General features: G+C 45.2%; 1 protein-coding gene and 1 non-coding gene across 3 annotated transcripts; one reads left to right on the forward strand and one right to left on the reverse strand.

Moving 5' to 3' along the window:
- Nucleotides 1-10,210: 10,210 nt before the first annotated feature.
- LOC115082797 lies at nucleotides 10,211-10,294 on the reverse strand. The gene has a single exon (XR_003854286.1).
- A 9,804-nt stretch (nucleotides 10,295-20,098) lies between these two features.
- LOC115077848 (3-ketoacyl-CoA thiolase, mitochondrial-like) lies at nucleotides 20,099-88,971 on the forward strand. 2 transcript variants are annotated; one of them, XM_029580181.1, is made up of 10 exons: nucleotides 20,099-20,255; nucleotides 34,351-34,517; nucleotides 43,127-43,255; nucleotides 46,244-46,360; nucleotides 47,385-47,532; nucleotides 60,973-61,148; nucleotides 66,043-66,172; nucleotides 76,169-76,239; nucleotides 84,941-85,095; nucleotides 88,596-88,971. In XM_029580181.1, exons 1-10 carry the CDS (start codon nucleotides 20,240-20,242, stop codon nucleotides 88,678-88,680), a joined length of 1,194 nt encoding a protein of 397 aa, XP_029436041.1. In that variant the 5' UTR covers nucleotides 20,099-20,239; the 3' UTR covers nucleotides 88,681-88,971. The 2 variants fall into 2 exon arrangements, with proteins under 2 accessions (XP_029436041.1, XP_029436050.1); XM_029580190.1 differs by lacking the exon at nucleotides 20,099-20,255 and adding an exon at nucleotides 20,461-20,607.
- Nucleotides 88,972-144,179: the final 55,208 nt, after the last annotated feature.

The following is a 144,179-nucleotide window of genomic DNA, read 5'->3' on the forward strand; positions in this document are numbered from 1 at the left end:
TTAAATTTTGCATATTCTGCAGCAGACAAATGTGTTTCTTGAAGAAATACCACTTGGGAATGAAGCGTCTGGAAGAGCGTAAGAAGCTTCTTCCGTTTAATAGGGGAGAAGATACCATTAACATTTAGCGAAGTCATTTTTACAGTAGCCACTAGGGATGTGAATCGTTTTTTGACGATTTAAAATATCGTCCGATATATTTTAAATCGTAAAAAATCGTTAGAGGTGTGATACAATAGGAATTCCCCCGATTTATCGTCAAAAATCGTAAATCGGGGGAAGGGGGAGGGGGAGGGGAAGGGGGAGGGCGGGAAAACCGGCACACTAAAACAACCCTAAAACCCACCCCGACTCTTTAAAATAAATCCCCCACCCTCCCGAACCCCCCTAAAATGTTTTAAATTACCTGGGGTCCAGTGGGGGGGGGGGGGTCCCGGTGTGATCTTCCACTCTCGGCCCACGGCTGTGTTAATAGAAATGGCGCCAGCGCTACCTTTGCCCTGTCATATGACAGGGCAAAGGTAGCGCCGGCGCCATTTTGGTTTCTGTCCCCCGACGTCACGAGCGCAGGAGATTGCTCCCGGACCCCCGCTGGACCCCCAGGGACTTTTGGCCAGCTTGGGGGGGCCTCCTGACCCCCACAAGACTTGCCAAAAGTCCAGCGGGGGTCCAGGAGCGATCTCCTGCGCTCGTGACGTCGGGGGGCAGGAACCAAAATGGCGCCGGCGCTACCTTTGCCCTGTCATATGATGCGGCGGCGACCAGAATTGTACACAGTATTCAAGGTGCGGTCTCACCATGGAGTGATACAGAGGCATTATGACATTTTCCGTTTTATTCACCATTCCCTTTCTAATAATTCCCAACATTCAGTTTGCTTTTTTGACTGCCGCAGCACACTGTACTGACGATTTCAATGTGTTATCCACTATGACACCTAGATCTCTTTCTTGGGTTGTAGCACCTAATATGGAACCCAACATTGTGTAATTATAGCATGGGTTATTTTTCCCTATATGCATCACCTTGCACTTATCCACATTAAATTGCCGTATGGCCGGCGCCATTTTGCAATACGGCAATACGGCCATACGGCAACGAGTGCAAGAGGTCGCTCCCGGACCCCCGCTGGACTTTTGGCAAGTCTTGTGGGGGTCAGGAGGCCCCCCCAAGCTGGCCAAAAGTCCCTGGGGGTCTAGCGGGGGTCCGGGAGTGATCTCCTGCGCATATTCTGTCTGGGGACAGGAACCAAAATGGCGCCAGCGCTACCTTTCCCCTGTCATATGACAGGATACAGTACTCTTGGCAATTGTCTAATATATCACAAATCTATCAATATTCAATATTCAATAATACATAGTGACATATAAATATATTTCTCAATCTTTATTAATGAAAAATTATTAAAAAAACATCCCAAGCAATATTTCTTCAAATTAACCCCGGATCACCTCACATTTAAAAATTACTCATCAAACTCATTCACATCCCACACATTCTACACCACACTCACACATATATTCATGTACAAAATTTTGAACAATTCACATTAGATGCACAAAAACATCTTTTCACATTGTAAATCCTTAATCATGTTCCTTTTGTAAGCAGAAAGAGTTCAATTCCACCAAAAATCTTCTTCGTTCCCAGAACGCCAATGCTCTAATACATCTTCATCCTCTCAACATGTTTCGCCTTTCCTCAGGCTTCTTCAGGAGAGCTTCTAAGGAATCTCCTACTGCTTATATATCCACAATGGTTATCCAAAGGAATTGTTCATCTACAAACATTTTACAAATTTAATTAATATTTTTTTAAAAGATCTTTACTCACAACATCTTTTCTAAATATATATTTTTTAAATTATTTCACCATAAGCTATTTTACCTGAACGTCCCAAACAACTTTTCTCGGACGTACAACCAGTTGTATCCCCGACTCTTATTTCACAGCATCTTACAAAACTTTGAACGTATCTCACATTTCTTTATCTAAAGTAAAGTAAATCAGGAACATAAATTCCAAAATTCCAATCATGATGTTCTACACAAGCATAGCTCACGTAGAAAGAAACCTTACCTTTTCAAATTTCAACAAAAGAACACCATTACCGAACCTCAAGAAAACGCCGGCATCAAGTGAGTCAACGGAAGTATACCTGTCAATTTCCTCCAGTCTTTTAAATCTCTTTACACCAATCAAAACGGTCTATTCATCAGAACTCCACCCCCCTATTCACCTGCCAAATTCAAACCTATCAACACCAATCCTCTAAACACCACAACCTCTTACCCTTCCTGAGAATTCAGAGACATACCGCCCAGTCGATTTTATCGTTTAGTCCCTTAGGCCACATAGTTCCTAATGTGAAAATCCATCGCTGCTCCGTTCGTAATAATATTTTGTTGATATTTCCTCCACGCCTATTATGTATCTCCTGTAATACGAAAAAACGAAGTTCTTCTACTGAATGTTGATATTCACGCCAATGTTTCACAAGCGGCGCTGTCTCTACTTCATTTCTAATCCTACTACAGTGCTCAAGTATTCGGAGTTTGATCACTCTCGACGTCTTCCCCACATAAAAAAGCCCACATGGGCATTGTACTATATATATCACTGACCGTGTCTGGCATGTTGTAATATTCCTCAAAAAAAAATTTTTCCCCGAAATTGGATGAATAAAAGATTGGATTGATAGAGACAATTTACATACACTACACTTTGAAAAAGGATAATGACCACCTATACCATTATCTTTCTTATTTTCAACTCCTAAATCCGAGTGTACCAAAATATCTTTGAGATTCCTAGATCTTTTAAACGAGAACATCGGACGATCCTTCATACCTTCAAAACCACTTACAAGATGCCAATGATCTTTTATTACCTGTATCAAATCCCCTACTCTATTCGAATAGGGCAACACACATACTAATGACGGTGTTTTTTGATCTTTCTTAGGATTTAATAACAAGTCTCTATTTATGTAACGGGCTCTTTTATATGCCCGATGCACTATACGTTTGGGATAACCCCTTGCGTCAAACCTCTCCTGTAAATCTTTCGCATGAGTTTTAAAAGATGTTATATCAGAACAAATCCTCCTAATTCTAAAAAAATTGTCCTACTGGGATATTCTCCCTAATATGTTTAGGATGAAAACTGCTAAAATGTAATAATCCATTCCTATCAATTTCCTTCCGGTACAATTCGGAAACAAAAACACCATCCTTCTTACCCACATTCATGTCCAGAAATGGAACCCATCGTGTCTGAATATCACAGGTAAACTTGAGATTACTATCTTGATCATTTAAATATTGAAAAATTTTTTTGAATTCACTTTCAGTGCCAGACCAAATCACAAGAATATCATTGATATACCGACACCATAACCTTACATGTTTGTACCATATTGAAGAGTAAACAAATTGTTTTTCGAACGCTGTCACGTACAAACATGCAAGGTCTGGTGCCATTGTAGCACCCATAGCGGTTCCATGACCGCTATGGGTGCTACAATGTTTGGGACGTTCAGGTAAAATAGCTTATGGTGAAATAATTTAAAAAATATATATTTAGAAAAGATGTTGTGAGTAATGATCTTTTAAAAAAAATATTAATTAAATTTGTAAAATGTATGTAGATGAACAATTCCTTTGGATAACCATTGTGGATATATAAGCAGTAGGAGATTCCTTAGAAGCTCTCCTGAAGAAGCCTGAGGAAAGGCAAAACATGTTGAGAGGATGAAGATGTATTAGAGCATTGGCGTTCTGGGAACGAAGAAGATTTTTGGTGGAATTGAACTCTTTCTGCTTACAAAAGGAACATGATTAAGGATTTACAATGTGAAAAGATGTTTTTGTGCATCTAATGTGAATTGTTCAAAATTTTGTACATGAATATATGTGTGAGTGTGGTGTAGAATGTGTGGGATGTGAATGAGTTTGATGAGTAATTTTTAAATGTGAGGTGATCCGGGGTTAATTTGAAGAAATATTGCTTGGGATGTTTTTTTTAATAATTTTTCATTAATAAAGATTGAGAAATATATTTATATGTCACTATGTATTATTGAATACTGTCATATGACAGGGCAAAGGTAGCGCCGGCGCCATTTCTATTAACACAGCCGTGGCCCGAGAGTGGAAGATCACACCGGGACCTCCCCACTGGACCCCAGGTAATTTAATACATTTTGGGGGGGTTCGGGAGGGTGGGGGATTTATTTTAAAGGGTCGGGGTGGGTTTTAGGGTTGTTTTAGTGTGCCGGTTTTCCCGCCCTCCCCCGATTTAAACGATTTAAAAAACAAAAACAAAAAACCGCGACGATCAGATTCCCTCCCCCCCCCCCAGCCAAAATCGATCATTAAGACGATCGATCACACGATTTACATCTCTAATATCAACTGGTCAAACATCTCATAGATAAGATTGTCCCCACAGAGCCCCGTCTCATAGTCCCCCAGCCTGGGCCATGAGAACCATTCAGGGAATCCCTTGTTAAGCACAATAGTACTTACAAACATATACTGTGTTTCCAAATCTCGAGGACCCCCCACTTATCCCCCCTTCCCCTTAACATCCATCCATACCCCGTTCTCACCCAGACATACCACAAACATACCACTAACCCCTGAAACCGCATTCAACCACACTCCAAGAGGCTCAGAGAAACCACCCCGCAACCCTGGAGAGGTTGCAGTGCGGAGACTCCCCCCTGACCCTCCCCCTCTCTATTAAGTACAGCAATTACCTTTGTGCCACTTCCCCCTACATTGCAAATAGGCAGCCTACTCAATGCCAAGAAACCTGGAATTAAACAGATTTAACCTGTGAGGCAATACAAGGACGACCCACAGATAAGGACTGAACACGGAGATCAATGACCTTATTGAACCAAGTACTAGAAATTAGCATGAAAAACCAAAGTTCTGCAAATAGAAGAATACAGTAACAGTAAAAACAATCGCTGAGCAGCACCATTCAGCATCCTGAAGTGTAAGAATAGTGGTCGGATCTTGAGCTGCCCGAGGCTGTCCGGTACAAGCTCAGAGAAGCAGAGAAGCCCATCAGGTGCTGTTTTGAGTCTCCAGAGAGGACATAAAACCTGCTGCTTCTTCCTTGGTAGAAAAGAAGAGTGTTTTATTATTGTGGTGCACTCGCAGCTTAGCTGGAAACAGAAGTGCAAACGAGATAGCACAGTTATGAAGCTCAGTGCATGCTGGTGACATGACCTTGCGCTGGGCAGCTACTGCAGCAGAAAAATCATTCAACAGCAAAATCTTCCTTCCCTGGTACTCCAAACCAGGCCCCTGCCAGTACGCCCGCATAAGCTGCATTTTATGGAACCAGTTCAGGATCCGGACCATGGCCGGACGGGGCTATTAGCCTCACGCTGAGGGCCCACCCGATGAGCCCTCTCACAGCAAAGTCGGTGTGCTGGCAGGGTTAGCCCCAGAGTGGCAGGCAGGCAGTTCTCCACAAAATCATACAGCTCCTTCTCAGTCACAGATTCTGGCAAGCCCACAATTTGAATGTTATTCTGCCGATTACGATTTTCTTGGTCTGCTAGCCTATCTACCAGCAGCACCTGCTGACCCCTTAGTTCTAGTCCTTGCCTGCTAGTAGGAGCGAGCTGGTTCTCTTGGTCAGGCATGCGGAGCTCCACCTGATCCAGCCACTTAGCCTGTCCCTCCACGAATGTTTTTATATCATCCATTGCTGTCTGTAGCTTAAGGAGTCTGCCATCTAAGGCTGAGGAAACACTGGCAGAGATTTGTTGCAGCACCTCTGTTGAAACAGAGGCAAGCTGACCCGTGGGCTCCGATCCGGCCGCCATCTTGGATGCCCGGGTGCAGCGTGGTTTACTGGGCCTGGCACTTCTCTGGCGCATAAGCCTATATAACGGCCCAAAACGCGGCGTTTCAATCGCCCACACCATGGGCTGTCAGGATCTGCAGAGATGGCCCTAAATCGCCCCGATTAAACGGAGGATTGACAGCGATTAGGGGGGGGGGGGGGGGGCCACGGAGCTTCAGAGTCAAGCTCCCTGTCCCGATGATGTCATCCCGGAAGTCCTTGGTCGCCATTAGTTAGATCTTTACCATCATTTTTCAGAGATCCTACTGTTATAAATATCTTACAAATTTGAATAGTGAATTGTTTCCCTCTGATTCGTTGGCTACTGCAGCTATTGATGTGGTCTCTTTATATACAAACAAGCCGTTAAGCCCGTTAAAACGGGCTACATTACATTTTTTTTTCAGTCCATTTTCTAACACAGCACCCTTCTACACTTTTTCTCCCTCTCTCCCCCTTCCCCTCGTTCACTCCTCCCCTTTCCTCCACTCAGTCTTACTCACCCTGTCTCCCACTGCCTCCTTCCCCTCACTCTCACCTCTCTCCCCTTCCCTCAGTCACTCCCACCTCTCTCCCCTTCCCTCAGTCACTCCCCACCCTCTCTCAATCCCATCCCCTCCCCCTCAGCCCTCCTCCACTCCCTTTTTCTCTGCTCCACAACTTCTTACCCTTCCACTTACTCACATCCCTCTCTCACCTCTCCCTCATTCTCCCTCTCCCCCACCCCCTACCTCCCTCCCACACACTCACCCACTCCTCCCTCCCTCTCACTCAGTCCCTCCCTCAGTCTCTCTCTCTCAGTCCCTCCCTCCCACTCAGTCCTCCCCCTCACTCAATCCCTCCCTCCCCCCTCACTCAGTCCCTCCCTCTCACTCAGTCACTCCCTCCCACTCCGTCCCTCCCTCTCTCTCTCCTCCCTCCCTCGATACTGGCCGCCGCCCGCTGCCACCCGACGCTGCCACCGCTGCCACCCGCCACCGCTGCCACTTGACGCCATGTTTTTTTTTTCTGACGCTGGCTGAGACCGATGTGCTCGCCCGCACATGCGTGGTAGAGCTGGTCTCTACTGCGCATTTGCGGCACGTCGGTCAACCTTCAATTATTAGGTTGATATCTCACGCATACTCATTGTGGATATCCTGAAAGCCAAATCTATTAGCAGCACTCAAAGACTAGAGTTACCTACCCATTTTAGATCATGCTCTGCATGCTTTCCTGACATGTTTCATTTAATTTTCAAGTGGATCTAGGAGCCTTTCCTATAAAAAAAACAAAACAAAAACCCAAACCCAAAACAATATTTTAATGCTGCTGGGAGATTGCACTATGAAGAGGGAACGTTTAGATATTAATTATATCATGTAAATTCTATGGCTCATTATTATCAATGCCTTGGCATTAAGGATGTGCCTCCAATTTTTTTTTTTTTTTTTTACAAAAACGATTGCAATATTAAGTTACGTGGGGTGTGTGTGTGTGTGTGTGTGCGCACATGTTGGGTGGGTGTTATGTACTGTATTTAGAAGAGTGTGCTATCATTTCCCAGCTGCTTCAAGTTTTTTTCCCCTGTGTATCTTTCTCTGCCAGACGGGGGCTTTTGGGGCAAACCACCAAAGTGGTTCATGGCCTGCACTATAAGCCCCACATGTAGGGGGAAGTTTTACTCTAAGCCACCTCGCGGCATGACAGGTGGGTGCTTGGTACTGCATACCTTCAGGAAAATGTTTTCAAGAGAAACTGCCCTCTGTCATTTGTTCAGGTGGTTGAATAAAAGCAAAATTACACATGTAGTTTTAGCTGCTAAGTGGAGTGCAATTTTTACCTCAGGGGATTTAGCTGGGTAACTCTAGGGTTACCCTGCTCAAAGTTTTTGAAAACCGAACTCTGTAGAAGAAATATGGAGAGGGGCAATATGATGTATGCATTCACATACTCATCAGGCTTCAGTGAAGTACTTGGAGGAAGCATTTTGCATACAGAGGGTAATGGGGCGCAGTTTGCACGGAACTTTTACACACAGACCGTACTGAGTTTTCTAAGCAAACTTATGTACAGAATTTAGCTTTGAAACTTTGCCTGCCCAAATACAAGCACAAACCCACTCGCACAAAATTACATCTGCTCTATGAAGTGCACAACTTGTGCAGGTGCATTTACTCGCCTACTTTTTTAAATTGAAAAGTATGTGCAGAACTTCGAACTCCTTGCCCTCCACTCTGCCAGTTCCTGTAAAAGTACACACAAAACCGGGGTCCATGTGGAAAACAGCTTTGAAAATTCAGGACCACAAGATCGACGACAAGGGATCTTCATATGATGCTGAAGGAATGTGAGAAAATGCTTTTCCAGTGAGCGAGTGGCGGTCACCTGGACCAGACTTCCAGCAGAGGTTATAGGAGCCAAAACAGTGGCAGAATTCAAGCATGGATGGGACAAACACAAAGGGGCCTTAATGTCAGGGCAAGGGAGGGAGAAGACCACACACGGAGAAGGATTTGTGGCACTACACTAGGCAGATACAAATGGGCAGATCGGCCTCTGCCTAGAGTGGCAAAAATCTCAGGGCAGCTGAACCAAATCTGAGCAGAGAACAGTGCTCTGCTTCCTGCTCTAGTCCATACGCTCTCAGGTAGCAAGAGAGAAACAGGAGGGGAGCGTGGGTTGAAGCTGGAGCAGACACAACAGAGCACAGAAAATTTGCTCTGCTTCCTAATCCAGCCTTTCCCCTCCTGCCATTTCCTCTCCTGTCTTGTCCTGTGCAAGAAACATGAGGGGAAGGGAAGGGAGGGGATGAGGCTGAGCAGACATATTCTAGCAGAGCAACGAAGAGCTACTCTGCTTCCTAAGCCATTCTCCCCTCTTATTATTCACAGACAGGAGAGGAGAAAGTAAGCTTAGAGCAGACATAGCAGAGCAAAGTAGACCCACTGCTACCTAATCCTGCCCTGCACTCCTTCCTCCTTGTGAGAATACAGGAAGGGGTGGGGATGAGTCTGAAGCAGACAGAGGAAAGGCAGATCATTTTGGGGAGGTTAGGAGAGCTAAGAAATTATTGGGGGTGAAGAGTGCAGCTGGGGGATTATTATTTATTAATTATTAATAATTTGTATAGCACATTCTAGATATATGCAGCACTGTACAGACATAAAATGAACAGACCCTGCTCCTTGGAGCTTACAAGGAGAGGGGATCAGCTTAGGGGCATGTGTCTGTGTATGAGGGGGAATGGATGGGACTGTGTTTGTCTCTGTGTGTGTGTGACAGAAAAGGATCTGGCACCAGATGTTATGTGTGTGCCTACACCTGATCAGATGAGTTGTCAGAGAGGGGGAGGGGATGGGTATGCAAGGGACAGCAGGATTGGAGCACTGTACTGACTCCTCCCTCCTTCCCCTCCTCGCAGTTTGCATCCTTTCTCCCTTGATCTCGGATTCTTGCCCCTGATCCTGGAACTTCCCTTTCGATCTCTCCCTTATCCCCAGATCCAGGAATGCCCCCTCAACCTTTGATCCTGCCTTCTCTGAGCTCCCTCCTACTCCTCAATCACAGAACCCACCATCCTTTTCATTCTCTTCCCCAAGATTCCTGATCCTCCCCCTCTTATCCACCTCCCTTCCTCAATTTTCCATAAATCCCATCCTCCCCATCCCTGGTCCTCTCACCCTCCTCTTCTAATATTTGAGATTTCCTCCCTGTAATAATACTTGAGATCCCGTTCCTCACTAATAAAAACAAAATAAATTATACAGACACAAGAAAGGTTGGAAAGCTACTTTATTTCTATAAAGTAGTGCACAAGATAGAAATGCTTACCAATGTGCTTCAGGATTTTCTAATTCTTGCCAGAGAACCTATCCCTGAGCTGCTGCCAGAAACTGTTGGGCTGTTCCTTAGACCTTCTGCTCTATGATTTTATGGGGAAGAAATGAGAGAGGGGCAACAGCACCAATAGTGCCTAGGAGCAGCAAAATCTGAGATTCATCAGCACAAGACTGGATGGTACAAGTGGTGCTTATCTGCTGACATCTTCTGATTGTATCTCAAGTTAAATTGGTGGCGAAGGTCACAGTATCTTGGGTCCTCTTACTTCACAATGAATTGTTACTGGGCAAATCACCAACTGGGCACATTTTAAAAACCTGGATCCTAGAAAAGTGATATAAAAGTTTGTTTAGTAGTAATGGATCCATACATTAAAATGGACGTGGCTCAACAAAGTATGTTTTTACTCTATCATATTTAAGCTTCCTATGGTCTGAAAATGTCTATTTTTCTGTCAGCAAGAAATACAATTGTTTTAAATTAGCTCCCCTATAGCACCGCAGTATAGAGTAATCTTTTCTGGTCTCAGACTGTATTCCTGCACAATTTCCTCATTTTGTTCTACAGAACTCAGGTTGCACAGTAGGCTAATCATCACAGACCAGTGACTTTATGGGTGATTTAAGCTCTTTCCTATATTCTCTTCACAAGTTTCTAACTTTCTCTTAATATTGTACTTTAAAATACTTACCGTTTACATGTGCTACTACAATATTTTTTTTTAGCATATGCCCCCTAAAAAGTGGCTCCCAATCGATGAGGTGCTCCATCTCATGCAGACCTTCTCTCTCCACCCCACACTAACCCAGTGGCAGAAATTAAATGCCCAAACCCGGAGGCTCTGATTTCCAACTTAATAACTCTCTCTCTCTAAAGCCTTAAATATCTGATTCTTAGCAAATAACCAGTGGGAGATTTTTGCCACTTTTCAGAATATATAAACATAAACCTTACCGAACAATGTTCCACTGTCTATGATGTATTTCTAAATCAATTAACTCTACCTATAATTAAACCAGCCCGGATCAGGTTTCAGGAAAGGAAATGAGGCAGGAATAAAAGAATAAGAAAACAAATAAAGGGAGAAAAAGAGCAAAGTGATAAGAGAAGCAGAAAGCAAGATGGGGTCAGCGAGAGGTGTAGCTTTGCTCCATCACCCCAAGCGCTGGACAATCACTTCAGGCTCGGAGTCCCCGCAGCCTGATCAGATAAGGAAAATACAAGAGGATCACCTGGAGCGGCATTTCCCCTCCTGACCCCTGCCCTAACATCACGTGCAAGCCCCACAAGGTAGGCTCACATTAGAACCCTAACGGGAAGCCTTCCTATCGCCCCCAAGCCACCAGCAGCTCCTGTCGGATATGCCGTTCCCATCGCCGTCTGCATCCACAGCAGCACTTTCATCACTCCTGAAAACCAAGTTCTTCTGAGAAGCAGAAACATCTGAGAAATAATAAAAACTTCACATAATCTCACTGCTTATACTTGTATGCCTGACTAACCTAAATATATAAACACATGTAACATGCAAAAGTCTCTTTTTGATTGGTGTTGAATTTTCTGTTTCCAAATGAAACTTCATTTACCTTTTAACATTCCACGCGTAGAGCTATGTAACCAAAGCAGTCAGCACTTTCCTGAGCCCCATTTACTGAACTTAAAGAAAGCATGGCGCATCTAGAATTCAAGAAAATGTCGAAAGTGTTTATATGAAAATGGAAAGATTGTACCTATGGTGTCCTCCGGTAAAACCATTACATTTGTTTTAACAACGAACAGCAGTTTCTTTAGGAAAATCATAGCTTTGTCATCCCATTCTGTCTTGCTAAATATGTCCAGCTTCACATAATAAACTAGATTCCATGGATGTTGATTTTAACTACTTTTCAATAATAAAAATATTTATTTAACAGTTTTTTATACCGACCTTCATAGTAAATAACTATATCGGATCGGTTTACAATTTAACAAGGGGAATAACTGGAGTAACAATTCAAGTAAACGAGAGATAACGATAGGCAGGAATAAGTCAAAAAGTTACAATCAACAGGGAAAGAGAACTTGGAAGCTTACAACAAGCTGGAAGGAAGAAAGGCCGGTAATAAATAAGTGGTGTTACCATAGAGCGTATGAATTAAAAGCTTAAAACAGTGCAAACAAGAGTCTATGTCCCATAGACTCTTGTTTGACCTCTATATGTAGTGGAATGTCTTATTGTTTGGGAGAGGGGGCACAAGCCAACCAATCTCTGCCCCCACCCACTCTCTCCTCCACCAACATCCCTCTCTCTATCCCCCTGCCCCTCACCTCCTCCTCTTCCCACCCTGTAACGGTTACAATCCCATCCCTTTCTCTGTCCCCCTCCATTTTTGCGCCTCTGCCCACAAGTCTCTCCACCTTCCCCATAACCCTCTTCTCCACATCAACTTTTCTCTCCTTACCTCCACTCCACCTCCTTCCCTCTGTCCCCCCCCCCCTTTGCTCTCTGTTCTTTTCTTTCCCCCTGCCAAACTCCTTTTCTCTCCTGTCTCTAGCCAGCATAGGCTATTAACATAGTAACATATATCATACATAGTAACATACATGTATACATACATGTAACATACATATCTCGACAACTTCGAACTTACCTCCCCCAAGGAGATCGAATACCTTCTTAAGAGGCAGAAACCATCCAGCCATCCAGCAGACAACATCCCTTCCAAACTTCTGCTTCTCATCCCGAATACAATCTCAGGACCTCTGACCAACATCATAAACTCCTTCTTAACTCAAGGAATGTACCCAGACAGTTTAAAAAACGCGGCCCTTAAACCCCTTCTCAAGAAACACAATCTGGACCCCAGTGAATTAGCTAACTACCGCCCCATCTCCAATCTACCATTCCTAGCCAAACTTACAGAGAAATTGGTAAATTCCCAGCTTTCTGACTATCTGGAAGAACACAGTATCCTATATCCATCCCAATATGGCTTCCGCAAATCACGCAACACGGAAACCCTCCTCATTTCTCTAACAGACCACATTATCATGGGACTAGACAAAGGTCATTCCTTTCTCCTAATCCTACTAGACATCTCGGCGGCTTTCGACACCGTTAACCACTCCATCCTCCTGAATCGCCTAGCTGACATAGGCATATCCGGATCAGTCCACAGATGGTTCAAGTCGTTCTTCAGTAACAGGAGCTTCAAAGTCAAAATCAACAATAAAGAATCACTCTCGACAAGCTCTACTCTGGGTGTTCCTCAAGGATCCTCCCTATCACCCACCCTCTTCAACATTTACCTCCTCCCCCTTTGCCAACTGCTAACAAGCCTCAATCTTATTCACTACATCTATGCAGACGATGTGCAAATTCTGATTCCCATAACAGAATCCATCGCTAAATCTCTCATGCTCTGGAATGACTGCCTAAAATCTATCACCAGTCTTCTCAACAGTTTAAACCTGGTCCTCAATGCCTCAAAGACCGAACTCCTCCTCATCTCTTCCAACCAAGACAACCTCCTCTCACAGTCTCACAGCAATTCCCTGCTCACCCACACTCATGTAAGAGACCTCGGAGTAATACTCGATAATCGTCTTAACCTAAAGAATATGATCAGCTCCACGACCAATGATTGCTATTACAGACTCCAGGTTTTAAAAAGACTCAAACCATTACTATACTTCCACGACTTCAGGACAGTTCTACAAGCCTTACTATTTTCCAAAATAGATTACTGCAGCGCGCTATCCTCACAGGCCTCTCCAACTCAACTATTAAGCCGTTACAGATGATACAGAACGCGGCAGCCAGAACTCTGACCAATACCAAGCGAGGAGAACATATTACTCCCATCCTCCGTTATCTACACTGGTTACCAGTTAACTACAGAGTTCTACATAAATCACTCTCTATAATACACAAATCCATCCATAATCACCTGCAATTTGATCTCGAAATCCCACTCAAACCTCATACGTCAATCAGACCGATTAGAGAAATCCATAAAGGCACTCTACAAGCCCCTCCTACCAAAGCCACGCGCCTCATTTCGACCAAAGACCGAGCCTTCTCAATAGCAGGCCCAGCCATGTGGAACAACATCCTTTCAGACCTCAGGCTGGAACCTTGCCTACTTACATTCAAGAAAAAACTCAAGACTTGGCTGTTCCGACAAGCCTTCCCAGATCCATTGGACACACAATAGATGATTAACACTTCCCAAGACCTATGGACTTTGACATCCTTTAACTCCCACAAGCACAAGTCTCTTCTAACCACTTAATCTAGCACTAACCATGTTACCGTGTTGGTTTTTATGCTTTTATGTTTACTTAACTTTATGCCTTCTTAGGCCTTTCTTTCCAGCTGCTTAAGCTTCCAAGTTTTTACCATCCCTGTTGAATGTAACTTTGATTCTTCTGTTTATCCACTTATTTAAATATGTATTTTCTGTTACTATCCCCTTGTTCGATGTAAACCGACCTGATATGGTATTTAACCATGAAGGTCGGTATAGAAAAATAATAAATAAATAAATAAATAAATAAATAAATAACATAGTAATGATGGCAGAAAAGGACCAAATGGTTTATCCAGTCTGCCTAACAAGCTTCTTATGGTAGTAACTGTTGCTCCGTGCAGGTTATCCCCTTGTTACTATTAAGGGTAGCAACTGCCCTCCGTGCAGGTTATCCCTAAGCATTATGATAACCCATAAAAAATGAATGCTAGCAACATTTTTACTGGGTGATGAGCCTTCTTGAAAATTCAGACACTGCTACTTGATGTACTTTGCTTGTGGACTTGGCCGTCAAAGCAGTCCTGTGCTTTTCCCCTTATGTCTTCGATTCAGGACTGCAGACCCTAAAGGTCAGGGCCCATGATGGTTGTCATCTGAATCCAGTTCCCCTTCTCTTACCCCGCTGTTGAAGTGGAGAGCGATGTTGCAGTTGTGTCAAAGCATCAAGACTTATTGGTTAACATAAGTAGGGCCAGCGCAACCCACTGTGCAAGCTGTGTACCACAGTCAGCCCCAAGATGAAGATAATGCAGACCCTACCAGGAAGCCAAGAACTGGAAGAGGCCGCTGCCGCGTGGCAGTTCTCAACTTGCTGCAGGCTGAGCGGAAGGAGCTGAAGGGTTGTCTGGCACTTCCAACCTGCCGTGCATCTGAGCGGAAGGAGCTGCAGGGTCACCTGTTGCTCCCAACCCGCCATGCGGCTGAGAGGGAAGGAACTGCGGGGCCACCTGACGCTCCCAACCTGCCGCGTGGCTAAGAAGGAGCTGTGGGCTACCTGGCGCTCCCAACCTGCTAAGCAGCCAAAAGAAAAAAAAAAGCCACGAGTCAAATCCCAACCTGTCCTGCGGCAGAAGTGAAGAAGAGGAGGGACCATGGCTGCTGAAAGAATGTTTGGTGTGTGTGTGAGAATGAGTCAATATGTGTATGAGCAGAAGGGAACCTGTGTGTGTGTGTGTGTGTATGTTTGAGCATGTATGTGAGAAGGATTGTGTGTGTGAGAGAGAGGCTGTATGTGTGAGAAGGATTGTGAGTGTGTGAGAGAGGCTGTATGTGTGTGTATCTGAGCATGAGTATGTGAGAGAGCATATGTGAGAACATATGTATGTATCTGTGCATGTAGATGTGAGAGATCTTTGTGTGTGTATGTGAAAGAGAACATGTGCATGAGAGAGAATATATGTTTGTGTGTGTGTATGTATAGATATATATCTATATTTATGTGAGAGGGAAGAGAAAGCTTGTACATCCCTCTCCCACTAATCTACGACAATCCCAGGATGACTGGAAATTAAAAAAATTCCCAGGTATGGAGAGCATGAAACCTTATCAGTAATAGTTATTAGTCTTAATTTTTGGATATCATTTGATGTGTCTGCTCTTTTTAAATATTTTATTGGTATTTGGGCAATTTAAAACAAATTTTATATGAGTTTTTAATTATTGGATCTTCCATTCATCAGCTGTTTTGAAACATTATTTTTATTAGTATGTTTATTGTTTAATGGCTGAGGATTGGTGATGGTTCTGTTTTTCCATTGTTGCTGCATATAGAGTCTGTCGTGGTTTCCAATTCAGTTTTTGCCTGCATGTTTCTATTTATACTTTATGGTTTCTTTTTTCTGTATTTGGTGAGGGTCTGCTTGTGTTTTGCATGTGTGATCAAGGAGAGGTAGTCTGCTAGCATTTAGGGATCTATAAGAGCTTGGTTTGTTCTGTTTTCCTAATAAGAGATGTATTGCTGTTTTAGGGCCTAGTGTAATATTTGCAGTGCTGCCTTCTCATTGATAAGGTTCTTACTTTTTAAGTGCTGGCAGTTAGTGCTGCTTTGGTATGGGAGGCTTATTATATTTTAATTTTAATTTACTCATAGCTTTCTGAGGGTCAAGCCACATCCAACACGTTACAGTAGTCCTAATGCCATACGGGTTCTAAGTGGTTTTTTGTAGGGTTTTTTGGTTGGCAACATAGCAGTGCATGTAAATATAATATACATGTTGTTATATTTTTGTTTTATCTCAGAAGACTTCACTTTGAATATTCCTTTTCATGTAATATCTGTTATTATGAATGCATATTTTTAACTGTGTGTGTGGAGAGGCTGGGGGTAGGATGCAAGGGTGTAAGGTTCGCCTAGGGCACCTAATACTCTTGCACTGGCCATGGTTTCTGGGGGAGGGGGTGAAGACTCGGAGGTGGGAGGGTGACAGTTTTTAAAGTTTAGGTTGCTGGAAGGAGCTCGGCTGCTTTTGTTGGGCCCAATAAGAAATTTAATAAAAATGCTGGGGGTGCAGCACAATAATTGTTCACACAAGGCAGCAAAAAGGCTAGCACTGGCCCTGAACATAAGGGTATGTAGTGGGTAGGAAAAATGGTGATTATTTTGTTATAGATTACACAACACACTTATTTCTAAGTAATGAAGTTTTACTTATAAGTCTGAGAAAAAGCAATAAAAGCATACAAGATTAGAGATTGCATTAAAGAATATTTATACAAAAATACTTTCCTCACAGTTCCTGATGTGATATATTTTGGGAAAATCTGGGAACACAACATGCTAGGAAATCAGAACAGCTCATCGATCACTCCATTAACCACTGGTAATGTTCAAAAAGCTTTCCTGCCTTCATTGGTCGCTTCATTAGCCAGTGGCAATGTTCTAAAGTTTTTCCTCTAAACTATTCATTCTCTTATTTCAAACAGTTGGTTTGAATTAGGTCTTTTTAAGTGAATTCTTCTGACCTTTGCTCTAGTTTCTCCTCTGGGCCACTCCCCACGTGTTCTTTGAGGCCCCAACTGTCCGTTATCTCATCAGCAGCAGCTAAGTGTGGCCAAGAGGTTAGTGTCCTGTTTTCCTCAGATATCTGCACAGTTAGCCTTTTTGAGTAACTGTTCTTTCAATATATCTGATCTCAGGACTTAGTTTTTGTTACAAGCAGGCTAAAAAAATGGCATATGTATTCTCAGAACTTGTAGGCCTTATATAAAATAATTACACTAATAATATCAGTGATTTCTCTGCTTCATTCCTCTCTATTGTTGGCTTCTGGTTCCAGGGAGGAACCAGGGAGGAACCAGAAGCCAACAGGTGTCCCTGGAAATAGACCCCCTAATGGCGTGGGCGGAAGCAAACCTGCAAGGGATCTCAGCCACCCACATCGTGGGAAAAGACAATGTCACGGCAGACTACCTCAGCAGAGAGAGTCTAGACTCAGGGGAATGGATGCTGTCGACCACAGCCTTCCAGCTGATAGTAAACCGCTGGGGAACCCGGTCCAACGCCCAAGTTCCCAAGTTCTTCAGCTGCAGACGAGAACTGCATTCCCAGGGAATCAACGCCCTCGTCCAGTCCTGGCCACAGGAACACCTGCTGTACGCCTTTCCCCCATGGCCACTACTGGGAGGGATCATCCGCAAAATAGAACACCATAGGGGGGCTAGTACATCTAGTGGCCCCGGACTGGCCAAGAAGGCCATGGTACGCAGACATGCGAAGACTTCTCGAGGGAACCCTTTGTGCCCTCCTCCACACAGGGACCTTCTCCGGCAAGGACCGATCCTTCACGAAGACCCAACTCGATTCTCTCTTACGGTCTGGCCGTTGAGAGGACTCACCTGAAGAAGAGCGGATATTCTAAGGCAGTGATTGACACCTTGCTCCATGCACGCAAGTTTTCCACGTCTCTAACTTACATACGAACATGGAGAATATTCGAAGCCTGGTGTGAGGACCGCGACATCCTTCCGCGGACAGTCAAAATCCCTATGATCCTGGAATTTCTGCAGTACGGTTTAAGAAGGGGTTGTCTCTTGTAATGAAAAAAGTTTATCAAGGGCAACAGGAAAAACAGAGACAGTGCGTTTCTCATGAACAAAAGCCTTTATTTCTTATGTGCATAAGAAGTCAGCTCCTAAGCCTTTGAGACACTGACTTGATTAGATATCCAATTGAATGTACTTAAATACACTTTTGCCCAGGAAGTTAGTACAACCCTCCTTTGATTTAAGATCACAAGGTGAAAAAACATTTGCTGACACTTCTAAACATCCTGAGAACTCCAATTACCCTTGATTTTATAACTCTTCATTGTATCTTCAAAGAAGTACATCTGTCTTTTCTGCTAAGTGTGAGATAGTTTCAGAGACATTTTTAAGACAGAGCATTGCTTCCTGGAACCTTCCTAATAAATTTCCGCTAAATAGGTGCCTACAATAAATATTATTATCACACTCTCAACTCCCTCAAGGTTCAGGTGGCCGCGCTTGCCTGCTTTAGAGCCAAAGTGGACGGCATCAGTCTATCATCCCATCCAGATGTTTCCTGCTTCCTGAGAGGGGTCAAGCAAATCCGACCACCTCTAAAGTGGCCAGTGCCCCTATGGAATCTCAGTCTAGCGGGAGCTTCCTTCAGACCTACATATGGTCTGTCACTACAGCTCCTGACCTTAAAGACTGCATTCCTAGTGGCAATATGTTCAGCCCGTCGCATCTCCAAGCTTCAAGCACTATCCTGTCGGGAACCGTTCCTCAGATTCACACCGGGATCCATACAGCTTCGCACTGTTCCCTCCTTCCTTCCGAAGGTGGTTTCTCATTTCCATCTAAACCAAACCATCTTGCTGCCATCTCCAGACGAACATAAGGACTCGGAAGACTCATGCCTTCTTCGCCATCTTAACGTCGGCAGATTCCTAGTCTTATACTTGGAAAGATCGGAATCCGTAAGAAAGACGGACCACCTATTCGTCCTTCACAGTGGGAAGAAACAAGGAGAAGCGTCTTGTGGGTAACCATAACCCATTGGATCAAAGAAGTAATCAAGGCGGCCTCCACCTCTACAAGTCAAGGCCCATTCCACAAGGGCCCAGGCAGTGTCCTGGGCAGAAACCAAGATGCTGTCACCCACCAAGATCTGTCGGGCGGCGACGTGGTCCTCCATACACACCTTCTCGAAGTTCTACCGCCTGAATGTCCAGGCCTGGGAGGACACATCATTTGCAAGGGCAGTACTAAATGGGCCACGGGCAGCATCCCACTCGGTTCGGGAGTAGCTTTTGTACATCCCATTGGTCCTGAGTCCATCTGTTACATGCTAGGAAATGGAGAAATTACTTACCTGATAATTTTGTTTTCCTTAGTGTGGACAGATGGACTCAGCATCCCGCCCACGGCTGCTCCAAAATCCAGAAACCTCGGGGCCAATCCCCGAGAGCAAGACAAGCACGGGTAAGGCAGGTTTTACCCCTAGTTCAAGACACCCTTCGTGGCTGGGTGTCAGTGTTTTTCGGTTGAGTGCACTGGCGGTCTCCAATTGGAAATCAGTTTATCCAGTCCTAGTTAATCAAGTTAGCAAAACACACATATATCCACAATTGCTTTTTGAGAAGAATACTGAAGAGCTAAGCTTCCTGCACGGGTATATGTAGGCTGATCTTAGATTGAAATCTGACTCCGTCTCCCAACTGCTATCAGGAGTACACTATACCATTGGTCCTGAGTCCATCTGTCTACAGTAAGGAAAACTAAATTATCAGTTAAGTAATTTCTCCAATTCTAAAGATATTAAAGAATGTCTTCACTTGTTGGAAGGGGGGGTTGGAGAATGGATGACTAGTGCGAGATCGGTAGTCATGCCTCAGTTATGGGGAGAACTGTTAATATTCATAACACACTGGAACCACTGGCACAGGATATTACCATCCACTTGAAATAGGACTTGTGAATATTTTCATCCCGGAAAGGCAGTTTCACTCCTTAGCAGGCATAGTAGTGCCAGGCGGCTCAACAGCCCAAGTTTGTTACTCAAGTCAGGGACCAGAAGACTGAAAAACAATGAGGCAAAAGGTCGCAGACGGCTCCGCCCCCCCCCCCCGGGAATGTGAGCGAGCGGGCGGAGGCAGCAGGTGCGCGCCCACGGAAGGTGGGGGCCGCCGAGTGGCTCGCGCTGATAGGGCGAAGCGTGTAGTTGCGTCTGGCCGCGAGCTCGAGCACGTTCGGTGTGCCTTTCTCGTGCGCACGGCTGCAGAGTGTGAGAAGCGATGGCTCTGGTTAGAGGTAAAGGTTGTGAGCAATAAGTAGCTAAGGTGTGGTTAAAAAAGTGTAGTTGGGAGCCGCTCAGAGCTCTGCAGATTTCTCTTGGTGCCGTTAGCGGTTTGTGCAGTAGAGAGAAGCGCGTCGAGCCCGGTTCCAAAACTGTGACCGTGCAGCAAACTGGAGGCGAAGTTTGCAGAAGTGCTTTGTCTTTTTTAGTTTTCTATTTTTTTAAACCTTCGCAAAGCCTTTAAAGTAAGGGAAGACTGTGGAGGAGAATGACAGTGCTCTTGGATAAGTGGGGAACCGAGCTGGTGGCTGAATGCTTGCTTTGCTTTCTGTTCAGACCTGTGGAAGAGGTTGCCATCACTCCAAAGTTAGTAAAATGAATTTAGGGTTTTTTTTCATTTGCTTTTTGTTAACCTTTGTTTCTTTGTGGTGTTTGCGTTTGCTGTGTTGTAAATGCTGCTGAAAAAGAGAGGACGGACAAGCTCACTCCGGGTGTCCTAGTTTAAGAAACTACGCTCAGTAGGGACCTGAGCCAGTTTTTTTTTTAAGTTACTAACCATCTATTCATTGAGGGAATAGGACATTAGAGTCAAAGTGGCCTGATCTTCATAACAGATATGAAAAGCCTACTGGCCTCTGTGAGGAAGTGATCTGGTGTTAGCCTAAGTGACCTGCAGTTTTGGACTGCAAGGTCAATTTGCTTTTGGCCCTGGATTGCCAACAAATTATAATCTGGTCTGAGCTGCTGGCTGAGCTCACTGCATTTCTCTTCCAGGATCTGATATAGTGCTATTCTATCGTCATCTCTTCTGTCCCTCTCTATCCTGGCATGGATGTTCTAAAGGGTTTTTCCTATTTTATGACTATAGGAACAGTGCTTAGCATGTAGGAGGCCTGGTTTGTCTGTATCCACCATGAGGGCTACTTTTTCCTGAGGCAGGTCCCCATTGCATGTACTATGAATATATACCATGTCTAAATTTATTTTTTATTTATTTAATGTTTTTTTATACCGGCATTCATGAACTCGTTCACATCATGTTGGTTTACAGAAAACAGGGGTGCGAAGAATACAACCAAAAAACATAATAAAACGTGATGAAAAGAAGCAGTTACAATTAACAAGGGCTAATGAACTGGGATTGTAAGAAATAAAGAGAGATAGAGAGGGTTAATTATATACAAATGTACAATGTAAATATGGAGTCCAATATATACAGCTTCTGAGCAGAGAAATTATTGGTGGTGCATGTTAGGTGGAGTTCTGGAAGGCTTGCCTGAAAAGCCATGTCTTTAGCCTTTTCCTAAAGGTTAGGAGGCACTGCCAGACTCCTACTGTAGCCTGAGATGGGTGTGAGAGGAGAGGGCATAACTGAGGTTTAGCCAAGCACTGCACTGATGGGGCCTAATCAAAGACCCTCATTGGGAGTAGTTTTAAGTAAAGCTGCATCCTGCTTATTTGGCTGCAGGAATTTGTTACATTTAGCCTAATTGTTTTTCCCATATCCATCGATAATGGGGGAAACACTGGAGAGGCTTCATGGTGAATTTCTGATGGAAGGTGAGGGCATGCTGGGTGATTATAGATTTTTTTTTTCCTATTAATGACATTGTGGATGAGATGTTAGGAAGGTTAATGAATACAGTATCCATTATAAAGAAAAAAAAAGCATGATTCTAAACTACCTACTTGGAAAGTAATACAGAGGCATCTTAATGATGTTAATATGGTCCACTATGCTCTTGCAAGTCTCCTTTCTGCAGAATATGGACATGTGCAAAAGAAATATGTCCCAGAGTAAATCTTCACAAGATAGAGCCAGCTTTATGCAATATTGGGAGGGGTGAAAGAGAAAAATGCTGTAAGATGAAGGCCTCATGATATTTGGCCACTTTTCAGAATAGAAGCAAGTGTGGAAGGTGAACCTGGTGGTGGTTAAGATGTGGGCAGCTATCACAAGATCACCTCCACGTCTGTCATTGGTTGTATTAACTCTCACTATAGTGCCCTTAACTGAGCTTGTACTGTCCAAGTATTATCTAATCTCCAGAGGCAAATATTTGCCAAAGGTGAACTAAACTGAAATGGCTCATTGCTGTTGATTATTCATTACCTAAGCAGAAAAAGAAAACGGGGAAATAACTGCACTGCTAAACAAGTCACAAGTGGTACTCTTAGCCAATCCTGATTTTTCAAGCTCAGTCATTTATATTAGATTTGAAGCATTTGCAGTCATATGCACAAAGTGCATTTGAGCCACTGGCAAATGATACTATTATCCAGTCGAAATAGGCATTGCAGAATGAAATGAATAAAATTGAAAATATTAAACATTTATCCTTTCATATATTCTAACACACAAAGGTCTAGCTATTATTTATTTATTATGTTTTTTATACCGTCATTAGGATATACCATCGTAACGGTTTACAATGCATAAGATTGAGTAACAACATGTATAATTCAGAAACAATTTTGAAATAGCTAAAAGGTTTTACAGAAATTATTTGTACAGTTAACATTTTGTTCCTTCCAACCCTTTCTTTTTGTAAGATACACGGTATTCCATCCATAAATAAACATGAATATGTTTTTATAATCTTTCCTACAACTTAAAATCTATGCTTTGTATAGCCAAGGCCGTAAAAGCTGCTGCTTGTATTTTTTGGAAATCTTTTTGGCGGAGCTGCTGATTTCAGAATGGCTTTTGTTTTTCTTTCAAACTGAAAACTTAGTTTATGTGGGAGGACAGGGTCAAATGGGAGGTCTGAGACTTGAACTGATACTGAATAAATTAGTGAGTTTTTTTCTTCTTCTTAGAATGGCTTGTGAAGCATAATATGGTGCTTATGAATCTACAGCTCAGGATTTCCAGAGTGTATCCTTTCCAAAGCTACAGGAATCCTGTGTGGCATTTAGTAGCCATAGCTTTGGGTTATCGTTTTCTTGACTTTTTTTTTTGGGTCTCGGTGCTGGCTGCTGGTATTTCCCTCACCACTGTTCTTGCCCCCATGGAAGCTCTGAGCTGCAGTTTAGTGTCCCTGAACCCTGCCAGTCTCCTGTTGTACCTTGGCTCATCTTCCTGTGCATAGCTGCTCAGAGTTAATAGGTTCTTGGCATCCAGCCAGATGAATGCAGAACAAGTGGGTGATGCACTCCTACCAGCAGATGGAGACTGAGCAAATTGATGTCATAGCATATATACCCCTGCAGTGACAGTCTGCCAGTATTCTCTGTCTCCAGCAGATGGTGGACGTTCATCTCCCCACTGGGGATTGCTTTGATTTGAAAAGGAGAACTAAGGAAAATGTATTTCCCTGTACGTACCCGGATCAGCCCAGACCGCTGGGTTATGCCTCCCCTCCAGCAGATGGAGACAGAGAAAATCTTGTGAGGCACCCTCTTAACCTGGTGTGCCACCTGCGATCCCTCAGTATTTCTCTGTCTCCAGCAGATGAAGGTGGCAGAACCTGCGGTCCTGATCCCTTGGAAAAAAAAAAAAAGTAACAAAGTAATAGGTGTTGTTCCTTTTTTTTGTTTGCCTTTGGCTATATCAAGTTATTTAAAAAAAAAAAAAAATTTTTTTTTTTTTTTTTTTTTTTGGGAGGTGAGCAGTAACTCCTTCCAAGGCTGTTTGCTTTGGTTGAGGCACGGCTGGGGTTAGACACCCCGGGAGCCAACCTGGAGCTGACTCGTCTTTCCAGTGAGTAGGGGGATTTACTGGTGGGCCGGTCCCTCCCCCTAACACCCTGAGACACTGTAATTCCTCTGGTGTGACCTGGGCCGCAGTTGCTGTTCCAGAGATGTATCGATTTTTTTTTTTTTCCCCTGGTTGACGGCGATATTTATCTTTAAAAAAAAAAAAAAGCTAATCTTGCAGCCAGGTTCCCGGGGCTCTGGAAGAGCGATTTTTTTTTTTTTTTTTTTTGCTAATTTTTTGATTGCTGTTAGTTCAGCACCACGTGGAAATGCCACGGGGGTCGGCATGCTCAGCATGCGGGGAGCCGGCGATGGCCTTTGTTCACGGTGCCTCCCGGGTGGGGACGGCCCGTCGGGAAGCGGGATCAGAGTTTTTTTCTTCTCGGCCCTGAGGTGCAGGACATAATCGGCACACTCGCAGGCCTCGGGCTGCCCCTTCCCCGGCCAGGGCGGTGACGGCGGCCATTTTGCCTCCACTATGCTCCAATTCAGGGCAGGATGCAGGAGGAGAGGAACTCCCTCCTCCACTTTCCCCACAGAATTTGAGCCCTGTGAGGCCCCAGAGCTCGGTGCCTGATTCTCCTCCTGGTTCTGGCCGCCTCCTTGGGGGGGGGGCCTTAAAGAGGCAGCAGCCATTTTCTTCTAGATTTGTGCTGTTGATGCACAAGTCATTTTTGGAGGCTGAGGCTGAATTACAGTCATCTGAGCCTACACCAGCGAAGGTTGCCAGACTTTCTGAGGGTCAAGATTCCTCCAGGGTGCGGAAGTGCTGTGCAGCTTTGGATGAAGCTGGGTCTCCGGTTTCCGGTCCGCCGAATCCCCCGTCGCAGGACCCGCTCATCAGGGCCTCACCGGGGTCTCACCGGGGGGGGGGGGGGGGGTTCAAATGTTTAGCACCTTTCAAGAAACGCGCTACATCAGGATGCGCTGCAAGAGATACACCATCAATTTTACCCCTTAAACAGCCCAGAGCCGCCACCTGAACCTTGAGAGAACTACACGCCAAACCTTTCTTCAGCCCCTCCTGCAAGAAAGCCAGAATATGAACAATGGAGGCACGACGCGGGACACATTTGACCTGCTACACCAGGAATTGAATACCTTCCAGACGCGAACATATGTGAGCAAAGTAGACATCTTCCATGCCTGTAGGAGGGTGGAAATGACCGAATTGGGATAGCCTTTCTTCCTCAACTGCCTCTTCTCATAAGCCAGGACCTGGTCGAAGAAGATTCGGAAGATGACTGAGCCGGACAAGACCATCTACTGCTAAGTTGATCAGGTCTGCGAACCACGACCTCCGTGGCCACTCCGGGGCTATGAGAATGACCGACCCCGAGTGGGCCTCTATCCTTCGTAAGACCTTGCTCACCAACAGCCAGGGAAGAAAGACGTAAAGTAGAATGTCACAGGGCCATGGCAGGAACAGAGAATCCACTCCTCCCACCCCATGATCCCATCTGCGACTGAAGAACCGAGCCGCTTTCGCATTCCTCTGAGTCGCCATCAGGTCCAGGCTAGGCCCCCCCCCCCCCCGGGGTGGACAGCCGCAATGACTGACCTCAGAGTTTCCATGTGAAAACGAGGCACCCAAAGTGCTTTGTTCACCTTCTTCAGATCCAATATCGGACGGAAGGAGCCCTCCTTCTTGGGAACTACAAAATATGAGTATCTGCTGGTCCGCTATTCTGTCAGAGGAATCGGGACAATGGCTCCCAGTGCTTTCAACCGACCCAGGGTTTGGTTCACCACTGCCTGTTTTGTCCGGGACCTGCAGGGAGACACCAAAAAGAAGGTCTTGTAGCAGGCGAGCAAAATCCAAAATGTAGCCGTGTTCGATGATGCTTAGAACCCACTGGTCTGACAATCTTGACCCACTCCTCGAAGAACAAAGAAAGGCGACCGCCGATCACAAGAACCGAGGAGTGGGTCAGCACACCTTCATTGGGAAGACTTGATTCCAGAAGTTCCCTAAGGGCCTCTGTCCCGAGGAGGCCTGCGGCCACGAAAGGAACGAACCCTGGCCTGAGAACTTGCCAACAACCGACGTGAAGTAAAGGAAGGGGCTCTGCCCTGTCGAAAACGGCGTTGCCCCTGAAACAGAGGACAAGCCAAACCGAAAGCCCTCGAGGATCTAGGCTTATCCTCCAGTAACTTGTACACCTTATTGTCTTCTAAGGACTTGATAAGAGCCTCGAGATCATCCCTGAACAAGAATTTCCCCTTAAAGGGAAGATTTACCAAGCTGAGATTTGAAGGAAACATCGGCGGACCAGTTGTGGAGCCACAGGAGCCTTCTGGCTGAAACCGCCGAAGCCCTCGTGCGCAAAGAAGCGCAAAGAAGGTCATATAAGGCATCTGCTATATATGCAACAGCAGCTTCCACCCGATCTGCCTGCTCTGCCTCCGCCGGGGGCAGCTCCTGTGCAGTGAGCAACCATTGGTCCCATCCATCTTAGGCACCTTAAGAATGTCCAAGGACTCCTCCGGCAGCAGGTAGAGTTTTTCCATAGCTCGACCTACTCGAAGACTGGCCTCCAGCGTATCCTACCCCCAGGTAATGAGCTGCATTAGCATTGGGTGAAAAGGAAAAGTATTAGGAGGGTCCCGAAGGCCCAAGAGGACAGGATCCACAGTGGAGGGCACTGAACTTGGCTGTGGTGCCTCAATCCCTAGCTCCGACAAAACATGAGGGATCAAGCTCCTCTCTTCTAAACAATCTGAGGACCCGCAGATCATCTCCCTCCACTGGTGTGGAGCCATCAACATCCCCATCCCGAAGGCCCAAGAGGACAGGATCCACAGTGGAGGGCACTGAACTTGGCTCAGGTAAGGCCGAGCTCTGGTAATTTAAAGAAATAACCAAAAAAACCCCCAAACAGACTTGGGACGCTTTTTTGTTGTGCAGGGCTTCCTCTTCCCCCGGTCTCCATGCTTTGTGTGCCAGTCTGACGTTCAGTCCGCTCCGTGGGAGGTTGAGGGACATGGGCAGTCTGGCGGATTAAGCGGCCTCCTTAGGCTAGGCCCTGCTCTGAGGCTTCTCACTGCGCGCTGTGTGGTAGGCCGCAACTGCTTTTCATGTACTTTCTGCAGCTGCCCTCTACCAGCTTGTCGGTCCGGTGTGTGCATCTCGTTGTGCACACAGTAGGGCCTTGTAGTCTGAGCACCCATATTAAGTGACATGTAATGACTGCACACTTACCTCTGTGCACAAGCGTTACTGTGCGCTTAAGTCTTTTATGTGCTTAATTTTTGGCCTCCTAGGTGAGCCAAGTGGATGCGTAATTTTTGGGCACTGAATTGAGTGCCTTTAAAAAAAGAAAAAAAAAAAAAAAAGAGTAAAACAGCTAGATGCAATGCTGCTCAACTCATTGTTGGCCGTTATGGCACCTGAATCTAAGAAGCCTAAGCATCTTTCTCTTGCACTTCTTGTCATATTCAAGCGTCTCAGCCAGGAGTGCCCTCTGATTTGTGCCAACACTGTTTGGAGGCTCAGGGTGAATTGTCTTCCTTTGATTTCACTAAACCTGGCTCTTCCCAACCAGATGTGGGTCTGGGTAAAGACGTCTCAGGTGGGGCTCCTGATTTTGGAGCACTCTTAACTGGTTTCCTCAGCAGGGGAAGGTAGCTCAGTGAGTACTCCTCAGGTATCTCCCTGGCTTGATGTTTCTACTTTTCATGGGTAGAATTTTTCCAGGGGTTGCAATCCTTTCTTCCGGCTCAGTTCTTGACCCTGCCCCATGCTCCTAGAGCTGAGGCACAGGCCGGAGTAATCCTAGAATGCCAGCGGGTCCTAAGGATGGAGATCCAGATGGCACAAATGATGATGCTGAACCTGCCTCTCTTGAGGATGGGGAAATTCCCCCCTGTATCGGAACCATATAGAACTATGTTGCTGTTCTTTCATAAAGATGAACTGCATCACCTGGACCGGATGGTATACACACCAGGGTTCTAAAGGAACTAAAAAATGAAATTTCAGACCTATTAGTAAAAATTTGTAACCTATCATTAAAATCATCCATTGTACCTGAAGACTGGAGGATAGCAAATGTAACCCCAATATTTAAAAAGGGCTCCAGGGGTGATCCGGGAAACTACAGACCGGTTAGCCTGACTTCAGTGCCAGGAAAAATAGTGGAAAATGTTTTAAGAATCAAAATCACAGAACATATAGAAAGACATGGTTTAATGGAACAAAGTCAGCCTGGCTTTACCCAAGGCAAGTTTTGCCTCACAAATCTGCTTCACCTTTTTGAAGGAGTTAAACATGTGGATAAAGGTGAACCGGTAGATGTAGTGTACTTGGATTTTCAGAAGGTGTTTGACAAAGTTCCTCATGAGAGGCTTCTAGGAAAAGTAAAAAGTCATGGTATAGGTAGCGATGTCATTTTGTGGATTGCAAACTGGCTAAAAGACAGGAAAAAGAGAGTAGGGTTAAATGGACAATTTTCTCAGTGGAAGGGAGTGGGCAGTGGAGTCCCTCAGGGATCTGTATTGGGACCCTTACTTTTCAATATATTTATAAATGATTTGGAAAGAAATACGAGTGAGATAATCAAGTTTGCAGATGATACAAAATTGTTCAGAGTAGTTAAGCAGATTGTAATTTATTTATTTTATTTATTTAAGAGTTTTTATATACCGTCATTTAAGTTATTTACCATCATAACGGTTTACAATAGGGCACAGTAAAAAAAATATGGGTCGTGCATTACATAGGTGGTGCCAGTAGTATTCGGTAACAATAAGGCGTTTATTAGGGGGATTAAGTGTTTCATAGCAATATGTCCTGAAGGTTGCCTACAGTTAAATGTTGAAATAATTCATTTCAGGAAGACCTTGTGAGACTAGAAAATTGGGCATCGAAATGGCAGATGAAATTTAATGTGGATAAGTGCAAGGTGATGCATGTAGGGAAAAATAACCCATGCTATAGTTAAACAATGTTAAGTTCCATATTAGGTGCTACTACCCAAGAAAGAGATCTAGGCGTCATAGTGGATAACACATTGAAATCGTCTGTTCAGTGTGCTGCGGCAGTCAAAAAAGCAAACAGAATGTTGGGAATTATTAGGAAGGGAAAGGTGAATAAAACGGAAAATGTCATAATGCCTCTGTATCTCCATGGTGAGACCGCACCTTGAATACTGTGTACAATTCTGGTCGCCGCATCTCAAAAAAGATATAATTGCGATGGAGAAGGTACAGAGAAGGGCGACCAAAATGATAAGGGGAATGGAACAGCTCCCCTTTGAGGAAAGACTAAAGAGGTTAGGACTTTTCAGCTTGGAGAAGAGACGGCTGAGGGGGGATATGATAGAGGTATTTAAAATCATCAGGGGTCTAGAACGGGTAGATGTGAATTGGTTATTTAGTCTTTCAGATAATAGACTAAGGAGCACTCCATGAAGTTAGCATGTGGCACATTTAAAACTAATCGGAGAAAGTTCTTCTTCACTCAACGCACAATTAAACTCTGAAATTTGTTGCCAGAGGACGTGGTTAGTTCAGTTAGTATAGCAGTGTTTAAAAAAGGATTGGATGAGTTCTTGCAGGAGAAGTCCATTTCCTGTTATTAACTAAGTTGACTTAGAAAATAGCCACTGCTATTACTAGCAACGGTAACATGGAATAGACTTATTTTTTGGGTACTTGCCAGGTTCTTATGGCCTGGATTGGCCACTGTTGGAAACAGGATGTTGGGCTTGATGGACCCTTGATCTGACTCAGTATGGCATGTTCTTATGCCAGCTCTGATTTCCCAGACCTTGAAAATACTTGGAGTTCCTGGGGCAGATTGAGTCTGAGCCAGAGAGCGAGCCCTTTTTGGTTTCCTTGCATAAAGCTTCTTGTTTCTTTCGCTGTGATGGAAGCCATTCAAGAATTGATTGATCTTGAGTGGGGTGCCCCAGAAGCAAATGTTTTTTTGTTTTTTTTTCAGGCCAGTGAAAATTTCAAAGGGGGTCTGATTTTGGAAGGCCTGTACCCTCTGGATCCAGCGGTGAGAGTGCACTTACATTTTTCTGAAGGTAGATGCACTTGTGTGCAGTCTCCAAGTGGACCACTATCCCCTGGAAGGAGGAGCGGCCTTGAAGAATGCTCATGATAGAAAAATTGAGACTGTCCTTAAACAGGCATTTGAAGCCGTAGCAATGTCCTTTTCAGATCGCTTCTTCTTGTTCCTTGGTGGCTCGCTCTTGTTTGCTTCTCTCCCAGGATGTTGATAACTTTGGAGTAAATACCAAAACAGTTTTGGAACCAGCTGCTGCCTTCCTGGTAGATGTGAGCTATGATTTGGTCTGCACTTCAGCCAGAAGGGTGACTTCGATGATAGCTGCCAAATGTCAGTTATTGTTGAAAAATTGGTCAGCTGGTGCAACCTCCAAGGCGAATCTCACCAAATTGCCCTTTGCTCTTGTTTGGCATCAAGTTGGAAAAACTGGCCAGCAAGTTGGGCGAATCTCTGGTTCCTTGTTTGCTGGAGAATAAGAAGCAAGTGCAGTGTTCCCTTATCATGAGAGTTTGTGCTAGAGGATCCAAGAATTTTCGCCTATAGAAGAGCGACTTTTCATAGGACTCGACCCTTTGGTAGGTCTCAGTCCTTTCGTCCCCGACAATCCAGATGAAGCGCAGAATCAGGTGGTGGACCCTCCCAATGAAGGTTTGCCGACTAACCCCTGGGAACAGGAGATAAGGGGTCGCCTCTCTTTTATTAGAGGTAGGTCGAGATCACATCGGACTAGTGGGTCCTAGAGGCGATATGAGAAGGATATGCAATGGAGTTTCGCAGCATTCCTCAGGACGTGTTCATGGAGTCTCCCTGCCACTCCCCACAAAAGAGGTGGGCAGTGGAGGTTACATTGGCGAGGCTCCTCAGTCTGAGGGCTGTGGTACCTGTACCCACATCTCAAGAAAATATGGGGCGATATTCCATTTATTTCATTGTGCCAAAGAAGGAGGGCTCTTTTCGTCCCATCCTGGATCTCAAAGGCATCAACTGCTGTCCGTGAATAAGGCATTTTCTCATGGAGACAATGCTCAGTTATAATGACCATGCAGTTGGGGAATTTCTGACCTCTCTGGATCTGTCTGAGGTGTATCTCCACATTTCCGTCCAACTAGAACATCAGCACTTCCTGCGGTTCGCAGTTCTGGGATGCCATTTTCAGTTTTGGGCACTGCTCTTTGTTCTGGCCACCGCTCCCAGAACCTTCTCCAAGATAATGGTGGTAGTTGCGGCAGAGTTGAGAGAGAATGGAATCGTAGTGCCCCCATATTTGGAGACTGGCTGATTCGCATCAAATCGTTGGAAGAGAGCCACCTGGTGATTTCCCTGTTGCAGGAGCTCTGCTGGGTGGGGGGCCTAGCCAAGAGCAGACTTCAGCCTACTCAGTCGCTGAAATACCTGGGAGTTTGGTTTGACAGAAAGTTGGGCGAGGTGTTACTGCCGGAAGCTCTAATTTAGAAGTTGCTAGCTCAACTCTGAATGCGCTGCGTACCTGCAGGTCCTTGGTCTAATGGCGGTGACCCTGGAAGTGGTACCATGGGCAAGGGCTCATATGCGTCCTCTGCACTGCTCCCTGCTGTCTCTGTGGAATCCACAGTCTCAGGATTATTTGATTTGGCTCCACTTGCCAATGGAGGTCTTCTCCCAACTGCAGTGGTGGCTGCAGGCAGATCATTTAAGGCAGGGAGTTTCGCTAACCCCACTGGACTGGCTAGTATGGATAATGGATGTGAGTCTCCTTGATTGGAGAGCTTACCGTTAGGAGCTGACGGCACAAGGGCGCTGGAATGCAGAAGAGTCTCTCTGGAACATCAATTGGCTGGAAGCCAGGGCGGTCCGGTTGGCATGTTTACAGTTCAGCGACAGGCTGAAGGGCCGATTGGTCCGAATAATGTTGGATAGTGCAACAACTGTGGCTTACATCAATTGGCGGGGGGGGGGGGAAGTAACGAGCCAACAAGTGTTGCAAGAAATAGATCTACTTATGCAATGGGCAGAGGTATATCTCCAGATGATCTCAGCTTTGCACATTGCAGGCAAAGACAACATAAGAGCAGACTTTCTCAGCAGGGAGAGTCTGGACCCAGGAGAGTGGGTGTTGTCAGAAGAGGCATTTCAGTTGATTCGGGATTGCTGGGGTCTCCCATTCCTGGAATCGTTGGCGACCTTGCACAGTGCAAAGGTTCTGCGATTCTTCAGTCGCAGAAGAGATCTGAAGTCATTGGGGATCAATGCACTAGGGCAGGAGTGGCTGGAAGACAAATTGCTGTATGCCTTTCCTCCATGGCCCATGTTGGGCAGATTGATTTGAAGGATCGAATGCCACAGAGGGATGGTGCTCCTGGTCGCTCCAGATTGGCTAGGAGACCGTGGTATGCAGATCTGCGAAGGCTCCTGGTGGATTTGTCTTCAACTTCCGTTGCGCCAGGGACCAGTTCTTTATGAAGAGCCGGCTCAATGTTGTCTTACAGTATAGCCCTTGAAAGGGCTCGCTTGCTGAAACGTAGATACTCTGCAGCGGTGACTTCCACCTTGCTAAGACCTAGAAAGTTCTCCACTTCCTTGGTCTATGTGTGGGTCTGGAGAATGTTTGAGGCCTGGTGTGTGGATAGAGGTACTCTTCATTCCTTGGTTAAGGTCCCACTCATTTTGGAGTTTTTGCAGGATGGCTTGAATAAAGGCTTGGCCCTTAATTCCTTAAAGGTACAAGTAGCTGCTCTTGCCTGTTTCAGGGGTCATGTAAATGATGGATCCTTGTCGGCTCATCCTGATGTGGTCTGTTTTCTGAAAGGAGTGAAACATCTTCGTCCTCCTTTGCAGTTTCCGGTGCCCCTATGGCGTCTTAATTTGGTTTTGGATTTTTTGGCAGGCCTTACGTTTAGATGGCTATGTACTCTGTCCTTGTGGTTGCTGACCTTGAAAACTGTGTTCCTTATGGCAATTTGTTCTGTGCATAGGGTTTCTAAATTGCAGGCCTTGTCTTGCTGGGAGCCATTTCTCAAGATGACTCCAGGGGCGGTACAGCTGCATACTATTCCTTCCTTTTTTACTGAAGGTGGTCTCTGAGTTTCATTTGAACCAGTCCATCTCCCTGCCATCTCTGGACAGAGAGAAAGATAAAGAGGATTATTGTCTGTTGTGGCCCTTGGATGTCGAGACACATTGTCAGGTATCAGGAGGTAACTGGGACTTTGTGTAAGCTGGATTGCCTGTTTGTCCTTCATGGCAATACTAGACAAGGAGAGCCAGCCTTGCGGGCTACAGTAGCTCGCTGGATTAAGGAGGTAGTCATGGTTGAATATGTGGATGCTGGGAAGCCTTTACCTAGTCATGTAAGGGTTCATTCCACTCGGGCTTAGGCAGTGTCATGGGCAGATTGTTGTCTCATGTTGACATTTGCCGAGCTGCAATGTGGTCCTCCTTGCACACCTTTTCCAGAATGTTCAGGCCCGGGAGGACCTGGCCTTTGCACATGCAGTTTTGACTGGCCCATGGGCAGCCGTCCGCCCTAATCAGGAGTAGCTTGATACATTCCACTTGTTCTGGATTCACCTGACTGGACACTAAGAAGTGAGAAATTACTATTAACCTGATAATTTCCTTTTCTTTAGCACAGTCAGTTGACTTTAGCTTCCCTCCCTTGGCTGCCATATGATTGCATATTGCTTCTCCTGTGTGCCTGCATGTTACAGGGATTCTGGTAAGTGTTACTCCAGTCTGTCCACAGTTGTGTTTTGAAGAAAATACTGGCAGTCTGATGTCACTGCAGGGGTGTATATATTGTGACGTCAGTTTGCTCAGTCTCCATCTGCTGGTAGGAGTGCATAAACCCACTTGTTCTGGATTCATCTGACTGTCCTAAAGAAAAGGAAATTATCAGGTAAGTAGTAATTTCTCATTAAGAGGTGAAAATGTGAAGGTTGTGCTAGTCCAGTGGTAGGTAACTCCGGCCCTGGAGTGCCACAGATCTGCATTTCAGGACATGCACAATAAATATACATGAGGTATATTTGCATGCAGTAGAGGTAGTGCATACACACACAGCTCATGTATATTCATTGTGGATATCCTGAATTCCAGACCCGATTGTGGCACGCCAGGACTGGAATTGTACCCATGCAGTAGTCTAAATGTTTCTCTGAAAGGGAAATTTTCTTTAATGATTTGATGATCAGGGTTTTGATTAAGCTATGGCTATTTCAGCAGACGTTTAATGAATAGATGTCTTAATATGATTTTATTGAATTACCTTCCTTAGAATACTCTATTTTCTTATTTTAAATTTTTTTGTTAGTTTTTCATTTTGGTTGTCAAACTTTTAATTATTGTGCCCTGCTTTGAGCACTCGTGGAAAGGGTTATAAGTTTGAAATAATGTTTTGGTTTTTATTTTTCCCCCAGCTGTGTTCATTGTGTCTGCCAAGCGCACCCCCTTTGGCGCATACGGTGGTTTTCTGAAGGATCACACAGCCACTGACCTAGCGGAGATTGCTGCTAGAGCGGCACTGACTGCGGGCAACGTTCCTCCCGAGATTGTCAGTAGCGTTGCTGTTGGAAATGTTATGCAGGTTAGTATGCTGTTGGAAATATTATGCAGGGCTAGGTGTGAGGATTCTAGAACTCTGAGGAGAAAAATTGACTTCTCCATCAACATGCAGGCCTGAATTAGCCATGACACATGGTTGATGTCATTTAATGGCTCCAAACAGAGCTTTCTCTCTTGGCTCATAGTTTTTGCTCTCTTGAGCATGTGTGGGTGTTGCTGCCTTGTGAGCCCTTCCCAGTCTTTTTTTCATCTGAGCTCCAGCACGAATGTAATTTCTCTCTTTCTCTTTTGGTACTAAATCTTTTGATCTCAATCTGCTTTAAGTTGGCTTGCTGCCTCTGCAGCCCCTCAATAACACTTTTTTAGTGCTACCTAGCAAAATAAGTTATATCTGGGTCCAAAAAAAGTACACCCAGTGGCTTCAAAGACTTTGGTGGCCGTAAAATGCCCTTTACTGATGACCGTGACATTTGTTATAAATGTCTGGGGCAAAACCTTGATGTAGCTAACTGCTACACTTGTGGCTGGATGTCACAGACTTCCTAGAGGAGCAGGGCGTGGAAGATGGAACTTTGTAGGTCGGTGAAAAGCCGGAGTCATTCCTCCTTATGGAGGAGAGCCTTCTTGGCAACTTCCATGCCGGTTTGAGTAGAAGCTCCTCAAACAAAGCTCGCTCTTCTGTGGCGCTGATTTCCAAATCCGCTGCTCTTCAGGGCTTGTGAAAGCATAAGAAGAAGCAGCACCATGCATCAGAGCCAGCAACACAATTGGTGCCACCGAAGCCAAGGTTGGGATCAATTCCAATGAGAAGCCTAGAGCTGTTGACGTATCGGTTGACAGCAGCATCGACTAATTGACCCTTGGCACACCAAACCCTCAATGCAGTTGGTGCATTGAGTCTCAATTCAGCCAATGCAGCAGTGTTTTCTATCAATGCATTCAGCATCAGATCCATTGACACTCTGTTCCTTGGCACAATTGGAGCACCAGTACTTGTCTTGTTGACACATTTGAAGTGGGAACAATCAGTAAGAGGCTTTGAAGGGGATTTACTGCACTTACCTTCCTCCATTTTGAGGTTCTTACTTTTTAAAAAACATTTACCAGAATACAACAGTTTTACGCGAGTAAATGGGCTTTTGAAAATTGCTACAGTATATGCCATTGAATAGTAGATAGGATTTACTCATGTAAGTGCACTTGACTCGAGTAAATGGCTTAATTGCTACAGTAATGTTCATTTATGCGCTTAACTCTTTTGAAAATTACCCCCTTATATTCCAACATTGCCCAGCATGGATTACACAATATATATATTCATAAGTAAAAGAACAAATTATCGCTATCTTGTCTCCTCGAGAGAGGATTTTGTCTGGAGATGCTGGATCTGATATGCTCCGTGTTGCCTCTGGTCTCCATTGCATCTACTAGTTCAGTTAACCCAAAGAGGGCCCCCTCCTGGCGTTCATTTGGGAGCCTTTCAAGAAGACAAACTTATTCTGTTCTCAGAGGAGGATGTCTCTTCCCCATCTCCTGGTCATAGGACATAGCAGCCCAGCTCATGAAGGGCACCCTTCATCCTCTCCTGTCCAGTGTGTCTCCTGTCCAGTGTGTTGGATTTGTTCCCTGAAGAAAGGTCTATGGGAATTCTCTCCGACCCCACTACGTGATCTGCTGGATCCCTCTTCACCACCAGAAGAACTCTTACTTCAAATTCTTGGACAACTTGGGTAAGGCATTGGGAGTCAACATCTGCAAGTCGAAGCACAGGTTTTTGTTCATCTTCGGCCTTCTCCAGATTCTCTGAGCCCGCAGTAATCCCAATACACTCAATCCTATGGGATTTAAAAACAAGAATGTAGGAGAACCTGGCATCCTGTCCTCCAGTAGTCAGGACACTGGATCTCAAATACAGAGTTCAGAAAATCCCAGGGTTTGGGTAGTTCCGTGCTGAAATGGGTAAAGACTAGAATTTTCTCCAACACTCCACAGGGCAAGGACCATAGACTATTATATAACTTTGGAAAGCAGGTCTTTCAGAGGTTGATGCTCAATATCTGAATCTCAGCCCACTGATTCTGCATGGTGTAATACTTACACAATTGCATCAATAAACTGAAACCCTTGTTAAGAGTCGCTGGATGGAGAATGGGCAGACTGTCAAGTAGGTGCTTCTGGATGCAGAAAAGTGTGAACATCATCTGCCCTGCTCAATGTGTGAAGCATTCAATACTACCACAAATTCTTCTGCAACAGCTATCGGGGCATGCTGGATGGTGTGGTTTAAGAGGCAGTGGTCTGCAGGAGGCTGTGCATGACAAGTTGGTGGTTGAGCTTGTCCATGGAACAGGGCACAGTGAAAGTCACTCAGATTAAGGATCAGCATGCTGTGTTCCATTCTTTCTCAATTGGACCTGAACAGCCATTATTTTTCCAGGTGTCCATACTTCATTTTTAAATGCATCTTCCACCAATTTCAGCGGTAGCGTGCATCAACTGAGCTTCCACAACAGCATCTTCCGGCTTGCGGACATTAGTACAAGAGATGTCAGCCAGAGATGTGGCAATGAGCCTATCTCAAGCCTGGACCTAATTTTTGACCAGACTTGACCCCAGGAGGATTCATCTTTCCTTAGAATAGCGGCTTAACTTTTGAGAGGAGGTGACTCTGTATAAAAGGGTATTCAGAATTTGTGATTACTACCTTGCTGCAAGCGCAAAGAACCTCCGTGTCTCTGGCTTATGTCCGAGTTGGAGGGTTTTTGAAGCGTGGTCCTTGCAGACTAGTTTGCAACCATTTAAGGGTGGAGGCTTCGCAAGTTTTATTCTTTTTGCAAAGTGGTCTGTTTAAGGGCTTGGCCTATAATTCCCTTCGGGTTCAGGTGGCAGCTTTAGGGTCTCTTCTAGGTAAGGTGCGGGAAAGATCGTTGGTGGCTCATCCGGATGTGGTGCTTTCCCTGAAAGGGGCAAAGCACCAGTGTCCTCTGGTCCAGAACGTATGTCTGGCTTGGAACCTCAACCTAGTGCTTTAGAGTTCTGTGTGGTCCCCCATTGGAGCTGGTTAGAAGGACATCCTTCAAAGATCTAACCTTGAAGTCTGTTTTCTTGGTGGCTATCTGTTCAGCTAGAAGGATATCCGTTACAGACGCTGTCACGTAGAGATCCTTTTTTGAGGATTTTAGAGGATGGGGTGTCATCTTGTACAGTACCTTCCTTTTAGCTTAAAGTGGTTTTGCCCTTTCATCTTAACCAGATGGTTGAGCTTCCAGCTTTTCCGAATTTGTCTCCAGCTGATCCAGTGGCAAAGGAGTTGCGTCTCTTGGATATGCAATGAGTGCTTTTGCGATATCTCAAGGTCACAAATACCATTCGGAATTCGGATCATCTGTTTGTCCTTTTTTAGTGGCGCAAAGAAGGGAAATAAAGCTTCCAAGGACATGATTGCGAGATGGCTGAGTGAGGCTATAAATTCAGCTTTCATATGTAAGGGTCAACTATCTGGAAGGGTTATGAGTGCATTCTACTAGGGCACAGGCAACTTCCTGGGCGGAGTGTCAATTGTTATCTCCGCAAGAAATTTGTTGGGCTGCGACATGATCTTCTCTGCCCACTTTTACCAAGCATTACTGCCTGGGTGTGCTTGTGCTGCACGAGGCGACTTTTGGGGAAAGTGGTGTTGCGTGCTGGTTTTTCGGGTTCCTGCCCAGTGTAGGGGAGCTTGGGTACATCTCATTTGTCTGGACTGATCTGGGGTACAAACAGGAAAGGAAAATGTATTCTTACTTGATTTTCATTCCTGTAGTACTTCAGATCAGTCTCAAGACCCATCCCCTTCTTTCGAAAGACTTCCTTGCTTCTGGATGTTGACTGCATATGTAGACACATGCAGAGTTACTGAAAGTGTACATAGGTTAATATGTTTCTTTGTTTTTATGCAAAGGGTCCTAGTTAAGGAGGGCTCCAATTGTATTCTCTGATCGCCCTTAGTTTGCTTAGGGTTTGTTAATTTGAACATCTTGGTTTGGGGACAGATCAATACTGATGGACTTCAGGTGGCACACTCAGATATGTAGCAGTGCCTCAGTTTTGTTCTCTGCCTCCATCTGCAGGTAGGGATGCAAAACCCACTTGTCTGGACTGATCTGAGGTACTACAGGAACAAAAATTATTAGGTAAGAACAAAGTTTCCTTTTCTTTCTTTATCAAACAACAAACTGCACTCAAAATTATGAATATAATCACATAAATCAGTTTAGTTGGAGGAAAACTTCAGATGCGCAATCTCTGCAACACATGCCATTGTGAAAAAAGCACCATCATAAATAAGAAAAAAAACAAAACACAAAAACCCGAAAAGCCCTCCATGCCATTTTTTATATTTTTTAGACAAACTTTTAAATTATTTGTGCAATAATATATATTTTAACTAGTATTTTTTGTTTAATGTGTCGCTACACCAGCTTATTTCAAAGCAAGCTAAAAGCACTGTTAGCACTTACCTTTTAACTGTGTCTAAAGTCCTCTGATGCTGTCAGTGTTTCGCCCAATTTGGGCTGCTTCAGGAAGAATGTAGTGAAACCAGCTTTATATCTTTATCTGTGGCAAAAAATACAAGAGACAAAAATGTTAAACACTATCATGGTGCTAAATAGATCTAAAACAACTAAACCAACCTTTTGTTTTCAGTCCCTTACGATTACTAGTTAATACTTTGAAAAAAGGCTGCGTCAAAGCTGCTTCCTCCCGCTCTTTTTTGAAATAGTATAAACCAATTGGAAATAGAACATGTGAACATCACTTTAAATATGGAAAAACACCTGAATCCTTTTGGTGTCATCTTGAAAAAATTTTTTTTGAAAATTGTTTGAAACGTGTGTAGAGGCATCATTGGGGGCGCACTCGCTTAAGGCATTACAGAATGTTTTTTGCGATTGATACCATCCTTAAAAATCCACGTGGAGGTGATTGTGAAATTTTAAAAAAGGGAATAGAAGTGGATTTATCAGCTTAGCAATTTCCAGCCTGACGGGTTGAATTCTAGTATCGAATGGGGACATTTCTTCTAATTTTTTCAATTTTCAAACTTTTTTTTTCAAGATTACATTGAAAAGATTCAGGTGTTTTTTCCATATTTAAATGATGGTCACATGTTTTATTTTTGATTAGTTTATACTATTTCAAAACAGAGCGGAAGGAAGCAGTTTTGCCGCAGCCTTTTTTCAAAGTAGCAACTAGTAACCTTAAGAGACTGAAAACAAAGTTTGGTTTGGTTGTTTTAGATCTGTTTAGCACCATAATAGTGTTTAACATTTTTGTGTCTTGTATTTTTTGCCCTAGTAAATATATAAAGCTGGTTTCGCTACATACACCCTGACGCAGCCCAAGTTGGGCGTCAGAGGACTTTAGACACAGTTAAGTGCTAATGGAGTGCTTTTCGCTTGCTTCGAAATATGCTAGTGTGGCGACACAAGCAATTACAATTGAAAAATACAAATTAAAATACATATTGCATACATTTAAAAACTTGTATGTATTAAAAAATCAGCAAGGAGGGTTTTTTTTTTTTTATCATGATGGTACTTTTTTCATATCAATGGCATGTGTTGCTGAGATTGTGCATCTGAAGTTTTCCTCCAACTAAACTGATTTATGTGATCATATATTCACAATTTTGGGTGCAATTTATTTGTTTGCTAATTCATCTTGCATCCATTTGTTACCTTTTTTTCTATTTGAATTTTCTTTCTTTATAACATTGCCAAAATCCATCCTTTCTTTTCTGAATGCACTACCAAAAGTTATCCACTCTCTCATCTCCTTCCGCATAGACTTTTGCAGTCTGTTCCTCGCAGGTCTCCCAGCAAGCCAACTCTCTCTCCACTGCAATCTGTCCTAAATTCAGCTGCACGATTTATCTTTCGCCAGAGTTGCTATGCTCACAAACCCCTCTTGTGAAGTCCCTGATTGGTTCCCTGTCTGCTCCCATGTACAGTTCAATTTCCTCTTGCTCACCTACAAATGCTTTCACTCTACAGCACTTTACTACTTCTCTCATCTCTCTCTACACCCCTCCTCGTGCACTCCGTCTGTCGGATAAGTCCCTCCTATCTGTGCCCTTCTCCTCTACTGCCAATTCCCAACTCCATGCTTTCCACCTGGTTGTGCCGCATGCTTGGAATAGTCTTCCTGAACTGGTGCGTCATGTTCCCTCTCTTGCCATATTTAAATCCCATCTAAAGACCCAACTTTTTGAAACCGCTTTTAAATCTTATGCGTGATTGTCTGCTTTTAGTCTTGTTCACTTTCTTTTCTTTTTAACCATTGTCTTGCCATGCTGGATCAGACCAAGGGTCAATCAAGTCCAGCATCCTGTTTCCAAAAGAGACCAAACCAGGCCACAAGAACCTGGCAATTACCCAAACACTAAGAAGATCCCATACTACTGATGCAATTAATAGCAGTGGCTATTCCCTAAGTAAACTTGATTAATAGCAGTTAATGGACTTCTCCTCCAAGAACTTATCCAAACCTTTTTTGAACCCAGCTACACTAACTGCACTAACCACATCCTCTGGCAACAAATTCCAGAGCTTTAATGTGCATTGCGTGAAAGAATTTTCTCCAATTAGTCTTAAATGTGCTACTTGCTAACTTCATGGAATGCCCTCTAGTCCTTTTATTATTAGAAAGTGTAAATAATCGATTCACATCTACTCATTCAAGACCTCTCATGATCTTAAAGACCTCTATCATATCCCCCCTCAGCCGTCTCTTCTCCAAGCTTGAACAGCCCTAACCTCTTCAGCCTTTCCTCATAGGGGAGCTGTTCCATCCCCTTTATCATTTTGGTTGCCCTTCTCTGTACCTTCTCCATCGCAACTATGTCTTTTTTGAGATGCGGCGACCAGAATTGTACACAGTATTCAAGGTGCGGTCTCACCATGGAGCGATATAGAGGCATTATGACATTTTCAGTTTTAATAACCATTTCCTTCTTAACAATTCCTAATATTCTGTTTGCTTTTTTGACTGCTGCAGCACACTGAGCCAAGTATCTTGTCCTGTATGTTTGTCTTATTAGATCATAAGCTCTGTTGAGCAGGTACTGTGTTCTTGTATGTTGGTACAGTGCTGTGTGTGTCGTGCAACGCTATAGAAATGTTAAGTAGTATTAAGGAAACACATTCTCCTGACTTGTGGATACCACACCCCTTTTTATAAACTGGTTTCTCTTTAATAATTTAGAAGGCAGCTTTTAAAGGTATTTTTCCCCCCCTCCTATGAGTGTATAGTGCTATATTTTAGCACTAGGCATCCGTAGTTAGTGTTTCAACTTAACTTGACAAGGCTGAAATACCTCATTTTAGTAAACATCCCTGAGTGTATTATAACTTAATATACAAGTGGAAGAAATTCCTCTGACTTGGCAGTCTCCTCTTTTGAACCCCTAGCCACATTTCTACTTTTGCATCCCATTGAATTTCCGTCATGCAGCCCATTTTTTGATCTCTGCCTTTTCTGATTTATATTGTATTATAATTTTATTATAGAAGGTTAAGAAATGGGAATGTTCTGAAAATCTAAAGCCAGCCACACTTTTTTCTTTTAATATAATTGCCCTGCTTTCACCTAGAATCTGTTCCTGCACACTATTGATGGTATTCCACTTTTCCAGCAAAGGGCACCTTTCTGGTACTAGAGAGCTAACGCCTCATAGGAGCATTGCATCAACAGAACTATATCGTCAGCATGGCTTAGTTTCAAAACTAAGAAATAAGTCAAAGTACACACAGGCTGCACAGCAGAAATTACACGTTTATGCCGCATAAGAACATGCATGCGGTGCTGGGTCAGACCAAGATCAATCGATCCCAGCATCCTGGTTTCAGCAGTGGCCAGTCTGGGCTACAGGTACCCATCACATCCCATTCTTGTATCTCACTCCGGTATATGCACTGGCTCTCCCAAGACTGCTTGCCTAATAACTGTTTATGGACTTTTCCTTCAGGAACTCTTCCAATCCTCTTTTAAACCCACTATGTTGGTTACCTTGACCACATCCTCCAGTAACAGATTCCATAGCTCGATTGTGTGCCGAATGAAAAAAATACTTCCTATGATTAGTTTTAAATCTACTCGTTGCTAGTTTGATGGTGTGTCCCCTATTCCTGATGTTTGAAAGGGTAAATAATTGTTCCCTAGTTAACTATTCCACCAACTCATTATTTAAATCTGTCATTTCTCCCCTTAGTCATCTCTTCAAGCTAAAGAACCCTATTTTATTTTCTCTTGCATTTTTTGGAGCTGATTCATTATGCTGGCTGTGCATCTTGGTCTCTCTTCACCTGATACTTCTGGTTGGCTGATTCAGCTTTTTCTGGCTGAGATGGTGTTGCAGTGGACACTGACTCAGGCTGCAGAAACTCTCAACAGTTTTCACAAAGTAATAAAGATATCAATAAAACATAAAAATGCATTCCTTTGTTATATTTAAAATTCAACTGTGTTTAAAGCGATGGAGAAGCAAGAAGAAATTTAATTTGGAAAATGAAATTAGGTTGATAGTAAGAAGCATAGGTAAAAGAGAAGTGTGGTTTCCAGAAAGTAAATCTCTTTTAATTTTGTTGTCAGAGTTCCTCAGATGCCGCTTATATCGCAAGGCATGTCGGTCTACGTGTTGGAGTTCCTGTCCCAGTTCCAGCTCTCACAGTCAACAGGCTCTGCGGTTCCGGCTTCCAGTCAATTGTCACTGGATGTCAGGTAAAGAATGGTTTCTTCCAGTGAGTTCGGTACTGAAGAAGACAGATAGTCACATGGGGCAGAGCTTGGAGTGGGAGGAAAAACAATGTGCCAGCACTATTCTGATGGGTTCAGTGTTTTGATATTGCATAACCGAGTGAAGGGTACCTGAATGATAGAGTAGTTTAGACAAATGTGATATCAATAATGCAGGGTTATTGTGAGCCTCGTGTTTAAGATTCCTTTGCACTGAGACCTCTTTGTTTCACCTGTAAGATATTCCCTTTCCTTTCCACTTCTTGGAATGCGTACTCCCCTAGTCTTGTCAAGAAGGTGCAATGTTTCAACAATCTGTATTGTGACTGGTCGTTGGTCATACTGTACCAGCTATAATAAGGAGTTGTCCAGAATTCACTAAAACTCTCTATTTCTGGAAATGCAGAGGAAACAGATCTGTGCCAAGGATCTATCCCAGCACTACACCAACTTGAGGACAGCCTATCCTGAGCCTCCCTGGGCATTGGCTAGTTAAAGTTTTAATTGGGTAGTATTTATTGTATAATCCTTGTTTGCTGGTTATAACTTTCAGTTCATGCTATTAAAAAAAAAAAAAAGAAGATAAACTTTTCAGTTTTAGTTCTGTCTCTGACTGATTTGTTGATTTTGGCATTTTATTTTTTTATATTTGGTTTATAGGTCCATTTCTGGGAGCTATGACCTCTCTGGTTTTTGAGGGGGCTGTGTCCCTAGAAACCACAAAGAGATATCTTGCAGACAAGGAGCGCATCTGATGGGAGGGAGGATACAAGTGCAGGTGGGCCTGAGCAGTGCTTGGCAGGACTTTCCAAGTGTCCTCAAGGTTAAACCTGAGTGGGTGTTAGGGCTGGTGCTAAGGTGTTACATGACAGGGGTGTACACCACAGATTTTAAACTACATTTTATGCTGCCAGCCACAAAAAAACTAGCAGAACCTGGGATCTATGCCTGTGGAAACTAGTAGCATCTACCTTTTTTGTTTTCAGTGTAACTGCCGTATATTTAGAAACGTAATGTGCAACTTAAAGCAATACTGCTGTATATTTGTTTTGAACACATTTTTCTAGTATACAAGGGTTGTGCATATGCAAATTTTCAGTGTGAATTTTTTAGCTTTAGTTTAATCCAAACAGGTTTATCAGATCTTACCAATGTAGAGATGTGAATCGTGTTTTGTGTTCGTATTGTCATCGTTTTTCGGCCGCTGTGGGAAATTTCGTTTTCCCGCTGTTTGGGCCTTTTTTTTTTTCGGGGAATAATGTTTTTCGGGTTAGTGCGCGCCAGCTCCCGTTAGTGCACACTAACCCGAAAAACGATTTTTCCCGAAAAAAATCGGGAAATTCCGATCGTTTTTCGGGCTCTCTGATACATGCTGAATTGGACAGTTTCGTTGAACTTTTCCAATTCAGCAAAAACGAATACACATCTCTATACCAATCTACCATATAAATGGGCTTGGACCGATGTGCCACAAATGCGCTGTAGAGAGCAGCTCTACTGCGCATGCGCACATCGGTCAGAGGGCAGCAACATGGTGCTGGGAAGAAATGGAGCAGCGGAGGGCTGCTTGGAAGCGGCGGGGAGGAGCAGCGACGGCGGCAGCACAGAAGATCTCCGGGGGGTCTCTCTCTGGCACAGGGAGAAGCGGCAGTGCCACAGACACAGAAATGGGAGGTCTCCGGGAGTCTCTCTCTCGCGTGCGCCTCATCACTGAGCGTCGGGCGGGCCAGCAACGAGCCCAGTGGAGAGGCGTGCGCCCGAGAGAGAGACCCCCGGAGATCTCCCATGGAGCAGCAGCGGCGGTATTTAAGCGTCGGGCAGGCCAGCAATGAGCCCGGTGGTGAGGCGCGCGCTCTGGATAAGAGAAGAAGAGGGAATGGAGGAGGGCTGAGGGAGAGGGACGGGGTTGTGGAGGAGGTGGGAGGGGAAGGAAGAGGATGTGAGTAAGTGGAAAGGGTAAAGTTGTGGAGTACAGAAAAAGGGAGGGGAGGAGGGCTGAGGGAGAGAAGAAGTTGAGGTGGGAGGGGAAGGAAAGGGAAGATGAGAAGGGATGGAAGGAAGAGGATGTAAGTGGGAAGGGTAAAGTGGAGTGGAGGAGGGCTGAGGGAGAGGAGGAGGGGGAGAGGAGAGGGGAAGGAAAAGGGAAGAGGATATGACTGAACAAGTGGGAAGGGTAAGAAGTTCTGGAGAAGAGAAAAAAGAATGGAGGAGGGCTGGGAGAGGGAAGGGATGGATGAGGGGATGGAAGGAAAAGGGAAGTTGTGGAGAACAGAGCGGCTCTAACCATGCCGGTCTGACCGATGGAATCTTGCCCGTTTTAACGGGCTTAACGGCTAGTGTGTGTATATATATATATATATATATGGCAGGGAGGGGTGATGTGACTTTTGTATTTTGGTTGATTTGGAAGTTATTAGCTGGTAAGTTTTTTTGCAGCAAAGAGATCAATTACATATTGTAAGCTATGTGGCAATGATGGGAAAGGACAGAGCATTTTTTTTTGTAATCTGATGCCTAAATGTAGCTGCCTAATTGACGCAAAATACAGTGTAGAAACATTGAATGCAGACCCAGTGGCCCTTTTGTAGCTGCAGTTGGTAAGAAATAGAACCAAGGCTGCTAGAATGAGTTAGTTTCTACTTGTTTTTTATTGCAGGTGAACACACAACAGAATATATATTGTACAAATTTTTTTTCCCCTTTTTGCCTCCTCACTGGTGGGGGAGGGTGGGGGCCCTCTTAGATGCTGCACTTGCAGTACCGCCTCCTGCCAGCAGGTATCACCATTTATACTGCGATATGTTGTTCCTTGTACTGGGATATGAGCTGCTTATCCACTGTTGTGCCCAAACACCAGTGACCTTACTGCCATGTGACCTGGACCTGAGCTTCCTGCGTGCTAGTGGAGAGACCTACTGTTCAGCCTTGGGCTGGGCTAATAAACCGCAGTCATGTCCCTCTGTTGTTTGACAGGAAATATGCCTTAAGGAATCAGAGGTGGTTCTGTGTGGAGGAACGGAGAGCATGAGCCAGTCTCCATATGCCGTCAGAAACATTAGATTTGGAACGAAGTTTGGAATGGATTACAAGGTTTGTCTTTTATTTTTGATTTTTGCTTTGTTCAGGAGAAGGTAGTTCTAAACTTTACATTTTAAAGTGCTTTTGTGCAGTACACTAAAAATGAATGTGGGTGACCAGGGAGAGAAAACATGAGACTCTGGAAATATTTGTTTTCTTAGGGGGAAGAAATATTATCAGAGCACAGAATCCAGCTAGGTCACGCCATTCTGGTGCTTTCTGGGACATGTATTGCTGATATTATATGGAAGAAGCAAGACCTCAAATTTTACAGTGTATTGGGGGCGGGATACAAAAAAACAAAAAGCTAAGAATTTCTGCCCAGATACCGGATCATTTAGTAGCTCTGCTTTTAGTGACACTTTTTCTCCCCTGCCCCCCTTCCCCCCCCCCCCCCCCCCCCCCCCCCCATTCTTTGTCTTGGTGATAGAGGATTCCTTGCCTGAGCCCTTGATGGTGACTTGTCCTTTGAGACTAACCCTCAGCATCGCTATAGGGCAAGCAAGGGGTTGCAAGAGTAGCGACAGCCACCTTCCTCCTGCATTCCCCTGAGATGGAGTAACCACTTCTGCGATGCACCCAAGTTCCATCTGCCAGGAGTCTCGAACCCTGGTCTTCCGTGTCATGACACTACAGTGTTAGTTTCTGTTGTCCCCGTCCCCCCCACCAGACAGGACACCCGAGTGACTTTCATTGTCTGACTTGAGGGCTAGAGGGGAGTCTTCTCCAAGACCTATCCTCCACACCCTCTCTACGTCCAGCATAAGCCACCACAATAAAAACATGACCTCAGGGACCGGCCCTACTACCGAACATTTCAAACTAGGTTTGGTCAAAATGCAGAATACCTCAACATGAAATGTCAGTTTTATGAACATTTTGATATTTTTGCCTTTTCCCAAAATTTGGTCTCAAGGTGGGTTATAACAAATTTGAATGAACGGAGGCATTAGAACAGCTTATAGTTGAATCAGAATTTGTAACTAATGTAGCACTAGGATTTTGAACTCTTTGTCTGTGGTTGGGTTCCTGTTAGTTGGAGGACACACTCTGGGCTGGCCTGACAGACCTGCATATTAAGACCCCAATGGGAGTCACAGCTGAGAACCTGGCTGAGAAGCACAAGATCAGCAGAGAGGAGTGTGATAAATATGCATTGAAAACCCAGCAGAGGTGGAAAGCAGGTGAGTACCTTACTGAGAACACCCAAGCACAATAAAGCTCTGGAATTTGTTGCCAGAGGATGTGGTTAGTGCAGTTAGTGTAGCTGGATTCAAAAAAGGTTTGGATAAGTTCTTGGAGGAGAAGTCCATTAATGGCTATTAATCAATTATACTTACGGAACAGCCACTGCTATTAATTGCATCAGTAGCATGGGATCTTCTTAGTGTTTGGGTATTTGCCAGGTTCTTGTGGCCTGGTTTTTGGCCTCTGTTGGAAACAGGATGCTGGGCTTGATGGACCCTTGGTCTGACCCAGCATGGCAATTTCTTATATTCTTATGTTCTTATCAGGATTTACAAATATTGCACACATTTTCTATATTTTTGTATTATCAGCCATTTTGGGAAGCTAATTATGTGATCTGTCCTCTGGCTGCAGTTGGCTGTTAATATATTGTTCTTAACTTTTCCCTGCTGCCTTTTTTTATAGGTTTTCCACCCCAGGGGTGGTTGCATGCCTGCTTCTGAAGTATTATATAGCAGAGTACAATTGGGGGCCCTGTTTCATGAATAGTGCCCTAGAAAATGCAGGGTCCCTGTACGTACCCGGATCAGTCCAGACTCCTGGGGTTTTGCCTCCCCACCAGCAGATGGAGACAGAGGTTTTGACTGACTCTGCCCTATACTCTGAGGTGCCACCCACAGTCTGTATTTCTCTGTCTCCAGCAGATGTAGAGGTGCAAAATCCTGCAGTCTGTTAGTCTTTAGTTTAAAAAAAAAAAAAAAAAAAAAAAGATAGGTATTTGTTGAGGTAGTTACTTAATGGTGCTATCTCTTTAAGAAAAAAAAACTAAAAAAAAAAAAAAAGTGGTTCCCTGTACGTACCCGGATCAGTCCAGACCGTGGGTTGAGCCTCCTTTCCAGCATGTGGAGACAGAGTAAAACTGAAAGGGTATCCTATATGAGGACAGAGCCTACCCTGCAGCCCTTCAGTATTTGTCTCCAGCAGGTGGGTCAGCTCACCCTTTGGTCTCCTGATTTAGGCTAGTCAGCATTCTGTTCTCTTCCTGGATCAAGCAAGTACTTATTCCTTAGGGAATTTGGTCGGATTTTTGTCAATAAAAAAAAGTTTAATTTTTATTCTGTGCAGGAGACTGTCCCGTCTCCTGGCTCCTGCCGGACTCAGGGGGGCTTTGCCCCTTGTGCGGAGCATAGCCTGAGACCGAGGCTGGTGGTCCAGTTGCTTGTCTCCCCCCCTCCCCTCTGGCTGCCTAGGGAGCATAGTGCTCCATTGTTTTGCTCAGTTTTGAGTTTAAAAAAAAAAAAAAAAAGACAATTTTTTTTTTTTTTGTTACCTGGGATCGAACCGGCAGCCAGACAGACAGGAGCGTGCAGGCTTCACTCCCCTGCATTCGCTCCTGCCGGTGGACTGCCAATCATTTCTATTTTTATTTTTATTTTCTATATTTATTTTTAACTTTTTTTTCTCTTCAGCGCGCGGCTCCTCTTCGCTGAGGATGCCGCGGCCTCCTCAGCTGCTTGTGGGCAGCCCTCATCGCGCGAGGGGCTTTGCTCTGCCTGCCTCGATTCGGAGCTGCCTGGGGCTGGGGAGCCAGTGTTTTCCGATTTCCCCCCCCCCCCCCCGTCTTTCCTCAGAATTTGTCCTCCTGCATAAATCCTTTTTGGCTAGCTTGCAGGGGGAGGAGGGTTCCCTCGCCCCCCCCCCCCCCCCCCCCGGCAAAAATTCCACGCCCCGTGCCATTACCTGTTTGTCCTGCCACGGAGCCTTCAGGGTCCATTTGGGTATGGGTGGTTCCGGGGGTGGCCCCCATCCCTGACCCCCCCCCCCCGTGGCTCTAGTTATTCCGGATCCCGATCCCACTTCAGATTCAGTGAGCACCCTCCCGCCCCTGGAGGGGGACGATCCTAGGGTTCTCTGCATGTTTCAGCGGGAGGAGTTGGAGCCCCTCATCCCCTTTGTCCTCCAGGAATTGGGGCTGGAGGGGCCCCCTGCAGATACCCTTACGGCCTCCTTGCCCAAGAATATGGACCCGGTCCTAGCGGGACTCAGGGCTCTGAAAAGCGATTTTCCTTTTCATGAAAGGAAAATCTGCACAATCTGCTGCTCTTGCGTGAATGGGAGGCTCCCGAAGCGGGACTCCGGGTGGGGCGGGCTATGGATAAGCTCTACCCCCTCCCTGAGGAATGCTTAGAAATGTTGAAAATTCCCACAGTGGACTCCTCGGTCTCGGCGGTCACCAAGCACACCACTATTCCTGTGGTGGGCTAGACGGCTCTGAAGGACGAACAAGATCGTAAGCTCGAGGCCCATCTGAAACCTATCTTTGAAGTCCTGGCTCTGGGGGTCCGAGCGACTATCTGCAGCAGTCTCATGCAGCGGGCAGGTGTGGGTTCAACAATTACTTGGCACCCAGGACCTCCCGTCTGCAGAGGTGGAGCAGGCTGAACGTCTGGAAGCCGTCATTGCATATGGGGCTGATGCGCTCTACGACCTCCTCCGCGTCCAGGCGAAGGCAATGGTCTTGGCGGTATCCGCTAGACGACGACTCTGGCTGCGCAATTGGTTGGCCGACCCATCCTCCAAGGCACGGCTAGGCACGTTGCCTTTCAAAGGTAAGTTGCTCTTTGGAGAGGACCTTGATAGCTTATCAAGGTTCATAAGCTTCCAGAGGACCATCCAAAACAATTGCGTTCCTTTACACCCTCCCGTTCTCACTTCCGGGGACAGAGGAGATATACATCCTGCGGACGAGGTGGCTCCTCTAGGGGTTATTCTTCTTGGTCTCAGCCCTTTCGCAGGCGTCGCTCCTTTCGCGAGGGCTGATCCCAGCGCCCCACCCCTAAGCCTGCCACACAATGAAGTTCAGTCTACCCATTCCTCGGTCCCTTTTCTGGGCGGTTGCTTCTCCCTGTTCTTCGAGGAATGGGTCAAAATTACATCGGACCAGTGGGTCCTTGACATTGTCCGAGACTGTTAAGCTTTCGAGCTTGTTCGCGACCTACTGGATCTCTTTGTATTCTCCCCATGCGGTCGTCTCAAGCGGGAAGCAGAAGAGCAAATCCTCGTCGGATTGAGTCTGGGCACAGTTGTTCCGGTTCCAAAAGCGGAGCTCGGCGCAGGCCAGTTTTCTATTTACTTCATGGTTCCCAAGAAGGACGGGGCTTTTTGGCCGATCTTAGACCTCAAGAGGGTCAACCGGGCCCTCAAAATCCCACATTTTTGCATGGAAACCTTGCGAGCGGTCATCGCGGCGGTTCGCCTCTGAGAGTTCCTCGCCTTGCTCGATTTGACAGAGGCGTACTTGCATATTCCGATTCACCGTGATTACCAGAAGTATCTTCGCTTCCGCATCCTCAACCGGGATTTCCAGTTTCGGGCGCTGCCTTTTGGCCTCACAACCGCACCTCGCACCTTCACCAAGGTCATGGTGGTGGTAGTGGCGGCCCTTCGCCGGGAAGGAATCCTAGTCCACCCCTAACTGGATGACTGGCTTGTAAGGGCCAAGTCTGAGGTTCTTTGCAGACAGGCGGTGGATCGGGTATTAGCTCTCCTCACGTCTCTCGGTTGGATAGTGAATTTTTCCAAGAGCCAGCTTCAGCCCTCCCAGGAGTTAGAGTTCCTGGGAGCCCACTTCGACACTTGAGTGGGCAAGGTCTTCTTGCTCCGTGCGCGAGCCCTCAGGTTGATCGCCCAGATTCAGAATCTTCTCTTGCTGCCTCTTCCAACGGCCTGGGACTACCTGCAGGTCCTAGGGTCCATGGCCTCCACCATTGACCTAGTTCCCAGGGCTTTTGCTCATATGCGACCGTTACAGAAATCTTTGCTATCCCGTTGGCAGTCGGTGTCGGAACGGTTTCATATAGTCCTCCTGCTTTTGGACTCTACCGTCATCGCCTTGCAGTGGTGACTTTCGCTTCCTCATCTTCTCCGGGGAATGCCCCTTCAAGCTCCACCGTGGATGATAGTAACCACGGACGCCAGTCTCTCAGGCTGGGGTGCGGTCTGCCTGTCCCAGTCCAACGAGGGGATTTGGTCGCCGGTTCAGACCCGCTGACACATCAATCGGTTGGAGGCTCGGGTGGTGCGTCTGGCTCTGCAGGAGTTTCTGCCCTGATACAAGCAAAGCAGTGAGGGTGCTGTCCGACAACTCCACCCCCGTGGCTTACATCAACCGTCAGGGGGGCACCCGCAGTCGCCTGGTGGCCCTAGAAGCCAGCCGGCTCTCTACCTGGGCGGAATGACACATGGATTGCCTGGCGGCCTCCCACATCGCAGGCAAGGAGAATGTTCAGGCCAATTTTTCTCAGTTGCCAATCGCTCGATCTGGGAGAGTGGGAACTCTCGGAAGAAGCCATAGATCTGATTGTCAACAGGTGGGGTCCCCCCCCACCTGGACCTCATGGCAACCTTGCGCAATGCCAAGGCCAATCGGTTCTTCAGCCGCTGGAGGGAGCATGGCTCGGAGGGCGTAGATGCTCTGGCTCTTCCTTGGCCCACGGACGTCCTTCTGTATGTGTTCCTCCTGTGGCCCCTGGTGGGAAAAGTTCTCAGGAGAATAGAACTCCACCGAGGGCCCGTGGTTCTGGTAGCACCCGAATGGCCTTGCAAACCATGGTTCGCAGATCTCGTCAACCTGGTGACAGACGGACCTCTTCAGCTAGGCCATCTTCCTAGTCTACTATGGCAGGGGCCCGTATTTTTCGACTAGGCCGATCGCTTTTGTCTAGCGGCCTGGCTTTTGAACGGCGACGCCTGAGGAGGTTATCTCCACCTTGCTGCGAGCCCGGAAGCAGTCGACTTCTCTAGCTTACGTACGCGTCTGGAAGGTCTTTGAGACTGTTTATGAGGAATCAGATGTCTCCGCATGTTCCGCCGCGGTCTCGTTGGTTCTTTCTTTACTACAGAAGGGTCTCTCCAAGGGCCTTTCCTTCAGTTCCCAGAGTGTGCAAGTTTCCGCTCTCGGCTCTCTCCTTGGACGGGTCGAAGGTCATCCCCTAGCGGGCCACCCAGATGTGGTCCGGTTCCTGAAGGGAGTCAAACACCTGCAGCCGCCCGCTCGCATTACTTGCCCGTCATGGAGTCTTAATCTGGTACTCCGGGCCCTCTGTGCTGCCCCTTTCGAACCTCTCCGGGCTACAGTAAAGGATCTCACGCTTAAGGCAGTTTTCCTTGTTTCTATCTCCTCCGCTCGGCGGGTTTCCGAGATCCAAGCATTGTCCTGTCGGGAACCTTTTTTGCGCTTCTCCGATTCAGGTGTTTCCCTCAAGACGGTGCCTTCGTTCTTGCTGAAGGTTGTCTCCACCTTCCATGTCAACCAGTCAGTAGAGCTTCCAGCGTGTTCTCCCCAGAGGAGATTGCAGGTACTGCTGGAGGCGATCTTCATAAACTGGATGTCAAACGAGTCCTGCTCCGGTATCTTCAGGTCACCAATGACTTTCGGGTCTCGGACCATCTTTTTGTCCTCTGAAGTGGTCCCAATTGGGGCAAACCAGCTTCTAAGACCACGATTGCACGGTGGTTGAAGGAGGCCAAGGTCGGGCGGTTCCGGAGGGCCTAAAGGCTCATTCGCTACGTTCTCAAGCTACTTCATGGGCGGAGAGTCAATCTGTTTCTCCGCAAGAGATTTGCAGGGCCGCCACCTGGACGTCCCCACATACTTTTGCTCGCCACTATCGTTTGGATGTGCAAGCACCGGTCTTTGGTTCTTTTGGGCGGCAAGTGCTTCCAGCGGAACTGTCTCGGTCCCACCCAAGATAGGGAAGCTTTGGTACATCCCACAGTCTGGACTGATCCGGGTACATACAGGGAAAGGAAAATTAGTTCTTACCTGTTAATTTTCATTCCTGTAGTACCACGGATCAGTCCAGACTCCCTTCCCTGTTTGCCTTTCTTTTCTGACCTCTCGAAGCTTGTTCTTGCAGATTCGCAGATTTTGGTACTTCATTCTTTGCAAGAATACTGAGCAATTACTCCGGAAGCCTTGATTGTTCAAGTACCAAGTATATGAAGAGTGGTTAGTCATACCATGTTTTTTACATTGTACTACAGTTGCTCAATTGAACTTTATGGTTACTTGCTTGATCCTATTCTGGTTTTGTTGTTTTCTGCTTTGACAATGGTTATACTGAAGGGCTGCAGGGTAGGCTCTGTCCTCCATATAGGATACCCTTTCAGTTTTGGTCTGTCTCCACCTGCTGGAAAGGAGGCTCAACCCACGGTCTGGACTGATCTGTGGTACTACAGGAACGAAAATTAACAGGTAAGAACTAATTTTCCTTTAGCTCAGTCTCTGTACTGAAGCCTCCCAGGGAGTCTGGCAGGACCATCCCCCCCGCCCCTCGGTACCGAGGCTAGTGGAGCCGGGGGCTGAGGACCTTGTTGCAGTTCCCCGACTCTACTGAGGCAGCTCCCCCCGACGCTGCCGAGGAGATACCGGGGAGCCCGGCTCACTCTCCTCATAAGGGACAGGACCCATGCTGAGGATTCTACTTCCAGGTTGTAAAAAAAAAAAAATAGAATAGAGAAACTGGTCTGTCTTGCGGTGTCCTTCCCTTCTTGGCTCCGGGTCTCCTTGCCGCTGCATCTCCCTTTTCAATCCTATTTTTGTCCTCCATTTTCGGTGTAGATGCCGCATGGTGCGGCCTGCGGGGATGCACGCATGCGCGTTTCGCACAATGGGGTATGTTCAGCTTGCCTCCCCGGGGGGGGGAAGACACCAGCTTTAGCGGGAAGCAGCGTTTCAAAGCCGTGCCAGGCACCTGCGAGGCCCGATCAGTTGCGGCTTGCTGTAACAGATCCGTTCGTGCTCAGTGTGGGAACAGAGGCCATTTTGGCCACGTTTCGCGCGGCTACACGTGCTGCGGTGGGGGAGGGGTATTCTCTCTTCCTCTCTCCCCTCAGCCCATGGCCCCCCGCAGGGGGTGGTGCTGGGGCTGATAATGTTGAGGAGGCGGAGGAGAGCTCCGAGGGGCTTCAGACTCCTCTTCATCCTTTTCATCAGAATTCATTCTCTTACTGCATAAGGCTTTTAAGGCCTGGAGGTTGGCTAGGAAGAGCAGGGGGGGCGGGGGTCACTCCCGCGCAGTCCCATGTTGGGAAAACAGGAGATCTCCCTGTCAAACGTACAAAGTCCTTAGAGACTGCAGGGGCTCCCAAGGCTAAGCACCCCCTCCGAACCAACATCTCCCGTCAAGGGCGGTTTCTTCCTCAGAGTCCTCGGATACGAAGGACCAGGGGGCCTGGCCTCCTCAAGGGGCAATGGTGGTTGAGGACCTGACTTTTTCACCTAATCCCGATTCTGGCTCCCAGGTGGTGGACGGAAACGATCCGAAGGAGGTCAGTCTTTTTAGAAGAGATGAGCTGGGCCCTTTTATTCCCGCTATTTTGGAGGAATTGGGGATTGAGTCCCCTCCGGAGGACTCCCGTATGGGCTCCATTGATCTAGTGATGGTCGGTCTCCGTGGTCCAGCCAAGTCATTTTCATTCCACCTTTCAGTTACGGACTTGTTCCGGGAGTGGGAAAAGCCAGACTTGGGCCTGAAGGTCAGTAAGGCGATGGACAAGTTGTATCCCTTGCCTGAAGAGGCTTTGGGTCTTCTCCGGGTTCCCAAGGTGGATTCAGCGGTGTCAACTGTAACCAAGAAGACCACGGTTCCTGTTACGGGGGCAACGGCTCTCAAGGACCTTCAGGACCTTAAGCTAGAGGTTCAGCTGAAGAAGATCTTCGAGATTTCGGCACTTGGAGTCCAGGCGGCCATGTGTAGTAGTTTTTCCTTGAGGGCAGGACTCTGCTGGGTCCAGCAGTTGCAGAGTTGTCCTTCACTGTCTGAGGAGGAGATCATTCAGGCTGGGAGGCTTGAGGCAGCTGTGGCTTACAGTGCGGGCGCACTTTATGATCTGATAACCTCGGCCAGGTCTATGGTTTCAACTGTCTCGGCTCGATGGTTGCTATGGCTTCGAAACTGGGCCGTGGACGTTTCATCTAAAGCTTAGCTGGGTTCTTTGCCATTCAAAGGCAAACTGCTCTTTAGGAAGGACCTGGATGATATGATTCAGTCCTTAGGGGAGAATAAAGTCCACAAGCTCCCAGAAGATAAGCCCGGAGTAGGGAGTTCCTTTCCTTCTAGGTCGCGATCTTGGGGGAATAGAAGATTCTGGTCCTCCTGGTCGTCTGTTCTTCCTTTCGGCAGAACCAAGGCAGACAGCCACCTTGGTCCCAGCCCTTTCGGGGGCGTCGGGAGGGACTAAGTCTTCACATTGATGCCATGCTGACCCATTCCTCTGTTTCGGTGATAGGAGGTAGGTTGTCTCCATTTTACGAGGAATGGGTCAAACTAACTTCCGACCATTGGATCCTCAGCATAATAAAGCAAAGTTACGTGTTAGATTTTGTACAGCGCCCACGAGATCGCTTTCTCGTTTTTCCATGTTCATATGTGGAGAAGCTGTGGGTGGTGCAAGATTGAAGAATCTAAATATGTACACCCTGGAGGAAAGGAGGAGCAGAGGTGATATGATACAGATTTTCAGATACTTGAAAGGTTTTAATGATCCAAAGACAACGACAAACCTGTTCCATAGGAAAAAAATCAGCAGAACCAGGGGTCACGATTTGAAGCTCCAGGGAGGAAGATTCAGAACCAATGTCAGGAAGTATTTCTTCACGGAGAGGGTGGTGGACGCCTGGAATGCCCTTCCGGAGGATGTGGTGAAGACCAGAACTGTGAAGGACTTCAAAGGGGCGTGGGATAAACACTGTGGATCCATAAAGTCAAGAGGCCGCCAATGAAGAGTGGGTGACTCGCCAGAATGACGGCTACTGCCTGGAGACAATACCCTTATTCAATAAACATACACATGCTTACTGTGACTCCAACATCGCTCTAAGCTTCAACAGCAAGAGGAAATGTGGAAAAATGGATTCACACTCACAAAGAGGGGAGTAGCTGGCTTGTTACGGCGGTTACTACCCCAAACCAAATAAGCCTGATGCTTCACCTTCAATGCATATACAACATAGTTCTCTGCTTCAACGGCAGGGGAGAAGAAAAAAGGGTTCGCACTCACAAAGTGGGGAGTAGCTGGCTTGTTACGGCGGTTACTACCCCAAACCAATTGTGTCCGATACTTCACTTTCGATGCATATCCAGCATGGCTCTCTGCTTCAACAGCATGGGAGAAGACTGATACATCACGCATTTCCAGCATAGCTCCCTGCTTCAACAGCAGGGGAGAAGAAAAACAACCAATAAGGACTGTATAACATAGTCTGGGTAAAACAAATAAGCATGGGTGTAGCTTGCTTATTGCGGCGGTTACTACCCCTACTACCCCTAACTAATCAAGCTAGATATTTCAATGGTGGGGGTGGAAGGGAAATAGAACCAAGAGCTAAGAGAAACAGATAAGTATGAGAGAAAAAAACATGTGAGGCTTGCTGGGCAGACTGGATGGGCCGTTTGGTCTTCTTCTGCCGTCATTTCTATGTTTCTATACCATACAGCGTTTGCTAGATCTTGGAGCAATTTGTCTGGTTCCTCCTGCGGAGCACCGCAAGGGACGCTACTCCATTTATTTCGTGGTTCCCAAGAAGGGAAGGCTCCTTTTGACCCATCCTGGATCTCAAGAGAGTCAACTGATGTCTTCGGGTTCCGCATTTTTGAATAGAGACCCTCAGATCAGTTATTGCGTCGGTTCACAGGGGAGAGTTCCTGGCGTCTCTAGGTCTAACCGAGGCATACTTGCACATAGGCATCCGATCTGACCACCAAAGGTTTGAGGTTCTCAGTCATGGGGAAGCACTTTTAGTTTCAGGCTCTGCCCTTCAGGCTGGCCACAGCGCCCAGGACATTTACCAAGGTGATGGTCAAGGTGGCAGCTCAGCTCTGAAGGGAAGGGCTGTACGTTCATCCTTACCTGGACAATTGGCTGATTCGTGCAAAGTCAGTCTCTTTGCCGAGCGGCGGTGCAACGAGTTCTTCATCTGTTGCAATCTTTCGGCTGGGTAATAAATCCGGCCAAGAGTCACCTGGTTCCGTCGCAGTCTGAGTTCCTAGGAGCTCTTTTCGGCACGTGTCAGGAAAGGGTGTTTCTTTTTGATATGAAAAACGCTGTAAGTCCGGATTTTTTTTCTTGCTCGCCATGGCGCACGATGGAGCCCCTCTGCCAAAGCTTTAAGTGGGTTACCAGATGTATTTAGAGCGCGGATCGCTGCGGATTCGGGTTAGAGCGGCGGGAGCACAAGTATCAGGCTGCCATTTCTCAGCGTGACGTCACACGCCCCCAGGAAAGGGTGTTTCTGACGAAGGACCGAATCAGCAAGCTGCAACAGCAAGTCTGAGACTTGTTATCCAAACGTCCTCCCAGAGTCTTCGATTTACTTGCGGGTTCTGGGGTAGATGGCTTCCACAGTGGAGTTAGTCCCCTGGGCCTTTGCTCATTTGAGACCTCTACAATCAGAATTACTCTCCCACTGGAATCCGGTGTCCGAACTTTTTCATCTTCAGCTTCCTCTGCCAGACTCGATGCGTCTCAGTCTCGATTGGTGGTTCCTCACGGACAACTTGAGCTGCGGGGTGCCCCTGGAGGTTCCCAACTGGACGGTAGTTACGACGGATGCCAGTCTATCCGGTCGGGGAGCAGTTTGTCAAGAGAGGTCTGTGCAGGGGCAGTGGTCGCCGGAGGAATCCCGGTGGTCGATCAATCAGTTGGTGACCAGGGCGGTACAAATAGCGTTGCAGGCTCTGTTGCCAGTGCTGCAAGGAAAGTTTGTACGAGTTCTGTCCGACAATGCAACGGTGGTGCCTTACATCAATCACCACGGAGGAGCCTAGAGGCGCAACAGCTGATAGGCTGGGCAGAGCAGCACCTGGCCAGAATTGCGGCCTCACACATAGCCGGGGTCGACAGTGTTCAGGCTGATTTTTCTCAGCTGCCACAGGTTTGACCCCGGGGAATGGGAACTCGCTCCCGAGGCGTTCCGGAGCATATGCGACAGGTGGTCCACTCCAAGGATGGACCCCATGGCAACTTTCCGCAATGCCAAGGCTCCTCGATTCTTCAGCCGATGCCTGGAGCTGAAGGGGTGGATGCCCTGTTTTTCGCCTGACCACAGAACATACTGCTGTATGTGTTTCCACCGTGGCCCCTCCATCGGAAAGGTGCTGAGATGGATAGAGGCTCACCCGTCAGAAGGTAATACTGGTGGCTCTGGAGTGGCCGAGGTGTCCATGGTTCGTGGACTTGGTCAACCTGGCCATAGACGGTCCTCTAAGATTTTAGGACTTGCCCAGTGTTCTACACCAGGGACCTGTCTGTATGGACAAGGCGGATCACTTTTGTCTCGCGGCATGGCTTTTGAGAGGCAACTTCTGAAGAACAAGGGATATTCGGATGCGGTGGTAGCTACTATTGCGATCGAGGAAACCCTGTACTTCTCTGGCTTTTACCAGGGTGTGGGGTTTTTTTTGAATCTTGGTGTTTAGACCACATCATCAGCCCCTTTTGGGCCTTAGTGTCTGATATCTTGTCTTTTTTACAAGATGGCTTGACTAAGGGCTTATCGTGCAGCTCTTTACGGGTGCAGGTGTCGGCCCTAGCTTGCTCTCGAGGTAAGATTCAAGGGGTAGCCTTGTCTGCGCATCCGGATTATGTGCGTTTTCTCCGAGGGGTGAAACATTTGCATCCTCTGGCGAGGAATCCTTGTCCTTCTTGGAGCCTCAATCTCGTTCTCAGAATGCTGTGTACGGAGCTTTTTGAGCCGTTGAAGAGGGCGATGTTAAAGGACCTTTCCTTGTGGCTATTTCCTCGGCTCGCCAGGTATCGAAGCTTCAGGCGTGGTCTTACAGGGAGCTCTTTTTGAGGATTACGGAGTCTCTGTGGCGCTCCCTTCGTTCCCAGGCTTAGATCATTCCGATCCTCAGTCCAGAGATTTACGGAAGCTGGATGTGCATTGCGTGCTCTTGTGCTATTTGGAGGTCACGATTACCTTTCATATGTCGGGCCATCTGTTCGTGCTCTGGAGTGGTCCTAGAAGAGGACATAAAGCATCTAGGGCGACTATTGCTCGTTAGTTGAAGGAGATTATTGGTTCGGCGTACTTGTTGCAAGGTCGTCCCGAGTCCAGTTGGTCTGAGCACATTTTACACGTTTGCAGGCTGCATCCTTGAGATAAAATGCTATTGGACTAGTTTTTACATAGTTCCATCAGTCAACATTGTGGTTCATTCACACAAAGACATTTAGAGTTCAAAGACATTTAGAGTTCAACAAAACGCTATATAATTGCTGAATAGTAACAATATGTTACCCTTTTGAAACGAATGAGTCCGTCAGCATAATATAGCCAATTGCTCGGTTGAGTGAATGATTTGTCACTTTATTTCATCCAAGTCATTAAGTTGCTGAATAGCAACACTTTGTTACTTTTTTGAGAAGCGTCAGTCCAACCATCAGCACAACCTAGTTGCTTGTTCAGTGGAGTAAATGATTTGCCACTTTACTTCACCAAAATCAGTTACAACAAAGTAACAAGGATATCGATCAAAAGGCAACAAAGCATAAAGATATTAATCAAGAGTGACAAATATAGATTTCAAGAATTTTTCTAAAACCCACAATGTGAATTAAGTTAGATTCCAAGCAAATTCAGAATAATTAATTATTGAAATTCACAATGTTGCTTTACTAGTGCCAACAGACATCAATTTTAAAAAAAGTTTAATTATTAAAAACATTAAAAAAAATTAATAATTTAAATTAATAAAATAATATGCAAGCTTGTCAATACTAAAACAAAATCAAAACTAGAGATTATAAGACCGATGATTGGACCAATTGGCCATCAGAAGTTTCTGTTAGTTCAGATCTCTTGCCAATACTGAGGTCTGATCCAGGTATGTACAGGGAAAGGAAAATTTGGTTCTTACTGCTAATTTTCGTTCCTGTAGTACCACGGATCAGTCCAGAGTCCCGCCCTGTTTTTCTTAAGGCAGTAATTGGGAGACCGCTCATCCATGTTCCTATTCGTTGGACTTCAGAGTGTGTTTTTCTCATCTGTTTTACAGTTGGCGCCTATTCTGTCCTTGTGTTAGGTTCGTGAGCAGGATAGTTCTCGTTGAGAGGTTTTCTTCCCCTGGTTTGGAGGGGCTAATGGTTTATTATAATCTTATCGTGTTCTGCTTTGATACAATGAAATACTGACAGACTGTGGGTGGCACCTCGGGGTATAGGGCAGAGTCAGTCAAAACTTCTCTGTCTCCATCTGCTGGTGAGCAGGCAAAACCCCAGGAGTCTGGACTGATCCGTGGTACTACAGGAACGAAAATTAGCAGGTAAGAACCAATTTTTCTTTTTTAATGTTAACTTTTCCTTATGCTTATTGGGTATGGTTTGCTGTTTTTCTTTTGCTCCTTTGAATAGTTTTCATTTTTCCATTTCAGCAAATGATGCCGGCTACTTTAATGCTGAGATGGCACCAATTGAAGTGAAGACAAGGAAGGGAAAGGAGAAGTTAGAACAGGATGAGCATCCCCGACCTCAGGTCACCCTAGAACAGCTGGCCAAGCTGCCTTCCGTGTTCAAGAAGGACGGGACTGTCACCGCGGGAAATGCTTCGGTAAGCCTGGTTACAATCTGGTTTTAACTGTTGCATACAGGAAATGAGGGTAGATGCGTTCAGCTGCTGAAATCACAAGGGACAAAGCAAACGCTGTCATTCAATGTTTCTGGCTGGTGCAGGGCTCCCCCTAGCCCCATAATAAGATCTTTGGGAAAGGTATTTTGAGGGGGAGGTATTCGTATCTCAGGACTTCTTGCCACTTGAAGCAGTTGAGGAGGGCCCTGAGAGTATTTACAGTTGGCTTTCTGATTCTCTTGGCCAAAGAGAGGTAGTTAGCTATACCTCTTTCCTGTAGAAAATGCTGCATGTCAAGGGAACAGTTTTGGCCGAGCAATTCTCAAAAGCGTATTTAATTCCTTCAATTGTCCCTCCAATCTCTTAACAAAATACAGGTTGCATGTTCCACTGCTGATTATAAAATATAGCAAATACTTATGTCAGACCTCTGCTTCAGATTCCCACTTGTGTGGCTGATTACTGTCTTGCTTGACCATGGAGAAAACAAAGTTGCTTACCTGGAGCAGGTGTTGTCCATAGACCCAGGACAAATCAGCCACACAATCCCACTTCCTCACCTTAGAGTTAAAGGTTAGTGTGCTACAAAGACTAAGCTGATGGCAGTATTGGTGCAGGAACACACAAGGCTTTCTGAACTCTTGAGAGATTTTCCATCTTGGTGCCATTGGATGATGTTACCTACGTGTGCCTGATGAGTCCTGCTGTCTATGGAGAGCACCTGTTCCCTGTATATACCTGGATCAGTCCAGTCTCCTGGGTTTATGCATCCCTGCCAGCAGATGGAGACAGAGAAAGTTTCACTGACACTGCTTCATAATCCCTGGTGTCACCTGGCTCATCAGTTGCACCACAGTGTAGAAGGTGATTCATACTCTGGAATCTCTAGGCTGTGTGGTGAATTTGGCAAAGAGCCACCTATTTCCGTCAGACTCTTAAGTATCTGGGAAGCAAGTTTAGCGCTTGTTGACTTTGCAAATGCCCAGAGCCTGAGATTTCTTGCAGGTACTGGGTTCGATGGCTTCAATGCTGGAGTTGGTACCGTGAGACTTTTCTTATATGAGACTGTTCCAGAGGGCTCTGTTGGCATAGTGAAATCATTTATCTGAGGAATTTAATCAGCCTGTGCCTCTCAAGAATTATGCACGGGACAGTCTGTCTTGGTGGCTGCTAACATCCAGTCTAGTATGTGGTGTCTATCTGGAGGTTCTGGATTGAGAAATTATTACTATCGATGCCAGTCTCTCTGGTTTTGGGAGCAGTATGCCAGCGACAGTCAGCCCAGGGCACTTCGTCAGCAGAAGGAGCCTCTTGGTCTATCAATTGCTCGAGAGCAGGGAGGTTAGCAGTACTTGTTTTTCTGCCTTTGGTTTGAGGCAGGTCGGTAAGGGTCATGTCAGACCAAGAGTCGAGCAGTAGTCCAGGAGGGGCACAGGAGTTTATTCTTTGGGCGGAACAATACTTGGTCCAGATAGCGGCATCTCACATCGCAGGGGTTGAGAACGTTCAAGCGGACTTTCTAAATTGCAGTTTGCTAGATCCAGGGGAGTAGGAGTTGTCAGAGATAGCAATGCAGCTCATCTGAGAGAGGTGGGGCTGCCCCCATGTGGATCTAATGGTGACTCATCTCGATGCAAAGGCAGTTCGCTTTTACAGCCAAAGACGAGAGTACGGGGCCAAGAGGGTCAGTGCTGTGGTCCTACCCTGACCTTGAGGGGTTCTCCTTTATGTATTCCCCCCTTGCCCTCTGGTAGGCAAGGTTTTGCATCGGATAGAGACACCCAGGTGAAGTGGTGTTAGTAGACCCGGAGTGGCCACGTCAGCCATGGTTCGCGGATCTGGTCAACATAGCAGTGGACAAACTGTTACACTTCAGTAATCTTCCACGCCTTCTTCGTCAGGGCCCCATATTTTCAGACCAGGCCGATTGCTTTTGTCTAGCAACTTGGCTTTTGAAAGGCAGCATTTGAGACGGGGGTGGTCATTGCTATTCTTCTTCAGGCTAGATGGAAGTCTACTTCATTGTCGTGTGTCCGGGTCTGGAAGGTTTTTGAGGCCTGGTGTAGAACTAAAGGAGTACAGGCTTAAGGTCTTCGGTATCTCAGGTTTTATCTTTTTTGCAAGAAGGTTTGGTCAAGGGCCTAGCTTTCAATTTTCTAAGAGTTCAGGTAGTGGCTCTTGCTTGCCTGCGAGGTAAACATAAGGGTTGCCCATTGTCTTCTCATCCTAATGTGGTTAGGTTTCTTTGGGGGGCTAAGAATTTGCACCCTCCGGTGAGGAGAGTTTGTCCATCCTGGAATCTTAATCTTCTTCTTCAAGGTTTGTGTAAGGCTCCTTCTGAACCTCTCCGCAGAGTGACGCTTAAGGATATGACTCCTAAAGGTCATTTTTCTAGTGGCCATTTGTTCAGCAAGGAGAATCTGATTTGCAGGCTTTATCTTGCTGTGAGCAATTCCTACAGATTTCGGACTCAGGAGTGTCCTTGCAGACTGTGCCCTCCTTTCTTCCGAAGGTAGTCTCGACGTTTCATGTTGATCCAAAGGGACAGAGACAGGATGGAGGCGGTCCAGAGAAGGGCGACCAAAAAGGTGGATGGTCTTCATAAAATGACTACTTAGGAGAGATTGAAGAACCTAAATATGTATACCCTGGAGGAGAGGAGGAGGCGGGGTGATATGATACAGACTTTCAGATATTTGAAAGGTTTTAATGATCCATGGTCAACAACAAACCTTTTCCGTTGGAAAAAAATCAGTAGAATTAGGGGGTCACGATTTGAAATTCCAGGGAGGAAGACTCAGAACCAATGTCAGGAAATATTTCTTCATGGAGAGGGTGGTGGATGCCTGGAATGCCCTTCCGGAGGAAGTGGTGAAGACTAAAACTGTGAAGGATTTCAAAGGAGCATGGAATAAACACTGTGGATCCATAAAGGCTAGAAGATGGGAATGAAGAGAAGAGCCATGGGGGTGGCTTGCTGGAATGGAGGCTACTACCTGGTGATTACTACCCTTACTCAATAAGCCTTCACATGGTTAATGCAACTCCAACATTTCTCTCTGTTTCAACAGCAAGGGGAAATGTGGAAAAGATGATTTGCATTCAGACAACAACCATCAAGGACTGAACTACACAGTATGGGTAAACAAGCGTGGGGGTAGCTTGCTTATTGTGGCGGTTACTACCCTAAACCAATTAAGCCTAATACATCACTTTGAATGCATATACAGCATTGCTCTCTGCTTCAACGGCAAGAGGAAATGTGGAAAAGAGGATTTGCATTCAGACATCCAACAAGGCATGGATCTGTGCAGTCTGGGTAAACAAGCATTGGGGTAACTTGCTTGATGCGGCAGTTACTACCCTTAACCATTAAGCCTTATGCTCACCTTTTGGTGCAATTCCAACATTACTCTCTGCATCAATGGCAGGGGGTGGCAGGAAATTTGAATCAAACAGTTACCAACAAGGGCCGTGAACTTGGTGGTTGGTGAAACAGATAAGTATGGGAAAATAAGTGTAGGAACTTGCTGGGCAGACTGGATGGGCCGATTGGTCTTTTTCTGCTGTCATTTCTATGTTCTATCAGAAGGTGGAGCTTCCGGCTTTTCCGGAGCTGGATTCTTCTGCACCTCATGCGCGGGAACTTAAGCTGTTCGATGTTCGCAGAGCTTTGTTGAGATATTGCAAGGTGACAAATGATTTTAGGAAGTAGTCCTCACTCTTCGTTTTATGGAGTAGTTCAAAGAAAGCTACCCAGACTTTCAAGGCTACCATCGCGAGGTGGCTCATGGAGACTATTGGGACGTCATACGTTCTCAAGGGACGTCAGATACCTGAAGGTTTGTGGGCTCATTCTACAAGGTCACAGGTAGCCTCATGGGCAGAGGCTTAGTTGGTTTCACCACAGGAAATTTGTAGAGCGGCAACTTGGAAGTCACTACATACTTATGCAAGGCACTGTCCTCTAGATGTAGGGGATCCAGAGACTCTGTTTAGCGAAAGTGTCTTGCGAGTGGGACTCTGCAGGTCCCACCCTAATTAGGGAGCTTTGGTACATCTCAGGAATCTTAACTGATCTAGGTACGTACAGGGAAAAGAAAATGTGGTTCTTACCTACTGATTTTCGTTCCTGTTGTACCACAGATCAGTTCAGAACCCGCCCAATCTGTGGAGGTGGAGAGTCGTCCGCTCAGCTGTAATTTCTTGGTACAATCTAAGAATTCTTTTCATAGTATAGAATACAGACTTGTTGGAAAAGTTTTTTTCTAAATTTTGTTAGGTTGGCTATTTTTTTTGTACAAGTTTTTGAAAGTGTTTTCTGCTTGGGTATAGGTCAAATCTGAGGGAACTGCAGGTGGCACTAGGGATTATGAAGCAGTGTCGGTGAAACGTTCTCTGTCTCCATCTGCTGGCAGGGATGCATAAACCCAGGAGTCTGGACTGATCCTTGGTGGTAGAGGAATGAATATTAGCAAGTAAGAACCAATTTTCCTTTAAAGGTAAGCAGCTTTTTTTTTTCTTTTGGCAATCTTGTTTTCTAGCCATTATGAAATGACATCAGTTATGTTAACTATTGTGGTATATGTGACATTGACCATGTATAGTAATTTATATATTAATTTATTGATTTATTAATTTGTTGGTGTATCGATGTATGTGTATTGTACTTTTTTCCCTTTGTAAACTGATTTGGGTTGTACTTTGGTACAAAGAAGGCAGTCTAGAAATGTAAACATGTGATTGCATTGGCTGAAGGGAAAAACATGGCTGTTGGTCTGTGTGTATTTTGAGTGGATGCAGTCTTTGTGTTGTAAGTGTAACTGATCAATAAGGATTAAGTACTTAAAGATGCACTTCTTGTTTTCCCTGTAAGGGTGTATGTGATGGCGCTGGGGCTGTAATCATTGCCAGTGAGGAGTCGCTCAAAGAGCACAAGCTTACCCCGCTGGCTAGGATTGTCTCGTATCATGCGACAGGTTGTGATCCCACCATCATGGGCATCGGTAAGCTCCTTCTGAGTTTAAACTAGCCTCATTATTGGAGAGTAATTGATATTAAACAGTAAACTCCCATGTTTGGGATCTTTTATTTCATATGCAGGGTTATGTCAATATTTGGTTATGTTATAATCTGCTTGTTAGTACTGCAGAGGCTATTAAGCTCTATAATTCTCATCTCTAGTCTTTTTGCCTATCCCAGGTCTGTATTTCAGAATCTCCACAATGAATAGTCAAGAAGTCTAGAACAAATATATATATAAATATGAAATGGGTTAATTGCATATCTGTTTATCCTGAAAACCAGGCATGTTGTAGAAAGTAAGGACCACAATTGAACTACTCTTGTAAGAGAATCACATGAAACTTTTTTTTCTTTTTTTTTTCTTTCTTTAGCAAGATATTAAAAGCACTAGCTGACAATACTTTGGATTTTTTCTGCATTTACATACAATTAAAATACACAACCTCCATACCCAATATTGTCTCCTGCACTGCTGTGGCTCAGAAGCTGAGAGCTCCATGCTGCAGGACCAGGAAGAAAGTTTGTCTCCCTGCTACCACTCCTGCCTGTTAACTATAGCCTGTTGACTGGCTGTGGACTGTCTGACCAATGGGGGTGGTATAGGGACTATAGTACAGTGGTAGTATAGGTCAGAGGCTTCCTCTCTTTGATCTACTTTGAGTTGCAGTGGAGATGGGGAGGGTTGTGGATAGAGGTACTGGGAAAGGGAAAGAGGAGTTATGAAGTGGAGTGAGAGGGGGCTGAATTGAGAGAGGAGGAGAGGGAATATTGACAGAGTTGGGATAGTTGTAAAAGGGGATACTAGCAGGGAGATACAATACTGCTGTGAGGATCTGAGAGAATAACTTGGAGGAGGAGAATAGTGAGAGAGTGAGACCGATAGTGGAATTGTGGGAAAGGGTGAGGCGAAGACATAGGCTTGGAGAGGAGACATAGACGAGAAGAGGATAGAAGCTGGGGGAGAAGACCTGACCTGGGATGAGAGATTAGAGCTTCCCAGACTGTGGGTTGGGATCTTAAATGGGACCTCCTATTCCCAAAAGATTTCAGAACTGTTTTACAGGCACTTATCTTGTCAAGATTGGACTACTGCAATTCACTATTTTTAGGCCTCCCCGCAAATATTACAAAACCATTACAACTTCTGCAGAACTCAGCAGCTAGACTTTTGACAGGAACTAGAAGATCCGAACATATCACCCCAATATTGAAAGAACTTCACTGGCTACCGGTCAAATACAGGGCCCAACATAAAATCTTGTCCCTAATTCATAAAACCCTCTACAATGGAAAAAATTGAATGGCTAACTTCATCACTTCATTTCCCACATCCCTTCAAGAATTACTAGATCAACCGGAACAGGGATGTTGCCAATTCCTTCCCCTAAAATTGCGCATCTAAATAATGTAAGAGAAAGAACTATCTCTATTGCTGGACCCCAACTATGGAACTCTATTCCACAGGAATTATGATTAGAAGCAGACATATCAAATTTTAAAAGGGCATTAAAACTTGGCTTTTTAAACCAGCCTTCCAAGAGCTGTTAACATAATGATTTCAAACTACTAATTTTATGCCAAGGTAATGTATATATTTTTGATTTTATTATCTCTACTCTTACTATACTGCCTCTCTAATTGTTTAAATTTTAAGATTAATTAGCCTACTATTTTAGTTTACTGTTTTATTTACATTATGAAACTATGTATCTACTTCCTTCTTTTGGAAATGCAAATATTTTTAAATGAATATTTGCTAACTATTGTAAACCGATTTGATATGCTCGCATGAAAAATCAGTATGTAAAAATTATTAAATAAATCACAAAACCTTCAGCTGGAGTCACAAGTGCCTCAAATGTCCGCATTCTTCAAGCGCCAGCAGCAGCATTAATAGTGAAGACAATGTGGGAGTTTTGAGCCAGCACGCCCTCGAAGAGCCTGCACTGACACTGTCATTGCATGAGTTTGTGGCGACAGGAATGTATGAGGAGGGATTGGAGCTGCTGCAGGACCTATGAGCTTGCTCTAACTCCTGAGCCCCATGCTGACTGCTGCTGCTTGCAGATCACAGTCAGGCTTGGGACCAGCCATGAGGGGAGGGGAAGACAGTGTGTATAGATGCGTGGCAGAGCCATAGCCTGTCTGGCTAATATGGGCTTGACCATAGGTGCCATTCACCCCGTGGCCTCTTGTAGGTCAAGTGTTGCATCGCATCGAACATCATCCAAGTAGGGTGATTTCTGGTGGCACTAGAGTGACCGCACCAACCATGGTTTGTGGATTTGGTTCATCTCGCAGTGAACGGTCCCTTTCGATTGGCCCATCTGCACAGGTTGTTGCAGCAAGGGCCCATCTCTTCAGACCAAGCGGATCACTTTTATCTAGTGGCTTGAATTTTTTGAAAGACGATGTCTCTGAGCGAGGGATACTCGGAACCTGTGATTGCAACTTTGCTTCAGGCAAGGAGGCCCGCCATGTCTTTGGCTTATATCCGGGTTTGGAGAGTATTTGAGTCGTGGTGTTTGAAGAATGAGTTGCAACCATTGAAGGTGGATGTTCCTTGGGTTTTAGCCTTTTTGCAAAGCGGTTTAGCTAAGGGATTGGCCTATAATTTCCTCCGGGTTCAGGGGGCCGCCTTAGGGTGTCTTCGAGGTAAGGTGCAGGGAAGACTTTGGTGGCTTATCCGGATGTGGTGCATTTCCTGAAGAGGGGGGGCGAATCATCTGCATCCTCTGGTCTGGAAGATTATGCTCACCCTGGAACCTTAATCCGGTCCTTCGAATTCTTTGTGGTCCTCCTTTTGAATCGATTAGAAGGGCTTCTTTGAAGGATCTAACCTTGAAGTCCATTTTCTTGGTAACCATTTGCTCTGCTAAGAGGATATCAGAGCTTCAAGCATTGTCGTGTGGGGACCCTTTCCTAGCTTTTCGGAGGATGGTATGTTACGTACACTTCCTTCCTTTTTGCCTAAGGTTGTTTCCTCATTTCATCTTAACCAGACAGTGGAACTGCCAGCCTTTCCGTTTTTGTCACCAGATGCTCCCCTGGTGAGGGAGCTTCACTTACTGGATGTGCGGAGAATTCTCTTGCGATATCTTAAGGTGGCGAATGCCCTTTTCCACTGTTCAGTGGAACAAAGAAGGGAAATAAGGCTTCCAAGGGCACGATTGCAAGATGGCTGAAGGAGGCGACAAATACAGCCTATATCTGTAAGGGTCGGTCGATTTAAAGCTCATACACTCTCTCAACCGCGGTGGAATTTCCCCTCCAACCCATGGTAAATATCAGACTCCTATTCCTAGAATTGGCTAGCACCCATTGGAAGTATTCATCATAAAATATTGTTCTTCACTCACAATCGGCTCTGATACGCTTTTTCCCCATGCAGTCATGGTTTTCACTAAAAAAAATAAATAAATAAATAAAATAAAATAGTGAATATAAGCTCCCTTATGACATTTAGCCATTTATTTTAGGTTGGTTCCACTTGAAACTTCTGACTGTAGATCTGAGTAATGAGGCTGCAGTCAGTTGATATCTAGAAAGCAAGTTTTATTAATGAAAAGACAAAAGAAGAGAGGAACAAAAAGAAAAGGGGAAAATAAAAAACAGAGTAATTTGTTCCCCAGAGTAACTTGCCATACAGCAACAGTGTAAATTCCAAGTCTACTCAGCAGTTTCACTGTGTGCACAACTTTTTAAACCTTTCCTTGTGTCCAATCAGAATGCATCGGCAACATTCCTGAGGGTGTTTCTTTTTCCCGATTACCAATAGTACTTGTTACTCCTAATCCAATCAGGTCCAGCCTTGGGGGGTGGTGGCTCCTTTTTGTGCTGAAACAGGATGTTCTTTGTTTCACCAGAGAGCCAGGTAAACTAGCCAGAACTGGTCTCTTAGAAGCACATTGTCACAATGTATAGAAACTGTTGCAGATATTTTAAAATTACATTCTTCATACACATACATGACATAAGATTATTTATGTGTTTGGTCCCCCTGATGCAGCCCGATGCGAACCACGACCATGTCGGGGCCCTCATTTCAACATCAGTTAACAATTTACAATGCCACTGGTGTGACTGCATTTTCAATAAGCGTGTGTTTTATGAGATCAGGACTTTGCCACGCATTAGTCCCTGTTGCATCTAATCTGAGGTATTACCTGCTAACTTTCATTCCTGTAAGAACAAATTTTCCTTTCATGTCTGAATCAGTCATGTGGGTGTTCTTGTCTCAGGGTAAACAACTCTAACACTCTGTTCTTCTCTACTTCCTCCAAGGTTCAGGGGTGCCAAGAATGATCCATGCAACTGTTGGCTCTGTTCTGTTTCATCAGGGGAGTCAAAACTAATGCATTGCCAGCTCTGCACTGCTTTCTCTGGTTCCAGAAAAAAGACAGAATGCCATTTTGATTACTGGCAGCCGACGGCCCTTTGCCCTTACTATGTCACAGGGGCTACTGCCGCCATTGGTCGACCCCAGTGACATAGTGAGGGCAAAGGGCCGTCGGCGCCATTTTGACTACTGGCAGCCGACAGCCCAAGCCCAGGAGATCGCTCCTGGACCCCGCTGGACCACCAGGGACTTTTGGCAGGTCTTGGCGGGGGGGGGAGGGGGGGTCAGGAGGGTGGGGGATTGTAGTAAATTAATTTGGCAGGTCTTGGGGGGGGTGTCAAGAGGGTGAGGGTTTTTGTTAGATTTTTACTTTTTTATTAAAGATTTGTCTGCGAGCCAGATGCAGCCATCAAAAGAGCCACATCTAGCTCGCAAGCCATAGGTTCCCGTCCCCTGGCTTAAGCCCTCCCCCCACAGCCGGAGACCATCTCTGTACTCGGCCAGTAAGTAGTGAAGAAATTCTCCTATCCAGAAACGTGGAAGGGCTTCAATAAGTCTTTCCTCTGGTCTCCTTGCTCAGTGCGCTGTACCGACGTCCTTTCTGATCCCGTTAGGGCAAGGGAAGGGGGTTTTCCGAGCGGGTTGGGTGGCCCCTTGTTAGGCTAGGCCCCACTTCAGGCTAGGAGGTCACTCTACATGGCTGGCCATGGTGGCGCCATCTCGTGCCCTGCCATTTTCCCCCGTCATCTGTCGGTACGTGCAGTGCGGGCCGGCCTTTGGGGCACTTAACGCACGCACCTGCACACATAACTGCACATAACCATGCACATAACCACACGTATAACCACACGCATAACTACACGATCAACCAGCTATTTAGATTTATGTGCGCTGGGACGTGTTCGAGAGGCACTAGCCGGCTGATTGCGCAAAATAGAGTTTTATGGCTCGGTAGCAAAGAAGCTCAAGCGACACTCCCTTTGTGCTGCCTGCCATATTAGGACTGCACAGTCTGACCTGGAATCCTTCCTGTGTCAGCACGGTGAGGAGGCCCAGGGAGGTGCTGGACTCTCAGAGCTTTTCCCAAGTCCGGCTCCTAGTCGGAGGACGGGTCCGCCCCGACCTTATCTGGCAGCACCCCGGACATGAGCAATTCCGAGGCTGCGTCCTCCCCATGAGAGGGCGGGTCTGGGAGCCCCCCTACCCAGATTCCTCCCAGGCTAAATAAGGACCTGACGCGGCCTTTTCTTGGTTGGAATTCTTTCAAGGCCTGCAAGCCTTTGTTCAGGTGCAGTCAGCTACTGCCCCTGCCCGGGCCGAGCCCCAGCTGGGAAGGCCTCTCCCTCCCAGCCCTCTCGGCATGCTTCAGGACATGCCACGCCTCTCCAAGGGTATCCCTGACAGGGACCCAGACACCATGGACTACGAAGGGGGATGCGGATTCATTGGAGGACGGGGAAATTCCTCCAGGCCTGGAGCCATACTGGACCATGCTTCAATTTTTCCACAGAGATGAATTACTGGCACTAGTCTCCCAAACCCTGAAGACTCTGAGAGTCCCAGGCACAGACCCTATGTCGGAACCAAAGAGGAATCCCGTCCTGGTGTCTCTACGGAAGGCCTCTTGCTATTTCCTGATGCTGGAAGCCATTCAGGAGTTGATTCACCTGGAATGGGCCACCCCGGAAACAAGTTTTAAAGAGGCCTTGTACCCTCGGGACCCGGCAGTCGAGGAACGCCTGTGTTTCCTGAGAGTGGACGCCGTCTCGAAGCGAATAACTATCCCAGTAGAGGGAGGAGTGGCCTTGAAGGAGATACCCACGATAGGTGATTGGAATCCATCCTTAAACAGGCCTTTGGCGCGACAGCAGTGACTCTGCGGATCGCCTCCTGTTGTGCCCTGGTGGCTCGTTTGTGTCTGCTGCTCTCTTGAGTGAGGCAGTTAGCTCAGGGGCGCATACCAGAGAGGCGATCGAGCCAGCCGCGGCCTTCCTAGCGGATGCAAGCTCTGACTTAAGGTGTGCCTCGGCCAGAGGGAGTAGTCTCAGCTGCTAAAAGGCAGCTATGGTTGCGAAACTGGTTAGCAAATGCAACCTCTAAGGCAAACCTCACGAAAATGCCCTTTAAGTGATCCCTCCTATTCGGAAGCGGATTGGAGAAGCTAGCCAGTAAATGGGGGGTAAATCTCCAGTGCCCCGGCAACCGGAAGATAAGGCAAAGAGGTCACAGCACCCCCTCACCCATGAGGGGGTCGGTCAAGGGCTCCCATGATTGTAATTCAATTTACTCATGGCTTTCTGAGGGTCAAGCCTACACCTTGCATAAATTGCCATAGGCCTAATACCATATGGATTCTCAGTGCCTTTTTTTTTTTTTTTTTTTGCGGGGTTTTCTGCATGTAAATATAATATACATCATGTTGTAAGTGATATTTATTTCTCAGAATGTCCTTTTTCATGTAAAATCTGGTATTATAAATGCTTGGTTTTTAATTGTGAGTGGGGAGGGTGTGACCGGTAAGGAGCTGACACCTAGTGGTTGGATTGGGGATCCCATGATTGCAGGGCTCTGAAGGGAGCCCCCGGTGCATGGCCTCCAGACCAGTAATGACAATGCAATGACCTGGAGTAAAAAAAGTTGGGAGGGGATCCTCAGTAGTTGTGAATGAAGGCTCATGGTGCCAGGATCTCTGTACTGGTTCCAGTTGAGCTGGAAGCCCAGAGGTGCAGGAGAAAACTGATGGATTAAAATAAAAAATCAAAGCCCCCCCCCCACGTTTAGCAGAGACTCACAGCTCATGGTGTTGTATGTTGTGCTCAGGGTGAAGGGTTTTTTTTTTTACTTGGCCATAGGTGCCAGATGGCCTGGCTACGGCTCTGGTCGGTGGAGATTGCCATTGTTCCTCACTCCATGCCCACCCCTGAACCCACTCAAGAGAAAAATGTTGCCCCTGTCATTAGCCTGCCTCCTCCTCACCAGTTATCATCCACCTTTGGCTCGGGTCCCAAACACAAATGTTGCCAGTGACCTTGATGTTTGGAGGGAGGGGCTGTTTGAAGGGGAGAATCAAATGCAGGAGAGGTTTGAGTTGGATTAGGTGGAGAGTGAGAGAGGGGGAACGGCAGAAGATCAACTGGAAAATGTAAATAGAAGAAGCTGGGGATGTGAGAGAAGGGATGGAAAAGAAACAGTCAGGCCGATACAGTACAGTGCGCTCCAGAGCGCACTGTTAACCTGTCATTGGATGCGCGTTTTCCCTTGCCCCTTATTCAGTAAGGGGCGGAAAACGCGCGTCCAACCCACCGAACCTAATAGGGCCCTCAACATGCAATGCATGTTGAGGGCCCTACTAGGTATTCCCGCGCGATTCAGTAAGTAAAATGTGCAGCCAAGCCGCACATTTTACTTTCAGAAATTAGCGCCTACCCAAAGGTATGCGCTAATTTCTCCGAGCACAGGGAAAGTGCACAGAAAAGCAGTAAAAAGTGCTTTTCTGTGCATCCTCAGACTTAAGTCGGAGGTCCCGAAGGGTAAAAAAAGTGAGAAGAAAAAATTTAAAAAAATTGAAGTCGGCCGGCGGCGGGTCGAAAACCGGACGCTCAATTTTGCCGGTGTCCGGTTTCCGAGCCCGTGGCTGTAGACGGGCTCGAGAACAGACGCCGGCAAAATTGAGCGTCGGCTGTCAAACCCGCTGACTGCCGCCGCTCCGGGCCAAAAGGAGGCGCTAGGACGCGCTAGTGTCCCTAGCGCCTCCTTTTGCCCGTTTCTACCGCCGGGCCTCATTTAAATACTGTATCGCGTGCACAGGCCACTTCGCCCGCTCTCCCACGGACTTTACTGAATCGACCCGAGTGAGACTGGGCATTAATGAGGGGATGGGGTGAGAGTGGGGAGGGAGCGGGAGGTGATAGAGGATCAGTTAGGGGTTATAAGAAAGGCTTGGGCTGAGAGAGGATCAGCTGGGTGAATGCAGAAAGGGCCGGAGGGCGTAAGAGGGGGAATGTACAGTGTAAAATGGCATCAGCTGGAGGGACAGAGGATGAAAAGAAAGTTCTTTATGGGGTGGAAGTTGAGAGGGTGGAGGTTGAGAGAGGAAATCAGCTGCAGTGCAGTGAAGGTGAGAGTGGAATGATTGTTGGAGGGGGTCTGTACCCCTGTTAATTTGTTGTGGTCATATGAATTTTCAAGTGCTGAAATGGGGTCACATTGGCTAAATGTTTTTGGGAAGCCCTGAATAAGACAAAAGAACTTGAGAGGGAGAGAGAAGTGGGGCTAATAGGTGAAGTGAACAGAGAGGGGGATCATGGTGGGGGGAAGAGACATGGAGATGTTAGGAGGGAAGGAGACTAGGAGAAGATGAGCTGTGGAGAGACAGCTGGCAGACAAACACCCATGGAGGAAAAATAAGAAATGAGAGGAAGACCATAAGGTGATTTTTTTTTTTTTTTTTTTTTAAATAAAATTACCAGGAGGCAGAGAAGAAACTAAGAGCAAGCAGAGAGGATAGATTCAAACTACCAATACAAAGAAAGGAAAGTTTTTTTAAGTGTTTGATAAAAAGATTTTGTGCTAGCTGGGATAGGGCGAGGTGGGTATCTACCCTTTTTCTTCTAACCCTGCAGTCATCTGGGTAAATAAGGTATTTTTACTGGAAGGATGGGGAAGTGAGAGGAGGTTGTGGTGCCATGCGATGCTATGGGCTGAAATCTCTCTTAAAATTGCTCTCTCGACAGCTTAAATACTGAAAGGGGCCGCAGTCAGGGCTTGAACTGAGGGGGAATGAAGGGGAACACTTACATCCTATAGGAGGCAGGAGGCAGCTGTGGCCCTAGAGCTGGGGTTTAGGGCATGTAGGTAGTGGAGTGTCTTTTGTGTGGACTGCAGGCCCAGAATCTGTGAATGCTGGGAGGAGCACTGCGGGGGGATGGAGAGGCAGGAGAAGAGTCCAGAAGAGAGAGTCAGGAGAGCAGAGATAGGGCGGTGATCTGAGCTGTGTCTGCCAGTGAAGGGAAGCCTCAAGTGCTGAGGGAGGGGTGAGGGTTGGGGGACCAGTGAAGGAATGGGTTAACCAAGCTTGCAGAAGAGGGGAAATGGCTAAGGAGGAGTGAGCAGAAACTGGGAGGTGAACAGAGCAAGCTAAGGGGGATGTAGGCAATGGAGCAGGCAGAGGGGTATTAAATCCACTGTTCCCCCACCCATGGGAAAATGTTTTAAAACAAATGCAGAGGGATTAAGGAGAGGAGGGAGAAAGAGATTAAGGGGGGGTTGAGAGGATGTGGTGTGCAGGAGTGGGGTGTGAGCTAGGGCTGGGGGAATGAATGGATGGAACTTTTGAGTGCTTCCCTAGCGTTTGTTTTGGCCACAAGTCTTCACCCATGTCCACGTTACCTTTTCCTTTCAGGGCAGTTAAATATTCTGGTCAGTCACACACCACAACCCACTGTGTTTTGGTTCTTTTTTGCTGGGGGCGCTTTAATTTGTGTTTTGAGTTTGGTATCCAGAATCCATTTTCAAAAGTTGGCACCCATGCCTGTACCTGAGCGGAAGATATGATGCAGTACAGCAAAAATTAAACATTGAGCAGTACTTGAAAAACACTTGTGAAAACACTTTTTTTTTTTTTTTTTTTTTTTTAAAGGTCCAGTGTCTGCTATTAATGGAGCCCTTAAGAAAGCAGGACTCTCACTTAAAGACATGGACTTGGTAGAGGTAAGGAACAGACTCAGATTAAATCTGTTTTTCTGTGGACAAGCAGGACAGTCATTTGGTTTCTGTAACGTCAACACTTAACCGTACCAACAGCAGATGCAGTTGAAAATATTCCCATCCCTTCTCATTCAGTAAAGTGGGAATCTTCTCCATCCCAGCTTTGTCTTTTGGCTTTGACTGCCTGTATTTTGAATGTTAGTTTGTCTCTTCTATGTAGTTGCCTATGAGTAAAGAGGTTCTGGCATCAAGAAAAATACTCCACCGGAAGATCTCATAACTTTAAATTTTCTATCTGGTGTGCATGGGTCAGTCCAGATATCTTTCTCACCAAAGGGTAAAAAATCATACATGTGACACTTGATGCAAAGACAGGAAAGCCCCCTCTTGCTGTTGGACTGTTGCCTTTATCTTAATTTTGTTGAGTTCTTAGTTAAGGTTGCTAAAGAAGTAGGAAAGTCAGCATGGCTTTACCCAAGGCAAGTCTTGCCCCACAAATCTGCTTCACTTTTTTGAAGGAGTTAATAAACGTGGATAAAGGTGAACCGGTAGATGTAGTATACTTGGATTTTCAGAAGGCGTTTGACAAAGTTCCTGAGAGGCTTCTAGGAAAAGTAAAAAGTCATGGGATAGGTGGCGATGTCCTTTCGTGGATTGCAAACTGGCTAAAAGACAGGAAACAGAGAGTAGGATTAAAAGGACAATTTTCTCAGTGGAAGGGAGTGGGCAGTGGAGTGCCTCAGGGATCTGTATTGGGACCCTTACTTTTCAATATATTTATAAATGATCTGGAAAGAAATACGAGTGAGATAATCAAATTTGCAGATGATACAAAATTGTTCAGAGTAGTTGTCACAAGCAGATTGTGATAAATTGCAGGAAGACCTTGTGAGACTGGACAATTGGGCATCAAAATGGCAGATGAAATTTAATGTGAATAAGTGCAAGGTGATGCATATAGGGAAAAATAACCCATGCTATAGTTACACAATGTTAGGTTCCATATTAGGTGCTACAACCCAAGAAAGAGATCTAGGCGTCATAGTGGATAACAAATTGAAATCGTCGGTTCAGTGTGCTGCGGCAGTCAAAAAAGCAAACAGAATATTGGGAATTATTAGAAAGGGATGGTGAATAAAACGGAAAATGTCATAATGCCTCTGTATCGCTCCATGGTGAGACCGCACCTTGAATACTGTGTACAATTCTGGTCGCCGCACCTCAAAAAAGATATAATTGCGATGGAGAAGGTACAGAGAAGGGCTACCAAAATGATAAGGGAATGGAACAGCTCCCCTATGTCGAAAGACTAAAGAGGTTAGGACTTTTCAGCTTGGAGAAGAGATGGCTGAGGGGGGATATGATAGAGGTGTTTAAAATCATGAGAGGTCTAGAACGGGTAGATGTGAATCGGTTATTTACTCTTTCGGATAATAGACTAGGGGGCACTCCATGAAGTTAGCATGTGGCACATTTAAAACTAATTGGAGAATGTTCTTTTTTTACTCAACGCACAATTAAACTCTGGAATTTGTTGCCAGAGGATGTGGTTAGTGCAGTTAGTATAGCTGTGTTTAAAAAAGGATTGGATAAGTTCTTGGAGGAGAAGTCCATTACCTGCTATTAAGTTGACTTAGAAAATAGCCACTGCTATTACTAGCAACGCTAACATGGAATAGACTTAGTTTTTGGGTACTTGCCAGGTTCTTATGGCCTGGATTGGCCACTGTTGGAAACAGGATGCTGGGCTTGAAGGACCCAGTATGGCATGTTCTTAAGTTAGTCCTTTAAATTTATTGATATATTCCGTATTAATTGTAGTGACTTGCAATGGAATAATAACTCTTGATAAGGGCTGGGGCAATCCTGCGTTTTAGATTAAAGCCTAATTTTTTTTTTTAAATATGCCTATAAATCAAAGGATGAACTAGGGGTGGGAGGGGGAGGGAAAGACAAGACACTAGAATTATCTACCTTAGGCTTGGTTTTTATTATAGGCGCATACACCTAACCTCACTATTTCACCTCTCCCTCAAACTTTTGAAGTCCTTAAATTTCCCAAAGCAATTCTTGGCAGTCCTCTTTAGCCACCAAAGCAAGACGATCATCTTTTCAATGCTACTACAGAAAATGCTAGAAAAAAACTTAGCTCCCTGGTCGTCTGTTTTTAAATTAAAAGGCGTGCACACATACGCTAGAAAAGAATTTACCCAGCTCCCTGTTTTTTTTTTTTTTTTAAATTAGGCATACACACACACTCTAAAAGAAATTACTTTCCCTGACTTTTAGTTAAGGCACACATACTTCAACACAATTTCACCTCTCCCTAAACATAAGTCCCAATTTTCCCCAGCTAGCAATATTAGAACATAAGAACATGCCATACTGGGTCAGACCGAGGGTCCATCAAGCCCAGCATCCTGTTTCCAACAGTGGCCAATCCAGGTCATAAGAACCTGGCAAGTACCCAAAAACTCTTACCGTTGCTAATGGCAGTGGCTATTCTCTAAGTGAACTTAATAGCAGGTAATGGACTATTATCCGAAAGAGTAAATAACCGATTCACATCTACCCATTCTAGACCTCTCATGATTTTAAACACCTCTATCATATCCCCCCTTGTCCGTCTCTTCTCCAAGCTGAAAAGTCCTAACCTCTTTAGTCTTTCCTCATAGGGGAGCTGTTCCATTCACCTTATCATTTTGGTAGCCCTTCTCTGTACCTTCTCCATCGCAATTATATCTTTTTTGAGATGCGGCGACCAGAATTGTACACAGTATTCAAGGTGCGATACAGAGGCATTATGATATTTTCCGTTTTATTCACCATTCCCTTTCTAATAATTCCCAATATTCTGTTTGCTTTTTTGACTGCCGCAGCACACTGAACCGACGATTTCAATGTGTTATCCACTATGACGCCTAGATGTCTTTCTTGGGTTGTAGCACCTAATATGGAACCCAACATTGTGTAACTATAGCATGGGTTATTTTTCCCTATATGCATCACCTTGCACTTATCCACATTAAATTTCATCTGCCATTTGGATGCCCAATTTTCCAGCCTCACAAGGTCTTCCTGCAATTTATCACAAGCTGCTTGTGATTTAACTACTCTGAACAATTTTGTATCATCTGCAAATTTGATTATCTCACTCGTATTTCTTTCCAGATCATTTATAAATATATTGAAAATTAAGGGTCCCAATACAGATCCCTGAGGCACTCCACTGCCCACTCCCTTCCACTGAGAAAATTGTCCATTTAATCCTACTCTGTTTCCTGTCTTTTAGCCAGATTGCAATCCATGAAAGGACATCGCCAGCTATCCCATGACCTTTTTTTACTTTTCCTAGAAGCCTCTCATGAGGAACTTTGTCAAACGCCTTCTGAAAATCCAAGTACACTACATCTACTGGTTCACCTTTATCCACATGTTTATTAACTTCTTCAAAAAAGTGAAGCAGATTTGTGAGGCAAGACTTGCCTTGGGTAAAGCCATGCTGACTTTGTTCCATTAAACCATGTCTTTCTATATGTTCTGTGATTTTGATGTTTAGAACACTTTCCACTATTTTTCCTGGCACTGAAGTCAGGCTAACCGGTCCTGTAGTTTCCCGGATCGCCCCTGGAGCCCTTTTTAAATATTTGGGTTACATTTGCTATCCTCCAGTCTTCAGGTACCAATGGATGATTTTAATGATAGGTTACATATTTTTACTAATAGGTCTGAAATTTTTTTAGTTCCTTCAGAACTCTGGGGTGTATACCATCCGGTCCAGGTGATTTACTACTCTTCAGTTTGTTAATCAGGTCTACCACATCTTCTAGGTTCACCGTGATTTGATTCCATCCATCTGAATCATTACCCATGAAAACCTTCTCCAGTACGGGTACCCTCCCCCAATATTTCCAATCCTCTTCAGCCGCCAGCAAAATCTTCCTCTCCTCTCAGTTCTCCCTTGGGAATTGATATCCTCCTTTCAGTGATTGTCAGATTTGATTGCATTATGAACACTATTGCCAAGTGGCGCTATCACAGTTACCCCTTATACCAGGTCCTGTGTTCTGCGGAGAACTGGATTTAAAGTAGTTGCGCCTCCTGTCAGGTCCATGACCAGCTGCTCCATGGAGCAGTCATTTATGGCATCTAGGAACTTTGCATCCCTAGCATATCTCGATGAAACATTTACCCAATCAGTTTTGGAGTAACTGACATCTCCCATCATTTTTTTTTTTTTAACATGTGAATTTGCAAGTGAGCAGCAATACAGGATCTATACACAAGATAGTGTTCATAACATAATTCATGAAGCAACATAACAGAGAACAGGCATGACATGACAAAAGCTGAATAACACTTGCGCTTTTTACATTTTACCCTCACCCCAAAAACCTGTGCTTGATTAGTCCCACTGCACTGAATAACTCAAGAGACCGAACATTACACGTTTCATCCCTTTGCATGTATGATTTTTCATCTACCCTCTTTTTTTTTTTTTTTTTTTTTTTTTTTTACAATAAAGCATCAAGCTTTTCCATTTTCATCAAATCCACCATTTTATCTTGCCATAGTCCCAAAGAAGGTAGGCTGGCATCAATCCAAAGCTGTAATATACCTTCATGTGCAGTCAGTAAGGCCAGTGTAACGAACTGCTAAACATTTAGAGTGCACCGTATCTGAAGTTAGTTTATTTAATAAGATATCAATCCCTATCATCGCTGAAAGAATAGAGATTATATCAGACCCAAAAGAAAACCTCTTGTGACCTAAAAGAAAATGATGGACTAATGTACCCCTTGAAATTTCACACTTTGTGCAAATATCCAAACTCTCAAGCTCCATCCTATGCGTTTAACATTATGTACGAAAGAATGATGTGTGTTCCAATTGTATTTCTCTCAGGCTGACCTCAGTGGGGATGATACGAGCTTGTATAAACATTTTTTAATGTGTACCACAGTAACTTCTTGTCCTAATTCTTATTGTAATAAGAAGCAAGTCATGTAAGGTCCTCTTGGACAAGATTTAGGCTTGTTTATAATGTATCTTCTTGAAAAAATCTTTTCCCGTTCCTGCCTGTTCCCATTGACATTGCAAATTCTCTTTCTTATCTCATGTTCCGTGGGAGTAATTTTAAACCCTGTACAGAATGCCTGACTTGCAAAAATGTGAAGAATTGTTGCAGTGGAACATGAAAAAACACTTTGTAATGTTTGAAAATCACTGAATATGCCAGACTCTTCTACAAAAAAAACCCCCAAAAAAACTTTAAACAAATCTCGGTCCCTTACGGCATCACGCAGCTAGGCAGAAAAACTGCACTCCTATAGATTCTCAAAATAGAGACTTAGTCCCCATACTTTGCTTAGCGCTTTGCAGGCCACTGCAGCAGACTTGAGAAAATTATTTGTTTTTCCCTAAAAGTGCCAGTCTGTGAAAACATATACTAAACCCAGAGGAGAGTAAGAAACAACATTGCCTTCACTAATTTTAGAATTATTGTATTTATACTCTCAGTCCATTCCCAGAGAATCCACATTTGACATGTTACATTATATGCTCTAAGATCTAGGAAGTCAAGTTACCCCCATTGTATCCTTAGGACGCATCAGATTATCTAAACTAATTCTAGCCTTTTTGCCATGCCAAATAATTAAATAATCAAAGACCTTAAAGTATCTATTTCTGTCCTTGAAAGCCAACAGGGCAACATATGCAGATGATATAACAACTTAAGCAAAATCACCATTTTAAATCATGTTAGGTTTAAAAAAGGTTTGGATAAGTTCCTGGAGGAGAACTCCACAAACTGCTATTAATCAAGTGAACTTAGGAAATGGCCTCTGCTATTACTGGCTTTAGGCATGGGATCTATTTAATGTTTAGGTACTTGTAGCCTGGATTGTCCACTCTTGGAAACAGGATGCTGGGCTTGATGGACCCTCATTGTGACCCAGTATGGCAACTTCTTGTATTCTTAAGACAAGTGGCAGTTCTTGCCAAAGAGTAAGCTGCCGTGGATAGATTCAATAATTTTCTTAAAAGTATCCCTGTAAAGTCTAGACAAATCCTAAATGCTTCAATTTATCCAAAGTCCATCGAAATTGCCCTCCATTTAGCCACCAGATGAGGATAGATAGGCATCGCTTCCGACTTATCAAAATTGATTCTCAATCCAGCAAAAGATTCATTGTCACTTTGTTGTGGGCTGTAAATAAACACTTAACACCAGCAGCTAAAACACCCTTACAGCCTAATACATTTTCCACACTTCCTACAAACAGTAAAATGTCATCTGTAAATATAACTTCAGCTCTCCTTTCCCCAGATTCTGAATACCATGTGCAGTTCTCAGTTTTATGGCCAGGAGCCCCAATGTTAAAACAAACAAGGGCAGGGGCTCTGTCTTGTCCCTCCCAGTAGTGGAAGTGCCTCAGAAACCATACTGTTAATCGGTAGTCTCGTCTGAGGTACTTACACAGAAGATTGAGCCGTTTAACAGGATCTCCATAACTCCTAACAACCAAAATGTTTTGCCACACAATCTTATCAAAGGCCTTCTCCGTGTCTAGAGTAAGAATAGCACTCGTCTCGCCATTGAAGTTCTTGTCACTTAGTACCACTAGAGCCTATGGATATTGTTGATAGCATAGCTTCTCTTTATGAAACTAGGCTGATCTGAAAACACTAAATGGGGAACCACTGTGCCACTAAAACTGCAGCCAACATCTTTAAATTCAATAAATGTAGGGTCATATAGGCCTATATATCAGTCAGGTCGCTACCTATTTTGGCAATATTACAATCAAAAGCATAGTTAACTCTAGAAGGAAAGAACTCGTTGTAATGTTAAAATTTTATAAAATTTAGCTCCCTGTCAAACCAAACTAGGAGCTTTACCAAGAGAGATTTTACTTTGCTGAAGATTCCTCCCTCTGTAATAGGATTATTTAACACTGCCAGTTGCTCAGTCAATATTTTAAGGACTCGTTTTTGAAAAAAGAATCCCTTGTAGTCATGTCCATTTCTTTTTTTTGTCATAATAAAGTAGAAGTATAATCCAAAAAAATGTTTGAACTATCCCCAGTACTAATACAAATGTTACCATCTTTACTACAGACCCCCCCATTAAGATACTTTAGGTTTCAACCGTACAAATATGGCAATACTGATTTTTTTTTTTACTGGTTTTATTGCCATATTTGTGTGGTTGAAACTTAAAATATCTTAATGATTTCATGGCCTTCCAGGGTAATAAGTGGTTTAAAGAATCTTTAGCCCAAGTTGCCACCTCTAGTTCTTGTATCATACCTGCCACGTGTTTCTGCTTTTCTTGCAGCAAAACATCAGTAAGCTTTAGAATTTCTGCATCCCTCAATTTATTCAGCTTAGCCACATACACTGTTCTCTCACCGCACCTTACTGTCTTTCCAGTGTCCCACAGTAAAGTGGGAGAAATCTCTGGCTGACTGACTTCCATAAAACAATTCCATTTATCCTGCAAATATTTACAAAATGTCTCATTTCCCCCCCCCCCCCCCAATTAACCTCAAATCCATCCTCAAGGCAAAGGCGCTATTGCGCATTCCACCAAGATTAAGGCCGATAAAAGCCAGAGCTGTGGTCAGAAATCGCACCAGCCACCTGGACTAGAGAAAAGAGATCCTCTGAAACCAATAAGTAGTCTCATTGTTGAGTAATTCTCACAGTTTCCTTAAAAAAAAAAAAATGTTGGCTCAAAGAACCCCTACATATTGTGGATTATTTGGCTCAGAGAGCCAAAATTGGGGATTTTTTAAAAATGGAAACTGAGCTTACAGTTTGCATGATATATTTTTGAAACCTAGCAGTGGAACTGACTTTGTCTAGTGACATGAACATTGTGACTGTAAGAGATCCTAATGAAGAACACATGCTCAGCTAAATTCTTTGTTGCATCTGTTTTGTTTGATTGTTTTTCATATCATGTGGGCACATGGCGTGGGATGGACTTTTACATTGAGGATACAATAAGTGTGTGTGTGTTTTTTGTGCTCCCTTCTTTTAAAGACATACTTGGATTGTGAGTGATCCCCTTTTATTGATTGAACTGCTTTATTTGGCTTTTCTTATCAACATGAAGTTTTTTTGGGGGGGTTTTGCCAATCATAATTAACTATTCAAAAATAACATGCACTATGCAGGATCATTGCAAAGACATGTCTATGAACTGGCTTTTTCACCCTTTCACTTTAATTTATGTGGGATTGTGATACTTTAGCGGATTGTATGATACCCTTAAGATGATTTGAAGAACATTTATGTGAGATTTTGATTTTTCACACAGTTTCATTACATGTAATACTCTGCACAACGAGGGTAAATGTAGGACCAACTTAAAGCTATCAATAATAGAGACCTATATTAATATTGAACCATCAAATTGGCTAGTCCTAGGCCCTTCCATTGTAGTCAGACCTTCATTTGCCTTATCAGTAATCAGCCAGTCAAATATTTTGTGTACATATTTTTTATATTGCAGATAATGTACTTATCTTGACAACACATCCCTTTCTTTTTTTTTTTTTACACAGACCAAAATATATTAAACTCTGCCAAGCATTGTCATTTCAGTTTGTTTATTTGCTTTGTGGATGATCAGCAGATTAAGAGTGATTGTTTCTGATATGCTTTCTGTTTGGTTTGGGGTTTTTTGTTTAAGGTGAATGAAGCTTTTGCTCCCCAGTACCTGGCAGTTGAGAAGTCTTTGGGTCTGGATCCTGAAAAGACCAATGTTGATGGAGGAGCCATTGCCCTCGGTCATCCCCTGGGAGCTTCTGGATCAAGAATCACTGCTCATCTTGTTCATGAACTTAGGTGTGTGCCTGTATTTATTTATTTATTTATTTAAAAGTATTTATATACCGTTTTTCAAAACAAGGTTTTTTTGTCAAAACGGTTTACATAGTAAAATGAAAGTAAAATAGATAGAGCAGGGTACTTATGTACCCTGCTCTATCTACCTCAGGATTTTCTTGTGGGCTAGTTTTATTAACTTATATTTCTAGCTTGGGGTGATCTTTAAAGAGAGGAATAAAACGTATAAATAGTTTTTAAAAAAATATATTTTCAAGTATAAATCTTGAGACGAAACAGTACAAGAAAAAAGAAATAGCAATAGTCTAAGGAAAAACGACACTGAACAGTAAAAGCTTTTAGCCCTCAAGATACAGCAGAATCTAAATTAAAAAAAAAAATTAAGAAATATCACAAATGGGCAATAGATCTTAATGTTAGCATAATGATTTACAGAACTGAGGATCTGCTAGCCAAGAGAGAAGGCCCAACCTGCTTAAAAGAAAAAAAGTGAATATAAATATTTGAGGCAACATCATTAAGGGATTTGTACCTCAAAAAGGATTTCAATTGTACGAGTTCAAAGAACAAAATTTGAGTTCCCTGATAGTGGAGCATTTGTATGGAAGCTGAAGCCTATTCCTCTTTTTTAAACTTCAGGATTTGGTTTAATCAGGGTAGTTGTATCTGAAGTAGTTTTTTCCTTGTTGAAATAAAATACAAATGCCCAGTATTGAAGCCTGTTAACCCTCTTTGAAATCATTCTCCATGACAGCAGTACACTTGTACAATGACATAAATCGTGATGATATATCCACTGAAACCCTTGAACAGTAATCAGATTTGCTTTTGCTGAAAGCTCATCAAAGATATTATTACAGGAAATGCTTTGCTCAGAATACGGCCGCTGTGGTGGCAGCTAGGAGGCTACTTTTGGTTGAGGGAACTGGCTTACGGATTTGGCTTTTAAGACTAGGTTGGCAAAGCTCTCCTTTAAGAATAAACTCTTCTTTGAAGAGTAGCTGGAGGAATTAGTTAAGAAATTGAAGGAGTCCAAGGCTTCCCAGACAGCCCAAGGATAAGCTGAGAGGGATTTCTTGGGGGTTTTGCCAGTTTTGAGATGCTAGACACTATTGGTCAGGGTGAAGTGCTTCATCCCAGAGAGGGCGGAGTTTTAACAGATTCTCCCAGGACAAGCAGGATGGTAGTCCTCACATACGGGTGACGTCACTGGATGGAGCCCTATCACGGAAAACCTTCTGTCAAGGTTTCTAGAAAGCTTTGACTGGCACACTGAGTGCATTGAGCATGCCCAGCATGCCATTATCCCTGTGTCCACAGTCCTTCAGTCTTCTTTTTTCTGTGCTGCAGTTAGCATCACTTTTAGGAGCTCTGTGAGAAATTTCTCGCAACTTTTCCTCACGGAAACACTTGAAGTTTTACTTCACAAATAATTTTTCTCTACATGGGTCTCCCTTGGCGTACATTTAATCGATGCTCGGTGAGTACTATGCCCTGATTTTTGGTCTGTTCCTGTCACCTCACTGTTTCCCCGGCTTACCAACCGAATTGCGGCCTCCCTTCTCCCTATGTTTTCATCCTCAGGCCCACAAAGCCTTCGAGTGTTCTCTTGCGATCCTCCACCGGGTTATTGGGACTAGAGGGATAGGGATGTCCACGATTACTGTTGCCGCCAGGGCCGCTGTCGAGGCCTTCAATGCTCTCATCCCATCCATGCCTCCGATTCCCTCAGTGCTTTTGTTGCGAGCCATGCCCCCGTCGGCGCCCAGCCCCCAAACTCAATGCCCTCGACTAAACAAAACGCTCCATACTTCAGATCGAACAGTTACTCTCAGGTCACTTTTACACAAACTGCTACACACATGAGTCCATAGCCAGAGATACGATTATTCTGGTGGCAGTGATCCATTAGTTCCTCTAACCCACCTTCATGTGCAATATCTTCAGTGGGATATTTGGTCACAATGGGACTATCTAACTCAACCTTTGACTACGAAAGTACAGGTTTAGAAAGCCATGAAACGGGATTTATGCCAATGGCTGCACTCTCCCGTTCTTCAAGAGGGCGCCCTATTGCATTTCAACCCTCTCCAAGTAATGATGGCAATGGATGCTCCACAAGAGGTTGGGGAGCCCCCAAAGACCCCTTTCGGATTCAAGGAACTTGGTTCCAAGAAAAACAGTTTCAAATTTCCTGGAACTGAGAGTGATCAAGTACTCTTAACAAACTTTACTTGACTGCTTTAGGGGAAAAGCATCTTTATTCAACTGAACAACCAAGTCTTCATGTTCTATATAAACAAGCTAGGAGGCACAGGGTCATGGACTATTTGCTTAGCGATAAAGGTATGAGAATAGGCAGCCAAACATCAAGCCATGCTGCAAGCTAGCTATCTTCCACGGGCTTTCAATACGTTAGCAGATTGCTTCAGTAGAGTCTTTTGACCACAAATGGTCTCTGCAGCAGTCAACAGCCAACAAAGCTGTTCAGTCTATGGGATCTTCCAGTGATCAACCTGTTTGGAGCAAAAGTCTTCTAGTTTTCTGTGTTCTGATGCATTTTTCCCAGCAAACGCAGGATGTTTTTTTGCTTGATTGGAATACAGATCTCATGTACTGTATGCTTTTCTACCAATTCTACTGATATCTAAAACTGTGCAAAAAGTGCCATGCATCCACTACCCTTCATGGAAAGGGTAGTGGATGCATGGCACAGCCTTTCAGAAGGGAATTCAAGAAAACATGAGAAAAGCAAGGCTCGAGAATCCTGCTCACAACTGTGCTAAAGATGGAGCAGCCTTAGCCATTTTGGGTGTGGGACTCTGACAGACAGAAGCCACAGGGCTACTAAGAACAACTATCACTGCAGCAGCCCAGGATGCAAACACCTGCTGATGGGGCCACAGAGGGAAGAGCCTACCGCTGCTGCCACCAGGCCACAGAGACCACAGAAAGAGTGTGGCTTCCTGCCACGGAGTCACATCTAGCAAAGTACCATTGGGAATGGGGGAAGAGGAGGCCGGAGGAATAAGGAAAGCAAAGAACACAAACTAAAAACAATAAAGAGAATGAGATGACTAGTCTGTTCTTTGGCTGGCCTTTCATGCTAGTTAAACAAGAGCCATCGCTAGCAGGTTTTGAGGGGAATCTTGAGGGTTGGGATAAGGTCAAAGGATCTGTAGTTGTAATGCAGTGGAATGTCAGGTCAGCTGGTGTCTATGGCATTGCATCTGGAATGAAATTGGGCAGCGTAGATGAACCTTGTGGTCCTTATCTGCCATTGCATCAAATGTTTCGGTGCTGTCGACCTTTTTTTTTTCTTTTTTTTAAAAATTATACAAAGCAAAACTATTCTGGTAATTATAATTTGGGGTTTGTGTAGTACTGTCACCCCCAACCATGTTGTACAGTTCAGTCCTTTAAAAAACCTGTGTGCTGTTGCCTTCACTTGGGATGAAGGAAATTATTAATTTTTTTTTAATCTTTTCTTTTCTTTGTAGGCGGCGTGGTGGAAAATACGCTGTGGGTTCAGCTTGCATTGGTGGTGGGCAAGGCATCGCACTCATCATTGAGAATACAGCCTGAGGAACGGAGGGGAAAAAACCACTAGAATTTCCATCCTCAAGCTATTAATCCTAGGAATCAGCCCCATCATCCGTCACAAATGCACAGAAAAATGTTACTTTTTATTTTAATAGTATTACCATGTTCTTTCTGGTGAGAAGTCAGAACATAACACATCCAGTGAACAAAAAGCCTTTTCATTTTTTGTTTTCTTCCTAAAAGAAAGGTAAAACTAGTATATTTATCTTTTTAATACTGTTTTCTGTATTCCCTTCTCCCTAGGTAATAAAATCATCTGTGTGAAAAAAGTCAGTTACAGGGTTTCCACGTCTGTGTGTCTCACATGCTGATCACACTTGGCCCTTTTCCATCAGTTGTGATAATTGACAGTCCTGCATATTCCAATACATGCCAAAGCCAACCTTGCTGCAAAACACCACAGACTACATAACACAGCCTTAAAAAAACAAACAAAAAAACCCTGTGCTCCCTGTGGTGGTGAAATATTTCATAAATACACTCAGCAAGTGTTAATGTTCTCCCCGTATGGATGAAAAATGTTAGTGTTAATTCCATGGATGTTTATGGGGTGTGGGGGGGGGGGAGGAGGTTTGGGTTGGTTTTTTTAAATTTAATCCTTTAAGCGTCTCCCTTGCAGTTCCTATGCACCCTTTGGAGAAACCATGAATAGAGCAGTGTCACAAACGATCTCTTGGGCAACGTAAAAACATAAGAACATGCCACACTGGGTCAGACCAAGGGTCCATCAAGCCCAGCTTCCTGTTTCCAACAGTGGCCAATCCAGGCCATAAGAACCTGGCAATTACCCAAACACTAAGAAGATGCAATTAATAGCAGTGGCTATTCTCTAAGTGAATTTAATAGCAGGTAATGGACTTCTCCTCCAAGAACTTCTCCAATCCTTTTTTAAACACAGCTATACTAACTGCACTAATCACATCCTCTGGCAACAAATTCCAGAGTTTAATTATGTGAATTGGTTATTTACTCTTTCAGATAATAGGACTAGGGGGCACTCCATGAAGTTAGCATGTGGCACATTTAAAACTAATCGGAGAAAGTTCTTCTTCACTCAACGCACAATTAAACTCTGGAATTTGTTGCCAGAGGATGTGGTTAGTGCAGTTAGTATAGCTGTGTTTAAAAAAGGATTGGAGAAGTTCTTGGAGAAGTCCATTACCTGCTATTAATTAAGTTGACCAGATCAGTTTTGACTTAACTGCCTTAAAATGGCTCAATACTGTTATATTTATCTTACTGAGCATAGTGCTCTGAACTATGTATAATACCTCAGGGCATCTTGTCTGGCTCTTCCAGCAGTGTAGAATTGTACAGCACAAAATAATGTGAAACTAGACCTAAATTCATAAAAGGTATAATTAGAGCATTTGAATGTGACTCCTCTCTTTTGCTAGAGAGACTCCATGATGGGTAATGGTTGAGCACTACTGCTGTCCGGTCATCTCTCCTGAATGTGCATGTTCACACATGAAAACTTTTTAGCCCGGATTCTTTTGTTACAGATTGGAAATTTAAAATGCCAGTGTTGTGAAATATATGTATCATTATTAAAAGTACTTTTTAAAATGTCTTCAGTATCATTTACATGGTAGTTTTATTATTAGTTTGCATTAGAATTGGAACGCAGCTGCTGCTCATCGGGTCAGTAGAGGTTGGCAGTGCTGTGAAGACTCTGTGGAGGGAGGAGGTGTGAGAGCTTAATGCAACAGTGACACCACTGGGGTACAATTTTTGGGGGGGTGTGGTGGAGTCCCAAAGGGAGCCGTGATGTGTGACCCCCTACAAGAGACCTGCCCTTGTGCTGACTGGGTTACGAAGGGAAGTGATAGCGGAGGTGGTAAGTTGAATGCATCACAGCCCACCACGGTGACTGTGTCGTGCTTGGTAGGCTATGGCAGAGGTTTGCAGTTGCCTTTGTGCAGCCCTGAACACTGTTTTGCTTTTGAGATCTGACTCAAACAGGCTGTCCCAGGGCAGTGTTGAGAGGGAGGGGAAATTACCTGGAGAGCTGCTAATGAAGGAATGAAAATAACACTGCAAATATATATAGTCTCAAAGCAGAAACTAGTAACATTGCAGATCAACCTTGCAGATCAACCAAAGGTAATACAGGCAAATATGGAACATTGATCAAAATTGTGCAACAAGAACATTAACAAGTAGAATAAGAGAAACTTCTTCTAATATTGTTAGTTTTTTCTTGAGTCCATGCTGGCAATTTGTTTTTACTGAGTGATAAACCCTTGGAAAAGGGAGGGCATCTGGACTGATCCATGGTACTACAGGAACGAAAATTAGCAGGTAAGAACCAATTTTCCTTTCCCTGTACGTACCCGGATCAGTCCAGAGCGCTGGGATGTACCAAAGCTTCCCTACATATGGTGGGTCCCTGAGAGTCCCGCTCGAATAACTCCGCTGCCAAAGTTGTTGACGTCCTGAGTCTGGACGTCCAAATGGTAATGAAAAAAAGTGTGCAAAGTCTTCCAGGTTGCTGCCCTGCAGATTTCTTGCGGGGAAATCAATTGACACTCCGCCCATGAGGTGGCCTGAGAACGTAGCGAATGGGCCTTCAACCCTGCCGGGACCAGCCGACCCCAGCAAATGTATGCAGACGAAATAGCCTCCTTCAACCATTGGGCAATAGTTGCCTTCGATGCGCATTGTCCCTTTTTTGCGCCACTCCACAAGACAAACAAATGATCGGAAACCTGGAAGGAATTTGTGACTTCTAGATAGCGCAAGAGAACTCGTCGAACATCTAAACGTTTCAGTTCTCTAGCATGTGGAGTTTCTGGCTCAACGTTAGGAAAAGCCAGAAGCTCAACAGACTGATTTAACATGGAAAGAAGAAACCACCTTTGGCAAAAAAGATGGAACCGTCTGAAGCAAAATCCCATAAGCCGAGATATGCAAAAAAGGCTCCCTGCACGAAAGGGCTTGAAGCTCGGATACCCTGCGAGCTGAGCAAATTGCCACCAGAAATACCACCTTCAGCATGAGGTCTTTTAAGGTAGTTCGCTTTAGGGGCTGAAAAGGAGTTTCACATAAGACCCTGAGTATCAGATTAAGGCTCCAAGATGGACAAACCGGGCGGACCGGGGGATTTAAGTGCTTCGCTCCCCTATGGAAGCGGACGACATCCGGATGCGACGCTAGAGGTCGACCATGCACCTTGCCTAGGAGAGCGCCCCAAGGCCGCCACCTGGACCCGGAGGGAATTGAAAGACAAGCCTTTGGATAAGCCCTTCTATAAGAACGCCTAAATCTGTGGCACAGACGACTGACGGGGAAGGATGCCCTGCTCCTTACTCCAAGATTCGAACACCTTCCATACCCGAACATAAATCATCAAGGTAGAAGGCCTTCGTGCCTGCAGCAGAGTAGCAATCACATCCTCCTGATAACCTCTCTTTCTCAACTGCCTCCTTTCAAAAACCAGGCTGCTAGACAAAAGCGGTCCACCTGCTGGAAAAATATAGTGTCCTGAGGCAGGAGATTGGGAAGATGACCTAACATTAGAGGACCATCCACTGCGAGATTGACTAGGTCCGCGAACAATGGGAGCCGGGGCCACTCTGGAGCTATCAGGATTACCTCCCCTGGATGGACCTCTAACCATCGGAGAATCTTGCTGACCATTGGCCACGGCGGGGAAGGCTAGAGGAGAACTTAGGTCAGCAACGGAAGCACCAGAGCGTCAATTCCTTCTGCCCTGTGTTCCTGTCTGCGACTGAAAAATCGAGGGGCCTTGGCATTCCTTTGAGTTGCCATCAGATTCAGATGCGGATGGCCTCATTTGCGAACCACTAGGTCCATCGCCTCTTCGGCGAGTTCCCACTCCCCGGGATCTATCTTCTGCTGACTCAGATAATCCGCTTGCACATTGGTGCCTGCGATGTGCGATGCCACCAGAAGGGCGAGATTTCTTTCCTCCCAGTCCATGAGCTGCGCTGCCTTGGCCGCCACCGGTTGACTTTTGGTTCCGCCTTGCCGGTTGATGTAGGCCACCATTGTTGCATTGTCGGACAGCCCGATTGTGCACCATCGGTAGAAAGCGTTGCAGGGCCAAACACACTGCTCTCATTTCCAGGCGATTGATGAGCCAGCTCGCATCCTCCGCGGACCATTGGCCCTGAACAGCTCGTGACTGGCAAACTGCTCCCCATCCGAAGAGGCTGGCATCCATTGTCACTACCACCCATTGGGGGATCTCGAGGGCCACTCCGCGCTGCAGGTGTTCTGGAATCAGCCACCATCCAAGATTGGACCTGGCGGACTCTGTGAGTGATAATGGGGCCTGAAACTCCTCTGACTTCGGATCCCAACAGGAGAGTAAAGCTCGCTGTAAAGGTCTCATATGAGCAAACTCCCATGGAACTAATTCCAGGGTGGACCCATAGAGCCGAGGACCTGCAAATAATCCCAGGCTTTGGGAAGAGGGAGAGACAAAAGATGCCAGACCTGCTGCATCAGTTTGGAGATCCGTTCCCCTTGCAGAAACACCTTCCCTACACGTGTATTGAACCTGGCCCCCAAGAAGTCCAGGATCTGGGACAGGAGTGTTATGGCTGCCGGCCGAGGCAAACCGGGGCCGGTCACTCACCGGCACGGTGGGGCCAACCGCCGACGTTGAGGCCGGCGTTGGCAGGCCTTTTCCGCAGCAGCAGCTGCCACCTCCAACATGGCTGTGGCGTCCTCTCCATGTGGCTAGCCCCGCCCCCTGAAGTTTCCTAGGGCCGCGCAGGCGGCAGTAGCCAGGATTTAAAGGAACCTCTACAGGAAGTAGGTTGGGGTTCCTTCCTGTAGGCTCCATCTTCGGGGAACTATTTAAGCAAGGTCTGAGCCTTCAGACCTTGCCTTGGCTTCTTGGCTCTCGTGATTTGTTCCTGAGTTTTGTTCCTGCGTTTGACCCTCCGTGCCTGATTCCCGGACTGGCTGCTTTTCTTCCTCTGGCTCTCGACCCCTGGACTGGCTGTGGAGTATTCTGGCTCTTGACCCCTGGACCGGCTGTGGATATTCCCTTGGCATTGATCTCTGGACTGTGCATAACGATTCTTTGACCTGCTGGAGGCACCAGCTATCTGGCCCACACGACCTGCTGGAGGCGCCAGGTATCTGGACCACATGACCTGCAGGAGGCGCCTGCATCCAGATTTCTATCTACCACCTCTTGTGATCCTCGGGATTGGCCTTGCCTTCCGACGGTGGGATGTACGTTCATCGCCGGACCAAGGGTCCACCTCCCAAGTCATAACCAGGAGAAAGTTGCTCTTGGCCTGATTGACTACCCGACCCAGGGATTCCAGAAGATCTACGACCCTTGTGATCACAGCTTCGCAAAGAGCTTTCAACTTTGCTTGGATTAGCCAATCGTCCAGATACAGGTGAACCAGCACACCCTCCCTCCAAAGAGCTGCTGCCACGACCCCCATTACCTTGGTGAACGTCCGGGGCGCTGTTGCCAGGCCGAATGGCAGGGCACAAAATTGAAAGTGCCCGCTGAGGATCTTGAAGCGAAGGAACATCTGGTGATCCCTGCGAATGGCTGTGTGTAAATACGCCTGCGTCAAGTCCAGGAACGCCAAGAACTTGCCCGTGTGTACCGCCGCAATGACAGACCTCAGGGTCTCCATCCGAAAACGTGGAATCTTGAGGACTCTGTTCACCTTCAAGTCTTAAGATCGGCCGGAAGGACCCTTCCTTCTTTGGGACGATGAAATAGATGGTGTATTGGCCGTGTCTCCACTCCTCCTGGTCGACTGGGAAAATAGCCCCCAGACCGAGCAAGCGGTCGAGGGTTTGAATGTTGTACGCTTTGAGGCGTGATCCGCAAGGGCAAACTAGAAAGAGATCTCGGAGAGGCTGAGCAAATTACAACACGTAGCCTTGTCTTAGAACCCATTGGTCAGTAGTTATAACTATCTTGACCCATTCCTCGTAGAACTCGGACAGCTGTCCCCCCACCCAGGGAACCGAGGACTGGGCCGTCCGCATCTCATTGGGTGGACTTGGCGCCGGGTGTCCTGGTGCTGGCTCTGTTGCGGGCAGGTCTGCGGCCACGAAAGGAATGAGATCAGGACTGCCCTTTGCCCGCGGATTGTCTGTGGGTGGTAACCAGGGCTTTGTTCTGCCTAAATCTCCATTGTCCCCGGGAACGGGCTTGTGCGAGAGGCCTTGAAGGCCTAGGTTTATCCTCCGGAAGCCTATGAACCTTGTTCTCCCCCAAGGACTTAGTCAACTGCTCCAGGTCTTCTCCAAAGAGGAATCTGCCCTTAAAAGGTAGAGCACCCAACTGTGCCTTGGAGGAGACATCTCCCGACCCAGTTGCGGAGCCATAGAAGCCTCCTTACAGAAACCACTGATGCCATGGTTCTGAAAGACATAAGGAGGAGGTCCTATAAAGCATCCGCCCCGTATGCTACTGCCACCTCCAAGCGCTCCACCTGAGCAGATTCCTGAGGCGGGAGGTCCTGGGAAGTCAGCAACTGTTGGACCCCAGCAGAGGCTCGCATGGAGCATGAAACTACTACAAACAGCCGCTCGGCTGCCTAGTGCTGAAACATCAAAAATTCATTTCAGAGGTCCTTAAGGGCTGCCGCTCCAGCCACTGGAATCGTGGTCCTCTTCGTGACTGCTGACACTGAGGTGTCCACCTTAGGAGACCTAAGGATCTCCAGAACCTCTTCGGGCAAAGGGTACAACTTGTCCATCGCCCTTCTGACCCTGAGGCCTGCCTCCGGGACATCCCACTCCCAGGTCATCAACTGTCAAAGCATTGGATGAAGAGGAAAGGTCTTGGATGGGCCCCGCAACTCCACTAGGACAGGATCTGTTGAATCAGGGATTCTTGAAGTTCTACTCAGAGCTCTGCCAAGACCCATGGTATGAGGGGGTCCAACTCTTCTCGATGAAAGAGGCTGACCACTTTCAGATAGTCTCCCTCCACCGGCATCACCTTACTAAGATCTTCATCAGGGTCAATCCCCCGGAGGGCCTGACAGCGCATCTGGAGGACCGGTGTTCGCCATGGCCGGGCTGGGGGCCCCATCTCCTGGAAGGGAAGAGCCTCAAACCCTTTTAACCTGGAGGGACCCCCTGGGAGTCTTGACTCCTGGGAACCTTCTGCGGAGGCCCATCCAGCCTCCCCAGCGGAGCAACCCTGCCTGCGAGCTCTGGGTCGCCAGGAACGCTTTGTGCATTAAAAGCACAAAATCTAAAGAAAAGGCACTGGGAGTACTCCCCTCCCCCATTGAGGGATTAGGTCCGTCATCCAGGGAGGGATCCTGAAGGTCCTCAGAACTTCCAGGGACTGGTGAAAGATCGGGTGGGAGATTCCTCGCCGAGGCTCTTTCGCGTGCCGGCAAAGGCGTCCAAATTGGCCACCGTTACCGCGCTCAGTGGGAACGGGTCGCCTTGAGAGCCCTGAATGGCTGCACGCTTACTAGCACCATGCGGTTTTGGCAGCAGTTCTGAGGGGCCTTCCCCTGCCGGGAAGGCATCTAACACAGAGGCTCGATCTGGAAAGCCGTGAAGCGGACTCCCCGCAGGCCACACAATGTGCCGGACGCAGCATGAAGAGGTGGGGGAGGAGGGCAGGCATCGAGAGAACCAGAAGAAAAAACACACACCCAGGCAGACAAGCGCTCCCACAGGTAAATGCTGCTGTAGCCGCCCCAGAAGCTGGCCTGTCTACCCCGAGACCATCCGAAAGGAACTGGCTCCTTTTGCCTTTTTTTTATGTACAAAAAAGAACGTAGCCAGAGGACGCAGCTATCAGAAGACGACTGACAGGCTGCTCTCCGGTGCAGTCTTTTTTTTTTTTTTCCTCCTCAATCTGACTGAGCCTTGGGGGAGGAGGGACCAGACTACCGGTAATCCCCCCCGCCTTACCGTGAAGGAGCCCCACGGGGACACCAGCCCCAGCTCCTCAAACCCTGTGCCCAGGAGGGATATCCTCACTGGGACCTGCTGACCCCCTGGGAGGGTGTTCCTGTTTAGCCTTGTTTATCTGCTTTTCTTTTTTTTTTTTTTTTAAGAGATCTGTCCACATTTCAGCAAATGGTGAAGAGCCCAGGTTTTGCACCACCTCCATCTGCTGGAGCCAGAGAAATACTGAGGAGATGCAGGTAGCACACCAGGATAATAAGGGGTGCTCTTCAAGTTTTTCTCTGTCTCCATCTGCTGGAAGGGAGGCAAAACTCAGCGGTGTGGACTGATGTGGGTACGTACAGGGAATAACAATTCAAAATATTATAGCCTACTCTCAAAATATTCAGGTACTAAAGGATAAATGAACCAATGGGAGCCTTAGGTGAGCCTACCTGGTTTTAGGTCTTCTTATGGTTTTACAATTGGAGGAGTCAGTAAGAACGTTTTATAAGACTAGAGGTAGATATTCTAAGCTTTATTGTAATAAATGTTTTTTTGGTGTCTTCTGTCTGTCTTCACTAAGTTATAAGCTCCATTGAGTAGAGACTGTCCAATATGTGCCTCTGTAAAGTGTTTCCTACATTTGCTATGTGTTGAACTGTTAAATATTTGTGATACAATTGAGTTTATTTAAGAGAAACCTTCAAAAGAGGAATGAACATGCCAGGAGATTTCCAGAACCACAGTCCGGTACAGATGTTTAGGCAGTGGCTTATTTACCTGGCATGTTGGCACTTTAAACTGCAGACCTGGGGTGATGCCAGGGGTAAGATTCAGAGTGAGACCCTGTTTGGGCCCAATCAGCTGATGCCCATGAGGAAGAAGAGGATCTTCATCAAAGCCACTGACTGCTTCTCCTGACTGTGTTGGCATATTTAAAACTCAAGCCGACGTTTCCTGCATGCTAGGCTTGTGCATTTTAAGCCTACAGGAAGTGCTGACCCGCAGAAGGGATAGAATGGCAGGATACATGGAACAGGCTCCAGCTATTCCTCCAGTGCTTACCCCTCCCCCGTCTTGCATGGCAAGAGATGAATTCACTCAGGTTTGCACACCTTACAGCCCGGTTTTCATCTTTTTGGCCCACACAGGCTCAATGAGGAGGGAAGGAGAAGGTGAGAGAGAACTGGCTAGGCCAACCTGTGGTTTTTTGTTTTTGTTTTGCAGCTTGCTTGGAAAATGTTGAGGAGGCTGCAGCATTGGCAGGGGTCCTTTTTTATTTGGTCATGTGTGGGACATAGAAGATGAGAACGAGAAGGGGCAGCCCGATGGTAGCAGAGCCAACAGGTCTTCTATCTTTCTTTGGTCTGAGGGCTATATGGGGAGGGGAGTGGGATGAAGTAGCATCAGCTGGCTATTCTTTCTTTGTGAGCCGTATCTGGAGGAAGAAAGGGAGAATAGCCTGATGGCTCCAAGCTGCCCCCAAAACGTCAGCGCTCTAGGAAATGAGACTAGTCTACCTAATAGATCAGCTTTTACTTTGGGCTTCTTAGCGCAAGGAGCAAGATGCACTTTTAGTTGGCCATTATAACATTGATCCAGTATGCATCTCATTCGTTTAGTATATACAGTCTTAAATAGAGGTTTACTGCCCATGTATACTGCCCATTATAGCAAGCCAGTTGTTTTAGTACATGGACCTTTAGTGCTGCTGTTAAACTGTTCAGCCAGCAGGTGGTGCTGTTTTAACATTTTAGAAGCTTGTCATGGGTACAATATACAGATAACTTTATCATGACAATTTTACGTGTTGCCAAAGTTATACATAAGTAATACATAAAAATGATAATAGGAAAGGAAAAAATTACAAAAGAGTAATAACAGTAAGATAAAATTATAGTACACAGAAAGGAAAGTTCCTAGTCCATAGTGTCTCTGTTTCTGGCCTGGTGGCAGGATATTGTATATTTTGCTGCTACAATTGCTGTTTCTCCCCAGGATTATATAAGCTTTTCCTGCTCATTCTTTTGTGGGAGGTCTTTTGAGTTTTCTCCCTCAGCTTTGGGAAATGTGCACCTCTGCACCATTGCGAAAGCAAATTGCAGAATCTGACAGCATGCAAAACCCTGAGGCACTGGGCTCATGTACACCACTCTGTGCAGAGTTTGAATCTAGAATTCGCTGTTTCTACAGTGTGTTGGATTGGGTGGGATAGAGGTGATTTTTTAGAATCGTGGAAGCACCAATTGGTTTCAGTTGATAATCTAGTTCAGGATGTGGAAGATGAGACACAGTTACAGCTAAGAAGTCTGCACATCTTTTCGCCTAATGGGAGTCTCCTTTGAGAATCAAGCACAAAAAGTGTGATTTTGGATTACTGTCTTCCATGTAGTTTATGCTAGATTCAAATTATAGATTGATAAGATTGTATTCTGCTTGTTTAAATTGGTTTATGGACTGTTTTGTTTTTGTTTGTATACTGTATTATGAATTAATGTGAGTTGACTCTCCTGAAGTAGTCAGTTATGCGGAAACATGGCTATTTTGAGTGGTTTTTAAGCTTGTGGTTTTTGTTGTCTATATACTTTGTTTTCTGTTTTTTGTTGATATAAATTTATTAAATTGATTTCTGATATTTTATTTAAATATTTTTATACCATTACTATTTATTTATCCACCACTGCTTTTTTGTGTCACTTTCATTTGCCTTTTTTGTTATTTTCCCAAACAAAAATACCAATCTGTACCTCCCAGTAAGAGGTGTATTGGTATTCTAGGGTGGAGATCGGTGTATATAAAAAGAGACCGTTATTAAAACTTGCCCCTGCTACACAGCAACCTTGGATTGGCTTCCGATTTGTTTTTTTGGTATTCTAGGGTACATTGCAATGTTTTCCTTGTCTTTTTTGTAGGCTGGGTTGTTTGCTGTTTTAAATTCTAGGTGTGTGTTCTGGTTAGATAAGGCAGATTTGCTTCATATGTGTTGTGTGTTGCAAGGTTTTGTGTTTTACTGGCACTATGGTAAAGATTATTCTGTTGTGAATTAGATTTAAAAAGAGGTTATGCCAAAATCTTAAAAACATATATATGTCAGTCATATTCTTGATGGACAAGCAGGACAGTAATCAGCCACGCAATGAAAAATCTTTTTCAGAGCTCAGAAAAGTCAAGGTTCTTTTTGAACATGCATGGGGGCTCCTTCAGTCTATTTTTCTTCTATTGATGTGAAAGGATGCATGCTTGCTGTCTCTTCTAGCCACTCATTTAAAGTTTTTTTTTGCTAGTAGAGAATTTACTTGTTTTCTTTAATATTTATAATTAGTACAATCCATTTTTTTGACAATCTGAGTGGTGGGGGGGATTTTTTTTCCTAATATATTTGTGAAAATTGAGTTCTACTTACCTTCACCTGACTTTGTAATAGCGGAAAACAAAACTGGGCTTCAAAAGATGTTCCTACACGATGGCTTTAGTGGATCTCCACAACCCATGCCTTAGTTGTTTGGGACCATTTTCATGATGTCCCTAACCTTGCTGCCTGTGCCTAAATGTCTCCCCCGTGCCATAAAATTCAGAAGTTTCACGGTTGAATAATCGTTGCATTCTTAAACCTGGTAGAGCAGGGAAATGGAAACCGCCACCAGCTGAGGGCCTCGTGCCTAAAGCACAAAGGCCAGCGTCCTCTCATGCTTAAGCACCAGGACGCTGGGAAGTCTTGGCACAGATATTGTTCTCCCTCTTTTTGAAGATGGAGAGAAACTGCTGTTCAGTACTGCTGCAAGTAGGATCTGAGATAGGCCCTCTTTATGCTGATGACTCTTTGTAACACAGCAAGAGCCATAACGGTGTCTTAATTCTGATTCCATCGACAAGTAAAGGAAACCTATCCTTATCAGTGCCATGAAGTCCCTGGTGCAAAGAGATAAAGATTGCTGCCCATCAATCCAAAAATTTTGTGTTTAAAGAAACTATGCTACTTTTAGTGCTGGATTTGACTAGCTCTTTTATGGGAATTTCTCCTAGGCTGGAGCGCTACTCCTTTGTGAGAAAAAATGGGGCTTGACTTTTGTCAAAAATTACTGCACTAGCATTCCTGATGCTCTTCCTCCTCCATCTAAGCTAATGCCCTAGGACTTGTTTTCTGGGGGGAAAAATGTGGGTACTGGCATGCAGGGTCCTCCTTGAACATGGAATGGGAGGGGGGCACATCCAAGCCCTCACTGTCTGCAACTGGTTACAATGCCTATGAAATATAGCCTGATAAATATACCTGCCCTAGGACACCAATCCACTTCCTATTGTCAACATGGACATGCCAGACTGCTGCATCCTACTCTACAGCCACTACCCATTAGCAGGTCCCTTTACTGTGATCACACAGCCCAAACACATAGACCCTCATCATATATAAGTAATAATACATTTTAAATAGAAACAGACAAGACAAAACTGAACTGGAAAGCCACAGAAGCTGGACTGCATGCAGTGCAATACTAAAGAAATGCATTTCCTTCTGTACCATGCAAAATGCAAAGATATCGGGGATGCTACGCATTTATGTTCCCAAAGCTGCCATATTGAAATCACTAAAACCCATACGCACCCCTACCCACCCACCAATGTCTGGACATTTTTGGACCCTAACACAACATCCTTCTCCTCACAATAATGAGGGGAGCTAATCAGCTCCAGCAAAAGACCTCCTCCACAAACAAATGGACAATGATGAGGGATTGATTGCCCCAATGTATGATCTCTCCCGCATACAAGAACCGCCTTGCCCAAAACAGGTAGAGAGTGGGCTAGAAATATTTTAAAATAATGATTATGGCTCAACAGCCCCAACCTCTCACTCTTCAGCCCTTCACATGACCCCCCTCTCCCTCTCCCTCTCCCTCCTCCTCCCCTCCCCCTTTGAATCCTCCCATCTCCAAACAGGCAGGATGAATTCCCCCCCCCCCCCCCCCCATTCTATCCCCAGGTGCCCAACCCTCAAGCTTCTCTTTCTCACTTCCCTGCCCAGGCAGCAGTCTCTCTTTCCCAAGTCCTTTCTTGCTGCAGAAGAAGGAACACTTGGAGGAGGAACAGAGGTGGCACCATCTGTATGATTTGTTTTTTGGGTGGTGGAGCTTGAGTAGCCCTGTGGTAGGGGCTACTCAAGCTGGTAGAGGAAAAGGTGCCAGAACTCGGTACCAGCATGTACCCCTTGAAGAAAAAAAAAAAGCCATGCAGTTTATTTTAGAATCCATGACTCAGAAATCTGAACTTTAATATTGTGTTCCATTGTATCAAGCCAGACAAGATGTGCAGTCTGATCTTCAATTTAAGGCTCAAGGTTCATCTTCGGCCAAGGAAAAGACCGCATCAGAAGAAGCATTTACACTATTGCTGGTCTCTCAGGGGGTGATATAATCATCAGTATGATTCTCTCTCATGCCATTCCAGTCGTGAAGAATCTACCAGCCTTCCATCAGACCCTTCTCAGCCTCCACTGGTGCATATATCATATCAGGTTTTTCTTAAAGCCGAGGTGGTTCCATTTGCTTTACAATAAGAAACATAAACTAGGGAAAATATATTTGGCGTACTAAAATATAATCCAAGCTCCTAAATGTGCAGTGGCAGTTCCAGTAGAGTGCTAGAGGAACTCCATCCATGAATATGGCAAATTCCCGTGTCTAGCCTATTTGTAGCAAGGACATTGCATCCTCCTGGTTATCAAAAGATATCTCTCACATGAGTCAGTTGTAAAACACTTTTTCTAAATGGATTTCAGATTGCGTTTCTTATTGTTCTATTCAATCAGGATAACAACTTCACAGTTAGTTTGGTTAGTTATGTTTTCTTACCCATCCAGCCTCAGAACCCCTAGTCGTGGACTCCTAAGCCCCAGTTACTTTAACCCTCTACTCTTTCAGAAGCACTCGTGCAGGCAAGGCTCTGTGAGTTTTGAGCCATGCAGATGCCTATAATCTCGTACGACTCAGAGCAAGAATCTGGGCATCTGCACCGCTCAAACGAGCAGCGCCATGCAATGCCTCTCAAACTATGTCCAGAATGGAGTGGCTAAAAGTGGGCGGGGCAAGGATCTGAGTGGCCTATCCCATTCTGACTTTTGTTTTTGTCATAACAGAGAAGTAATTTGTGCTCTGATTGGGCAAGCAGCATTCTGTTCTTGGAGATTTACTTCATGGGATGAGGTTCCTCCATTTACTATCAGCAGCTCGCATAAGCTCGCTGCTCCAGTCTCATCTGTCTGTCTCTCCAGAATTCACAGAAAGAATCACTTTTAAACCTGACTTCAGTTAAAGTATTCAAAGAAGAATTCTTTACAGCTGTAACCACCCGGAGACTCTGTGACTGTCATTCCTATTTTTATTTTATCAGCCAGTAAGTTCTGTCTTTTCCAACAGTTCTCAATAAATGTTTGGAAGTTAAGAATTGTACCAGTCTTTGTATATGAAGCTGAATGAGTTTAGCTTTCAGTTATACTTTGTGATGTGCGGTGAGGACAGAATAACGTCTTTCTCTTGTGACCGTGCAGTGCAACTCGGTGACCAGCGTTGTACGCTTTTGTTGAGGTCCCCGGCTAGTTGTGAATGAAGGCTCATGGTGCCAGTGCCCAGCCCTGGTTCTGACTGAGCTATAAGTAGAAAGGTGCAGGAGGAAACTTCCCGGTAAAAAACCCAAAAAAGACAGTTGCTGCTACCTAATCAAGGAATGGAAGAGCAGGCTTCGAACCGGGGATATCAGGGTTCAAATCCAACTGCTGCTCCTTGTGACCTTGGCCGAGTCACTTTGCCCTCCATTGCCTCAGGTACAAACTTAGATTGTAAGCCCTCTGGGGATAGGGAAATACCTACAGTACCTGAATGTAACCTGCTTTGAAGTGCCAGAAAGCAGAATATAAATAAAAATAAGTCCTTCAACACTCCGTGGAGAACTGTGTGGGCAAGTCCATTGCTAGGCTAACTGGTGACCTAAGCATGCAGGTCCACCAGGAGGGGATGTTCCTCCTCCAAACTCTCAGCCAGTCATGGAGTGAGAGAGAGAGGAGGGTCCCCCTTCAGAATTCCAGCCAGGGTGTCCTTCCAATGAGGAAACTGGCTGAGGTCCACCTCTGATGTAAGCACTCACCACCAGAGATCTCTCAGCTGTACTGTTGCTATAATGGTAGCAGCGGTGTGCAATACTGGCCCACCACCCTCTGCCAAGGCATGCTGATGCTCCCTGGGCTTAGTCTGTCTGGCAATTGCTTCATCTCACCCGTCTCTTCTGACAGTGCTGTCTGTGGGACAGCATCCCTGTGCTGTACCTTGTTCAGTACATATTGTTATGTTAGTAGTGAGACTCAAATTTACTTTCACAGCTAAAATATGGGGAAAAAAATGCATTTATTTTTTCTTCAAACTGCATTTATTGAATATCATCAAGCTTGATAGACAAAAATTCACCATTGGTAATTAACCATTTTGGCAAAGGTTAATTGTAGATTATGATATTTTTTGTTGAACCAACCAATAAAGACTTTGCAATGAATCCATCTAATTCCCTTTCTGGCCGATACAGTAAAGTCAGCGGGAGAGGCGCACAGGCCACTCTCCTGTGTGCGTGATTCTCTATTCAAATGAGGCCCGGCGGTAAAAACAGGCAAAAGGAGGTGCTAGGGACACTAGCGCGTCCCTAGCACCTCCTTTTGGACCGGAGCGGTGGCTGTCAGCGGGTTTGACAGCCGACGCTCAATTTTGCCAGCATCGGTTCTCAAGCCTGCTGACAGCCACGGGCTCGGAAACCGGATGCCGGCAAAATTGAGCATCCGGTTTTTGACCCGACAGCCACGGGCCGACTTCAAATTTTATTTTTTTTTACTTTTCGAAACTTTCGGGACCTCCAACTTCGGGACCTCCAACAGAAAAGCAGTAAAAACTGCTTTTCTGTGCACTTTCCTGGTGCCCGAAGAAATTAGCGCCTACCTTTATTTTCTGAATCGCGAGGGAATACCTAATAGGGCCATCAACATGCATTTGCATGTTGCAGGTGCTATTAGGTTCGGGGGGTTGGACGCGCGTTTTCGGCCCCTTACTGAATAAGGGGTAATGCTAGCACGTCAAACGCGCGCCCAATGGCGGGTTAACAGTGCGCTCCATCGGAGCACACTGTACTGTATCGGCCCGTTTGCCAGGTCAATTCAATAAAGTGAAGAGATAGCCAATAAGTTCCATTGGACTGAATGGCTCAGTGGGACGGTCACAGCATTACAGTCTTCTGCCTCTCTAGGCCACTGGTTTAGATCCCAGTTCAGGTGGCCTATGTGTAATGAGCCAGTGGCCTCAGCCCAGCTCCTGTGGCCTTCACGCGTGCATTCACATCGTAGCCTCTCCCAGATTCTTATGAATCTGACCGTTCTGGTGCACACCCCCCATCACTGACTTGTGACAAGGACATAACGAGAGAATGTGTAACATCTATAAGTACAAAACAAAAGAAGAAGAAACCCTGGAGGAAAGGCATGTCAGCCATACACAAACATAGCAAGGCTGTAATTAGCAAAATATACTGTGGGGCAAAGCAAGCACATCAGGTTTTTTAGTGAAAGGTGGAAACAACTGTGCGCACAAAAGTAGCTGTAAAGAAAAGATGCCTGGACATCACGGCATGTTTTGGCCACCCAAGGTCACTGTGAGAGCATCTGCACGCAATGTAAAATATTGCTCTGGAAAGACTTAAGATCCAAGATGGCCACTGGCCACAGCTGTACCATTGAATATAGCCGGCTATCTTAAAGTCAGCTAGCTAGCGGTAGGGCGGCTCTTTGACCCGACCAGACTTAGCCAGCTATGTCAGCCAGCTAATTTTGAATATTGGATTTAGCTGGATTACTTGATCAACTAGCTCAGCACCTCCCAGTTACAACTCCAGAATGCCCCTAACTTAGGCCTGGATTCACCATTCTAACGCAGAATGGTGAAAACGGGGGGTGGGGGGGCAAAGGGGGGAGCGGGTCTGCGAAAGCCGGCAGCCTTCACACCACCGCGGTGTTATCGCTGCCGGCTTTCGCATCCAATAGTGACACCGTGAAAGGTGGCGCTATTGGATGCGCTACTAGCGACGATAACGGCGCTTACCTTATCGCCGCCAGCGAAGACACCACCGAGTCTTCCTCCTCGCCGCCCCGACTCCTCCCCTCGCCGCCCCAGCAAGCTATCGCATGCGATAAGCAATAGAAAATGACCCCCTTAGCTGGCTAAATTAACTGGCTAGAATTTAGCCAGATAAGTTCCCAAATCTTCATTTAGTTGGCATGATATGATCTTATCATGAATGCCGGTATAGAAAAACCTTAAATAAATAAATAACTTCTGTCTAAATGCTTTTGAATATGGACCTCCTCATATGAAATGCCTTTATCCAGGAGATAACTGTACCAGAAGAAATATTTCTTATGAGAACATAGGGCAAGCGAAAAAAAAAAATGTAATCTCAGAAAGATAACAGAATAATTACTGAATGTTATATGATTGAACAGCACTCCATGCCAAGTTCCAGAAAGAACGAAGGACACTGTAACAGCTGGCGTTGACGTAATTCTACTCTGTATCTCTTTGCAAGGCTAACCCTGTCCTTTGTGATGTCTCTGTTCCAAGATATTAAAAACTGCAGAAGAATTGGAGGCTGCAGAGTCAACCCACATCTCATGAGATGGGAAACTGGAGCTCCAGTAGCAGGCAGAAAGTGAGAGGCTGTGGATAGAACCATGGAATAGGACTAGAGGCCAGCGGCCAGTTTGGATCTTAAGTGTTTCCACACCAATATTTTACATTGCATCCAGGTGCTCTCACGGTGACCTTGGGTGGCCAAAACATGCCGTGATGTCCAGGCAAGTTTTCTTTCCTTCTTTCCATGTTGTCTGTGTAAGGGATGCAGCAGATATTCCAGACTGGGAATAGTATGCCATGCCATGGCTTCCAATTTCTATTGATTTTTACCATGGGCCCAAAATAGGAGAAAACATTTTGTATAGAAGAACCTGCAATTATGCAGGCACACATCACTGGCCAGCACTGGCTGTTTGCATTTTTTTTTCTTGCTGGTAAAACACACAAGGCCTAATTTTCAAAAGCATTTACATGCTTAAAATTGGGTTTTCCACATGTAAATGCACTTTACCCATGTAAGTGGACTTTTGAAAATTGCTACAATATATGCCATTGAATTGTCCATAGGTTTTACTCATGTATGTGCACTTTAAGCGCATAAATGAGCTTTTGAAAATTGCTACGATAGTATGTTACATTTACATGCATAACTCCTGTGGGCCTGGTTTTCAAAAGCATTTACATGCTTAACACTGGGTTTTATACATGTAAATGCATTTTACCTGTGCAAATGGGCTTTTGAAAATTGCTACAATATAGGCCTTTAAATTGTCAATAGGTTTAGATGAAGGGAAATGGCTTTTAAAAATTGCTACAATAAGGCCGGATTTTAAATACTCTCCACACATGGCCGGGCCTTGCACACGCCGAGCCTATTTTCAAAAAGGCCCGGCAACACGCGTAAAGGCCGGTACGTGCATAGGTGCCGGCCTTCTTGCAAGGGGCGGGGAGGGGCGGGCCAGGGAGGCGGTCTGCCAGGCCCTGAAGTAACTTGCGAAACAAAAGGTAAAAAAATGTTTTAAAAAATGGGTTTTAGAGGGTGGGGAGAGGAAGGGGAAGGGAGGTTAGGGTAGGGGGTAGGAAAGTTCCCTCCCAGACTGCTCCTAAATTGGAGCGGACTGGGAGGGAACTGGGGGAGCCCTGCTCTCGTCACTGTGCGATTTTGCTTTATTCGACCCCACCTTGTATGCGCTGCCTGGGATTTTATAACATGCGCGCGCCGGGTAGCGCGCGTATATGGACGTGCGCGAACATTTTTTTAAAATCTCGCCCGAGTATGTTACATTTACATGCATAACTCCTTTGAAAGTTTACCCGATGTGTAGTGAAGGTTTCCATGGGGAACTGGCTAAGATGCTCTGCATCCTGTGAAAATCACATATGTTGAAAACGGGGTTCTTTTGTAGCCTATGATAATTTTTAATGAACCAGTTGTGGAGATGTGGCAGTGCATAGGTTTTGAGATTCATTAGGTTCCCTCTTGAGATGCGACTGCAGAACAGAAGGAAGGAAGCACATATATTGAAAGAATGCAGTGGCATCTTATGCACATCTGCTTAACACCTGGGCTCTCTTTGTAAATGTGCATGTGCATGTGTGCTGTACCCAGCATTGCAGATGTTCAGCATTCCCTGCTGTTTTCGAAGAAAAACCAGTTCCAGTTGTTTCTTTGACGTTTCTTCTCTATTTTTGCTATTTTAAGTACCGGGTGTTGCATAACCTTTGACTCCCCGTTGCAGCAGCAAACAAAAATCTGATAGAAGCATGCAATGTACCATTTTAATCAGCAGTGAAAACAGAATTAAACAACAAATAATAAATAGTTGGTGTGCCCGCTGTAAGCTTGCAAAACAGCTTTAAAACAAGTGGGGTATGAACACAACAAATTTTGAAATAAATTGGTATCATCTTTCCAAATTTAATAAGACCGATTCCAAATTTTGTGGCAAAGTTTTGGTGGAATAACATCCCTGAGCACTTTCCTTCATATTAAACTCTCCACCTCATCCTTACTAATGGCACCTATGTTTTCGGCAGTGTTCAGGTCTGGAGAGCTCCCTGGCCAAACATCGTTTCTCCAAAAATCAATGCCATTTTCTTTAAGCAGCTGTTGTGTGGCATTGGCTCGCGTGCATGACGCCTCATCATGGACAAAAGTAGCTTCGCCTACTACCAAAACGTTTTCCAGATCACTCAAAAGTGGAATAACATTTTTGGCTCAAATCGTATTCTGAAAATAGGCACCATCCCAAGATTCCCCATGTTCTTTGATTACCCAGAACGTTTTCTTTGCTATGAACATGATAAAAACACCAATGCAAGCAAGGTTTCTGACAATTTGGCGATAATCTTCCTCATCGCTAATTTCATCCAAAATTTTTGGACAAGGTCAATCATTTTGAAAATTTGGTTTTTTAATTGACCAAATGGAAAATTTGTCAGAAGGCACTAATTTTGTAATCAGTTCACCAGCCAGAGCCTGTCATGGATATTGGTTTCAGTTTTCAATGGTTTCGAAATAACATGAAATGCCTGGATATCAGCTCTTACTCGATAATGAAAAACTGTTCCTCTATCAACTTTTTTCCTCCTCTCGTCCAAAATCGTTCGTGCCACCTGGTAACAGCTTTTTTTTCTACTTGTTGCTGGAATTTTCAATCATTTTTTGGCTTTCTTGAAACAATTTTAGTGGTTGTCCGTCACCAAATTCCGTAAAACACTCGTTGGCAGTCGTGCCCCATATCCACTGAACCCAGCTTTCACTTTGACCTAATTTTTCAGCAATCCACTTTTTCATCACAAAGGTTGCTCAAGCATCACGCACCTCATGAAATGCAATGCACTTAATTGGCCAGTCTGACACTGTTTTTCACCATCTTATGTTCCAGCCATAAATAATAAATTTAAGTAATGTATAAGGTACTGTTAAATTCCAAACTGAATGGCCTACAAAATGGTACAAAAATTATATTAGCAGGAAAATCCAGTGGGGCACTGGGAAGGGGGGAGGGTGGCAAAAGTTATGCAACACCTGGTACATTTTCTGAATATTAATAAACTTCCCACAGGGATTTTCCATGATGTTAGTCTTTCAATCAGCAAATTCCAGAGGTGTGCACAGATTTTTACACAGAAGAGAGCCAAATATTCCCCCCCCCCTTGGAGGAAAAATGTGATGGAATGAATATTAATCACAAAACAATAGTCCAAAATAGTTGCAGACGTGAAAAAATTTTGAAACAAAAACATTGCAAATGAGCTTGTTTATATCACTTTTGCAGGATCTATATTCCTTACATAGAGAAACCTTTAAGTTTATAGAGGTTGGAGCATCATAACACCCCATGCTTATAAAAAATTTTTAAGAAGCATACTTCCCATTCATTGTGCCCGACCTGATATCACGTATTGAATCACTGCTTCAGGGGCTTCTTTCTTGTTCATAACTGTCAAAAGAAAATGCACAAAGGTTTCTTTAACGCCGACTGATCACATTCACGTCAGCCTTTTAAGTTCAGTACCCATGGGGTGTTATTATGGTCCATCCTTTATAAACTTAAAGCTTTCTCTATATAAGGAATATATATCCTGCAAAAATGCTATTAACAAGCTCATTTGCGGCGTTTTCAAGGAATGAATATTTCCAGCTATTTGGTCATTTACATGACCTTAGTAATGTGTTACTGGGGTGCCATGGGGATTCTTACAAGTCTCTTGTTAAATTATTTTATAACAAAGAGTATTTTATAACAAAGAGTATTTCACTAAGTGGAGCAGAGCTAATGAGAGACCCACATCACTGTATAGCTTGGGAACTTTGCAACATTGAGGCCTATTTGTAGGATAATAACACTGTTCAGGTTTTGACTTTCTGTATAAATTTCCCCTTAAAAATACCCATAGTACACTGTGTCTACCTCTTAAAACCATGAAGATACATAAGATTTCTTTATTTGTATAAGAAATGTGAAAGATACTCTATGAAGGGAGAGGTGCTGCTGGTTAGAGATTTAAATCTCTTGGATGTTGATTGGATCCTTCCCATGTGCAAAATTAGTTAGAAGCGAAAAGGAATCCTGGTGGCCTTCAAACGGTGCTCTTCAGACAAATGGACTCGGAGCCCATGATGAAGGGGATGAGAAGGAACTTGGTACTTACAAATGGAGCAAGTGTTCCTAATGTCCAGGTTGGTGGCTGCCTGAACTCCATTGATCATCCGATGCTACGGTTTAATGTAAAAGCCAATGCAGAAAGGGGGTCACGGGAAAGTCCTGGACTTCAGAAGCACCGACTTTGTTAGAATGGGGGAAGACTTTAAGGAGTACCTGGCAGGGTGAAAAGTAGGGACATAGCCAGAAATAATTTCTTTTTTGGGGGGGGCCCAAGATAAAGATGGGTGAGCACTGGTTTCTGCCCCCCTCCTATATGGGTCTTATATATTAATATACTAGCTTCATAGACCAGACTACTGCCATTGCTCAGGTAGTCTGGTCTATTCAGCATGGCTATGCTACTGAATATCCGTGTGCAAACTTATCTGCCATAAAGCAGATAAGTTAGATCTGCTTTATGGCAGATCTAACTTATCTGGTTAACTTAAATGGATAAGACCGAATATAGATACTTATCGGTTAAGATAACTGGATAAGTTGCCTGACCCGATCCAGTCATTGCTCACCCCCAACATATCCGCTATCTACTTAACTGGATAAATACTTATCGGGATAAGGGATGACTGCTGAACATAGCTGGATATTCAGCAAACCACCACTTAACTGGATAAGTCGCTGCTTATTTGGCTAAGTAGTGCTAAATATCAGCCTTCTAATGTGTATGTAAGTGTTTATATTTTATTTTATTGCTAAATGTTACATTATTGATGCTTTTACTGCTTTGGACAAATTGGAAGAGCAAATTATAAATAAACATGAATTAAATTGGAGGACATAATCCTGAAACGATATAGACAGGATGGAAGCAGGCAGGGGAAAAGCTATCAAAATGGTGCACATGAGATGAGATTTAAGGACCTAAATATGTATTCTCTCAAGGAGAAAAAAGACAGTGCGGATATGACTGAGACATTCATGTACCTCAAAGGTATAAATAATGCATAAGAAGCAACCCTTTTGTCAGAGGAAAGATTGTTCTAGAACATTCAGAGCATGAAGTTTCAAGCGAGCAGACTTAGGCACAACAGACTTAGGCACAACATCAGAAAAGCTTTCTTCGTGGAAAACGTGGTGGGTGGGTGGCACGGCTTCCCAGTAGAGATGATGGAGATAGTAACAGGATTCAAAAGGCTGGGACAAGCACAGAGTACCCCTGGTTGCTAAGAACTGAGGGGAAAGCCAGAGATCAGCTGGAGCCTGTGACATTGCACCAGGAAGGAAATTGGATAGACAAGAAGAGCCTTCATGTATTTTGTTACTAGGATATTGTGCAGGGTACAGAAGAGCACTTCTCCAGCAACTCCCATACAACAACTTTCTAACTTCATTCTCATTATGACTGTGTATTTTCCACTTTAGTGCTTCGTGTGGAGCTGGGCCACATACTGTAAGTATTTCTCAACATATTTTAGCAAGTCAAAGTGATGGAAGTGTGGGCAAATGTTTCTTTTTATTCTTACTCTGAGCTGACATCATGGTGACACTGCGTCTGAGGCCAGATGTTGGTGATGGCAGGAAAGCAATTCTGTTTATCAAAAAAAAAAAGAGATAAAGAGACTCATATATAGTGAAATGAAATTGGCAATATATTACCATAGCCAGAGTGGGAAGGATCTTAAAATCACAGAAAAGTGGATTTTCAGGAGTTTTCTTAATTCAAGCAGGGCCTCCCAGCCACGTTTTTAAATATAGGATGCCGAGCCGCCAAAGGAGAACAGATTTTAAGAGGGGGATTTTCAGCACACATCCCCGACCTGCCACCCCATGTTACTGCCATCCCCTTTACCTCACTCCTGCCCCCTGCATCCCCACACACTTTTAATATAAAGTTGAAAACATTATTTCAACTACAACCAAGCACAGCAACCATAGCCTCTTTCCCTCTCCCTCTCCTGTGCTCTCCACAGGGGCGGCTCTATCATGAGGCAGGGGGAGGCAGTGGCAGAATTTTGGAGCGGCAAAAAGTACCCCTCCAAAACTTCCCTGCTGTGGCCGCCTCCCCTTGCCTCCAGAGACAACTTGCAGCTCCTGGTGATGACATCCTGTGGGGAGGTTGGAAACCCCTTGGGCAGGAAAGCCGTCTCCACGGCCTACCAAAGGAGATCGTTTCAGATCAGGGTCCCCAGTTTGCAGCAAAATATTTGAGGTCTTTGTGCAATAAATTCAATATCACCCTAAACTGACCTCTGCCTACCACCCTGTCTATTATGACCCAGATTACGGTGTGCCCCTTGGAAGGGGGAACCTCTACAATGAAGTCCTTAGAGAGACTGGTCCAGGGTTCAGTGGGTGCCAGAAGAGGCTGAAGGAGCCCCCATGGACATTCAGTAGTGGGCTTTTGTTGCACGCAGACCGGACATGAGTCCATGTAGTCTCGTGAATCCTTCACCATGGTAGGCCTTGAATACTGTCTGCGGAGCATCTCAAGAGTTTGGGTGTGGCCAGGATGACTGGCGAGGTGAGAGTCGAGGGCCCAGAGAAATACTCTTCCCCTAAGATGGCGTGGTACTACTGTCTTGCCAGCCAGCACCATGGTGGTAACTGCCAGAGTGATACAAGTGGGGTTGATGATGTGAGCTGGTGTTTCGGGAGTATCCTCTGGCTCTACAGTGCGTGAGAGTGTGTAGATGTGGAGATTTTTCTCAGCTGGATGATAACGCAACTCAAAGTTGAAGCGTGCGAAGAATAAAGCCCAGCGGGCCTGCCCAGCATTTAGTAGTTGAGCCTCTTTCAGATGCTCCAAGTTCTTATGATTGGTGTATATGGTAAATTTATGTTGAGCCCTTTCAAGCCAGGGGTGCCACTCTTGGAGGGTCAACTTTACTGCCAGGAGTTCGCGATCCCCTATAGTGTAATTGCATTCTGTAGGCCAACAGTCAGGCCGAAAGGACCAACCGCTCTTTAAAAACCTTCCTCCGGTCCTACGTCAACGACCAACAGGATGTTTGGGTCGACCTCCTTCCTTGGGCGGAATTGTCACATAATACCCATGTTGTATCTGCCATTGGGACATCTGTATTTGCTTTAGTCTTCGGAAGGCAGCCCCGCCTGCCTCTACCCATTCCTCTCACTGTACCTTCTCCTGCAGCTCAAGCCACGGCTCAATCTATCCACCGGGTTTGGAACCAAGTCAAGGAACGCCTGTGCTAAGCTACCGATCGAGCCAAGCGAGTAACTGATGCTCACCACCAGGCTGCTCCAGTTTTCCTTCCCGGGCAGAAGGCTTGGGTCACCAAACAGCACATCCGCTTGCGACTGCCCTGTCAGTGTCTAGCCCCTAAGTACATAGGGCCGTTCCCTGTCTTGCGCTGGGTGGGCACAGTGACCTATCAATTAAAACTTCCTCCGAACCTCACAATTCACAACACTTTCCATGTGTCATTGCTCAAGCCACTGGTCCTATCTTGGCCGTCAAGAAGACCACTAAAGGCAGCTTGCCGCAGAACACTGAAGCCAAGTGCGGGAAGTCTTATACATCTGCCGCCGTAGAGGGCACTGGGAATACCTCCTGGCATGGGAAGGCTTCGGTCTGGAGCAGAACTCATGGGAGCCTTCCCACCACATACTCGATAAAGAGCTTCTCCGTAATTTCCACCATCAGCATCCAGAGAAGCCCAGACCGGTAAGGGGGAGGCCTAGAAGGGGGGGGGGGGGTACTATTGCGCGTCCCTGCCAAATTGGTGCCATGACCGGGCCTGCTCACCCCATGCTCCCTTCCTCTAGCTCCGGGCACTCCTCCCTCACCTCTGTAGCCAGCTTGCGGTGTCCCCGGCGGCTTCCCCGAACTTCAACTCCTTCACAGGCCTCACAGCAGAGCTCTCGTCGGGGCTCGGCATCCTCGGCCCCGCCACTAGGCGCGCACGTGGCCTGCGCTCCCACATTTAAAGGGCCCAGGGTGGGAACCTCGGGCCGGACGCTGTCCGATGACGTCACCTGAGCCCGGTATAAAAGGCAGGGCTCAGGCTCCGGTTTCGTTCCTTGGCAAACGGGTCATCTCTACTTAGAGAAGTAAGTTGCCTTTCTGTGTTCCTGTTCCTTGCTCCGTGTTCTTGCGTTCCTGTGTTTTCCAGTGCTCCTGCGTTCCTGTGTTCCTTCTGTGCTCCAGCGTCCATTCCTGTTCCTGTCCTGCTTCCCAGGTAGTAATCTCCGGACTGATTCTCGGTACTGACTTCGGCTTGCCTCTATGATTGGACTGACTCACGGATTTGACCTCTGCCTGCCTCTGACCACGTTTGGACCGCTGTCTGGATTTGACCTCGCCTGCTACTGACAACGCTCAGACTGACTTCTGGAACCTGACCCTTGCTTTAGCTGACCATCCTCTGACGGATACCCCTGCTTTGGCCCTTGCACTACATATGGACACTCTCTTTGCTACTCCCGTGGCTACCAGGCCTGCCTGCTCTGATGCCATCCACGGCCTTCTACCAGCTAAACCACTAGGCTCTGCTTATCCTGACCGTAGGACCTTCAGTTCCTGCTCCGTACCAGCGGTCTCCGGTAACCTCTGTTCCGGTCTAGTTCAAACTGTTCCCCAGTTGCCGCGCACCCTTGCTCTTGGTGGGCACACCTCTCCGCTACCTCTCTGGGAGATTCTCCGAGGCCCACCTAAGCCCAGGTGGTCTAGGTACCCAAGGGCCCAACCTGCGGAAAACCCAGACTGTTATTGGTGAAACTCCAGCTAGCCTCTATCTCCTTGTGTGCTCCGCCTCCTGGCAGCAGGCGCCCTCTGGGAAATCTCAGGGGGCCATACCAATCCTGCACCAGGCCAAAGGTCCACCTCTAGGCAACACTTGGCTTGTTCTGCTCTCCCAATAGGAGGTGTATTGGTGTTTAAGGGCCCCATAATATTTGCAGTGTTGCCTTTTCTTTTTTTTTTTTTTTTTTTAAATTCTTTATTTATAATTTTCAAACAAAAATACAAACATATTAATTGCATCAGAAAAACATGGTTTGGTAAATTTAAACAACATTTTATTAAACAGAAAAAAAAGAATTTCTTAAGATTATAAATCATTTACCAACACCATTAACATATCAAGCTCAAACGGAGAGTGTTCTACTTGGTAGTAGTAAACCAAGGGAGTACTTAACCTTAATAACACAAGCAAAGGCAATAACATAGAACCTGCACTACTATCATTTAGTTTCTACTAAATAGACACTGGGGTTGAGGTTGGTAACCTTCTTTCTGCAAGAAAATTTTTTAACTGATCAGGTATGAAAAATATATATAGATCTTCCTGTTTTTTAATCAGACATTTACAAGGATAACGTAATGTGAATGAAAAACCCATGGAAATTACCTCCTGGCGGAAGGCTAAAAAAAGGCTTTCGCCTGACCTGCGTGGATGCAACTAGGTCTGGGAATATTTTTACAGCTTTTCCCAAATACAGAATGGGATATTTATTGAAATATCTTTTCATAATCTGGTTTATATCCTCAAGGGAAGAAAAAGTAACCAATAAATTTCCCCATTCAATAACTTGTGCGGATGAATCTTCCAAAAAGTTTGTAAGATCACCCTGGAACAACATTTCAGATCTGCTATATATATTCCTGGGCTTAGGTAGAAAGTAACAGCTATTTACTGCAGGAGTATCTTCCAGAACAAAGCCAAGATTATCTATAAGAAACTTTTTAACAGTGATTAATGGAACTTCCCCAACAATTCTGGGAAAGTTAAGAAGTCTTAAAATTAGACGCTTGGCATTGTTTTCAAGAGACTCTATTCTCCTAACCAGTATTTCTCTATCCTTTACCACAGCCATATTAAAATCTTGTACTATTTTTTCCTGTTCTTCCAATTTTTTGATTCTATCCGTTGAATCTTTTATCTGTTTCTGTGTCAGTAAAAAATCTTGTTGATTAGCAGTACTTAGCACATCCACTTTTTTTTCTAATCCTTTAATATTAGACATCATACCAGCCATCATATCCCATAAAATGTCTAATGTTACCACTGCAGGACGAGTTAGGGGTTCCAAAGTTTTACCACTGATTAGACATTCCTCTTCCCCATTGGGGAGAAATGACTCCAGTCCCTCTACCTTCCCTTCTGAAGTCAAGCCAGTGCTAAAAACAGCTCCTTGTACACCTGGTCCTTTATCACGGGCTAAAAAAACCCCAAAACAAAACAAAAAAACTCCCGCTTCAGGACTGGTGCTGATGTTTTCTGAGGATACACCCTCTGGATTCTCCTCACTAACTCTCTGTGCCGGTGGCAATCTGATGTTAGGACTTAAGGACGCCTCCTCTGCCAGGCCAGGCTATTCTCCCTGACTGGAGAGTAAGAGGAGAAAGAACAGCATTTTCCTGCCTCATTGCCAGCAGCTGTTTGATCCGGGGGTGAGTGTCTTGGAACTTTCCCCGACGGTAATCTCCGGCCGCTGTGAACTGTGACGTCAAGGGGCGGACCAGGAGGTGGGACCCGGAAGCGGCCTATATCACCGGCCCGACGGAACACCTTACCCGAGAATGAGAGGAGAAAGAACAGCATTTTTCTACCTCATGGTAGGCCTTGAATACTGTCTGCGGAGCATCTCAAGAGTTTGGGTGTGGCCAGGATGACTGGCGAGGTGAGAGTCGAGGGCCCAGAGAAATACTCTTCCCCTAAGATGGCGTGGTACTACTGTCTTGCCAGCCAGCACCATGGTGGTAACTGCCAGAGTGATACAAGTGGGGTTGATGATGTGAGCTGGTGTTTCGGGAGTATCCTCTGGCTCTACAGTGCGTGAGAGTGTGTAGATGTGGAGATTTTTCTCAGCTGGATGATAACGCAACTCAAAGTTGAAGCGTGCGAAGAATAAAGCCCAGCGGGCCTGCCCAGCATTTAGTAGTTGAGCCTCTTTCAGATGCTCCAAGTTCTTATGATTGGTGTATATGGTAAATTTATGTTGAGCCCTTTCAAGCCAGGGGTGCCACTCTTGGAGGGTCAACTTTACTGCCAGGAGTTCGCGATCCCCTATAGTGTAATTGCATTCTGTAGGCCAACAGTCAGGCCGAAAGGACCAACCGCTCTTTAAAAACCTTCCTCCGGTCCTACGTCAACGACCAACAGGATGTTTGGGTCGACCTCCTTCCTTGGGCGGAATTGTCACATAATACCCATGTTGTATCTGCCATTGGGACATCTGTATTTGCTTTAGTCTTCGGAAGGCAGCCCCGCCTGCCTCTACCCATTCCTCTCACTGTACCTTCTCCTGCAGCTCAAGCCACGGCTCAATCTATCCACCGGGTTTGGAACCAAGTCAAGGAACGCCTGTGCTAAGCTACCGATCGAGCCAAGCGAGTAACTGATGCTCACCACCAGGCTGCTCCAGTTTTCCTTCCCGGGCAGAAGGCTTGGGTCACCAAACAGCACATCCGCTTGCGACTGCCCTGTCAGTGTCTAGCCCCTAAGTACATAGGGCCGTTCCCTGTCTTGCGCTGGGTGGGCACAGTGACCTATCAATTAAAACTTCCTCCGAACCTCACAATTCACAACACTTTCCATGTGTCATTGCTCAAGCCACTGGTCCTATCTTGGCCGTCAAGAAGACCACTAAAGGCAGCTTGCCGCAGAACACTGAAGCCAAGTGCGGGAAGTCTTATACATCTGCCGCCGTAGAGGGCACTGGGAATACCTCCTGGCATGGGAAGGCTTCGGTCTGGAGCAGAACTCATGGGAGCCTTCCCACCACATACTCGATAAAGAGCTTCTCCGTAATTTCCACCATCAGCATCCAGAGAAGCCCAGACCGGTAAGGGGGAGGCCTAGAAGGGGGGGGGGGGGGGGGTACTATTGCGCGTCCCTGCCAAATTGGTGCCATGACCGGGCCTGCTCACCCCATGCTCCCTTCCTCTAGCTCCGGGCACTCCTCCCTCACCTCTGTAGCCAGCTTGCGGTGTCCCCGGCGGCTTCCCCGAACTTCAACTCCTTCACAGGCCTCACAGCAGAGCTCTCGTCGGGGCTCGGCATCCTCGGCCCCGCCACTAGGCGCGCACGTGGCCTGCGCTCCCACATTTAAAGGGCCCAGGGTGGGAACCTCGGGCCGGACGCTGTCCGATGACGTCACCTGAGCCCGGTATAAAAGGCAGGGCTCAGGCTCCGGTTTCGTTCCTTGGCAAACGGGTCATCTCTACTTAGAGAAGTAAGTTGCCTTTCTGTGTTCCTGTTCCTTGCTCCGTGTTCTTGCGTTCCTGTGTTTTCCAGTGCTCCTGCGTTCCTGTGTTCCTTCTGTGCTCCAGCGTCCATTCCTGTTCCTGTCCTGCTTCCCAGGTAGTAATCTCCGGACTGATTCTCGGTACTGACTTCGGCTTGCCTCTATGATTGGACTGACTCACGGATTTGACCTCTGCCTGCCTCTGACCACGTTTGGACCGCTGTCTGGATTTGACCTCGCCTGCTACTGACAACGCTCAGACTGACTTCTGGAACCTGACCCTTGCTTTAGCTGACCATCCTCTGACGGATACCCCTGCTTTGGCCCTTGCACTACATATGGACACTCTCTTTGCTACTCCCGTGGCTACCAGGCCTGCCTGCTCTGATGCCATCCACGGCCTTCTACCAGCTAAACCACTAGGCTCTGCTTATCCTGACCGTAGGACCTTCAGTTCCTGCTCCGTACCAGCGGTCTCCGGTAACCTCTGTTCCGGTCTAGTTCAACTGTTCCCCAGTTGCCGCGCACCCTTGCTCTTGGTGGGCACACCTCTCCGCTACCTCTCTGGGAGATTCTCCGAGGCCCACCTAAGCCCAGGTGGTCTAGGTACCCAAGGGCCCAACCTGCGGAAAACCCAGACTGTTATTGGTGAAACTCCAGCTAGCCTCTATCTCCTTGTGTGCTCCGCCTCCTGGCAGCAGGCGCCCTCTGGGAAATCTCAGGGGGCCATACCAATCCTGCACCAGGCCAAAGGTCCACCTCTAGGCAACACTTGGCTTGTTCTGCTCTCCCAATAGGAGGTGTATTGGTGTTTAAGGGCCCCATAATATTTGCAGTGTTGCCTTTTCTTTTTTTTTTTTTTTTTTTTAAATTCTTTATTTATAATTTTCAAACAAAAATACAAACATATTAATTGCATCAGAAAAACATGGTTTGGTAAATTTAAACAACATTTTATTAAACAGAAAAAAAAGAATTTCTTAAGATTATAAATCATTTACCAACACCATTAACATATCAAGCTCAAACGGAGAGTGTTCTACTTGGTAGTAGTAAACCAAGGGGAGTACTTAACCTTAATAACACAAGCAAAGGCAATAACATAGAACCTGCACTACTATCATTTAGTTTCTACTAAATAGACACTGGGGTTGAGGTTGGTAACCTTCTTTCTGCAAGAAAATTTTTTAACTGATCAGGTATGAAAAATATATATAGATCTTCCTGTTTTTTAATCAGACATTTACAAGGATAACGTAATGTGAATGAAAAACCCATGGAAATTACCTCCTGGCGGAAGGCTAAAAAAAGGCTTTCGCCTGACCTGCGTGGATGCAACTAGGTCTGGGAATATTTTTACAGCTTTTCCCAAATACAGAATGGGATATTTATTGAAATATCTTTTCATAATCTGGTTTATATCCTCAAGGGAAGAAAAAGTAACCAATAAATTTCCCCATTCAATAACTTGTGCGGATGAATCTTCCAAAAAGTTTGTAAGATCACCCTGGAACAACATTTCAGATCTGCTATATATATTCCTGGGCTTAGGTAGAAAGTAACAGCTATTTACTGCAGGAGTATCTTCCAGAACAAAGCCAAGATTATCTATAAGAAACTTTTTAACAGTGATTAATGGAACTTCCCCAACAATTCTGGGAAAGTTAAGAAGTCTTAAAATTAGACGCTTGGCATTGTTTTCAAGAGACTCTATTCTCCTAACCAGTATTTCTCTATCCTTTACCACAGCCATATTAAAATCTTGTACTATTTTTTCCTGTTCTTCCAATTTTTTGATTCTATCCGTTGAATCTTTTATCTGTTTCTGTGTCAGTAAAAAATCTTGTTGATTAGCAGTACTTAGCACATCCACTTTTTTTTCTAATCCTTTAATATTAGACATCATACCAGCCATCATATCCCATAAAATGTCTAATGTTACCACTGCAGGACGAGTTAGGGGTTCCAAAGTTTTACCACTGATTAGACATTCCTCTTCCCCATTGGGGAGAAATGACTCCAGTCCCTCTACCTTCCCTTCTGAAGTCAAGCCAGTGCTAAAAACAGCTCCTTGTACACCTGGTCCTTTATCACGGGCTAAAAAAACCCCAAAACAAAACAAAAAAACTCCCGCTTCAGGACTGGTGCTGATGTTTTCTGAGGATACACCCTCTGGATTCTCCTCACTAACTCTCTGTGCCGGTGGCAATCTGATGTTAGGACTTAAGGACGCCTCCTCTGCCAGGCCAGGCTATTCTCCCTGACTGGAGAGTAAGAGGAGAAAGAACAGCATTTTCCTGCCTCATTGCCAGCAGCTGTTTGATCCGGGGGTGAGTGTCTTGGAACTTTCCCCGACGGTAATCTCCGGCCGCTGTGAACTGTGACGTCAAGGGGCGGACCAGGAGGTGGGACCCGGAAGCGGCCTATATCACCGGCCCGACGGAACACCTTACCCGAGAATGAGAGGAGAAAGAACAGCATTTTTCTACCTCATTGCCAGCAGCTGTTTGATCCGGGGGTGAGTGTCTTGGAACTTTCCCCGATGGTAATCTCCGGCCACTGTGAACTGTGATGTCAAGGGGCGGACCAGGAGGTGGAACCCGGAAGCGGCCTATATCATCGGCCTGTTTGTGGCATGCAGCAGACGCCGGCGCGCCACCAAAGCCGTGCGCACCTAAGAGGCGCGCGGTTTGTCGGGCTTCGTTGGGATTCGTCTGAGGTAGTCTGGACTCCTTGAATTTTTCTTATACTTAAATAAGATTTCACACATTTCCTGAGGTAAATGTTTAAGATCATTTGTGTCTTTCTATCATACTAACTAATTCTTGGTGGTTTAATTGTGCTGCATAGATTGAGCTGAAGTGATTGTCTCCTTTTGAGTTTCAGGTCTTAGACAGATTCTTGAATTGAATTATGCCTCCTAAGCGGAAAGGGAAGGTGAAGGTCTTTCCCTCCCTCCCATTACCTTCACCTATTCAACAGGAGATTAGTCACTTCATGATCTCTCCTGCACTTAGCAAACAAGGTACCAAGGAAACTGACGTGCCAGTGTTGCCTTTTCTGAGGAAGGTCTTGGGTGCTGGTAGTTAGTGTGGTTTTGGTTTGGGAGATGTACTATATTGTAACTGTAATTCAGTTGACGTATGACTTTCTGGTGACCAAGCTCGTTGATAGTAAGGCATCGGCTCTTCTGGATTTGAGGACTCAGTGCTGGAATTCAGATCTGTTCTGGTTTCTTCTCATCTGTTCTGTATTTGTGTCACAATGATCTTTTTATGCTTCCTATACTGGATTTGGTGTTATGCAGGTGTAGTTCTATTTCTTTGTTCTTTGCTACTCAGCCATCAACCCAACTACGAAATACAGCATCTTGGCCAGATTCATGCTAAAAGTGGCATACACCTCTTCACTTCTACTAAGGCAGAATATGGTTCCTTGTTTCTAAGCTATAGTGGCTAGTTCCTCATTTCTGAATTACATAGTCTCTTCAAAGTTAAGCAAAGCATTTTCTTCATAAATATTTCAAAGTAATATTTAAGATCAGTTTCTGTAATTTGGCTATAATATTTCAAGGCAGTTTCTTATTTCTAGGTTGCAGGGTCTCTACCAGCCTATTTGGGCTTGTACTTATTATTTATTTATTTATTTATTTATTTAACAGTTTTATATACCGAAGTTCTGGTAACAATATTACTAATCACTTTGGTTTACATTACAACAATGGATTGACAGTATATAGCATAATGTCTTACAATGAACAAGGATAATAGAACTTGGAAAAATAAATAATAATAACTTACAAAGGGCAAGGAGAGTGAATATATACAAAATAGTGGACAGTCATGAAGATCAAAGCTTAGATATTGGGATTAGGATTAAGAGAATGCTTGGTTGAAAAGCTAGGTCTTGAGTCTTTTTTTAAAGGTGGGTGTCGATTGTTCAATTCTAAGGTCTGGTGGGAGAGAGTTCCAAAGTTTAGGACCGGCAGTGGAAAGAGCTCTTCTGCTTAGAGATGTCTTGAGAGGATGGGCACTTAGCGTGCCTTTCTGAGCTAGTCTCGTCGGACGGGAGGTGGAGTGAAGCTGTAAGGGGATGGTGAGGTCAATCGGAGTGGAGTTATAGATGGCTTTGTGGATTATTGATAGGGTTTTATGGAGGATTCTATGTTTGATAGGGAGCCAGTGAAGGTTCTTTAAGATGGGAGTAATTTGGTCCCTTTTATTAGATTTAGTTAGGATCCTCGCAGTGGCATTTTGTAACATTTGCAGAGGTTTCAGAGTGTTTGCGGGTAAACCAAGCAACAAAGAGTTACAATAATCTATCTTCGAGAAAATGATTGCTTGTAGTACATATCTGAAGTCTTGGAAGTATAAGAGTGGTCTTAGCCTCTTTAATACTTGAAGTTTAAAAAAACATTCTTTTATGGTGTTATTAATGAAGCTTTTGTAGTTTAGCTGATTATCCATGGTGACCCCAAGATTTCTGACCTGGGTGGAAAAGCCTGGAAGAGATAAGGTGTGTGTGTAGGGTGCGGTGTAGTTACCATTTGAAGTGATGAGTAGGAACTCTGACTTGTTGGAATTGAGAATCAAATTAAGATTTGTTAGGAGGTAATTGATAGATAGAAGACAGGAATTCCAGAATTGTAAGGTGTTTTGCAATGAATCTTTAATCGGGATAAGAATTTGGACGTCATCTGCATAAACATAGTGAATAAGATTAAATTTGGAGAGGAGCCGACATAGAGGGAGAAGATAAATGTTGAATAATGTTGGGGATAAAGATGAACCTTGCGGGACTCCCATAGTGGATCTGAAAGGTGGTGATTCTTTGCTGTTGATCTTGACTTTGTAGAATCTATTCTGCAGGAAAGATGAGAACCAGTTGAGTGAGGTGTTTTTTATGCCAATCTCTGTTAGATGATCTAAGAGGATATTATGGTTCACTGTGTCGAAAGCTGCTGATAAGTCGAGTAGAATGAGGAGGGAGGATTGGTTTTTTTCTAGGTTCAAGAGTATATTATCTGAAAGTGATGAAAGGAGGGATTCGGTGCTTCTAGATTTGCGGAAACCAAATTGAAATGATGAGAGGATGTTGTTGTTTTCCAAGTGTTCGGCGAGTTGTTTGTTAACTAATTTTTCCATGATTTTGGAGATAATCAGGAGATTGGCTATAGGGCGGAAGTTGGCTGGATTATCTGGGGAAAGATTTGGTTTTTTTAGTAAAGGTTTTAGGATGGCGAGTTTGAGTGGAGTGGGGACGAGGCCTTGTAATAAAGAGGCATTGATGATCTGTGATATAGGGTATGAGATGTCTTTGGCAATTGCGATAAGGAGGTTGGCTGGAATAGCATCTAGTGGGTGGGATGAAGGTTTAAGTCTTTTTAGAACGTTTTCAATTTCCAAAGTGGAGACAGGTTCAAGGATCTCAAGGCTTGCTGTGATTTGTGGGGGGAGGGGAGTAGATGAGGTGGGGTGGTGACTTTCATTTTCTTGAGAGGGTCTAGGAGGTTAGGAATTTTGTTCTTAAAATAGGTGGCAAGATCAGATGCTTTACTTGCTGCGTTATCGTCCAGGAAAGCGAAGGCGGGTTGTTTGGTGAGGGATGTCACTAAAGCGAAGAGGGCTTTTGGATCAAATATGAAGTTATGAATTTTCTAAGAGTAGAAGTCCTTTTTTGTTTGAAGAATGGAGATCCTGTATTGGTGCATTAAGGTTTTAAAGGCCATGAGGTTTGAGGTTGAAGGATTCTTGCGCCAAGTCTTTTCTCTATACCTAAGTTCACGCTTTACTTAACTGTAATACTCCTTAGTCAAACCAGTTCCTCATTCTTTAATTTGCAATGTTTCTTCAATAAGTAAAGCAGTAATTGTATTATTATTTCACTGTATATAGGCACTGTGGATATATATATCCCTTGGCAGCAATCCATTTTACGTGAGTCTAGCTACTTAAATTTATTGTAATCCGCTTTGAGGTCATTCATGGTGAAAAGCAGAATATCAAATGCCAATAAATAATAAATAAAAAATATATAAAATGTGCAACCAATCCATAATATGTCCCCGAAAACCTTATTTCTGCATTACCAAAACAAGTATTCCCAAGACAAAGAGTCAAATGCCATCTTGGCATCCAGACTGTTTAGCACCTTCTTCGGTTGTGGTAGCTATCAGTCTCCTAACATTTTTAACTCCATGTCTACTACAAAGAAATCCCATCTAGTCATCTGCAACTAAACCTGGAAGCACTAGATTAATATGGGCAGCTAAGACTGCTGCTAGGTGTTGTGCGCCTGGGCCTGCTCACTTTGCTCCAAGCTCCACAGGTCCTGGGCCTACCTCCCCCACTGCCGCGGTGTCAGCTGCGCCTCCGGCTCAGGGCAGCAGCGTCCTCAGCTCCCTCCAGCGCTTCGGCATCCCAGGCCTCGCTCATCACCCCATGCCAGGCTCGGCGTCCTCCGCTGCCTCAGCTTCGCCCCTAGGCACACGCATGCACGGACCGCAAGGGCCAGCCACGGGAGACCGCTCCGCGGCGCACTCTGACGACGTCACCTGACCCTAGTATATAAGACAAGGCCCTTTCCCCAGAACCTCGCCTTGGCAAACGGGTCATCACATTTCGTGTGAGCTAGTTGCTGCCCTCGTTCCTGCTCCTGCATTCCTGTGCTTGTTCCAGTGTTCCTGAGTTGTTCCTGCACTCCCGTGGTCCTTCCTGTGTTCCAGCACCTGCTCCTGTGTTCCTTCGCCCCCGAGTTCCTCTCTACGTTCTGCAACCAGGTTGTACACGCTTGGACTGATACCTGGCACTGACCTCGGCTTGCTTTTGACCATGCTCGGACTGATACCTGGAACTGACCTCTGCTTGCCTCTGACCATGCTTGGACCAATACCTGAAACTGACCTCTGCTTGCCTCTGCCCACGCTTGGACTGATATCTGGAACTGACCCTTGCTTTGGCTGACCACCCCCGGACGGATACCCTGGCTTTGACCCTTGCGCTCCATTTGGACACTCTCTTTGCTCCTCCTGTGACCACTAGGTCCACCTGCCTTGAGGCTGTCTGCAGCCTTCCTCGAGCTAGACCACTAGGTGTTGCCTATCCTGCCCGGAGGACCTTCAGTTCCTACTTCGTACTCGTGGTCTCCGGTACTCTCTATTCCGGTCTAGCTCACCTGTTCACCACCAACCGTGCACCTCTGCTATTCGTGGGTGTACTTCTCCACCATCTCTCTGGGAGACCTTCCGAGGCCCACCTAAGCCCAGGCGGCCCGGGAATCCAAGGGCTCAACCTGCGGAGCCCCCGGGTCATTATTGGTTAAATTCCAGCTAGCCTCTGTCTCCTTGCGTGCTCCGCCTCCTGACGGCAGATTCCCTCAGAGGGCCGTACCAATCCTGCGCCAGGCCAAGAGTCCACCTCCAGTGCAACACTAGGAGCTTCAAATCAACACTTTTTAAAGAGAGAGGATGATAGGAGCTTACATCAAAGAGATCTTTACCTTTTTTCAGCAAGATTATTTTCAGAGAAAGAGTGCACTATTCATTAACTTGGAGCTGTAAAGTTTTGTCAAGGGAGAAAGAATGGCAAACTTTAGAATTTTATAATATTCTGGTCCAAGCCCATCCAATCCAGAAGCTTTGCCCAATTTCGGCCTCTGAATAGCAGTATACCCTTCTGTATCCCTGATGGGCATAGTAAGCCTGTCTATCTTTTTTTTTCCATTTGTAATATTTTTATTGACAATAAGAAAAATACATATCAATGGTATGCCAGCTCTGTATTTACAAAATTAACCTCGAGTTTTTCCTGATCCAGTTTATAGTCTCTAGATGGTTTGCAATCTATTCAGCAGCCGACGATTTTATAATCCAATTCCAACCTATATTCTGGAAAGCAAAGCAGCTTAGATACCACATTGATAAAGAAATCATGAGAACATATATTAGTGGCATATAAATTACATAACTCTAACTTTTCGCCATATAATCTGCCCTTCTCAGCTGATGCTCTAGCTGAAAAGGCAATTGCTTATGAATTAGTATCGCCATCCCCCTTTGTCTTTGTGAGTAAGATGAAAAATAGCATTGCCCAATCCACTCTCTTTAATTTAAGATGCTCTTCATCTGACAGGCAGGTCTCTTGCACCATAACTCTACGGGCCTACAGTTAAGAACATAAGAACATAAGAAAATGCCATACTGGGTCAGACCAAGGGTCCATCAAGCCCAGCATCCTGTTTCCAACAGTGGCCAATCCAGGCCATAAGAACCTGGCAAGTACCCAAAAACTAAGTCTATTCCATGTAACCATTGCTAATGGCAGTGGCTATTCTCTAAGTGAACTTAATAGCAGGTAATGGACTTCTCCTCCAAGAACTTATCCAATCCTTTTTTAAACACAGCTATACTAACTGCACGAACCACATTCTCTGGCAACAAATTCCAGAGTTTAATTGTGCGTTGAGTAAAAAAGAACTTTCTCCGATTAGTTTTAAATGTGCCCCATGCTAACTTCATGGAGTGTCCCCTAGTCCTTCTACTATCCGAAAGAGTAAATAACCGATTCACATCTACCCGTTCTAGACCTCTCATGATTTTAAACACCTCTATCATATCCCCCCTCAATCGTCTCTTCTCCAAGCTGAAAAGTCCTAACCTCTTTAATCTTTCCTCATAGGGGAGTTGTTCCATTCCCCTTATCATTTTGGTAGCCCTTCTCTGTACCTTCTCCATCGCAATTATATCTTTTTTGAGATGCGGCGACCAGAATTGTACACAGTATTCAAGGTGCGGTCTCACCATGGAGCGATACAGAGGCATTATGACATTTTCCGTTTTATTCATCATTCCTTTTTCTAATAATTCCCAACATTCTGTTTGCTTTTTTGACTGCCGCAGCACACTGAACTGACGATTTCAATGTGTTATCCACTATGATACCTAGATCTCTTTCTTGGGTTGTAGCACCTAATATGGAACCCAACATCGTGTAATTATAGCATGGGTTATTTTTCCCTATATGCATCACCTTGCACTTATCCACATTAAATTTCATCTGCCATTTGGATGCCCAATTTTCCAGTCTCACAAGGTCTTCCTGCAATTTATCACAATCTGCTTGTGATTTAACTACTCTGCACAATTTTGTGTCATCTGCAAATTTGATTATCTCACTCGTCGTATTTCTTTCCAGATCATTTATAAATATATTGAACAGTAAGGGTCCCAATACAGATCCCTGAGGCACTCCACTGTCCACTCCCTTCCACTGAGAAAATTGCCCATTTAATCCTACTCTCTGTTTCCTGTCTTTTAGCCAGTTTGCAATCCACGAAAGGACATCGCCACCTATCCCATGACTTTTTACTTTTCCTAGAAGCCTCTCATGAGGAACTTTGTCAAACGCCTTCTGAAAATCCAAGTATACTATATCTACCGGTTCACCTTTATCCACATGTTTATTAACTCCTTCAAAAAAGTGAAGCAGATTTGTGAGGCAAGACTTGCCCTGGGTAAAGCCATGCTGACTTTGTTCCATTAAACCATGTCTTTCTATATGTTCTGTGATTTTGATGTTTAGAACACTTTCCACTATTTTTCCTGGCACTGAAGTCAGGCTAACCGGTCTGTAGTTTCCCGGATCGCCCCTGGAGCCCTTTTTAAATATTGGGGTTACATTTGCTATCCTCCAGTCTTCAGGTACAATGGATGATTTTAATGATAAGTTACAAATTTTTACTAATAGGTCAGAAATTTCATTTTTTAGTTCCTTCAGAACTCTGGGGTGTATACCATCCGGTCCAGGTGATTTACTACTCTTCAGTTTGTCAATCAGGCCTACCACATCTTCTAGGTTCACCGTGATTTGATTCAGTCCATCTGAATCATTACCCATGAAAACCTTCTCCATTACGGGTACCTCCCCAACATCCTCTTCAGTAAACACCGAAGCAAAGAAATCATTTAATCTTTCCGCGATGGCCTTATCTTCTCTAAGTGCCCCTTTAACCCCTCGATCATCTAACGGTCCAACTGACTCCCTCACAGGCTTTCTGCTTCGGATATATTTAAAAAAGTTTTTACTGTGAGTTTTTGCCTCTACAGCCAACTTCTTTTCAAATTCTCTCTTAGCCTGTCTTATCAATGTCTTACATTTAACTTGCCAATGTTTATGCTTTATCCTATTTTCTTCTGTTGGATCCTTCTTCCAATTTTTGAATGAAGATCTTTTGGCTAAAATAGCTTCTTTCACCTCCCCTTTTAACCATGCCGGTAATCGTTTTGCCTTCTTTCCACCTTTCTTAATGTGTGGAATACATCTGGACTGTGCTTCTAGAATGGTATTTTTTAACAATGACCACGCCTCTTGGACATTTTTTACTTTTGTAGCTGCTCCTTTCAGTTTTTTTCTAACAATTTTTCTCATTTTATCAAAGTTTATTAAGCATAGTCAATAGATTCTTGTGCTTTATTGGGAAGTGCACTCCATCCAAATTCAATATCAAAACATTTACTTTAACCATAATTTTTTTACAAGTAGGAAGAAAATCATGCGGTCCACCAAAGCAGACCATGGTTGATATTTATTTTGGTCCTGGGTGCCTCCCAGCCCAAACATCCAGGCAGTTGCAGAGAAAAAAACCCCCAAATGTATAGCCACAAAAACCAAATCGTGATAGCCACATGCACAGTCGTACAATCACTGATATCCTTCCCATGAACTGACAGACCCATACCCATGCAAACATACCCCAGTATCCATTCAGTTACCCCACACAAATATACTGAAAAAAATCCCCTCATACACCCCAAGGGACCACAAACCCCAACTCCTCCATGATGCATCCCAAGGTGTGCTCAAGCAGGTTCCCCACAGAAAACAACAGGTTCCTGAACAATAACTATTAGACCATGCCAAAAGTGCATGTAATCATTTCCCAGCACAGCAACTTGTAAACCATGTAGATGTCCAAGAAGAAAAACTTTAAACAGTAACATTGCTAAATGCCAGGCCCTGTTTTCAATCATGGCTGAAGAGCAGCAATTACAGAACATCTCCGAGGAGCAGAAAAAAGTAAAGAAAAGGACAAACAGATGTTTCACTCCACAAACGATGCTAGCAACATCCAGCATTATCGTAGATTACAGTTGCAGCACTAATACTTAATCTCAGGCTCTTTTTCTGCTGATCACAACTGCATTGAAAACTCACAGGTTGTACAGCCGCAATGCTCATCATCCATCAGTTTCATTCAATTGACTAAGAAATGCAGCCGCTTCTGTTTTATTAGCAAAAAATCTCCCTCTGCCATTATAGTACACATGAAGCTGAAGAACATAAGAAGTTGCCTCACTGGGTCAGACCGAGGGTCCATCAAGCCCAGCATCCTGTTTCCAACAGTGGTCAATCCAAATCAGAAGTACATGCAAGTACCCAAACATTAAATAGATCCAATGCTACTGATGCTGGTAATAAGCAGGGGCTATTCCCTAAGTCAACATGATTAATAGCAGTTTATGGACTTCTCCCCCAGGAACTTATCCAAACCTTTTTTAAACCCAGCTACAGCTACACTGATTTCCTTAACCACATCCTCTGGCAATGAATTACAGAGCTTAATTGTGTGTTGAGTGAAAAATAATTTTTCTCTGATTTTTCTCTGGTCTAGAATGGGTAGATGTGAATCGGTTATTTACTCTTTCGGATAGTAGAAAGACTAGGGGGCACTCCATGAAGTTAGCATGGGGCACATTTAAAACTAATCGGAGAAAGTTCTTTTTTACTCAACGCACAATTAAACTCTGGAATTTGTTGCCAGAGGATGTGGTTAGTGCAGCTAGTATAGCTGTGTTTAAAAAAGGATTGGATAAGTTCTTGGAGGAGAAGTCCATTACCTGCTATTAAGTTCACTTAGAGAATAGCCACTGCCATTAGCAATGGTAACATGGAATAGACTTAGTTTTTGGGTACTTGCCAGGTTCTTATAGCCTGGATTGGCCACTGTTGGAAACAAGATGCTGGGCTTGATGGACCCTTGGTCTGACCCAGTATAGCATTTTCTTATGTTCTTATGTTTTAAATGTGCTACTTGCTAACTTCATGGAGTGCCCCCTAGTCCCTGTATTATTTGAAAGAGTAAATAACCAATTCACATTTACATGTTCAAGTCCTTTCATGGTTTTGTAGACCTCTATCAAATCTCCCCTCAGCTGCATCTTCTTCAAGCTGAACAGCCCTAACCTCTTTAGGCTTTCCTCATAAGGGAGCCGTTCCATGCCCTTTATCATTTTGGTCGCCCTTCTGTGTACCTTCTCCAATGCAACTATATATTTTTTTAGATGTGGCAACCAGAATTGCACACAGTATTCTGTGTGCAATTCTGGTTGCCACATGTGTGGAGCGATAAAGAGGCATATGACATTCTCCGTTTTATTTACCATTCTCTTGCTAATAATGCCTAAAACTCTGTTTGCTTTTTTGACCGCCACAGGACACTGAGCTGATGACTTCAATGTATTATTCACTATGATGCCCAGATCTTTTTCCTGGGTGGTAACTCCTAATATGGAACCTAACATTGTGTAACTACAGAATAGGTTATTTTTCCCTTGCATCACCTTGCACTTGTCCATATTAAATTTCATCTCCCATTTGGACACTCAATATTCCAGCTTGGCTGAGTAGATAAGAGCAAATTTTACTCCTCTGCAGTGACACGCCAAACACACCGGTATCATTTCCTTACAGAAAGCCACCACAAGCGCCAAAAAATCATTAAAGAGAAGAAGCTTATGACTGTATTCCAATACCTCAACTTTCTGAAAGGCACAGAGGATCTTTACTTTATGGGTCCAATTTAAGATTCTGGCAACTACAGGCCAAGGTCTTGCCTGTTTGCTCTCATCTAGCAAATGCATTTAAAGAAACATCACTTTATGAGGAAATAACACTAGAAAACATATCAGCTAACTGGTCAGAGATTTTGGTGTTGCAAAAGAAATTGGTGTGTATGGAATTGCAAATTGCTATACTTATAGAGTAGTTGAAACAAAAACATATACTAAGGGGTTTGCAAATATTAAATGAGCCCAGGGACTATTGTGAAGATTAAGAGATTTTGGGAAAATGATCATCAATATCTAATAAATGTTTAATGGATTTGATGATGTTGATCGTTGATCAAACTAAAAAGATCAAATAGAAATGAGTTTGGATTCATTTAAACATGATACTATGTTTGATATTTTTGATACTAGTTTGAGCGATTTGAAGAGACCCATTGAAAAATTTAAAACCAAATTGAAAGCACTTAAAGTGAATTAATTTTGACAGGATGAAGCTGATTATAAAAGAGGTTCCATTTATCCCTGGCTTAGTTAATCTAGAGTTATGAAAACAGTTACATTTGGCTTATCTTCCAAAAGTTCTGATAGTTTATTTGCTTCATTCTTTTCTTTCAGAATGGCAGGTACAAGTTAGATCTATCAGCGGCCAATGAAAGTGGGCGATCTTCAGGTAGGAGTGCCTCAAGGATCAGCCCTCTCCTCTGCAATATTTAGCATATATTTATAACAGTTATGTAGAATCAAGGAAGAGCTGGAGGTCATTGACCTTGACCTAGAAACACCCCCCCCCCCCCATATACAGTTAAATAACATATGTAGTTAAATAACAAAATATACAAATAAAAGAATCATATAAATCAGAAAGTTTACATAAAACGTCAGCTTCCATATCTTTTGGCTTATGCCGTGCTGCACCATGATTCTTCAGTAAACTTAGCCCATTGGCCAGATATTGCTGCCTCTGTACATATGCACAAGGGCTGTCGGTCCTTTAAATAAGGGAATACTTCCAATATTAGTTAGACTAATTGATGTTGTATCACCACATCAATCTTGTAATTTGGAAATTCTTGAAGATGTGTGCTTTTAATCTGTGTTGCTCCTTCGCTTTCCTGCCAAATCTTAATCAGGGCCAGACGTCTCCGAGGAGACTGTGATAATGCTCAAATGCATAAGAGAAAAAAAAGCAACCAAACAAAACATAATAAAAATTCACAAAACTGTGTTGTTCTTACTCCTGTTGCACAGTCTAGTGTATCTACTCCTCTTAGCCCAAATCTATTATAGTTCCACCAGGCTAATCCACTGCGCAAACAAGAAAACTTTAGTTCCTTGGGTTTAATATTCAGAACATTATTCACAATTTATTTAATCCGCTCTGCCCTTGCTTCCATCCTCCCTAAATTTCCTTTACTCTGTTTCCCACCAAATCAGAAACTGCTCTGCTTTCTTGCCCAACTAAAATAGCAGGTTTTGGTTAGCATCTATTATCTTTAATCTAGCTGGATAAAGCATTACACATGGGAGGCCAAGCTGCCTTAATGATTTCTTCATGTCTGAAAAGCTAGAATACTTCTGGATAGCCTGCGAAAAAGCTCGAAAAAGGAAAATACAGTGTTGCTTGTACTAGATCTCGGTGTTTGCTCTAGCTTTGTCTATAATTTGTAGAGATGTGAATCGGAACCAGAATCGGTTCGGATTTCAGTTCCGATTCACATCTCTATAGATGTGAATCGGAACCAGAATCGGTTCGGATTTCAGTTCCGATTCACATCTCTAATAATTTGTACTTTGTCAATATAATTAGGAAATGTTCTGATTATGGTAAGAGATCAACTGCCTGTAGCTGAGGTAGGCCCTATGGCCCAATAAGCCCACCCCATTTTTACTCAGTCTCCTCTCATCTCTAGGCCCAATGCTTCTGGAATTCATTTTGAAAAGAAGGCTGTAGGCTCCATACCTTCCTCCCCCTCCAGAAACCCCTCTATTCTTACATTTTTCCAGTGGTCTCGATCTTCCATGTTATCCATCTTCTCTGTCATCTCAGACCCCCTCCATTATAGAAAGTCAACTTTTTTCCATGCACTTCTCAAGCTCCTCCACTCAGTCCTACTCTCTCTCTCTATGTAACCCATATAATTCTCTGGTATGGGCAAAACTAATTCTGCCACTTTGTCTACCACAACACTTACAGGGTCATTCATCAAAATGTGTTATGGCGTTAACGCATGTGATAACGCGTCAATGCAAGGTGCGAATGCAAATTTTTTGGAGGGGCAGGATCAGGGAGGAGTTTGGGTGGGATTAAATGAGGGGCAATATCGCATGTGCGATAACATAACGCATGCTATTGCATGGTTTTAACACCAGAAATAACGATACCTTTTTTCCTGGTGTTAGGCTGTGTGATATGCCCAACATGGCCATAACGCAGTTCGTGATACATTTTTTGAATTGCATTTTGGCCATTTCTGGGCTTGGGAGGGGGGAGGGAGAAAGAGAGAGAGAGCCTCTGGAGAGGGCCCCTCTGTGTGAACCTGTTAATATCTCTATAGGAGGGCTATCTTATAGGTCGAGGTAGTGGTTTAGGGTTTAGGGACCAGTTTCTCATGTAGTGTGATATACGAACAGAACAGTACACCTTGGTGAAGATTTGACGTCATTTGGAGTGAGGAAAGTCTCACAAAGATGAAATTTTATACCTTGCTCTCTCACCCTAGCTTAATGGTACCCTGTTATAGAGTCCATCAAGCTAGGGTAAGAGAACATGGTAGAAATTTCATCTTTGTGAGACTTTATAAGGCTCTCTTATAGAGATATAAATACTTCATTATTATGAGGGCCGGGTACATAGTCAGTCAGTCAGTCAGTCTCAGTCTTTCTCTCTCTCTCTCTCTCTCCTTACACTTTTTGATGAATCTAGGGGTTAGCTTGGAATTAACATTAGCAGTGAGCATTTCTAAGAATGACTCAACAGTTTTTATAAAGTCCTCGCTGTTTCTAATGGAGTAGATGAGGGCGGCCGCTCCTCCAACAAGACTGAGTCCTCTGCCTTTTCTGCAGCTACTTTGTTTTACTGATTCTCTGCATTTCCCTACTATTTTCAGCCCACATTGCAGGAAACGATTTCTTAGATGTTTCTTTTGACATAATTAAAACCTTTTGGTCCGGTAAGTAAATATTTACCAGGATTTTAAAAGATTGGCCAAGAGAGCCAAACTCTCCTGTGACTTCTCCTTGGCAGCACTACATGTGGCCCTCTGCTTTGAGAAATTTTCACTCTTTGCTCATGCAGCAAACTTTTGTCCTCTCTTTCTTTCTTTGATACACCTGTGGTTAGTGCAGTTAATGTAGCTGGGTTTTAAAAAGGTTTGGATAAGTTCTTGGAGGAGAAGTCCATTAATGGCTATTAATCAATTATACTTAGGGAATAGCCACTGGCACTGCTATTAATTGCATCAGTAGCATGGGACCTTCTTAGTGTTTGGGTAATTGCCAGGTTCTTGTGGCCTGGTTTTGCCTCTGTTGGAAACAGGATGCTGGGCTTGATGGACTCTTGGTCTGACCCAGCATGGCAAGTTCTTATGCTCTTAATATTCATCACTAGAGTCATGTGCAGGTAGCCACTGTAATTATAGAGATCCAGTAAAAACTCGTTCTGTCCAATCAAACACTGTTCTGTGGTGATATTCTTCTCAAAGTTTCTGTATTTCAATATATTAGTTTCAAATAAACATCCAGCAAATCTGAATATCAGAAAATCAGAATCAATACAAAAATCCTCTTCTACCAAAGGAAAAAAGCAAATTTCATTAGATCTCAAATGGGGAGAAAACCTGAGAGGTTTATATAGCCAAAATTAAGTATTTATTGTCCCATTCCTAGATAGAAGATTACAAAACAGACGCAGTAGAAACCAATCTCTTCTGATTGAACAGGGTCAGATATACATCTGTTCCATTCACATTTCTAATCTAGGCTTCTGTTGCTCACCAAATATAGTAACGGAAAGTCTTGGCAGAATGAGCAGTCTTTTTATTTTTCTTTGAAAGCTTTCAAGTTTCCCTCTGTTCTTCCTCCCAAGCTTTGACTTTTGATGTTGATGTGAGGCCCCCAGCATGTGAGAGTAGCTTTGCGTTAATCATTCCTGCACATGAGAAAACATCACGGGCTGTGCTTAAATAATAATCCATACACTCTCTAACTGTTACACTCTCTGCTGCTGTCCTCTGTGATATTGACCGATGCCCTCTTTAATTTGTAATCACACTTTTCTCAGTATTGTTTTATGGCATAAAAATACTAATTACATTAACTATTACACACTACTAACAGACACAGCCAGAACCTCACTCCACCTTCTTTCACTGCCCTTTCACATCGTATTCAATAAGTACACAACACATGGGAACACATGGGAACATCAAGGCCGCAGCTTTATTAACAATATAACCAGCCCGAGCCCTTATACAACATATAACTCCAGTTATCCGCCACCAGCCAGCAAGATAACCAACCCCCAGGCCACCCGGCCTGGTCCTAGTTAGACAGCAAAATAACAAAGAGCACAGTGTAGGTCCTTGAAATCAAATCACAAACGCAAAAGGCATTCTGTTTACACATAGCAACGGGACATTGCGAGATTAATTCTTCATACAGCAATTGATTTAACAAATTTCTACAGGCTCCTCAGCCCACAAGAGTCACATCAGGCTGTTTGGCCAGGTAAGATCCGCAAATGAAGAAAAGACCGGACGGTTCAATTTGTTGAACACGTTGTCAGGCTTGCAGATGCGGATCTTACTTTTTCAATAATATTTTGTATTTACACATTGACTGTTTTTTTCTGCGCGCCAGAAGTTTTTTAAGTGTCATTGTTGGTGCCTTTTGCGTTTGTGCCTAGTTAGACAGCACCTGCTGCCTCATTCAAGCCCCCGCCACCGGCCAGCAAGGAGCTAATCCCAGTTTAGCCAGTTGATTGACGGGTAATGCTCCAGCCAGTTTGTGCCCCCAACTGGCTACCCGCGAGCTACCACCTGTCCCTAAAGAGGCTCGGGCAAACCGCCAAAGATGCGGTAAGGCAAACCTATCCTGTGCCTCTCCAAAAATGCGGCCATAGGTTCCCTCCTAAATACACATTCCAAGGCCTGCTGGATCGAATTAATGATTAAGTCCAAGCCGATAAATGATAAGTACACCCCGTCTGACCTAAATAAACTGGCTTGCAGGTCCCAGGACCATTCATGCTTTATGTGCACTCCCCCCATAACCTTCAACCAGGAACCAATCTGCTGATTGGCTTTCACCCTACAGTGTCCCCCAACTGCGCTGCCCCATTTCGGCCGGCCTTGGAATGATGTCTGACCAGCATAACACTACATCAGGCATCCATACCATCAACGTGGAAAGATCCTTCCTTACCATGCTGATGAACTGTCTGCCCGATACCTTACCCCAATCATTACCCCCCAAATGCACCACCAGCATGTCTGGGATGGACTGGGAATTCAATGAATGCCACACCAGTGGAAGGAGCGCCGACCAGCACATCCCGCGTCTTCCCAGCCAGCGGACAGCCACATCCTGTGCAGCCAAACCCAAGTGAGGGCCATACGGCCGATGACATTCATGCTTATGTGCCCAGGCCACAAAGGAATGCCCGATGACCAAAGCCTGTCGTCACTGTGGTGCAATATCTAAAAGAGAAACAACACAGTTAATGCAAGGTACCATAGTCCCCCGCCCCCGGCCTAATATAGAGTCGGAAAGCATCGAATCTCCATCTCCCAATCCTCTGTATCACCTCATCACCCAATCCCAACCCAGCAGCAGAGGTGGCTGCCCCTATTCAGAAGGAATGTGTGCTGAAATTGGCATCCCCCAATCCTATTTTGCCCAACCCTGCCTTAAAAACTGCCTCAAATTGATATCTGGTCAGAGGGTGCAGATCCTGATGAATCAACAGGTGACTTCCCCCTACCGGGTGGATGGCCATGTAAGCTGCTAAATTTGCCACTGGGCAAGCCCTCAACCATCACTGCCCTTAAAACCAACTCCGTCCCCTTACCCGCCTGGTCTGTTTTAGACTTCTGAATTAATAGCCTAACAAAACCTTTCCCCACTAGCACATGACGTAGCTGTAAACCAGTGTCATCCGCACCCTTGCTAGCCCTGGCTACTAGTTCCCCAATGTGCATTGCCCCAAAAAAGGCTAGCACAAAAGCTGTGCAGAAGAGGCACGTCTCATATTCAGATGAACATATTATTGAGGCTACCTCCCATAATGCCACCAATATGTTGTGAGTAATGGGCCGCCTAGTATCCTTACACACCGTGAAGCGACCCATAGGGAAGCCCCAGCCATGAGCTCTCATAAAATATGAAAATCCCAGGACACAGCCGCCTTGGTACTCCCAGACCTGTGCGCCTCCTGAATGAATTGAACCATCTCCATGTCATGAACCAGCCCCCAGCACCACTCTTGAGCCAAAAGGAAATCCACCACCTTAGCGGCTCCAGCTAGGTATCCCGCCCAAGTTGAAGGGGCTAGTGATGCCCGCAACAGTTGCCAGGCCTCTGGGAACTGAACCCACATAGGAAACTGGGCACAGATGCGCCAACTGGATCCGCTGAAGGGGCAAGGGTCCTGAACAGAGCCCATTTGAAATGAGAGAGAGAATCTGCTAGTTTGTTACGCGCCCCTGGGACATGCCGCACCCAGGCGGTAACATTCAGTCGCATACAGGATAATACAAATTCTCGTAACAGTTCAGACACTAAGAAACACCTAGCCGCCCTCTTCTTGATCACCTCAATGACCCCCAGATTATCACATCAAAAAAGTATTCTCCTATTACACATTCGTGGCCCCCATATGTGTAATGCAGCTACTATTGGGAACAGTTCCAGGAAGGCTATATTTCTGGTAACTCCCCATTGCACCCACTCCTCTGGCCATGCAGACGCGCACCAGGAGCCCTGAAAATATATACCAAACCCTTTCCCCCAGAAGTGTCCGAAAAAAGCTCTAAGTCTTGGCTAGACACAGTCTCCTTTTGACATAAACAAACTCCATTAAATTCCGCCAGAAATGTCTGCCATACTCCTAAATCCTCCTTCATGACTTTGGAAATTCAAATCTGATGCGTAGGCCTGCGTACCCCTGCCATTGCCTGGGACAATCTCCTCAAAAAAGACTCTCACCATGGGGATAACTTTGCACGCAAAGTTCAAGCTCCCGACCAACAACTGTACTTGCTGCAATGTTAATTTTTGACACCCCTGAACCCCCTCTAACATTTCCTTCAACTTGGCAAGCTTGTCCTCCGGCAATCTTGAAACCATATCCACCGAGTCCAACTCAATCCCCAGGAATGTTAGAGAAGTACCCGGCCCTTCTATCTTTTGAGATGCCACTTGGACACCGAATTCCTCAGCGGTCCTCAGAAAACAACCCAGCAGTTCCCGACAAGTTTCTGAATTTTTTGGTCCAATAAACAAAAAATCATCCAGATATTGCACTATGTTGGATAAACCCGATCTCCGTTCCACTACCCAATGCACAAAAGTACTAAACAACTCAAAGTAATGCCTCTGTATCGCTCCATGGTGAGACCGCACCTTGAATACTGTGTACAATTCTGGTCGCCGCATCTCAAAAAAGATATAATTGCGATGGAGAAGGTACAGAGAAGGGCTACCAAAATGATAAGGGGAATGGAACAACTCCCCTATGAGGAAAGACTAAAGAGGTTAGGACTTTTCAGCTTGGAGAAGAGACGACTGAGGGGGGATATGATAGAGGTGTTTAAAATCATGAGAGGTCTAGAACGGGTAGATGTGAATCGGTTATTTACTCTTTCGGATAGTAGAAGGACTAGGGGACACTCCATGAAGTTAGCATGGGGCACATTTAAAACTAATCGGAGAAAGTTCTTTTTTACTCAACGCACAATTAAACTCTGGAATTTGTTGCCAGAGAATGTGGTTCGTGCAGTTAGTATAGCTGTGTTTAAAAAAGGATTGGATAAGTTCTTGGAGGAGAAGTCCATTACCTGCTATTAAGTTCACTTAGAGAATAGCCACTGCCAATAGCAATGGTTACATGGAATAGACCTAGTTTTTGGGTACTTGCCAGGTTCTTATGGCCTGGATTGGCCACTGTTGGAAACAGGATGCTGGGCTTGATGGACCCTTGGTCTGACCCAGTATGGCATTTTCTTATGTTCTTATGTAAAGTAGGTGCAGGAGATGGAACAACCCATGGGCAAGCACTTATCAAAGTAAAACTTTCCCAAAAACTGAAAACCCAATAGTGGGAAACTATCAGGATGCATGGGCAACATACATGCGGCGAAATTTGCCCGGTTCCTTTTTCGGAACCGCCGCCAATGGGGAAAGAATCATTCTCGCAAACGGGGGCCCCTCAATAGATCAGGTTATTCTACCCAGAGATAACTCAGTCGCCAGCTTCTTGGCAATCACTTCCTTCCATTTAACTCCCGCAGCAGAATACCTTACCTGACATCGATCAATAACACCCGTGTAAGGGATGTGAAAACCTACTGAAAATCTCTCCCTGACTATCCTCGCAGCCCCCACCCTAGGATAAATGCTAAGCCAAGGCTCCATGGCCTCAGCCCTCACAGGGGACAGCACCTTCAGAAACACGTCATTTTCCCATCTGCACAGGACCGGGAGTATTCCCACCCCCAGAGGGTCCCTTCTTTGTGCATTTGGTTGGCACATATGTGTTTAAATTTACAGTCTGCGAAATTGCAGACCGACCTGTGCCAGCACACGTCGGAGACTCCGGCCGCATGTTGGAGACTCCGCAAGTTTTCCCGCCCTGGCTGGCACGGGCCCTGATCGAAAGGGCCTAACACCTAACCCGCCATTGGTTGTCCCTAGAGGAACGCTACTCTGACTTGCCGGAGCTGCCCGGTTAGTCATTTGAGTTAGCCATAACCCAACATGCTGAGTACCCCAAGACATACATTTATTTTCCTCCATCTTATTTAGAATTTTTTATATACCGACATTCTCGATAGACATATCGAATCAGGTCGGTTTCCATAGAAACAAAACAGTCGCTGAAAAGGCGTTACATAGAACATGGTTTTTTAGAGCATGGGAACATAGATATTAAACAAAGTTTCTGAACATAAGAACGTGGCTATTAGATAAATATCAATAACATGTTAAAGCAACTCAAACATAGTTCTGAACATGTCAAAGAACGTGACTATTAAATAAATATCAATAACATGTTGAAACAGATTTTAAGTGTCGTAGAAATAATTGTCTACAAGATAATGAATTAATTGAGTGTAATCAGGTAATAGTGTACAAATTGAGTGATATGATCTGGGCATAACACTAGCCTTAGAGCATCTACAGTGGTGCCTTGTCTGAGAAGTGCTCATCATAATTGAGTCATGCCCAACCCTCGTAGTCCTTGTGCGCAGCCAATATAGCATCGGCATAGACTAGCATAGGACCATATTGTGAGGCGTCTTAATGTACGGGCACTGCCCAATGGTTTTTTGTTCACTGTGAACCGATACGATGTGCGAACGGATATCGGTATAAAAGAAATGTTAAATAAATAAATAAATAAATAAATAAATAAAGCCATATTACATTAATCATTCTTAAGAAACAGCAAACCAAATTCAGGATTGTCTTAGGAACTTTCCTGTGTGTCCCCTGCGGATGCTCGCTATCTTTTTTCTTCCTGCCCTCCTTTTTCCCACCCCTGCAGCCTTCTAAAAGCTTAAAGATATCTATGTACCTTCACTTCCGTATTTTCCGCCGCATGGAGCGTGATTCGTCCTCCCACAATTCCGAAAGGGTTACCAATGCCGGTGCGCCCCTGTCTAGCGACTGCGCTCCCCCCTTTCCTTGTTACAGTGGCCTTACCAGTAGACGAGGAAGATGAGGAGCTAGATGATGTGGTTGAGGAATAAGATGAACTAGGGGAGCTGTATCTACCCTGCCTGCATCTATGCTTTGACCTTCCCCGCTTTCTGATCCCAGCCTCTGCCTGGGATGCAGAAACACCCTCTTCTTGCTTGTCCCGGATGCATTCTTGCGCAATGGCCTCATCCCACTCAGACCGCCCTGTATTCCCACGGTCCTCATTCGCGACCTCACCCACAGGGACTCCTACTGCGCTTAACTCACCCTGTGACATGGAGGCCGAGGTCATCCCGGAGGCACGAGCTGCTGGCACATCCATAGCTCTCCCAGCCACTGCCACTGCCACCGGAACCAATCCACGTCCAGTAGGTCTCTGCCAGGTTGCCAGGGGTCATCCTCACATCCTGTTGCTCTGGTCACCCCGACCTGCAATACAGCAGAAGACGCAGCAGCCACCTGGAGAAGAAAACCCAATTCGTACTATATGGATAACCCCCAGCTCAGGGGGGCACCGGGTGGATAACCCCTCCCCTGAGCTGAGCCAACAGAGGAAAACCATTCTCCCCCGCTGCGTGGTGGTATGTACCCCATGCCTCCTTCAGGTCCTCCGTAGCCCCACCTCGCGGGGGGGGGGGGCATCCCCAGGTGTGCCCTCCCCCTCACCTCACAAGCCAAACCTTGTCTGTATCCCTGTGGGGGGGCCCCACTCGCTCGGAAAAAGGAACGATCCCAGCCAGAATGTCTAGCCGCTCCCCCCAGACCCAATCCTGAGCCATGCGCGATCTCTCCCCCACAAAACCCTGCTCATCTACTATCCCCAGCCAGTCAGCCCCGGTACTAGGATCCGCCTGGTCGTAAACTCCCTCCCAAGCAGCTCCGGTCCCACTCACTAATCCTGATGCACCCCGTCTCTGAACACACTTTTCTCTCCGGGTCTGCACACTGGTCCACCTGGCCCAGAACGCTGCTGGAGGGGAAAGCCTTTTTGGCTGCAGTTTTTCCCCATTGTGCCTGGCTACCCCTGGTTTGAGCAAGTTGCAATCCACTAGGGGTAGACACTCCAGCCCGCCTCCTGAACCCCCACCTGAACATGGTACAGCCTCTGTTACCCCACCGCTGGATGTGGTAGGGACATTTTCCACATCAAAAATCCCCCAGGACTGGCCTCTATTGGAGCAGCCAGTATACCTTTACTTCTGCTCCTCCCCCTCTCGCCGACCCAGCCCCCGCAGTTGCACCAATTGGTATGACAGACGCACTCCCCAACGCCATCGGGCCCAGTGAGTCTGCAGGAAGAGCACCAGCCTCCGCCTCCCTCCCACTCAGTCCCCGTGCCCCCCCCCCCCACGCGTTCCGAACGTACACGCTGGGCGCTCACCATCTGATTCATGATCGCTGGCTGCGACCTCTATGAGCTGCTCCTCCTCACGCTGCTCGTCCAGGAATCTCGCGGGTAAGAGGCACGCAGCTGGTACACATGCCCTTAAATAGGGCTCCCTATGCCTGATACTCCCCGCGGCGCTCTCCAATCTGATCATGCCGCGAGGGAGTATTCAAGGTTTCATCTGGGGACTCGGGCCTCCTCCCACCCGCTCCTGCCCCTTCCGACTTCAAGCTGCCGGAGCTTTTCTGGCACGCCCGTTAGCCTCGGGCAGCCCGGCACTCCGGCCGAACTGCCCTTACATTCTCTAGGGATTCTGTTTTACAAAGATTTTGTTCAGCTATAGCCTTGCAATGTCTCTTGCTAATGCCGTATTTGGAATCTAAGTGAAAACTGCCCTTATTTTTTGCATGAAGATATTGTTGCATCTTTCTGCATATGACACAACAGTAATAACCCACTAAACTGATACAGACTTACACTAAACAGACTAAACTGTTTAACCCACTAAACTGATACAGACCCACTAAATAACCCACTAAACTGATACAGACTTACCCACTAAACAGTAATCACCCACTAAACTGATACAGACTTACCAACCCACTGCACGTTCTACTTCTTGTTAAACTTCTTGTTAAACTTCTATCATCCTCTTCTTCAACTCCCAGTTAGAACCATCCTTGTTTTATTGTAACTGCTTTTTCTGCGCACTTGTTATAATTTGTTATATTTTGCAAATGTATACTCTCATGTTATAGTTATGTACGTTTATAATTTATTGATCACCCCTTGTTTTATGTAAACCGACATGATACGAACTCCGTGAATGCCGGTATAGAAAAAAACCTCAAATAAATAAATAAATAAATAATACCGACTGCAATCCATCTCCCTAGATAAATCCCCCCAAATTTTCTGCTACTTCTGGTCTGCAAGTCCAGAACTGACACAGGCAAATTCCAACATCTGAAAGCCAGTAAGAGAGAGATTTGGGGAGTAGCAAAAGAGAGAATTTCCCCATCAAAAACAAGCATGCTGAGGCAATGTTTCATGAAAAAAATAAAATGTTTTCCTCCTAGTTAAGAGTCTTCCTCTTAAATAGGAAGTCTGAACACTTTGGGTTGGATTTTAAGACGTACGCGCATGCGTACATTTGTGTGCACAACCCGGCGTGCATAAATGTACACCCCATTTTATGACATATGCGCAGCATTTTATAAAATCCGGGGTCAGCACGTGCAAGGCTGTGCACACTAGTGCACCTTGCGCACACCGAGCCCTAGGGGAGCCCCGATGGCTTTCCCCGTTCCCACCGATTTCGGAGCGGCCTCGGAGGGAACTTTCCTTCCGCACCCCCACCTTCCCCTCCCTAACCCGCCCCCCCAGCCCTACCTAAACCTCCCCCAACCTTTATTTTATAATTTGCGCCTGCCTCCTCTCCTCATGGGATACACATTCCAGCTCCTCTCATTCCAGGGCTCACCCAC

The sequence above is a fragment of the Rhinatrema bivittatum genome, chromosome 1 (assembly GCF_901001135.1).
Source record: "Rhinatrema bivittatum chromosome 1, aRhiBiv1.1, whole genome shotgun sequence".
Lineage (NCBI taxonomy): Eukaryota > Metazoa > Chordata > Amphibia > Gymnophiona > Rhinatrematidae > Rhinatrema > Rhinatrema bivittatum.

What these genes read in the sequence shown, in the direction of transcription:
- LOC115077848 (XM_029580181.1), top strand. An exon ending in AAGACATGGACTTGGTAGAG is followed by an intron (nt 76,240 to 84,940) that starts GTAAGGAACAGA and finishes TTTTTGTTTAAG; the next exon opens with GTGAATGAAGCTTTTGCTCC. An exon ending in CATCTTGTTCATGAACTTAG is followed by an intron (nt 85,096 to 88,595) that starts GTGTGTGCCTGT and finishes TTTTCTTTGTAG; the next exon opens with GCGGCGTGGTGGAAAATACG.